Source organism: Gossypium hirsutum, chromosome D10 (assembly GCF_007990345.1).
Source record: "Gossypium hirsutum isolate 1008001.06 chromosome D10, Gossypium_hirsutum_v2.1, whole genome shotgun sequence".
NCBI lineage: Eukaryota > Viridiplantae > Streptophyta > Magnoliopsida > Malvales > Malvaceae > Gossypium > Gossypium hirsutum.
Window position 1 is genome coordinate 21,876,055 of NC_053446.1, and position 144,179 is coordinate 22,020,233.

Consider the following 144,179-nt stretch of genomic DNA (forward strand, 5'->3'; position numbering starts at 1 on the left):
CATTAAGGCAAAACAAAAAACCTTATTGTGATCGAGAATCGTCCTTATCAGTTTGGAAGCTGGCATCAGTGTAACTTTTTACACTTAACTCTTCCTCACCTCCATATATTAGGAAAGTATCCTTAGTCTTTCTCAAGTACTTAAGGATATTCTTGACTGTGGTCTAGTGACCTTCACCAGGATCTACTTGGTATCTGCTCGTCATGCTTAAGGCATATGAGACATCTGGACGAGTACATAACATGGCATACATGATAGATCCAATAGCGGAAGCATATGGAATTTTACTCATGCATTCTCTCTCTTGTGGAGTTGAAGGACACATTTCCTTCGAGAGTGAAATACCATGTCTCATAGGTAGGAATCCTCTCTTAGATTCTTCCATACTGAACCTTTTCAGTACTTTATCTATGTATGTACTTTGGCTTAGACCTAATAGTCGTCTTGATCTATCTCTATAGATCTGTACTCCTAAGATGTAAGTGGCTTCGCCCAAGTCCTTCATGGAAAAACAACTTCCTAACCAAGTCTTAATAGACTGCAGGGTAAGTATGTCATTTCCCATGATAAGTATGTCATCCACATACAGTACCAAGAATGTTATAGTGTTCCAATTAACTTTCTTGTAAACACGTGGCTCATCTTCATTTTTGATAAATCCAAACTCTTTGATTGCATCATTAAATCGAAGATTCCAACTACGAGAAGCTTGCTTTAATCCATAAATGGATCTTTGTAGCTTACATACCTTTCTAGCATCCTTTGGATTGACGAAACCTTCAGGTTGTGTCATGTACACATCCTCTTCAAGTTTCCCATTAAGGAAAGCTGTTTTGACGTCCATCTGCCAGATTTCATAGTCATGAAATGCAGCTATAGCGAGCAAGATCCTGATGGATTTAAACATAGCTACAGGAGAAAAAGTTTCATCATAGTCAACACCATGAACTTGGCGAAACCCTTTAGCGACTAATCGCCCCTTGTATGTTTGTACGTTACCATCCATGTCGGTTTTCTTTTTGAAAACCCACTTGCACCCTATGGGCTTAACCCCTTCGGGTGGGTCAACCAGAGTCCATACTTGGTTTTCATACATGGAATCCATCTCAGATCTCATGGCTTCAAGCCATTTTTCAGAGTCTGGGCTCGTCACCGCTTCTTGATAAGTCCTAGGCTCATCTTGATCTATAAGTAGAATGTCACCATGCGTTGTAATGAGAAATTCATATCTCTCGGGTGCTTGGCGTTCTCTTAAAGATCTACGCGGTGGTTGTGTTTCTACAGCAATTACTTGTTCCTCAATCCCTTATGGAATTTGCTGTTGTTCTATCTCTGGTTCAGTGATATTTTACGATTCTTGAACTTTATCAAGTTTAATCTTTTTCCCACTTCCTTTTCTAGAAACAAATTCTCTCTCTAGGAAGACACCAGTCCGAGCAACAAGTATTTTGTTCTCAGTGGGATTAAAGAAATAATATCCTTTGGTTTCTTTTGGATACCCCACAAAAACACATTTTTCAGATTTGGGTTCAAGCTTAGTAGACGTCTGACGTTTAACATAAGCTTCGCAGCCCCAAATTTTTATAAAAGACATACTGGGATGTTTCCCAGTCCACATCTCATATGGTGTCTTTTAAACTAATTTAGATGGAACACGATTTAGTGTGAAAGCAGCTGTCTCAAGTGCATGTCCCCAAAAAGAAGTCGACAGATCAGCATGACTCATCATGGATCGAACCATGTCTAAAAAAGTTCGATTTCTTCTTTCAGAAACTCCATTCCATTGAGGAGTACCAGGAGGAGTAAGTTGTGAGACAATCCCACATTGCTTCAAAAGATCATCAAACTCTAAGCTCATATACACCCCACCTCGATCAGATCGAAGTGTCTTGATAGTTTTTCCTAGTTGATTTTGTACTTCATTTTTGAATTCCTTGAACTTTTCAAGGGATTCAGACTTATGGCGCATGAGATAGACATACCCATATCTACTAAAATCATCAGTGAAAGTAATGAAGTAGTGAAACCCTCCTCTAGCCTATGTATTTATTGGCCCACATACATCAGAATGTATTAAGCCCAATAAATCACTAGCTCGTTCACTTTTACCAGTAAAAGGAGATTTAGTCATTTTTCCCAGTAAGAAAGATTCACATACTTCAAATTGTACAAAAACAAATGAATCCAAGAGACCATCTTTATGGAGCTTGGATATGCGTTCCTCACTTATGTGGCCCAAACAACAATGCCATAGATAAGTTTGATTTGAGTCATTTATTTTTGATCTTTTAGTATTTATGTTGTAGATGGGATTTGTTTGATCTAAAATATAGAGGCCATTAATCAATTGTGTCGAACCATAGAAAACATTATTGAGATAAAAGGAACAACAATTATTCTTAATAATTATCTCAAAACCAATTTTGTCTAAACAAGAAATTGAAATAATGTTTTTAGTCAAACTGGGCACATAATAACAATCCTCTAAACATAAACCAAGTCCACTAGGCAAAGATAAATTATATGTTCCTACAGCTAATGCAGCAACTTTTGCTCCATTTCCAACTCGTAAGTCCACATCTCCTCTAGCCAAAGTCCTACTCCTTTGCAGTCCCTGTATAGAAGTACAAATGTGAGAACCACAACCAGTATCTAATACTCATGAAGTAGTAGTTGATAAATTAATATCAATAACATAAATACCTGAAGCAGACATTTCGCTTATTTTGGCCTTCTTGACTTCCTCAAGATAGATAGGGCAGTTCCGCTTCCAATGTCCAATCACACCACAATGAAAACAGTTTCCTTCCTTAGCCATCCCTCCTTTAGGTTTCAATGCAGCATTTACTTTTCCAGGCTTGGGCCTACCTTTTCCCTTGGGCTTTGTCTGAACTTTGGCCTTTCATTTGCCCTTATTATTACGGACCATCAGTATAGGCTTGGGTCCAACCTTTTTCATATTGCCTTCAACAGTTCGTAACATACTGAGCAACTGTGGTAGAGTCTTATCAATTTCATTCATATTGAAATTGAGGAAAAACTGGCTGTAACTATCCGGCAATGATTGCAGAATAACATCAGTGGCCAATTCTTGGCTCAATGGAAAACCAAGCTTAGACAGGCTTTCAATATAGCCAATCATCTTAAGGACATGAGGTCCTACTGGGCTTCCTTCAGCGAGCTTACATTGGAATAGGGCCTTAGAGATATCGAACCTCTCTTGCCGTGCTTGCCCCTAATAAAGTTCTTTCAGGTGCTCAATCATTTCATAAGCAACCATGTCCTCATGTTGCTTCTGAAGCTCAGGAATCATAGTGGCAAGCATAAGACATCCAACGTCTACCATGTCATCGATATGCTTCTTGTAAGCATCTCTATCAGCCCTCGAGGCATTAGTGGGTGGTTCGTTAGGAACTGGTTGTTCAATGACATATAATTTCTGTTCTTGTTTGAGGACAATCCTCAAGTTACGGAACTAGTCAAGAAAATTTAAATCATTTAACTTGTCCTTCTCAAGGACCGATCGCAATGATAGTGTATTTGTGTTTGCAGCCATAATATATCTACAACAATGAAATTATGCGTGTGAAAATTTATCAAATTTATATCAAACATTAAAATGCCTTAATTAAATGATGTTCCCACTATTTTATTACAAAACTAATACCCTCATAGATTAGTTTCGGAAAGACTTTCTCGAAAAGTATTTCAAGTGGGTTAAGGATCCATATTTCACCTCCTCTTAAGTCAGCTTTGGCTTTACTCTCAAGATTATGGTTATCTAGGTAAGCAACACTTTGCTAATTACATCATATGTAACTCCTAAAGTTTGGTGAACAGCTCTTGTTCTAATCATCTTATGATTTATCCAAATAACTCGCATCTAGGTTTCTAATCCTATTAGAATAACATAGTTAAGTCATTAACCAATTTTAACCAGCGAATATCACTTGTTTATTCTTCGCGTTTAACCAAGATAAATACTAGTACTTCGCTTTAGCAGAACTTACACAGTATTGATCGAGGCCTTAACGAGGGAAAAATTGGAAGGCTATATTGACTTAATATTTTAATAGAAGGATTTTATTAAGATCAGTCCATCTCACCAATTACGGTTTACTTTAGTCCATTTAGCCATTTAATTGATCTCATCAATTAATGTGGTTCAATATTATCAAATTTTAACATGTTTAAAAATTTGGCATGCTTTAGACATCCATAGCATCTCATACATGAATACAGCAATAAATAAATGCAATAGTTATAGCCCATAAACTAAGGTGGTGCAACCCAAGCCAATGGGAGAACCAAAAGGAAACCTAAAGGTGAAAGTCGGTTTTCAAGCTATCATTCCACACTGGATGGCCCATCTTCCTTCTCGACTAGCCCATAGCAACTATTGCAAATTACAATATGTAGAAACTCGTTTTACATACGAGGGAGTAAGATGAGAAAAGAAATACAAGAGAATAGTAGTAAGGCACGACACGTAGGCCGTATTTATAAAATTACAACCTTTTATCAAATGGGCTGTTGGGCTATAACTATGCATTTCAAACAACGTTCATGTCAAAAATTAGCATTTATAAAAACACTTTATTAAGATGAATTATAACAAATCCTTTCAACTTTTATGGCCCACCAAGTTTTATTTATTATAAACATAATTTAAGAAGATGGGGGCTGAGGCGGCAGAGGGAGCGGGCGGAAACAGTGTCCTTTGTTGAGCTTGGTCCAACGAAAGACAAGTTTGAGTCGTCTAAGCGTAATGGAAAAGGGCAATGGTGAGAGAAACCATGAGGAAGATGAAGAGGGACATAGTGATAATGGCAACAGTACCGATAGGACAAGTGGCAACGAGAAACCACGAGATACGAAGTGGGGATCCAACAACTCAATGGACAAGGGAAAGAGGATAAAATGCTTCCTTTGTCAAGGACCACACATGGCGCGAAAATGTCTGAAGAAATTGATAATTTCGACGATCAAAAAGAAAGATGAGCCAAAGGAAGAGGTGAAGCCTATTGAGGGAAATACGTCGAGGGTCAATTCGATGGTGCTCATTCCTAAGAAAAGGAATGGTGAAAAATGGGTGATGTTTGTGGACATCAATATTGCGGGTCAAAAGCGAAGTGCTCTTATTGATATGGGAGCATCGAACTTGTTCATATCAGGAAAAGCTGTGAAAAAGCTTGGTCTGTCAATTAAAAAATCGAATAAGAAGATCAAGACAGCAAATTTTGAGGAGGATCTAATTGTGGAGTAGTTCGTAATGTGGAGCTGCAATTCGGCTAATGGAAGGACAAGGAAGACTTTAAGGCAATCCAATTAGATTATTACTATAATGTACTTGGTTTAAACTTCCTTGACAGGATTCAGACAGTTCTATTTCCATGGGCTAATGAAATTCATATTGTCATTGGTCCATTATCAAAGATTGTTGTGTCAGTGCATCACGATATGAAGGTTGGGACCAATGTGTTGTTGTCAATCCAACTAGTCGAAGATGTTTCGTATGGGAGAAACATTAACGCGATAAAACGGAATACTATAAAAGCCCCTTCAAAAAAGTTAATGGAGCATAGACCGATATGAGACCTGTGGAGTCGACTGTAGAGCCGTCACCTTTAGGGAAGGTGGCTTGTGTACCAAACTTTGAAGGGAAAGAAGTAATGCAAAAGCAGTTGAAATGAGTAAATGCTGTGAGTAAGGTACATTGCAAACACTTTGATAGTGTTTTGAATTCTGACTTGTTGGCTTGGCAAGGTCGTAGGGGCCCTTTCAAAGTTCTTAAGTAAGGAGGCCGAGGGACTGTGGGTGGTACAAAGCCAAGATGTGAGAATCCAGGGGATTCTAATAGGAACAAGTCAAATTTGGGGCAAGTTAAAGCGGAGACTTCTTGCCAACGGGATGTACAATAAGTGCAACGGTTCAAGTTAAAAGGCAACGGAAGCCAAGGCAAAGGTTCCGAAGGAAAGGGCAACTCAATCGCAAGACAAGTCAGGAATAAGCTAAGGCAACGAGAAAGTTCCAAGGTGAATCAAGTCTGTGTCATTCAGAAGTTGCAACGAAGGCATTGCGAGAATAGGTGGAGGAGAATGTCACGGGCCAAAGTGCAAAGCCCGTGACCATGCATAAGATGTACCCCATGGAGGTCTATTGATTAGATGGGGAACATTTAGCCCACGAGAACTGGCTCGATTCAAAGAACTGTTGGAGAAGCCTGTCAGATTGAAGCCTGGTTGGCCAGATAATAAAGATATGGCAACTTAGGCTATTTTTAGTAAGTAGTGGAATCATATCTTGTAGATTTGATTTGATATGATGTAATCTTGTAAATCTCTAAAATCAAGGGATAGGCCAATCTCATCCGTCGATGTAATTTGATCTTGACCGTCAGTTTTGAGGGAGCTCAACTATAAATAAAGAGCTTCCCCCTCATTTATATCTCATCCATTGTATGTTGAATTCTTAAGAGTAATAGAATTCTTTAAGCATTTACTCAAACACTTTGTGTGTATTCTTTTTTTGTCTCTCTATTGTTCATCTGTAGCTTCTTTTGGCACAATCGCTTCCGCTATACAAATTGGTGCCTTAGAGGAATTCAAAAAGAATCCTCACTTTTGGGAGTAAAGACTGACTTAGGCGAGTTTGGAGCGAATAAATTGCCTAAGGCTGCACGGATTGCGAGACAAAAGATCTAGCCCCGTGACATTAAGGGACCATTAGGTGCCAAGAGCATGAAACATTCACCCCTAGCTCGACACGTAATCTGAAACGTGTCTCTCCCCACTAGGTGGTGAGATGATCACTATAACACCCTTAACTCGTCTCTATCACTGAATTAGGGTTACGTTATACTACGATAGTTAACAAGTCTGATAATATCTTAAAACAATTCAAAAATCAATTTAAACATCATATATCAATATTCAATCATTATTCACAGCATATAAACATAAATGAAACTTAAATCGGGCCTACGAAACCTAAAAATCAGTTTAGAAACAAGTCATTTAAATATACATTTCATTTAAATCATTATTCACAGCATATAAGAGTAAATTGAACTTAAATAACATCTTTTAGCTATGGTCTTATTCATTTGAATCATGATTAACCTGCTCATATCCATTTAATATTATATACCATTCAATTCACACATACTCATTTACCATGCTTCACAAATCAATCTAACATTTCCAATTTTATGACTTACCTCAATCATGATAACTATAGTATATATAAACAAGCACACATATAATTGAATTCAAATCATTAAAAATATAATAAACCTAATACGAACTTACCTAAACCAATTCTGCAGCAAAAACAACCCCAACTTCTGATCATCAATTTTTCCTTTCCCGTGTTTATCAATCGACTAATACATTTCTTGATGTAAATATATTAATTTTATTCAACTAATCGATTCAAATATCATAAAATACTTAAATTCACATTTTTTGACTCTTTATCAACATTTTACCTTTTATTCAATTTAGTCTCTAAACCCAAAACTTTTAAATTGAACACATTTAATCCCAAACCATACTAGAATAATTTCATATAGTCCTTTTACATCCCATATTTAACACATTTGCACAAGAATTTCATACAATTTTACTATTTTAACAACTAAATCCCTAAATACAAAATTAACAAAATTTACTTAATCAAATAATCCTTAGACATTTCATAGCTTCCAAATCCAACAATTTCTATCAAAAACACCTAAGATTCATCTATGGGAAGTTTTAAAATCTTTAACAATTTTAAAATCGGTGATATGGGTTAACTGAATCTAGTTGCAACATCTCAAAAATATAAAAATACTAAAAGAAGAGCTTGAATTTCATACCATGCAAGGAGATTTAAAGCTTGGTTGATTCTTCCTTCAAGCTTCAATGGTGGTTTCAATTAAATAAAAATAAAATGAAGAAGATGATGACTAATTACCTTTTGTTTTTTTAATATTTTAATAATATTATAACATATAATTCTTTTGAATTAAAACATTTTAAACATAAAATTATTTTCGCCCATTAACCGTCCACACTAACTAAAATAAGTTCTAATTGCATTTTAAAACCTTCATTTAATACTTTTATAACCATTTAATACAAATAAACTTATAGCGATTAATTTTTACAGTATTTACGATTTGGTCCATTTTACTAAATTAATTATCTAAACGTTAAAATTTTTGGACCAAACTTTAATACACCTATATAACCACTCCTTAAATATTTAATAAAAATATTTACAAGCTCGGTTAATAGAAACGAGGTCCCGATATTTCGCTTTCCAAAACCACTTGACTTTAAGGACAAACCACTTGAACTAGACTATTCATTTAAATAACAAAAATTATCAAATTAAAATTTGCTATAATATTATATTTGACTCGTAAAAATTAAGTAATAATATTTACGGGCTCACTCATTGGATTTATGGCCTCGAAACCACTATTTTCAACACCATTGAAAAATAGATTGTTACAATCACACTTTGCGTGATGTTTGTGATGGGTGGCTTGTGACCTTGCAAGGTTGTGAGGCAAGATGACGACGACGAAATGGTTAAATGATAATGCCTTGGTGAGGACATCTTCACAAGATGGTGAGGCACTTCGATGGCCTAAGAGTTGGGCTCATGAGATATTGCGAGGTGGCAAAGATTACCTTGCGAAGTAAGAAGGCAATGGCTGGCTTGCGAGGGCTCGTGAAGTGGCAACGGACAGGAAATGGGCCTCGCAAAGTGATGATGGACTTGTGAGATGGCAAGGCACCATAGCTGGCTTGCGAGATGGGTCGGGCTTCTCGTTTCATATGGTCGAGTTGAATTTTAAGTTTCTCAAATATTCTATAACAAATATATATATAGCTTATATATATATATATAAGCAATGCAAAAATCATTATATTCATGAAAATATATAAGTTTTTAAATAATATAAATAAATATTTTGAAGTTTAACACTTTTTTTATTTTGTGGTAAGGCATATAAATGAATTAAAATTCTAAAAAAATTTTGAAAAATAGGACCTTTTGAAATTTTTTAGTATTTTTGTTCAAACAAGTTAATTTATTTTTGGAAAATTTAAAACATTAATAAAATGAAATCTCTTATCTGAATTTCTCTTCTAAAGAGAATTTTTTTTTTTATTTTTAAAGTTTTTTTATGGTGTTATAATTTATTTGGCCTCTAACTTTATGAAAAAAAATATTGTAGAAAAAAAATTATTGTAGCCATTCATTTAAAATTTCACATTTTTTAATTCTTAAACTTGTGTATTTATCAAATTACTCCAATATGGATGGAAAAGTTAACATTTTTTAACTTTATTGATGTGACAACATGGATTATCATGTGGATAACATTAAGTATTTAATTGACTTATTAAAATTTTTAAAAATTAAAAGTATTATTTTTAAAAATTAAAAATCATTAAAATTATTTAAAAAGTATAAAAAATTTAATTTTTTAGAAAAGTAATTACATGCTGACATGTCGTACATGTGGCAATTCACATGTATGCCACATCAACAAAGTTGGCAAAAGTTAACTTTTCTATCCATTTTGAGGTTATTTGACAAAAAATGCAAGTTCAATGGCTAAAAGAGACGGAAAATTAAATGAATAGCCAAAATAAACTCTTTTGTAAAGTTGGAAGACAAAAAAGACATTATACATTTTTTTTAATGATGAAGTGTGAACACTTATTAACTATCATGATATTTATGCTTTATTTAAACTCTTGCTTGTGTTACTATCACGAGCTAATTAGACACCAACTCAATTGAAAATTAACCAAAAAAATCCTTTAAAAGTAACAAATATTATTATTAAATTATTTTCATTTTTATATAAAACCTTATAAAAACAATTGAAACCTATAATAAATATGTCAATGATGGACTTCAACCTAGAATATTAAGATCTTCAATGTTTCAATTTTGCTATTCCAACCAATAATTAATTTAGTTTTTATATAATTTTTTAAATATATTTATATAATATTTTTCAGGTTAATATAATTTAATAGAACTATATTTGTGATGTAGATATGCATCAAATATAAATTTTATCAAAGTGGAAGTTTCCTCGTAAACACGTCCACCAGGCTATGGTAGAATAGTCCAATAACTTAGATCACATAGACCCCTAGTCAATACGATATGGAAAACATTACCCTATAAATATCTCCACTGCCCTCTCATCCTTTGAATGTGGAGTCCTTAACTATGGGAAAATAGCTACTAACATATGTTCTCGTTGGACTACTAGTTGCTTCCGCTATAACCCAAACCGTGTTGGCTCAAAACTGTGGCTGTGCGCCAAACTTGTGTTGCAGTCAACATGGTTATTGCGGTCAGGGTAACGATTACTGTGGCACTGGTTGCAAAGAAGGCCCTTGCTTCTCCAAGTCTCCCACTGGTGCTTCAGTTGCCTCCATTGTTTCACCTCAGTTCTTCAACGGGATAATCAACCAAGCTCGTGCAGATTGTGCAGGCAAGAAATTCTATACACGACAAGCTTTCCTGACTGCACTTGATTAGTTGATTCCTTTCCCGATTTCGGAAAATTGGGTTCTGATGTTGAATCCAAGCGTGAGATTGCTGCTTTCTTTGCCCATGCCACCCATGAGACTGAATGTAAAGCTCTTTTTCCTTTGAACTAAACCACAGATTCAAAGCCAATTATATAGTCCTAAATCTGCTGTATTTGTATATATTCTTATTTTTGCAGTCTTTTGCCATACAGAAGAACAGGATAAAAGTGATAGCCACTGTGACACCACCAAGCCAGAGTTCCCATGTGCACCAGGGAAGTCCTACTATGGTGGAGGACCGCTCCAGCTTTCGTGGAATTATAACTACGGGAAAGCAGGGAAAGCAATTTGACGCTGGACTTATTGAAAAATCCTGAAATGGTGGCCAATGATCCTTGTCTCATTTAAGGGTTCATTATGGTACTGGATGGCCGCTGTCCGCCCCGTCATCGGCCGAGGGTTCGGAGAAACCATCAAAGCCATCAATGGCAGGGTTGAATGTGGTGTTACAGCGGCAAAAGACAGAGCTCAGCATCGAATTCAGTTTTACAAATATTATTGTAAACGATTTGGGGTTCAACCTGGACCCAATCTGTCTTGTTAGAGTTTCAGCGGTGTTTGCAGCTGTTTTTCTAGCAGTATAATACGAACAAGTAGGGGCTTGAAGGCTACTGATGCTGTTGAGCAGCGTTTGATAACTGATTGTCCCAGAATGAAGTTACCGTAAGGTTTCTTTTAAGAGACCTGCTATAAAATAAAATAAAGGGAAATATGCAATTGCCCTGCTATGACAAACAATTTTCTAAGGTGGATCATCATTTTTCTTACTCCCTCATCATTTTTAGGCTAGTTCTTCATTGCTTAAAAAAAAGTAATTCTGACTCCAAAAACACTTTTGAAAGAAAAGCTATGAAGAACAAGTTGCTTTTGGCAGAAATTTTTAGCTTTTCAGAAGTGATTTTCAAAAGTACTTCTAAAAATGAGCTGAAAAGGAAAAACTGAAAATTTTAGCTTTTCTTCTCCTAAAAGCACTTTTGGTGCTTAATTACTTTTTCACCCCTCTAATAACATAATATTTTTCTTTTTTTTTTGGTGCTTAATTACAATTGTGTTAAAATCATTAATTAAAAAATATTTTTTAAAATACTAATTACAAATATTTAATGGTTATATTTAAATATTTAAAATACAGTTTATATATTCTAATTAAATTTTATAAATAATTAATATTTATTGATTAAAAATATTTACAATTTATATTTCATATATAAAATATTAACAACAAGTTATAATAATTTTTTTATATTATTACTAAAATATAATAATATTAACTAATTTAAATATTATTTAAATGCATATTTGTTACTTGATAATAACATGTCTAAAATTGACATTTTATTTCTCAAAAGCACTTTTTGACAGCAATGCTAAACACTCAAATTTTAAACCAAACTTTTTAAGAGTACTTCTCAAAAGCACTTTTCCACAGCACTTTTCAAAGGCAATGAAGAACTGGCCCTTAGTGGTTCCTCATAAGCCTTGCCATTAAAATTTCTACTATGCTTTCGTAGTATTTTCTCGTAATTTTTGGAATGTTATTAAAATTTCTAGAATCAAATTTTGATTTCAAACAAATATTTCGCATACTAATAACATTTAAAATAATAATAATAATAAAGCAAAATTTATAAGACGAACTAATATTTAATAGTCTCTTATAATTTTTGGTACTCATATCATATTTTTTTATATTCCCTCATGTTTTTTAGTATTCCAAGGAAAAACATAAAATATATATATATATATCAATTTTGGTTCTTCTTACTAAATTTGTTTCATTTATAAAAAATTATCATCAAATATTTTTTTCCCTTACAAAATTTTGCATGAAAAATAATAATTTAAAAGTTATTAAATTTTTTCGTTACATAATCCTATTTTAATTTCTTAATATTTAAAATTAATATTTTATACTCCAAAATTATATCTCATACCAAATCATCATCTAAAAAACATATAAAACAATTTTAGGATAAATTAAAAAAAATGAAGAAATACCAAAAAAATTGAGAGAATACAAAAAAAATAAAAGAAAGTACAAAATAACATGAGGAGCCACAAAAATTTATGAGGTAATACTAGAAAATTTGAGAAAGTACCAAAAAAAACTTGAACAATAAAAAAAACCAAAAAAGTATCAAAAATTATGAAGAAATATCATGAGCAATCACAAAAAAACCATGAGGAATTACAAAAAGAAATATAAGGAAGCCCCAAAAAATCTATGTATAAAAAAATTAAGTGAGAACATCAAAAAAATCTGAAGAAGTATAAAAAATTATGAGGGAACACCAAAAAGATTTTCAAGAAGTACCATTATGAGATAATACCAAATAACACAAGGGGATGCCAATTTTTTGTTTGTCGCATAACTTTTTTCGTTTATTTAATTTTTCGTATTTTTTTTAAATTATCATGAAATAAGAATTTTTCAGTACCAAATTTTAGTATTAAAAAATTATAATTTCACAGTTACAATTTTTTTCTTTACAACATCTCATTGAAATTTCTTAATATTTAAAAATAATATTTTTATTTACTTTAAAATTATATATTGTATCAAACCTTTCTTTCCAAACAATATAAAAAATTATGATAAGAGTACAAAAAAATACAAGTAAGTACCCAAATTTATAAGAAAGTACCAAAATTTATGAGCGAATACAAAAACGATGAGGAAGTACCAAAAGTTATGAGGATGTAAATATATGAGGATGCACCAAAAATTATGAGGGAATACAAAAAATGAGGGGATACTAAAAAATATTAGAAAGTACCAAAAATTATGAGAGAATACCATAAAACTTGAGGAAGTATAAAAAAATGAGGATGTACCGATAATTTGAGGACGTAAAAATATGATGATGTACCAAAAATATGAGAGAATGCCAAAAAAACACGAGGGGATATTAAAAATATGATGAAGTACTAAATATTATGAGAGAATACCATAAAACTTGAGGAAGTACCAAAAAAATGAGAAAGTACAAAAAATTATGAGAGTGTAACACTGCAATACCAGCCTAGTCGTTATGGCCGAATCTGGTGGAGTTACATCAACTCGTTTGAAAACTAATTAAAAATCCAGCTTAGAAATCGTGTAATCTAAAATCTTAATTTAGCTAAGCTCATGAACAGAACTTATTCATTTCACAAAAAAAATCTTAATTTGATCACGTTTAAAAACTTTTTTTCTCAGTGAGTGTTTCGAAAATATAAGTATGGCAAAACCTCTTACATATTTTACTTACAGTAAAATCACCTAATGATTTATTTAGTTTCGCAACAGAAATTTCAGAGTTTTAATTTTAAAAACCGAATTCTAATTTGGTAAATTGTATGATTTTGCATTTTCATGTTAAAATACCAAAAACTGGCGATCAAGCAAAAACCAAATCAAAGCCCAAAAATGAATTTCAATCCCAAAAGTCCAAGAATATTACTAATGTAGATCACCATATTTAATTAAATGAGAAAAAATCCGAGCTCCCACACGCTGTTCAGTCCTAAGTCGGAAGATTACCTAAAACGTATTAAACAAACGAGTGAGCTAGAAGCCTAGTGTGACACTCGACCCACAAACAGAATTTTTACTTATAACATACACAAATGTAAATACTAGTACAAAATTTTACTTATATTGTACACATTACCAGAAACACATGTCAAATCAAAATGTCATATTTCCAGAAACATATACTGGATCAAAATGTCATATTTTCAGAAACATATACCATAGCAAAATGTCATAACATATCAGAACAAATAATTATAAGTATATACCAATTGTAAGGCCCAAATTTTGTCCGGGTCCATACCAGCAAAACAAACCCAAATAATCCAAAGTTAAACAGTCCAGTTACATTAAACCCATATTTAAACCCAAACAAATCAAAACCTTAAAGCCCAAATGGCCCAACATCTACAACATTTTTCAGTAAAATTTCAGCAGCAAACCCTAGCTAGTCGCTGCATGCCTCGAGTGGCCTCCTTGTCTACCACCCCCAGCCACCAGGCACCTTCAGCGCACGCCTCTGACACTGCCGCTGTTGGCCTTCCACGCGTGTCAGACCACCTGCAGAGAAAAATGAATGCAAAGAAATAAAGAGCAATCAATAAAAAAAACAGTTTGTAATGGCCTATAAAAAACAACAAGAGCCATTTTTGTACTTCTTCTTCGATTTTCTTTGTAAAAAAACGCACACCAGTGAATCGAAACTCAGAAACCAAATTCTAAAGGTTGATATTTTTTTTCTTTTGCAAACTTTTCTTTTCGTTTTTCTTTCTGTTATTCTTTCTATTTACTTTTTTTAAAATCTATTTTAAAAAAGGTTAGCAAATAAGATAAAAAAATAAAAAGGAAAGAAATACCTGAATCGGCCCTTGAACCGGCCGGCGATGGTCCATTGCCGTCGTCGGATTCGGGCTCGAGAGGGGGCCAAAGACCTTGTTTTCTCCTCAACTTCCCTTTTCGAAGTTCAGGCGCTTTGAATATGCCTCAAATGCGCGGATCGAGGATTCCGTCGCGCTACGCCGGCCACCGGCCATGGCGGCGATTAGGAGCGGCCGAGAAAAGGGGTTGAGGGGATTTGGGATCCTCAGTTTTTAAAAAAAAAAAAAGAAGAAAGAAATGGGGGCTGATTTCTCTTTTTTAGGGTTTTATTTTTTCTATTTATATAAGATTCTAAACTGTGCCGTTTGAAAGCTTGGAGAGTAGAGGTGCTCATGGGCCGGGCGGCCCGGCCTGACGGCCCGCCCGAAATATGGGAGGGTTTGGGTAAAAATATAGGCCCGAAATATGGGCTTGGGTAAAAAAATGAGGCCTGATTAAAAAACGGGTCGGGCCTCGGGCACCACTTTTTTGGCCCGAGCCCGGCCCGAATATAATAAATATTTTTATTTTTTTTATATTTTTAATTTTAAAATACTTTTTTAATTTTAAAATATTTTTAAAATACCTTTTTAATTTTTTTAATTTTAAAATATTTTTAAAATAAATTTTTTTAATTTTTAAAATAAATTTTTGGTATTTATTTAGAAAACGGGCCGAGCCGGGCCCGGCCCGGGTTTATGAATTTTTTCCCGGGCCAGGCTTGGGCAAAATTCTAGGCCTATATTTCGGGCCGGGCCGAAATTTTTTTCTGGGCCCGGCCTGCCCATGAGCAGCTCTATTGGAGAGCTGCACATTTTTGTCTTAATGGGAATTTTACGCAATTAGTCCCTCCAATTCTGTGGACATTCAATGCTGCCTTTTGTTTCATTTTAATTTCGGCCACAAAATTTTACGCCTGATTCAATCTGGTCCTGTACAGACCAACGCGCATAAGGGACGGGGAATATGGCACAATCAGTCCCCCATGTCCTCAGCGCAATTTATTTCGGTCCCCCTAGCCACCTGTTTCATGTATTTGCAGTTTAAGACCTGTTTTTTTTATTCTTTTTGAACCACATCCTTAATGTGTTTCATTTTTATATATGCTATTTTATCATTATTTGTTTTAAGCCTTTACATTTATTCTTTATCTGAAATTGTTTTGCATTAAATTTTTTATATATTTAAAAAAATTGTTTCTTTTATTGTTTAAGATTTTCTTTTGTATATTGTTTTATTTTAAACTATTTTAGATTGACTAGTATTTATCTCAAGTTTTTATTTATTTGGTTTAAATTTATATATTATCATCTTATATATTATTATCTATATTAAAATATTTTAATATTAATAATTTCAAATTGTTCATACATTTTATAATATATATTTACATACATACTTTTCATTCATTATAAATATATACTTTTTATATTTTATATTTCATATTTTTATATACATAGATATACGTAAATATACATATTTTAATTCACATATATATATATGTACCTGTACATGCTTAAATATATTTTTCATATTTCATCATTCTTATATACTTACATATATGTATACATATTTTACTTCACATACATATATTTTTATATTATTACAATTTGTAAATATATACACATACATACATACATATATTCTATTCTTAGTTTTATTTATTTGTTTCATTGTCTTGGTGTTTTGCGTTATGTTTACCTTTTCTTATTATGTGTCTCCTATTTTCATCTTATTTTATTTTGTGTTGCTTCATTTATTGTTGCTGCAATTTAGTTATCAATATCACATCATTATTATTGTTGTATCCCATTATTTGTCTTTTAAATATTTCGTCCACACGGTTACTTTACATTATTTCACTATTATTGTATCTTACGTTATGTTTTAGAAAAAACATATTTGTTTGCTCCCATACGATGTTTAATAAACTAAGCATATATCATGTTAAATATCACGATAGTTCTTACTCAAAATTCCTCAAAAGGAAAATTTTTTCAAAACGAGGCAATGTTTTGTTTTTAGAAAATCGAGAAAATGTGCCCTAACGTGTTGGGTTTCGATTTCTCGTTCGACCAAATAGCCAAATATCCTTTCAATAATTTCAAAAAGAGGCAATGTTTTGCGTTTGGAAATTCGAGAAAACGTGCCCTAACGTACTGGGTTTCGATTTCTCGTTCGACTAAATAGCCAAATATCCTCTTAAAACTTCAAAGCATGGTTTCGTTAAACTATAAGGTGATCTTGGTTTCGATGGTTTAAAGTATCGTGTTCTAACGTGCTGGATGTGATATTCCTTCGGAACAAAAGAATCTTAAATTTCAATTCATGTTATCCGAGTTTCTTTTAAGGATCGTATTTTAAAACTCTTCGAAGTTTTCAATTTTCGAAACTAAGACACTAATTAATCAACTAGGTACCAATTTTGGGCGTATCGAGGGTGCTAATCTTTCCTCGTGCGTAACCGACTCCCGAACCCATTTTTCTGAATTTCGTAGACCAAAATCGTTGTTTTAATAAAATCTAAATCATTTATTAAAAACAACCGTTTTACGAGGTGACCCGATCACACCTCATCAAAAAAAGATTGGTGGCGACTCCCGTTTTCATTCTTTTTTTCAAAATCCAAGTCGACCCCGTTTTAACAAAAAATAAGTGTCAACACCAATTATTATGATAAAATCCCAAAAATTATGATATACCAATTATGAACTTGTAAGTTGTTCAATAGAAGCTCACAAAAGAACCTTTCGTTGGATTTGGGTGTAACTACTTATAATTTTACAAAGGTGACATGTTTGGGTAACCATTCTAATTTGTGTGTTCCACCAAATTGGGTGTAATTGAAGCACCCTTAATTACACTTTTCAATTCTTAGGGGAGGATGAGAGTTAGATTAATTACACAGATAATTACACCAAAATTCAATTTTTAAAATAATATTTATTATATTATAAGCATGACATGTATGACTGTTTAGGAGGATTATGTCAATAAATTTCTTATATTATAAATCTTAAAAATTATATTATAAAAATAATTTATGTATTTTATATGGTTATAACAAAAAAATATTATTTAAATCCTAAAAAATTCTAAATTTATGGTCAAAAAGTTTATTATAAAAAATTACATGTTATGAAAGTTTTATACTATATTTATTTATAAAAAATTATGGCCAAAGTATGGACATAACTTATTTCTGTGTTCATGATGTATATTATAAACACAATATACTTATTCATAAAAAGTGTTATAGTTTTATTTTATCATAACTTATTTATTAAAAAACTTTTAAAAATAATGGTATATTATTTATAAGAAGTATTATGAAAGTTTTGGACAATTTATAAAACATTTTTTTATAAAGGTTAAATATTATAAATTCGATATTATTTTGACTTAATTTAAGCATTATAAAAAGGGAGATAACCTAGCATAAGTCTTTCTCCAAATTAAGTTTCAATATTATTTTGACTTAATTTAAGCATTATAAAAAGGGAGATAACCTAGCATAAGTCTTTCTCCAAAGTAAGTTTATATAAGTTCTTATAATTAAAGATAACAGATTATTTGAACAGTGAACCTAAATATTATAAGGTCGATGCTGATTATGCAAATTAAAAAGACTTTCTTACACCATATTGTAGAGTATGATACCATTTGAGAGAATGTTATCACACTCAAACACCATAGACAATTCGCGAACTCTTTAATTTGACATATTCAACGCTTTGAAATGTGGTTGAGAAGACATTTTTTGTTTTCTTTTAAATATTTCTCATATTAACAACATCACCTTAGTATAGGATAAAAAATGTGGATCATACTAACATGTTGCATATTTTATAACTTTAATTATAGGTGGAATTGAGATGATCTATGTATTTCAAAGAGTACATGGAAGAATGAGATCTTGATAATCTTAATGATGCAGATTCAAATTCAGATGATGATGAACTCAATCAAGAACAAACAGATAATGATAAGAATTAAGAAGCATAAATTAAATATTAAATATTGAATAACCCAATAAATATGCACTAGAATAATAGATAAAATTGCATATGATGTTTATTTTTCTTGATATTTTTTTCAGTAATCGTATTATCATCTACTTTTTTGGACTAACATAATTTATATAACGATTTGATTTTAATTTTTGTTACTTGTTTAGAAACTCTTTCCATATTACTAAAATTTTTTATAGTACTTAATATTTAAAAAATATAAATTATGTAAATTTGTAATTACAATTTGTACTATCAAACATGACTCAGGGAACCACACTATAATTATACTCTATCAGCTAAATACATCTAGGGAATTAAAATTATTTGCAATTACAAGAGAGTGTAATTACTACCCTAATAATTACATATGTGTGGATATATATATGTGTGTGTGTGTGTATGAATATGATTATTGTGGGCGAATTTGAGAATTTGGCTATTCTGAAAATTGTGATTGTGAGTTCTGAGATATTAATGATGGTTGCCTTGTAATACATATACTATGAATTGAATTACTTTCTATGATTATTTCATGCAATGTTAATTAATGTGTCTTAATAACCATTGCTTTGATTTTATTGTAAACGGACTCATATTGAGCATCAAAGCTCACTCCCTCTTAAATTTTCATCCTTTCAGATAAGCTACCAAGTTAGGATGCAAACGTGGCATCCGGAGGGACTCAGCTTAGTTTCGTTTTTCTTAATATTTTAAGTTTCATTAATATTCTTTATTTCCTTTAAAAGATTATATTATTTATTTAGAAACCGTGGCATGGGATTTAGGATTTAGGTTTGTTTTATTTTGCATGCCATTTTAATTGAACTCTTAAGATATTATGCTATAATTATTAATTAGTATGCATGAACCCCTAATTTTCCTTAAAACCAATAGATATTAGTTTTCTGCTGCTAAATTAAAATATTAAGGACAATAAAATGATTTGTAACTAAGTTTTCAACTAAATTAAATAAATGTTTTAAAATATCTTGTTTTCAATAACTCTGATAATCTTACTAGGCCATTTTAGTGGCTGATGTAGTCTCCTGAATTCAGGTCTAACGTCTAGGCCGGGTTGGAGAGGTTACATTTCTCACTGAAACTTTCCTTGTATTCACACGAAGCCTGAAATGTTACCCCCATCCCAACTTTCTTAACCTAATTTCCTTACGTGGATCATTAATTTGTATGCCTTTTTATTTCAAGTCGTTTACTCTTAATTTAACCCCAGCCAAGACTTTTTTTTTTGGCCCAACACTAACTTCCAACTTCTCTTTATTTTTTAACCCATTTGTTCATAAACCTCTATTTTCTCCCAACGAGAAGCCCAAAGTAGGCACAACAACTTTATTGTTATCTTTTGATAGCTCTTCAATAATTTCAGCATTTGCAACCCACAAATCTTCATTCCGATCAGAAATTAAAGAGAAACGTGAGCCATTACTGTGGTTTTGTTGATTTGTTTCCATATTCGTTTTTCTCCATATTGGCCGTCATGAATGACGCGAAACAACCATCCATGAGCCAAACTCCTTAGCTTCCGCCCTTTTGTTTAATTCCGCTAGTGCTAAGGTTTTGACGTTCATGTTCTCTTCCATCTGGTTTTCTGTCAGGTCCTCTCATCGTAGCTTAGGTCATACCTCCTTTTGATGGCCATAAAAGCTACCGCCAAAGCAAACATTCGATAAGCCCTCATACTACACTCTTTGTAGTTTGCCTTCCACACGAATGTTAGAGATTAAAGTACGATTGAGATCAACACTTACTGCCATCTTCGCAGATTGGCCCCTTATCCGATTTTCCGTTTGATTATCCACCTTGATCAATTGGCCAATCGAATTACCCACCGCTTCTAGTAAGCATTTTTTGAAAAATGATCCTGATAAACCTGGGAGTTGGATCCAAACCACTAAATGATTCGGAAGGCTTTGAGAAGTATTGAACGAAGATAACCATGGTTGAACTATTAGGTATTGGTCATAAATCGTCCAAAGACCTTCAATTAGCGCCTTATTATAATCTTCTTTTGACTAAAACTTAATGAAATAGTAATCATTTTCTAAGTTTCATTACAAGTTAATCTTGTGTTTTTAATGTACTTATTTTTGGTCAAATTTTGAATAGAATGCTACTAAGCTTGTGATTTCTTGTTTAAATTTTGTCAAGACCCAACTAGACTATCGAAGTTCAAATAAATAAGCAAATTGGGCTAAATTGGAACGAAAAGAAATAAAATGTGCCAAATTGAAAAGTTGTAGAATTAGTGGTTGATTAAAAATCAGATTTTGAATTTTTCAAACTATATAAATGGAAAAAAAAATCTAATTTTAGTTGGTTGCTAGGCATAATCTTAGGAGGAATCTGCTAAATTTAACATATGAGAAGTGTATAAATACCTTGTAATGGTGGCATGGAAAGACACTTGAAATTAAATTAAAAACATTTTTTCCCTTTTCACGCGTCTGTGGCTATCAAGCTACTGCCATTTTTTTGTTCCCTTATTTTTTTGGTTCAATTGCTCTTTAAGTCCTTTTTCATTCTCACCTATCACCATTTCAATTAAATTCATTCTCTTAATCCAACAAAGCATGATTAATCTCATGTCCAACTAAACCCCATTTAGCCTTAGGCCGATTGTCATTTTGGTCGAAAATCGTGAGATATGAATCTGCACTAAAACTTTACAACACGATATTCATTATCTCTCTGGTATATGGGATAGTTACATTCATCCCTTAAATTTAATCAAATTCCAGCTCAAAGTGCACATTGAGAGGGAGTTGTTTTGGTGCACAGCTGGGAAAATAAGTCGGTCGTCTACCATATTCGAGTTCCTATAAACAAATTGAAGTGTCCAATTGGAAAAAGCTAGTTGGGTTCCGTCAAAGGAATGATGATTGGGTTTAAACGACCCATGCAATTAAGGCCGTTAATTCGAGTTAGGCTTTTCTAGACCCTAGGGATGCCGATATCTTAAATTGCGGACACATGTTACGTGGTTAGATAATCGATAATGGTTGGTTTGCAGGTCGTACCGGAACCAACTACACAAAGAAGAGTTGGCGGTTAAGGCATCCTTAATCGTTATAACCAACTTATTGTTTGGAAGAAAGAAATCCACTTTCAATGATCGATTCGAGTTTGATGTGTACCGAGGCTAAGGCTAAGCATTCACATATTTGATTTACCAACTTAATTTATTTTCATAATTATCATTCTATTATTATTTCATTTCATTTTATATTTTTTTTCAACTAAATTCCTTTTTATTTATTTTTCAGCTCTGCACGTATAAGTCGTGGGCATGATAGCTGCCTGGACTCAGGAATTTGGTCATGTAAACATGAAAATTAGGAATCCTAGTCCCCATGGGATCGACCCTACTACTCTATACTATTGTTTAATTCAATTAGAGTGTAGGAAATTATATTTGGTGGTTTTAACGCCCATCAAATTTTGGCATCGTTGTCGAGGATTAGAAATAATTATAATTTTCATTTATTTTATGACATGTCAGAACCAGGGACCTTAGAGTTTGAACAAAATATTCAGAAGTTAGCTTGAACATTTTGAAGAGAAGCTATTCAACGCGAAAAACAACCGCCAATAAAATATGAAACACTGTCTTATACGAAAGAAATTGACGATATACACAGTGAACTAGAAGAAATGGTAAATCAAACCATTCGACAGCTCGTTACAGCCTTGGATAAGCAAGAACTGCTATACATAAGTTATCCAACAAGGGGAACACCATTTGAATTAAAGTCGAGCTTAATTCATTTACTGCCCACTTTTCACGGTTTGAAAAACAAGATCCCCCACACTTATCTTAAGGAGTTCCACATGGTTTGCTTAAGTATGAAACCTTAGGGAGTAACCGAAGATCAAATTAAACTTTGAGCTTTTCAGTTTTTGTTAGTCGACTCTGCTAGAGAACGATTATTTTATTTACCTCCAGAATTTGTTAATACATGGTCTATTATGTCCCATTTATTTCTTGACAATAGTTCAGGTAGTTGAATTAAAGAGAGATATTGTCAGAATATGACAAAAAAAGACCAAATAACTTTATAACTACTGAGAGCAATATAAGAAGTTGTGTGCAAGTTGCCCAAAACATAGCCTATCTGAACAATAACTTCTTCAATATTTCTATGAGGGGTTAATCCCTATGGAAACATAGATGATTAATGTCGCCAATAGAGGATCACTAGTTAACATGACTACTCAAAGAACAAGGGAATTGATTTCAACCATGGCTGTGAATTCCCAACAATTTCAACCAGCTATAGAATGCAGAAAAAGGGTTTATGGGCTAAGTACTCTAACCTTAGAAGATAAAATTGAGCAGCTCACTAATGTAGTTCAAAATTTACTTGCAGGAAAAATGAACCCAGCTCAGTTTTGTGGGATTTATGCTATGCCTGATCATCCAGCAGACTCGTGTCCAATTTTACACAAGGATAAAACTGCATAAGTAGATGCCATTAGGAACATCCTAAGGCCACCTTGAAGGTATTATGATCCACATTCGAGCACTTACAATATAAGGTGGAGGGACCACCCAAATCTGAGTTATGGATCGATCAATGGTACAACCAACCATATCAACCAAGGCCACCTCTGCCTCAACAGTTTCAACCTCTAAAGTCATCTCTTGAGACCACAGTGGAGAGGTTAGTTGTTAGCACCGAAAAGTTCCAACAGAAGACGGAAACACACCTATAAGAAATAGATAGGACAATGAGTAAGCTTGCGATTACGTTCAGTTGATTGAAGTCCCAAGGGAAGTTGCCATCTCAAATAGAGCCGAATCCACGACAAAATGCAAGTGCTATGATATTAAAAAGTGAAATGATTTTAGAGCCAACACTTGGCACGAGTCATGATCACGACACTGAATGGAAAGAATAGAAACTTGATCCAGCAGCTCTTTCAGAATTAGCACCGTAGAAACCGTTCGTGGTACCACCTGCATTCCCTAGATGGCTCGCCTAATGTAAACAAGAACTAAAAGAGAAAGAAATCCTAGAGACGTTTTGGAAGATAGAAATTAACATCCCATTACTTGATACAATCAAACAAGTTCCACGTTATGTGAGATTCTTAAAAGAGTTGTGCACTAGTAAGAAGAAGCTCCTAGGTAACGAGAAGGTAAATGTAGGAGAAAACATCTTTGTGGTTTTACAAAATAAAATCTCACCTAAGTGTAAGAATTAAGGTATGTTCTCTATATCCTGCAAAATAGGTAATGTTGACATTAAAAAGATCATGTACAATTTAGGTGTATCTATTAACGTTATGTCTCTATCTATTTATAAATTGCTCAACATGGGTCATTTGAAAGAAACAAGGGTGATTATTCAGTTAGTGGATGGTCAGTTATGTATCCGGAAGGGGTGTTGGAAGATGTCCTCGTCAAGGTAAATGAAGTAAATTTTCTTACAGATTTTTACATAATCGATATGGAGGATGACAACTCAAAAAATTTCTTCGATATTCTACTCATGAGACCATTTTTAAGCATCGCATGTATGAAAATTAATGTCTGGAGTGGAATGCTCACTATGGAATTTGATAGTGGAGTGGTTAAATTTAATGTTCATGAGGCGATGGGTCACCCCTGTACAATGACAAAAGTCTCTAGCATTGATATTATTGAACCATTGACAAAGTTACATTTTGAATATCATGAAGAGGATGGCATACAAAATGTACTTTGCAGGAGTTTAGATTTTGATGCTACGGAAAAATTAGAAGAATCAGTAACGATCAAGCATAATGCATTGCCTCAGAAGGTTAGTAGGTGAATAGATAAACATATAATTCCATCCCATTTCATGAAACATAACTCAATAACAAATCAATATACATATCATCCATCATGTAAACAATTAATACACTTTTCATTTTAAACACATACACCAACATTTTCCATTCCACATTATAATATAACATAAACCTTTTTATATATATACATATTCAAAAGAAAAATTTATCCCTCGTTGAACCAAATATAATATCATCGGATACTTTGGAAATGCTTACACGAGCTTGAAATGGGCTTGGTTACACGAGCTGTGGGTCAGGATGTTAAGCTACATGATGCTGCTCACACGAGCTGTGGAAAATCTACAACAAATATAGGATCTTAGCCATCGATAGGACATCCAAGACTAGCACCCGAAATCGTATAACTCATAATGACGTGTCATTTGTATCCTAAGTATTCTCGAGGTTTAAACGGGACATTTTCTATTTTAAATCCTTTAACTTCTTTCCATTATACGTTTTCTAATATAAACATTCATGACACTCACATTTTTTTTCACATTTATTCATCAATTGAAATAACATTACAATTTAATCCAACTTATTAATTAACAATTTTGTATTCAATAAAAGTAATACAAAGCATAACCTCAAACAATCATTTATCTAAATTGGAAATTAACAAGTTTACCATTATACAAACTTACCTTGACTACCACAATTGCAAAAATAGAATCGACAACTAATCCAAGATTTAACTTTTCCTCAATTTAAATTTGATTGTGGCGTTTCTTGATCATGCAAGCCTACAATACTTGACTGAAAGCTTCTTAATCCTCTAATGGTGGTTTCGGTTAGAACCAAGAGAAATGGAGAAGATGATGACATTTTGGTTTATTTGTTTATGCATTTATTTATTTAATTACCAATTTACACTTAATATTTCTTTTAACAAAAATAAAAACAAAGCATAATACCGTCCAACATGCATTCACATCGTATAATGGCAACATAAAGCCCTTAACTTATAATTCCATGACAAATTAACTCTTAATACTAACTTTTGCAATTTTTACGATTTAGTCATTTTCATTTAATTAACTATTTAAACCTTAAAATTTCTTAACTAAAATTTAATATAACCTAAATAAATACTCATAAACATTAAATAAATATTTAAACACTGGCTCAATTTTCAGAATCGTGGTCCCGAAACCACTATTTTTGACACCACTGAAAACGAGCTGTTACATTATTGTCGTTGATTGTTTCTGTTAAAAATTTTCACCTTAGTGTGTATATTTTCTATCAATCGTATGATATGTCACACGAGGGCAACTTAATTAACATGCTTTGGCAGAAAATACTTACGATTTTAATGACTGGATTAGAATTTTGAAATCAAAATAATTTGAGGACTTAATTTTTAACTTTTTAAGTACATGGGCTAAATATCAAATCTTGTCAAAGTACAATGACTAACTGTAATACCCTATACCCAGCCCAATTGTTAAGCCTGAGTAACAGGACTCTACATCAAACATTAAACTTATACATATTCACACAATCTCAAATACATGCAACCATCGTCACTTTCAAATATTTAGAGGAGTATTGAGTCTTTAACACCTTAGGTAACATTTAAAACGACTTAACAAATGTTTATTGACATTAATAAGAAGTTAATCATGCATGAGGATCATCTAACAAAAATTTCCAAAGAAATCATGTTGGTATTGATACTCAGTCGCAGGTATCGATATTTATGAAAATATGTATCGATACAATTAGAAAAATCAATACCTTTTTAGCATTATGTTTCTTCACAAATTTTTAGAACCAAACAAAATAATCAATACAAAGCAAAAGTATCAGTACTTTTACCCTGAGTATCGATACTCGTGAAATGGTATCCATACCAAAATGAGCTACTGTTTACCTGCACATTCGATACAACATAGATGTATCGATACTTATGCTTGAATATTGATATCTCTGCACTAAACATAAAAAATATAACGAAACAGGGCAAAAATTCATATAAACATCTTCCTATTCAATAGGCATCAAAACCTCATTCTTCAACACCAAAATGACCATACTTGCAGTTCAAAGCAACATCAATATTTCAATTATTCAAGCCAAAATAAAACCAATAAGATAGTAATAAACATCCATCAAATCCTAAGCGTCTAAATTCATAGTAAACCTTTAAAAACATAATAAACATCAACCAAAATCTCTAACCACATTGCCTTTATTTCAACAATTCAAAGAATAATCAAAATGTCACCTACTTAATTTATTAATCTTAACTTGGATCACTTCCTTGGAATTGCACCGCTCCAATCGTAACGCTAAATATCTGCAATGGTTTAGAATGGAGTGTGTAAGCTTAAATAAGCTCAATGAATGTACAAAATGACTGCAAATACACACAATATTATACATTAAACGAAAGCCACAAAAGACATATTCCCAATAATGTTTAAGTATAGTGCCAAATTAAGATATTTATGAATCACTTACTAATACATCTAACATTATAATCACATATTGATACATACATCATAATTCACAAGCAATTCATTAATTGATACTTTGGCAACTTGAGATTGTGAAACATAAAAGTGGGCTTTATCACCATACATTGCATACATGGATCTCCAACACACTAATGACTCGAGGAGTCGAACGTATCCCAAAAGTGTAGCAATAAGTTAACACTTTCCAATGCACCAACATATCCTAATGAATGGAGCTTAGATCACACTCCCTTATCTCTCCAAACTGTCCTAGGCCTTAATGACCCAAAATCACAACACAAAGGTGAGTACTCACAAAATCCTATGGCATGCAAACTATATCCAACGATCTCGAAAGATTAGAAGGCCAAAGTATCCACAAATAAACACATATTTACTTACAGTTCGTTGCACACTTTCACTGTACATTTACATCATTAACACAATGTCATCACTATTAGTTGGCATATTTAGCATGCTCACAACTGAAACATTTCAAAAGAGCTAACACAACTTATATAACATATCACATTACCACATCATACTATTCAATCCACAACATATAGTCACAATTTTTGCAAAATAATCGAGAGGAATAAGAAAGCTTACACTCGAAACTTAGAGAAGGGATTTAGGCTACTCCTAAGCTCCTATTTAACACTATGAATCATGTCAACAAGCAGTGATTCCAAACACTCACCATTCATGCTTTCATCTAATTGTCGAAAGTTTAAACTAGCTTTTTCTTACCTTTCGCCTTACTCGAAGAAGGTCCTAACAATTTCGAAGCTTCACAGATAAAAACCACATAATATACACAATTAATTTACACTTGTAAACACATTTCAACAAGCAAAAACGCTAGTCTAAGTTAGTTCCTCTTGAAATTAAAATTTTCGACTAGCATAGTTGAAACTCAAATATCTTAATCCACATTCATTCATATCACTTAGAATCGATTCTAAACATCCAATTACTCATCTAAGAACAATTCTCAAACTTTAAAACACCCAAAACTGCTCAGATTCATGGTTCCAAAAATTTGACATACATGGTTAATTTTTAATGAAAATTCAACAAAACCTTCAAATCTTTTAACAAAACTTTAAAACAAGTTTAAAAACCTTCTAATCACATCAAACAAGTTGAAAAACACTTTGAAATAGTAATTTCATTCAAAATTCTAGATTTCACCATTAATGACTCCAATTTCGGCTAACATGGGAAATTCTCGATTCAATTGATTAAAACTTGATTTAAAAGACTAGACTACATCAAAAACTATTAGGAAAGTGAGACATTACCTTGATTAAGGGGGAAACGAACGTTTGATTGAAAATCTGAAAAAACTCACTTGAAAAAATCAATGGATTTAATGGTGTCCTTGGTGTTTTTTTTTTAATTCAAAGGGGTTTTAAATTCTGAAGGATGATAGAAAACAAGAGATTGGAGTAATGAAGATAAAAAATGGAAGGATGAAGTTTGGGCAGTTTTCTCTCTAATGGACTGTACAAAGATGGGGTGTTTCTCTTTCTTTTTTTTTTTCTTTCACAATCAAAATATAGGGTGAAAGGGGGAAATATGAGTTGATTTTAAAACTTGGTATAATTAATTTAAAGCTACTCCTACATTAAACCATTTTACAAAATGATACTCTTTTTAAAATTTAAAGCCTATTTCACACTATTTTCATAAATTGGTTTAAAATTTTTAAAGCCATAAATGAAAATATTTTCGGGTTATCACATTTCGAATTTCTGAACTCATTCGTGCTACAATTCTAAAATTACCCTCGAAACTTCTAGACCCAATTTTGGGATGTGACACTAACATCATAATTTAACCTAAATATAAATATATAAACAAAGTAAAAAGTAAGCGTATTATATATGAATAATTATTTAATACACCGCCAGTAGAGATTTTTGAACTCCACAAGCGGATTGAGGGTGTGACAAGTGTCATATTTATTTATATAATTAATTTTTTATTTTTATTATTACATCATATAATACATTGTCAAACCCTCAACTCACTTGTAGAGTTTAAAAAACTTCACTGACGGTATATCAAATAATTTTTCATTATATAAGGGGTGATATTTGGTACACTAGTAATGTGTTTTTTTTTCAAGCAACTTTAAAAAATTGCCACGTGTCTTTTGTAAAAATATATTTTACTATACTCTTAAAGGACACTTGTCAACCCTGATATTACTTGTAGAGTCTGAAAACTTCACTGACGGTGTACCAAATATTATTCATATATATAATAGATTTTTTTAAGTTACAAAGATTTTCTTTTAAAATTTATTCGATAATAAATATATAGGTAGAGCGATAATGAACTTGTATTGTAATACTATTGAATATGTGTTTGATCCTTAGATTTATAGTTTTAAATTATTTTATTTAAATACGATATAAAATATGAAAAGACAAAAATATTATAATAATAAATTAATTATAGTTTAAAAGAAAAAAAATATTTCTATAATTTTATAATTAAGTTGACGACTCAATTAATGATAATATCGATACAATAAAGTGTTTAAATATAAGTATTAAATTATTATATATATGATAAAATAATGTCACAAATTAAATAAAATTTATATCGAAGGGTGAAGAAAAAAGGATTTAGTGCATTCAAAATTTCATCGAGACAACTTGATTTGAAGGTTTAAATTATCTTACTAGAGGTAATTCACTCATCCTCAAATCAATAATAAAAAAAATATTATTTTTGAAATAAGTATGATTAGTTAGAAAATCTAGTAAGTTAGAAAATTTATCAAGGGATGATGGAATTAAATTGTATAATTTTATAAGAATTAAAATATAATTTCATCATTTAATATATTAAAATTTTATTATTTTATAGAGAAAAGTATAAATTTACGGTGTAGTAATTTAAAATTTTACAAATTTCAAAAGGTAAAAAATTAAATTTTCCGGATAAACCTTTCTGCTGCCGCCCTTCATTTCAAGGTAAGCGAGAAATAAAAAGCCAATTCGAGCCATCACATTTTGGACCATATTTGGAATATAAATTTAAAATTACGGCCACTAAAAATTAATTTAATTAGTATGATGTGAAAATAATGATTCTATATTAAAATTAACTTAAAAGTATTATATAAAAACTATTTTTTTGAAATATATTATATAAGAGTTATGATTAACTTTTCATTTACTTGAATTTTTAAGAAATATTTATAATTTCTTTTGAAAATTTTACCAAATAATATTTAAAAACTATAAAATAAAGAGAATATTCTTAAAATAAACTCCAAATTCCAAAACCTAAAACCTAAAATTAATACCGAAGATAGTAAAAGAAAAACTCCGTGGAATCAAATTGGGCCGTAAAACAGGTAAAAAGGCTAAAAAATCTCAAGTCGGACCGGATATTAGACACGTGGGTAATTGGCCCATTTACGTTAAGATTCTAAAAATCGAACTCGACGACAGCTCCTCTATAAATACCCCTGGCCTCTGCAACCAAATTTCTGTTTTAATTTGTCGCTCGTTTTCCAGCACTTATATACAATTTTCACAATTTTTTTTATAAAAATTCAGATAAATGTATATTTTTTAATTTTAATTTTTTTTCTGTTAATTTCCCTCTTTTATTAACCATCAAACCGAAATTTTGTTCTTTCCTCTAATTCTTTTCTCTCTCAGTTCAATCCCCAAAGCCCTTAAAGAACTTCATGGGTTTAGGTTAGGTTAAATTGTTCTGGGTTTTCTTCAGTTTTCTTCGATTTGCAGAAATAAAGAAATATGGGTCACTCTAGCTTCCAAGGTCTTCAATTTCACATATTTTTTCACTTTCATTTCCTTTACTTTGGATTGAATTGTAAAGCCTCTTTTGTTTTTTATTCTTTTGAGCAGATGAAGATGACGATGAAGAAGAATACGAGGAGGAAGCTGGTGGGAGTAATCGACTTCTGGGTTTTATGTTTGGGAATGTCGATAACTCCGGTGATCTTGATGCTGATTATCTTGATGACGTAAGTTTTCTTTTATAATTTGATCCCCTTTTCTTCTCGGAGCTTAAATTGTTGGCAATTTATGCGTGAGCCTAAACAAAACATTTCTACGCTGTTGTGGCCGTTTATGAAGCCGTTAAAGCTCGTTCTTTGCTTACTTTGTATGTTAAGTAGTATGTGGAATCCCAAGTTCTTGATGGGTTTGGAATGTGCAACACTTCGCCTTTTTGGTGGAGCTGGGTTTGGATGAGAGCATAGGATAAAATGAAGCTGATGTGAGGAAGGAGAGTGCAACACTTTGCCTTTTATGCTTCTTTTTGTTTTTGCTGGAGAAGTAAATGTACTTATTTTAGTGTTTAAGGAGCAATTAGGATTTAGGCTTATATTAATTTGGATTTTGCACCTGAAGAGTGGCGGAACAGAAGCCTCTTGAAGCTGCAGTGAACTATTTCTAATTGAGTTTAGAATGAAGTGCATGGTGTGCAAAAGTTCATTTGATTTGAAGAATCGCTAAATTTAATTTAAATACATAGAATAACCATGTTTTTTATAAACTCGTTTGTTCTGCAAATTCCTGTCAAATTCAACTCCATTAAATATGGATCAAGTTGAATGAAACTCTTACAAGTTTGGAGAAACAAACTCGCCAATCTCATTTAGTTCAATTACAAGACTCAAGACATGTAAAATAAAGGCCATAGAAAAGGATATTCTGTAACTAAATTAGGATCAAATTCAGACTAGCGAACCCAAGCAAATTAGTCGAAAGCACTAATGATACTGACACATCATTTAACATTTAAACTAACAAAAAAAAAAAAAAACTTGTGGCACTGGATTTTATATGGGAATTATAAATGATATAATAATTATTTGAGGTTAGCTTCCTTTGGATCTGAAGGACTTTGTTTCTGTTAAAGGACCCATGATTTCACTTCATACTTCTTAGCTCTTCCTGAACCTGATAAACCTTGCAAGAGATAACATGCTAATTTGGCTTGCACTGTCTATTTAAGCTGTTAGTTTGATGCTTGGCTGAGGGTTTTCATTTTCGTACTGTTTTTTCCCCTGTTAAGTATCTTTTTCTTCTTAGCAGCTTCATTACAGATAACAAACTTTATTTCTTCCAGGATGCAAAGGAACATCTCGCTGCGGTAGCAGACAAGCTGGGTCCATCTCTTACAGATATAGATGTATGTTTTTCTATTATGGGTTATCTCTGTTCTCTCTTCCCCCTAAGAATCTATGATTCATAATAAATAAATAAATCTAATGCAGGCTATCTTCTCTAGTGTTTCATTATTATTTTTAAGTGAGGGCTTGTTTTGCTAATGACACTGTTTGATTGTCAGTTGTCAGAAAAATCACCGCACCCTCCAGCTGATGCCGCTGACCAAGGTGATGTTGTATGGCCGGGAAATCTATCTCATGCAGTTTTTGATGTTCTGTTAATATGTTTGTTTCTTCAACTTGTTGACCATGCTTTATTTATGCTGGCTCCATACAAATAATCTTTAAGATGCTTTATGGGAACGTCTCTGCCTGTTGACTGAAGTTAGTGTTTGGTGATAAAAAGCCCACTTGATACTTGATGGAGCTGTTTTCCTGGTCTTGAGTCTACTGGATTTCTGAATGATAGTTGATTCATTTTACCTAATGAATGATTTGACAGGAAGCTTTTTCATTTTACTGTTGGGGTACTGATTTCTGATCGAATTAGTGTCGTGATTATAAAAATGATATTGGAAAGTTAAAAGTTTCCTTTATTAATGTGCTTGAATGCATATGGCATTATCCGGGCATAGAGTTGAACTGCAAACCATAATGTTTCTAGGAAACTTAGTGCTTACAGAGTAACTTTTGATTGGTATAGAGTCCATGATTTGCTTTCCCTAACTACTACTGAACTGGTGGCTAGGTGGCCTTGTAAAGGCTGCTTTGCATTCATGAGCAATTATCCTCAGCCAAAAACCATAAGAATGGTATGATGAAGCATAGAATATTTGTTATCATGCTTGCATAAGCCAGTTCTTGAGATTGAAAATCAAAAAGGGTTTTAAATTTAATGCCCCAGCGGAGCCTACTATTTTGGTCTTGTCTCCTATTGGTAATCCACATAATTCTTAGTGATTTTCTTAGGTTTTTTCCTTTCATCAGGATACGTGCCTCTAGGTGTGATGTGTTTCTTCTATATTTGTTATTTTCTGGAATGTAGATTACTCATTTTTAATCTTTTTATTAAAAGGCTATGGAGGCTATATGTCATTGCTTGGACAAGTTGTGTTGCTCAAAGGGTTTTATGCCTCACAACAATCTGGTGTCTATCACTGGTCTAATATTCTGATTATGTGTTCAATGTGGTTTCTCTATGATAGATTATGATGAGAAGTATGAAAATGCTATTGACTATGAAGATATTGATGAGGAGTATGAAGGTCCAGAGACTCAAGCTGCTACTGAGGAGGACCATTTACTTCCCAAAAAGGAATATTTTACTGCTGATGTTTCTTCTGCTTTGGAGCCTAAAACCTCCGTGTTCGATGATGAAAATTATGACGAGGATGAGGAAAGTGAAGAGGTGGTAGGTAAGCATATACAAGGTTCAAATTGTTTATCTGGTTCACCATTGAACTGCAGTATTTTTCTAGTTCAGTAATGATTAATTTTATCTGGCGGTATATTCAGTTTTTTTTTTTGAGAGAAAATATCTTAACTGATAATCATTGTGGTGACAATCCAATACTCTTAGTTGGGTGCCTTTGCTCATATTTAGGGTCTTGAATGTTTGATAACAACTATCTCATCCCTGAGTACCTTTCATATAGTCTTTTGATCAATAGATCTTTTTTTGTCTTAAGAGAAAAAAGTTTGATGTTGGAAAATTAATCGTGTTCATTATTCTAGACAGTAGGTCTTTTATACTATTAAATATATCAAATAGAAGGTTGCCTGTTTCATTTGTAATGATTGTTATAAAAACTTATGTATTCTACACACCTTGGACTGTGGTTTTTCCTCATTTATCAATCTTTCTTATTGTATTTTTTAAATTAAATAAGAAAGTTCAGATTTGGTTATAGGCGGTCAAATTATCTCTTGTGTACAAATTTCTCGTAATAGATTTGATGAAATTCTTTTTTTATTTTGCTGCAAAATGTGTTCTACAAAATTGTCTGTGTGTGAACTGTAGACATGGTATTTTAAGCCTCTTTACATGCACAAAGAAGTTATCAAAAGCTGGTTTCTTGTTTGGTTATCTCTTTCTACTGATTAACTGCTAAATAATGGTTTAATTACTTTCTATGCTGGTTTGTGAATATAGACGGATTCACCCCTAGTTATGTACCAACATGATCTTTTTTTATTATTATTACGATATGCTATCTTCTGATTAGTGTAAGTGATATCTTTGTGTCTTCTACATAGTCACTAAATTAACGGAATAAGAAAGAATTGCTAGTTTTATGTGTCTAGTTGATGAGCATATGCTTTTCCTTTTTTATGGATTGAATCTACTTGATTATGTATTTAATTACATATATTGAGTTACAGTCTCTTTATATATCTCCTTTTCCTTTTTTATCTGATGTATATAATCTATTCCCACTAAGGTAATTTAAGTTAAGCTCTCTTACATGCTTGTTTGTTTAGGATCAACTAGCAGTGGTTACTTTGTTCTGGTTCTAGTTAATCTACAAACTGATTAGCTTACATATTATCTTTGTGAGAAATGAGAACTGAATAGCTTACATATTAATCTTGTGTTTTGTAGAGAAAGTTTATTTCTTTTATGTGATATCTTTTGACTTATTTTAGAATGTCTTTAAATCTTTTCCATATGATTTTCTTGGAAAATATGCCCAAGCAATCCTTGGTCGGGTGCTTTTATGGCATCTTTCACCTTTGATTGCAGTGTTTATGACAAATCCTATCTTTTTTCTTTGCTAGACTGAATTTTAGCACCTTTTTTCAGTTGAGCCGGAAGAGCATCTTGCAGCAACATTTGAAGTGGGGAAATCTCCTGGGCATGATGTACATTGTGGCTCTTCAGACAGTGAAGATCAAGTAGATGGTACTGAAGATCTTCAGGTGCCTATTCAGTGTAGTATTTGGCTCTTACTATTGTTATCTTTAGAATTTAAGTGTAATTTGCCTTTTAGAAGTGTGAGAAATATTTGGACAACCATGATTTTTTGTGGGCAGATATTCCTTTTGGATTGTCATTTCAAAGAAAATTAACTCAAATTGTGTAATGAAGTGAAGCCTACGCCTTTTAAAGTTGTTCAACACAATAAGGCCCCCTAATTAAATGTTAAATTTTCAATATATAGATTTAAGACAATGTTTTGGTTTCTATTAACTGGCACAATGTTTATTTCTTATGTATTAAGGCATCAGGGTTTTATTTGGTTTTTGCTAAAGTAGGGTCTAGCTGTAAATTCTCATGCTGTTACTTCCATTTTGGTCTAATAATAGAGGGCTTCAAGCACTATCCCTCTAATTGCTTTTGTTATAATGACATGTTTGTACAAGAAGTTATTGTATTCACCCCCTTCCTGACTGCTCTTTGAGAAGTTGGTATCTGATTTCAAATGTTGCTTTTAATAACTTTACTGGACATATTTTGCATCAAGGCTGCTGTTCAGAAACTTAGAGTAGGAAATTGCTTTTATTTTTTCATGATTGCTTAGTTAGTTCTGTTTCTTTAAGTGCTCAACTATGACAAACTCTAACAGGAAATGTATTTTTTTTTTTTTTGTAAATCAGTTCTTGATTTTGATTTGATAAGGAAAAATGGATTTTATTCTAAATGTTGCAACAGGAGGAACCTGATGCTCCAGAAGAGCCGTTGGATTCTAAAGGTTCCACACCTCTGCCTGTTTTATGTGTAGAAGATGGTATGGTAATCTTACGGTTTTCAGAAATATTTGGTATCCATGAGCCCTTGAAGAAAGCTGCCAAAAGAGACCGTGGCTATTTCACTCATAGAGGTATGTTGTCTATGATAAAATGTTCATACTTAATGTGTTGTTAAATCTAGTAGCGTGTGCATGACATCAATTTTGGAGTTCATATGCACAAAAAAACTTGCACCTTTGTCTGTGTTATTGGCCATTGATATGGAACGTTTTATGGCAATAAAAGCAACAGAGGAAAATATATCTTGGTGACTTTAGTTGCCAGTTCCCTAGATCCCTTCATTTTCACCAGTTGTGATTTTTGGTTTTCCATGTCATTTGTCCAGAGAAGTACAAATCTATGGATGCTTCTGATCTTGTTGAAGAGGATGAAGAGGTGTTTCTAAAGGACGCTGGTCAAGGTTTCTCATTTATTGGTTGGGAAAATGCCATCCAACAAGATAGATCTGAATTTACGGATGACGCTTTGGTGAAAGGAGGCTTGGAAATTTCTGAACATAGTGAAGAGCATGTTAAGGATAGTTATTCAAATCCAGAGGCAATGAAAGAGGGGGTAGTAGTAAATCTTTCTTCTGGGTTGCAGTCACCTTCACGTCCGAGGTTTTTTCCTCTTGATCAGTTGGACTGGGAAGAACAAATTGTTTGGGACAATTCACCTGCAAGAAGTGGCAATTCTTTGGAGAGTCCTGAAATCTCTGTCTCTGATTTGGAGGCGTCAGTTTCAAGAGAGACCATTCCAGAGGCGGGGCAAAATCTACTTTCTGAGCAGTCTACAGAATCCTATAAGAAGGACCATGATAGTGGCCTTTGTCATTCCTCTATTGTCTTGGAACCGTTTGACTCGAAAACTTCTTCAGGACCTATGGACCTGCCATTCTTGGAAAGCAGATTCCATCCCCAACTCTTGAGGCTGGAATCGCAGTTGAGAGTAGATTCCTTAAATGATTCTGACGGTAAAACAGATGTTACCATGGATCCAGATAAAAGTGATGTGATGAAGTGTTTTAGAAAACTTACATTGCAAAACACAGATATAACTGAAGGGTCATGGTTAGACAATATTATATGGGAACCACATAGTGTTATTGCAAAGCCTAAGCTAATTCTTGATCTTCAAGATGAACAGATGCTTTTTGAAATTTTAGATAACAATGAAAGTAAACATCTTCAACTTCATGCCGGGGCCATGGTCATTGCTCGATCTGCAAAGCCAAGCAGTCGTTCTTCCGAGGTCTCGGATCATAAACATCAATCTGGTTGGCAATTCAATATTGCTAATGATAAGTTCTACTTGAACCGTAAAGTTTCTCAGCAGTTACAATCAAATCCTAATAAACGCATGGCTCACGGTGTCAGAGTTCATCATTCAGCACCTGCACTTAAACTTCAAACAACGAAGTTGAAGTTGAGCAAGTAGGTGTTCTTATTATATCTTTTTATTGTTTCAATTCTTGTATTTTCCTTTGGTAGCTTTGAATACATGCTTATTTGTTTATTTTTTTATGCTGCTGATATATGTACATAAACTGGCCTTTGCAATTGAGTTGTGTTCAGTTTGAAAATTCATAAAAATTTTGCAGCTCTTTCTCAGGCTTAAATTTATTGGCAATATATGTCGATTTATTCTATCTACTAAAATGAAGTTCAGTTTGTTCTATCAAAGTAGTTTCATCTAATTAGTGAAAAGAGAATAGAAAGGGTACAACAAAGGAGAGACTGAAGTCTCTTCCTGGTCTGACTTTGTGTAACATCCTATGCATGCCAACTACTGGGGAAGGGAAGGAGAGGGTACAAAGGGAGATGGAGTATAGGGAGAAAGATAATATAAAGTTCCCCATGTTTGGGTTGCTTGAGAAGGGAGCACTAGTTTACTGACTTTGTTGGTTAAGAATTTCTAAAGGTAGGAAATGGTAGCCCATAATTTCTTTATGATGGAAATATTAAAACCATCCTCTGTATTGAAAGGATATTGAAACTAGAGAAATTGTAGCAATCTACCCCTCTTCCCTTTAATCAAACAAGTCCCTGGTGCATTATGCTAATGCACCCTTGATTAGCATCTGATTTAATTTTTAGCAATGAGGAAGATTCTGGTATGGCACTCTAGTATTTATCCAAGAAAAAATACTCTTTATTACCCTGGTATTTTTTTACAACAAAAGCAGAGCCCTTCTGATTGAAGGTTTCTTATATTTGGTTTCTGAGTAGAGTAGTTAATAGCTCATTAGCGACTGTTGGCTGCCAATCTTGGCACAATCTACAAGATTTTCACTATTACAATTGCTCTTGGGTAGGTTGTTGCTGTTATCTAGCAGAATAAGCCTTGATCTTGCATATTTGTTATCATCTCTCTCTATGCAAGTGCTTTTAAAATTCTTTAGAACAATGTCATGCTATATTGGTGTATTCCTGGTTAAACATTTTGTTTTATATTACTTCTAGCTCTTTCACAATACTTGCTTTGCAATACTGTGAATATAATGTTCATTACGTGTTAGGTTTCAGCTTTTGAGTTTAATCTGTGATCTTGCAGTAAAGATTTAGCAAATTTTCACCGCCCAAGAGCAATATGGTATCCGCATGACATCGAGGTGGCTGTCAGGCAACAAGGGAGGCTGCCAACACAAGGACCCATGAAAGTCATATTGAAGAGTTTGGGAGGCAAAGGTAGCAAACTACATGTTGATGCTGAGGAAACGGTCTCTTCTGTAAAAGCAAAGGCTTCTAAAAAGCTAGGTACTCAAATATCAGTTTTATTAGCTATGAACCAGAAGATGTTTGCTCTTTTAAGTTATTGCTTTATGAACTTTATGGTGTCTGGATAACTGAAGGATCTTAAAAGTTCATTATGGAATTATATTATTGTAGATTTCAAGCCATCAGAAACAGTGAAAATATTTTATCTTGGGAAGGAGCTTGAAGACGATATGTCTCTTGCTGCCCAAAATGTTCCTCCAAATTCTCTGCTTCATCTTATTCGCACAAGAATACATTTGTGGCCAAGGGCACAAAAACTTCCGCGAGAGAATAAGTCTTTACGGCCTCCCGGAGCATTTAAGAAAAAATCTGATCTTTCTGTGAAAGATGGTCATGTCTTTCTTATGGAGTAAGTTTCAACACCATTTTATGTCCTGTTAATACATTTTAAAATCTTGTGTTATGGCATCTTCCCAATGGAGCATAGTAGTAGCATATGATCCATATAGTTGATCCTCTGTAGTAGAGGAAGGTTTATTCTTTCCTACCACTTAGGAAGATTGGGCATCATGTTTGAGCAGATATGCCAGGCTAGGTATTAATGTACTGGTTATGTGATGGTTTCTGATGTTTTTAACTGTTCTCATGTTCTCCACGCTCTGGTTTGACCTAGCCATTATCTGATGAAGCATTTGAAGCTTGTGTCTGTCCATCTTTTATACTATAAACTGCTAAACTCTGGAAGCTTTCAATGTGGAAGCACATGTATAATTTTGAAGTGAATACCCTAAAATACCATAAATTGTCTCTGTAGTCTGAAATAAACATGTTCTGTTATTTGAATTTCTGGGTTTGATAGATTTTGTTTACTTCCTTTTGATGGAGAGAATTTAAACATAACAAAGATCCTTGTTGAGCTAATTTTCACATAATGGAAATTAGTTCTACCCATTTCTGTTATGTTGTGGGTTAGAACAAGAAATAATAAGATTAGGCCTTGTTAATTTTTTAGTAACATTTCTTAGCATTAGCTGTTAATTTTTTCTTCTCCATTGGATTTTGAACTTCCACTTGGATATAAATTAAGCATTTTCAATTATTGTAAATGCTTCCTCTTTATTATTATTATATGAACAATTTTCATTATCATGAATTTAGGGTTCTTGTGAAAATAGGTATATTTCAGATGGAATTCTCAAGAGACCTTCACTATTTTTTCACGGTTCAGGTACTGTGAGGAGAGGCCTTTACTTTTGAGCAATGTGGGGATGGGTGCGAACTTGTGCACCTACCATCAGAAAAAATCTTCTGGTGATCAAACTAGTGGATTGTTATGCAATGGAAACGAAACCTTGGGAAATGTTCTGCTTCTAGAGCCAGCTGATAAATCACCTTTTATTGGAGATATCAAAGCTGGCTATAGCCAGTCATCTCTAGAAACAAACATGTACAAGGCTCCCATATTTTCCCACAAGGTGCCATCAACTGACTTCCTATTGGTTAGGTCACCAAAGGGAAAGCTTTCCATACGACGTATTGATAGGATTGCTGTTGTAGGACAACAGGTTTGTTTCAGCTATAGGTTTTTCCGCATGTAGCCTTCCATGAAATTATATCAAACTTGTTCCATGAATTCTACGGAGTTGTTGCAATTTGGTGCTGATTACATTCGGGTTACTGATTTTGTGCTGCATGTTACTTGTTCTGCCCATATACTCAATTGATGTGTTGGCTGCCTGTTTACACCTGTATTAGCATTGCCCTTGTTGATATCTGTTAGCCAGGATGGAACTGGCATTTATAAAGAAATCTTAACCTGCATGGAGCCTGATTTCTTCCTGTTATATTATTAGTTATATGTTTTGTATTTGAGGCCAGATATGAGTAAATTTTTAGAGAAGAGATGTAGAATTGATGTCTAACATCCATTCAATTTTAGGGCATGGCCTGTCCAGTGATCAGTTTGGATTAACCTTCAAATAAGGACTGGATGCTCTAATCTATGATGTGCTTGACATATATTTTTAATTAAGTAGACTACCATTGAATTCCTTGCTAGAATCAATAGAGTTGAATCAATTCATCATGTGTTTACGGGGTGTGAGTTTTTCTGGAACAAGCAAATATCCTATGGTCACTTTTGTGTTGTCAGAAATTTAAATTTTGCATAGTTCTCTTCTCTAACTTAAACTTTGTGTGAATAATTGCTAGTAACAGTAATTATTTGTAAGTTGAGGGTGGACAAAGGACAAAGAGACTAGATTGAGGCTTCTATCCATGGTTGGGGCTTGGGGTACTTGTATGTGAATTTATGCACATTGTGTTTATGCATAGAGTGAAATGCATGTTTATGAACATGGGTTTCTGATGCTAACAGATTGTTAATTTAACTTCGGCACTATTTTTGTTAAACTATGGGAAGTTTTCCATGCTAAGTAGTTCCAGCTCGAGAATTATCTTGTCTGCTGGTACATCTTTCAGTTAGGGATGTTAAATGCATAAGTTTTGATGCTTATTTCATACCCATATTGAGGTTGGGTTTTCTTAGCCCATTTCTAATTGGTTTTCAGTTGGATGCTTAGCAAGGTCTTAGTGAATAGGTTGGTTGTTGTTTGTTACTTTTTGTTCCCCCAGTCCTGCAATTTTCAAGATAAATCCATCTAGTAGAGGATGGTATGTGCACATTAGTTCATTTGAGTTTATATAATGTTCTCTGTTAGTTTGTTAAGGAATCAGCATAATGCATATATCCCTTTCTGATTTATCCAATTTTCCTTACGCAGGAGCCTCTCATGGAGGTATTTGCTCCTGGATCAAAGAATATTCAGACATATCTTATGAACAGAATGCTGGTTTATGTGTATCGGGAGTTTTCCGCGTCTGCCAAACGTGGTTTGATCCCATTCATGGGTACAGATGAGTTGTTTACTCATTTTCCTAACCTTTCAGATGCAATTGTCCGGAAAAAGCTGAAGGAATGTGCTTATTTGCGGGTAATTTTTGTAGTCTTTATTTTTTTGAATTCTGGTTAACTAAAAAGTTGCTTGATACCTGCTTTATATTCCTATTTATGTCTATGATCCTCAAATTTTAATGCTTATTACTTTTCTGATTCATTCTTCTATTATCTCCTGTTGACTTATTTGCTACACTTGCCTACTTTGCATCTTAGAGGGATAAAAATGGACGACAGATTTGGTCCATGAAGCCAGATTTCCACATTCCACCTGAAGGCGTTCTTAGGAAGTTGGTGTCTCCGGAGCATGTGAGTTTCACTATCTTTGTCTTATTTGTTTCTTTTTCTTTACCTTGTATATTTGGGTCCTATGTTATAAGTGCAAGCAGAATTAAGATGTAGGCAAATTGCTTTTACAATATAGAAAAGGTATTTAGAAGGTATATTCCCGGTGTTGCATAATATCATAGCCATTTTTAATTTAACAATGCTGGCTCGGTTGGAGCAGACATTCGTCTCAATAGTTCATGCATGAGGCCCTTTCTCTACCCTTAAACGAAAATATGTATATGTATATATTATATATTTCTCCTGTTAGATATGGTGAAATATTGGTTTGTGTGTTTGGTGGATAATATCAAATAACATGCCTTTACGATGGTATCTGCTTGGTTGTTGATTTTACACTTATTTTGGTATTTTCCTTATGTGTACCATATGAACCAACAAGCTTTATACCTTCTTTTCGGTGTTTTTATTGTTCTTAAAAACTATTCAGGAAGATAATTGAATGGTAAAATAAAATTTTCCTCCGCAAGGTTCTTCATTTCTACCCCTTCTATTAATTTTTTCTCCATATTTAAAATCAATATGCTTTTATTTCCATTTATTGGAGAATAAAAACATAATGAAAAACAAGATGATTTGTTATTGATCGTGGCCCTTTCATGATTCAAAATGTTTATTATGAAGTGAGAACATAGAAAGGCTATGAGGTTAGAAATGCATGCGCTTCCATATATTTCACCTATCTTGATTTTTTAATTTCTCAATCCTGTTCAGGTATGTGCCTATGAAAGCATGCAAGCTGGCCTGTATCGGCTTAAACATTTAGGAATTACACGACTTACAACTCTTACCAGTGTTTCATCTGCAATGAGTCAACTCCCTGATGAAGCTATAGCTCTGGCTGCTGCATCACACATTGAACGGGAGCTGCAGATAACTCCATGGAATCTGAGTAGCAATTTTGTTGCATGTACAAGCCAGGTAAATACAACTTCTGCTAATAAAAAAGCACTTGACTTTTTGCTTTTCAAATAGGTAAAAGCAACAAAATTGCATCTTATGAAGTTGACCTTTCCAATAATATTCTTTAAAAATGTTTTGATTGGGAAAGTGGCTTGTTAAGTAAGAATTTGCTGTTTTATTGTGTCATTACTTTCTACTCTTCCCTTTTTCCAGGACAGAGATAATATTGAGCGCCTGGAGATAACTGGTGTTGGTGATCCTTCTGGTCGAGGTTTAGGATTTAGCTATGTCCGTACCGCTCCAAAGGCTCCTGTGTCAAATGCTGTGATGAAGAAGAAAACAGCAGCTGCTCGTGGAGGTTCTAGTGTGACTGGTACGGATGCTGACCTCCGCAGATTAAGCATGGAGGCAGCACGAGAGGTCAGTTTTTATTGCAGAAACACATTTATTATTGAAGTCTGACAAGAAATTTGTCAATTTCTTTTGCCATTTTGATATTACCTATAGTTACTATAGCTTTTAGATGGTGGTGGATATTCTATGATGTTACATCTTCTTAATGCTATGTCATATGTACAAGATATAAATTAGTTGTCTCTAAGCTGCTGCATCTGTCAAAATATGCAGAAAGCCTGCAACTTTTCATTTAAAGAAGCTTAAGACTTGAGAAGTTTTCATAGGTTGATTCAGGTCTAGAATCAAGATAAATAAAGACAACTTCTGATTTTGTTGTTAATGACCTTTTGTTTTCTTGTTGTCTGTGGTATGCATGCTGAAGGTCAATAATATTGGAATAAAAGCATTCAAGTATGAATGTTCTGACATGTTTGAGTTCAGGAACAAAAGAAACTTTCAAATTTACTGCAAAAATATTTAAATTGATGATGTGAACATTGAAATCAATTATCTAGTTTGCTAAGGCAACAGCTTTTGCTTTATTCATTCAATCCTTTTTGCTTTTCTGAAGAGGAATAAGGAGGTTGGTGTTGGGTTTTATAATAGAGTTTCTAGACAAATCTTTGCGTCTGAATTGCTTCTATCCTAATTGCTTGAGTAAGTACATGTCTAATAGTGCAGTTAGTTATACATGACATGTAGATGAACAGCAGTGTAATGTCTGATAGTAATAGGTTCAATATCAAGGACCATCAGTGGTCTCTTATCTTTTTCCCTTGTCATCACTCCAAACTGAACTTTTTATATAGCATAATCAATTATCTAGTTTAACAAAGTTCAGTTTTCAATTCTTACTGCAATGGTATATTGTTTTGAACAATTTGTTGTTTCCAAGTTAATAAATTTAGGTAAAAATGGCTGACTTGTTGCCCTTTTATGTTTTTACAAATGTGCTGTAAATTTTTTGGTTTGTATCTGCTGTCTCTTAACTGCTTTTTCTTTTTACCAGGTACTTTTGAAGTTCAATGTTCCTGATGAAGTGATTGCAAAACAAACTAGGTGGCACCGTATTGCAATGATACGCAAGCTCTCAAGTGAGCAAGCTGCATCAGGAGTCAAGGTTGATCCAACAACTATAAGCAAGTATGCACGGGGACAGCGAATGTCCTTTCTTCAGTTACAACAGCAAACCAGAGAAAAATGTCAGGAAATATGGGATCGCCAAATTCAGTCTCTTTCAGCTGTTGATGGTGAAGAAAATGAAAGTGATTCTGAGGCAAATAGTGATCTTGATTCCTTTGCTGGCGACCTAGAAAATTTGCTTGATGCAGAGGAATTCGAAGAAGGGGAAGAAGGTAACAACAATAACAATGTTGACAAAGCAGATGCTGTTAAGGGGCTCAAGATGAGAAGACGTCCCTATAAGGCTCAGGCAGAAGAAGAAATTGAAGATGAAGCTGCTGAAGCTGCTGAATTATGTCGTTTACTCATGGATGGTATCAATTATTTCATCCCCATAGTGTTTATTCTTATTTCTTTTGCTGAAAAGAAAATAAACTTAGCCTTAAGAAGCTCAATATGTTCCCTTGGTTTGTGAAAATAGTGTCCTGGAAAATATTCTCTGGATTCCCAGTGTCTATTGCTGCAGAAAATACAGTGGTCACCCTGACCTGAGTTTTTGAAAATAAATTGTCATTGCAATAATTAGCTGTGTGTTTTACAGAAGTTACATTTATTGCTGAAATGACTGTTAAATTAACTTCTTAAATTGACTCTTGTTTCTTTAAAGTTCGGTCGAATCCTTGAATTCATCAAACTTACTCTTGCTCACCTGTTAATGTTCTATTTGCACAATCTCTATTGTGAGTCAAGAAAATTATTGTAGTGTGTTTTACTTGTATCATCTGAATATTCTGTTAGGAGAATAAATAATTATGATTTATGTAATTGACCAACTACTCTCCTTGTTAGATGAGGATGACCAAAAGAAGAAAAAAAAGAAGAAAAACAAAGCTGTTACAGAAGATGCTGGGTTGACTTTCGGCTTACAACCACGCATTGGTGTTGAGAGTTTACAATGTGTTAAGAAAACAAGCATAATTCCCAAGCAAATTGTTCGTTCTACTCAATCTAATGGGTCATATCCTATGAATGAGAATATTGTCAAGGATACAAAGGATGTAAGACAAGTTACCTTAATTATGTGGATTAATCATATTACCTGTTTTGACATATTCTGTCTAGTCTTTGCTCTTTGGGCAGCTTTGCCCATGTTAAAGATGCATAAGGGTTTTAGTGACTGAGGTGTGCTTTGATGGCAGATTGAAAGTAGAATTTTTAAAGGGAGCGTGTCGGGAAAGTTGAAAGGAATGAAAAAAAATGGTATGCCAAACACAGGTCCATTAACTAAAGTCAAAATATTGGGAGACAATGTTAAGGCAAGTGTGCTCTTCTCTTCATCTTTCTTTTTCTTCTTTTTAATAGAAAGACAGGTGAGCTTGTTGATATCATATTGAGTATATTCTGTAGATATTGCATGAACATTGTTTTTGAATTTCTTGTCATTTATATTTCAACCTGGGAAGTTCTTTGGCATTTCTTCTTTGTATGCTTATGTTATGTAGAGTATTAGATATCTTTTTCTTATTCTAAACTACTTCACTTTCCTATCTTAAATCAGTTGTTCAAGGAGAAGAAATCATCTAGAGAAACTTTTGTCTGTGGAGCTTGTGGTCAGGTATGCAACTTATTGAGGTAGTGTGAATCTTAGTTTTTGATTTTCTAGGACAATATAATCGACCGTTATCTTTTGGTGGACTAGCTTGGACACATGAGGACCAACAAGCACTGCCCCAAGTATGGAGAAGATCCAGAAACGCAGGTTGAAGCTACTGAGTTGGAAAAAACTCCAGGGAAATCAACTTCGCTAGAACCCTCTGGTCAGTCCCAATTGAAGATGATGAAAAAGAAGCTCATAACTAAAAGTGCGACAAAGATAGCAGTTGTAGAAGCTTCGGAGGGTGAAAAATCTAGTACAAACACAAAAGCTCTTCCATTGAAATTCAAATGCTCTACTGATAGGCCGTCTGATAAACTTACTTCTGGAGGGACACAAAGTTCTGACATTCCAGTCACTTCTGATCCAGAAAATGGAGCCAAATCTGCTGCCAAGGTTAGTAAAATAATTATTTCCAACAGGGCTAAGCCTGATGAAATGCAGGTTGAGTCTCATAATGTGCCTGTTGTTATACGGCATCAAGTGGATATCGATAGAGGCCAAGCTGAATCCCATAAGAAATCTATTGTTATAAAGCCACCGACAAACATGGAGAGGGACCAAGTTGAACCTCATAAACCCTCTGTTGTCATACGCCCACCAGCGGATAAAGATAAGGATCAACCTCAAAAAAAAATTATAATCAAGCGACCGAAGGAAATTATTGATTTGGATCAACTTAGTCAAGAGGGAGGCACTTATCCCGAGTACAGGAAAACAAAAAAAATAGTTGAATTGTCAAGCTTTGAGAAGCATGGAAAGCAGGAAAGCTTGCGATTAATGGAGCCAAAAGCAAGACGGAAAGCTAAAGAGGAGAGAAGATGGTGGGAAGAGGAAGAGAAGAGGAGAAATGTGGAGAGAATAAGAGAAGACAGGGCAAGGAAGCTTTATGAGGAAGAAATGAGACTGCTGGAAGAGCGAGAAAGATTTGCTGAGATCACAAGATACACTGAAGACATTCGAAGAGAGAGGGAGGAAGAGGAACGCCAAAAAGCAAAGAAGAAAAAGAAGAAAAAGGCTGAAATAAAAGAGGATTATTTAGAAGACTACAGGACAAGAAGAAATGACAGAAGAGCACCGGAAAGAGATCGAGGTGCAAAAAGGAAACCTGTTGAGTTAGGACGATATGGTGCAGAGTATGTCCCTCCAACAAAGCGGCGCAGAGGGGGAGAGGTAATTACATTTCTTCTTCATTGTTTCCGTTTGCCTTGGTTTTATCTTTTCTTTTATTTCTCTTTTACAACTCCTGATGGTACATGTATCAACTCTAGTATCATGGAAATTGAAACTAGGCTCAGATAATGATCTGGTGGAATTGCAATTGAGTTTTGTTCTTTAAGATTGAAAGTTCACGGATATTTTTATATGCTTTACTTTGTGGCTTTGTTCCATGGTATGTGCATAAACACTATAATGCTCTTTTCTGTTCTTTTCTTTTTGGCTTCATTCCATGGTATGTGTGTAAACTATACGTTATTGAATTGGTACTGTGGTGATATTAATACCTCTATAATCACAATGCTATTTTTTATAGTGCAGACGTTCTGAACTCAAATGGGACGGGTGTACTTTAAATTAAATTATTGTGAAAAACAGGGGGATTTAAATATTTTATCTGAAAAGCAGAATCTATGAGTTATTGTAATAGATTTCTGAGCTTAACTACATAATAAGCATAATACTTTATAGATAGTTGGAACCGCATGATTCTGTATTTGATGCAAATTCTATTTCATGTGTTTGAATGGACACTAAAGGTACATTTGTTGAGGGACTGTAAATCTCTGTCATTGTAGAAAAAATAAAGGAAAAAAAAAGAAAGAAATTTATGTGTGAATCACAAAAAATTCTGCAATTTTTGTGAATTTTCTGTAATGTTGGCAACAAAAATGAACAAGTATAGCCGCTGTAAACCCGCTAGTAATCCATTCATCATCTGGAAGCCTCTAGTAAATTTTTACAAAATGAGAAAGTTATGAAGAAATAAAATTATGTAATGAGAGAACTAAATGATTCTTACAAAGGTTTGGAGCATGTAAAGCCGCTAGTAAATTTTCTTATGCCTTAACTATTACCATTAATCCATCAAATTTGCTGCTTAATATATTCTTCAATTGATTGCCCTGCAGGTTGGTTTGGCCAACATCTTAGAGCGGATTGTAGAAACACTTAGAGATAATACCGAGGTGTCCTATCTGTTCTTAAAACCAGTGTCCAAGAAGGAGGCCCCTGACTACTTGAACATTGTAAAGCACCCAATGGATTTGTCCACAATAAGGGACAAGGTTAGGCGGATGGAATACAAAAATCAAGAAGAATTTAGGCATGATGTATGGCAGATTGCCTACAACGCTCATATCTACAATGATGGTCGTAATCCTGGTATTCCTCCTCTTGCCGATCAGCTTTTGGAGCTTTGTGACTACTTGCTACATGAGTATTCTGATAACTTGGCTGAAGCTGAAGCAGGTATAGGGGAAGCTTAATCGGATAACACATTTAAAATCATTCATCATCTGAAAGCCAAAATTCCCTCACAGTAGAACTGCTGCTTCTCTGGGTTCTAGGGGTTTCCAGGCTTTGAACCATGGTAATAGAGCTTTGCATATGTATAGTCGAAACCTCGAGTGCTCGAGTCGTTTCAGGCATAAAAAAGAACCTAGTTCATATAGGATTATTATGGGTAAGAAAAAGGGATGGTGACAACCTAGGTGACATAGCCAGTAAGGACGTCTAGAGATGAAAGCTTGTAGTGAAGCAGATCCCAGTTGAAAGCATTAGCCGTTGAGGACAGGGATTTAAATTGCGGTCGCGGTCGCGTTTTCGGTCGCATTGCGTTTATCGCGGTTGCGGACATAACGGATGCTATTGCGGTCATTGCAGGTATCGCGGTCGTGAATTTTACATTACTTATTGTGTATTGCGGGTATAGCGGGTTTCGGCAGTAGCGGTTTCGGACGGTTCCGTTACCGCTATATAACGGCCGCTATTTCGGTAACGGACCGCTGTTTAAATCCCTGTTGAGGACTAAAAGACCCCCAAGGCAGTCATTCAGAAGAGCTTCATGTCTGCATACTGTTGGCCAAGAGATGAATCATTCCCATGAAAATATGGGACCTATCAGGCAATTATCTTGAAGAGCTTTCATCTTTTGGCATTAATTATGTTTTGCTTGGGGGAAGAATCTGAAGCTGGTGGGTGAAATGCTTCAGTTGTTTACAAGATAAAAAAACTTGGGCAGTCAAAAGTCCTTTCCCCATAGGTTAGTGTGATTCAAGTTTTATTTAACATTTTTAATAATAACTTGTGAGAGAGGGAAGCTGATATATAGTGAAGAATTTTGATGCACAATTGATTAACTGTCTGTACCACAAATATCTATGTAACCTCTAATGTATTTTTCTCCCTTTTTTTGTTTCCGATTGTAAAGAATTTTAATTCATTTGTGTTTAATTTTAGTTATTAAAAAAACGAATTTATGATGGAACATTTAAATAAATCAATTCCATTAGATGGGACCCAAGTTTCAATATGATTTGTGAACAGAAATTTAGGTTGTCATATTTGCTTTTCCTCATCATTATGTATTGCTGTTTTGAGTTTTGATCTTTTCCTAGTATAAGAGTACATGTTTTCTTCCTCTTGTAGTAGCTTTTACAATCCCACAATTTTGTAATTATTTAATCACAATCACAATTTATTAAAAGATTTCATGAATCTCATATAATGTTCGGTGAATGAGAATTAGTCAATTATCAACTATAAAGTCTTACTGGCAGATTGGTTTAATAGAAATTGATAGCTTACCCTAATCTCAGAACGGATGAATTCAGGTTTAACAATCAATTTGAAACGTCAGAAGTTACTAAAAGTAGAATAAAATTAGAGGCCTTTCTTCTTTGAATTTTCAACACAGGAAGAAATTATTGAAATTAATGAACCTAGCCAATAACTTGATGACAATGACAGCAAACATCACAACTATTCAGCTAGTCCTGTACAATAAACTAGCTAGAACATCAATCAGCAATACACACATATATACACGTGTGATAATAGTTTCCTTTATAAGTACAGATTTCCTGCAGAAATTGGAAGTTCCATCGACCCTCCCTCAGATCCTAGTAGGGCAAATTGATTACTTATTCCTGCAACTGAGCAAAGGGAGAGTACAGCTGAAAAAAGATAATCAAGCTGAACTTTCAATGTTGATGAGCAATGAAATTTCCCATGGCCTTTCCCTTCCTTTTCATCATTACCGGTCAAAGTTAGGTCGCTAGACCCGTGATCTTCACGTACTGTGAAACCAAGCTTTTCTTCCCGTGGGGACACACTCTCACTCCAAACTCTTTTCTTTCGCCTTTTTTGCTTTCTCCAAAGCTATAAATAAGTCCCAATATCTATCAATTTTTCCGCATCAGACACAGATTTCCACCAAAAATGGCAACATTCACGGTGAAAAACAGTCTTATTGCTGTCATCCTAGCGCTCATTCTTGCTGGAGCCACGCCTGGAATCATGGTGAAAGCACAGTGTGTTAACAGTTGTGAACAACCAAATGAATGTTGCAGTCGATATGGGTACTGCGGAGAAGGTCCCGAGTTCTGCGGCGCAAACTGCCGAGGGGGTCCTTGTACTAACAATGGCGTTTCCATAGCTGACATCGTTACACCTGAATTCTTTAATGGGATATTGAATCAGGGCTCAAGTTGCGTAGGCAGAAACTTTTACTCCAGAGAAGCTTTTCTTGATGCTCTCACGTCTTTCACTCGCTTTGCAAGGTCTGGCTCAGTTGAAGATTCCAGGCGTGAGATTGCTGCTTTCTTTGCCCATGCGAGCCATGAAACTGAACGTAACCTCTCTTATAATGTCCTTTTTCAAAAGTATCCTATACGTAGAATTGTTCAATGCTGAGCGATAAGCTGTTGTTGTTTCCAGGTTTTTGCCACATAGAAGAGACAGATGGGGCCAAGAAGGATTACTGCAATGAGACAGTGACAGAGTATCCATGCGCTCCGGGCAAAGGTTACTATGGGCGTGGACCATTGCAACTATCATGGAACTACAATTATGGGCCAGCTGGTTTGGAGCTTGGGTTCGATGGTTTAGGTGCTCCAGAAACGGTGGCCAATGACCCTGTTATCGCCTTCAAAGCTGCCCTATGGTTTTGGACCAAAAATGTTGCAGCAGCCATAAGCCAAGGATTTGGGGCGACCATTGAAGCCATTAATCCAATGGAGTGTGGTGGTGGAGAGCCTCGGAAAGTGCAGTCTCGGATTGATTACTTCACAGGGTATTGTAATCAACTTGGTGTTACTCCTGGGGGTAGTCTCAACTGTTAGCAACAATAAACAAAGTTATTTCTTTTAATTGTTTTACTCCAATTTTGATTTTCTTTAAAAAAAAGGTTAATATGGTCATTGAAAATGTAAGAAATAAATGTTTTAAGAAAGATAAATGTGATTTTAATTCCAAAATTTTGGAAATCAATTAATAAATGTTGAGAGGGAAAAGTTATTGTCCATTAATACTCAATTGCGATGGGCTTTCTAATTTTTTAAATGTCAAATTTATTCACTGCTTTTTTAATTTTCCTATTTCTATTTAATTTCCAAACCAAATCATCTCAACAATCTTCAATTAGTATTAGATATTCAACAAATTGACCTAATTTTAAAAATAAACAATTAAGTACATCAATTTTATATAATTTTTATCGGTAACAATTTTAGCTTCAATGTTTGCATTTTTTTTAAAATTTGGTCTTTATTCTAAACAATTCAACAAATTTAACTTCCATATCTACATGTTTTAACAAATATTATTGACTAAATTTATTAAATCATGACCAAATTAATAAAATTTGTAAATTAGGAGAGCTAATTATGTAACATTGACAAAACATATTAGTGTGAATGATTAATTGTCCTTAATTGCTCACTTTTAAAATTAACAGAATCAAATTGCCCCAATTTTTTTTGAGAGAGATGATATAAGTTTTTTTACTCTCAATTTTTAAAAAATAATTTTTTATACATTTAATAGTGGATATTTTAGCGGAGCAACATAACTTAATGCGGCATTGGAAGGGATAGGTGCCAGATAATGCAAAATATTACATTACAACGTGGATCATAACTCTGAATTTTGTAGACCTTCAATAATTTATCCCAAACTAACGTGAAAGTGAGCAATCATTCCCACAGAAGGAAATTCAATCAAAGAATCATGTTTTTCATCATTTACATTTGTGTCATACAGCTTCTTCGTCCTACCTACTAAAATTTGCAGACTATCTTAATCTAAAAAATAAAAAAATTATAAAGTGTTGGATGTACAGTGTACTTTGTTTAAGTTCCATGGGTGGTGAACTTTGCCCTAGTGACCAGGTCCTTGAGGACTAGGTCCCGAAGCTAACCGCTGGAGCCAATACGACATGGTGGATCTTGCCTTGTGGTAAACCGACGAGTAAGTTTCCATATGATTTACGTTTCCCAAATCTTCCCGTAAAACTCTGGCAGCTTCAACGCTCACATCGCTCAACACTGCTATTGATATGACGCATATCATCAAAAGGGTACTTACTTTCCTGCTATTCATCTTCCCCAAACACTACTCTTAAACACCAGAAGAAACAAAAAAAAAAAAAAAGGCAAATCAACTGTGAAGATTATATTGAATATGCAGTAAGAGAAGCTTAATTAGGGTCCTTGGTGTTGTGAATGAAGAGAACTTGGAACTGAATATCAGGTTTATATAGGAACAAAAGAATACAAAGGTTTACAAAGTCATGCTAGAACAGCTAAAATGATCAAATATGTGGGAAAAAAATGGTGGGCTTTTTGGGACTATACAATTCGTGTTGACCAAGGATTTTGTGCTGAGTCATACCTACAAACTCGTTGCTGCCGGGGAAGCTAAAACATTATGTTTAATTTATTTTATTCTCAACTTGTCAATGGCTGCCACAGTTTTATATATATTATATCAAATTTACTGGTTTAGCCCTTCCTTTCATTGCTTGGACTCAAGACAGGGTTAGAATTGAGATTGGGTTGAGTAATTTAATGAAGTCCAAGAGTTGGAAATATTGAATTTGACCAAACTTGGTTGGTTGGGTGAGCAGAATGACAACAGCAACATAACTACACAACTCTGTGTGTGTGTGTGTGTGTGTGTATTATAGGAATAGCAAAGTGTTGAACATTACTGTTGACATGTTGAATTTGACACTTGAGATTTTCTCCATTAATGTTATCATCAAGGAACTTATGTGAAATTTCCCAAATAAATTATATTTTTTGGAGTACAGATTTGGACTTCTTACATAATTATTGCAACATAATCAAACTATATATTTCGAATAATTTAATTAATTGATAATAAAAACCATGTTTTATTCATAATTATATGAAATAATTCAAAATTAATTTTTTTGGTGTAAAAACATAACTAAACAAACCTATTTAAATTATACCTTCTTCAGAGTCAAACGTACAATCTTTTTGTTAATATAAAGGGTTTGCAATATTTTTTTAATATTTTTGAATTTATTAAAATTAAAAATTTGCTACAAAATATTGACTAGAAGTTAAAAAAAAAAAACAAAACAAAATTTGAAAGATGTTGAAAATAAATGTTTGAATGCTTACTTTTTTAAAATGGAATTTTGAATATTGATAAAATAATAAATAGAAAATCAACACAATGACATTTTCAGAAAAATAAATAAAATAAAGGCAAGAAACAAAAGAGGAAAATATATGAAAAATGAAAGTCTTTGTTTGTAGATTGAGAGATATGAGAATAATGGGAAAAAAAAGTTGAAAAATGATATTTTGACCCTCACAATTTTTAAGTGTAAAATGTGTAATGTATGTATGTATATATATTTTATATATGCACAAGCTACACGTATACTTATAAAGAATTGCATAAAAAATTTTGAAGTCAAGTTTCAAAATTTCACACATTTTTATTCAAATTTAATTACAATTTAAAAGAAACACACAAAAAATTATATACATATAATATCTTTTATTTTATATGCACATGCTACATGTATATACATAAAGAATTATATAAAATATATTAAGAACTTTAAAATACTGCACGTTTTGATTCAAATTACAATTGAGTTTTAGTTTAATTGGCATGTACAATATTATCAATGTAGGAGGACCTGAGTTTGAGTGCGTTGAAGCCTAAATTCAAGACATTATGTCAAAAAGAACAGATCTGATCAGAACCTATAAGGAGATTATTAAAAAAAATAACTATAAATATGTGATGGAATAATTAATTTAGACTTTCTTCCCTTATTTATTTTAATTAATTTGGAATGAAATTCTAATAGTAATTTAAAACATTCTTGGTTTTACATTATGACTACGAGTGGGCTGTTTTCAACGAAAATCATAGCTCATCAAATACAATTGAATAAAGGTAAACTATAAATGGTATGTATGATGTATGGTTGAAACACTTACCAGGTCATTCTTGGATTTAACTTAACTAATAATTGAATAATTTCTATATAAATGCATACATAATAAGAATGAAAATTTAGATTGCGGATTCAAATATCTACTGATCTATTTTTATAGATTCATATAATATTCATATTCTGATTTTAAAATTACCATACATGCATATCCAAAACAAATGCTAATAGATTGTCTAGGTATCTATTACCCAAATTTGTGTTGCTTATTTAGATAATGGATGTAGATTTAGATATCACCATCCACTCTTATATAATGCTTATAATTTTAATTATATATAAAAAATAATTTTAGTAGATTTGAATGTGGATTTTTATGGATTTGGATATCCAAAAAAAATTAGAAATTTGAAAATATTTTTTTTTGTAAATTCGGATACTCAACAGATAACATATTTAATTCAGATTTGGATAGTGATACTCAAATAATTTGTTGATAATAAACATATTCAAAATTTTAGGTAGATTTGTAGATTCAAATTCGGATAATTTTAAAAAATGTAAAAATCTGACCCAATGTTAGATGAGGGTGTTGTGGTTAGTGATGGTTCCTATAGACTTGTTGAGGGTAACACAAAGTGGAATTCCAAGGGTTGTGGAGAAGAATGGAAGGCTTTGAGATGACCTTTATAAACAATCTTCGTATAAAAAGTGTCTGTTACTTCTAGTCAACCATAAGGGTTTATATATCTTGGAGTGGGTCTCATGGTATGGGGTGCCATGTTGGGTAGAAGCAGCTAATTGAGTCGTGGTGAATCTTTAACATGTACATTTGAATGTGATTGAGAGACTTGCTATCTTATTAAGCAGTCCATAGATGGGTCTGATGTGATTTTGCTCTTGTCTAGTATATGTAAATGCTAGTGTCATAAGGCTAGAACTTTAGTCTAGCAAATTGCGCGATTTTAGGCAATTTCTGAGAATACCTTTATTTATATTTGAGTTCTCCTAGATCCAACGGTATAGATTGAATTATATCAACGGTTGAGCTTTGTGCCTATCTACAAGATGAGAACCCTAAAAGATTTAAATTCTATACATTTTTGTCCCTTAGGATTTACATTAATTACCTTGATAACTCTAGTTTTACTAGAGTATTTCACCAAGGCACCGATGCTTCAAATAGATGCGCTTCTCCATATGTTCTACAAGCCAGACTTATTCAAGTGAGTCAAATGGTCCCCATTTAACAAATTGACCTACATGAGAGGTTTTGTGCTCAATGGTCACGGGCTTTAATTCACGACCCGGAACAGTAGACGTAAGTGTTTAATGAAAGAAATGATCTATGGATGTGACGATTATATGTGTGAGGCAATCACTTTAATAGAAGTTGGTCAAGCTCCTCTTTGGGCGATATAGCTCATCAGCCTTAGTTATGTGTGACCATATGTTGTTTGGCAAGGAGATCTCTTGGGGCAAGATAGTTCCTTAGTTATAATTGGCCGAGTTCTTTCTTTTTGTCATCCTTAGTCGAGGCAGTTGGCTTGGATAAGCTGGCACTATATAACTACTTTAATAATGATAATTCTTTAATATTATTGGAATTCCTTTTAGTATGATTAAACTATAATTAATTATTTTGTGTGATCCCTTAAGATAATTGACATAAAAGAATTATGAGTATGATGATGGTTATATGACATACAACAAGTGGTATCAAAGCAAATTTGTAATTGTCTAACACTATATCATGAGTCCCATATGGGTAGGCAGGATGTGCTAAGTAGAACACCATGTCTGGTTTCTCAAGAGAGAATAAGTTTGAACAAATTATGGGAGTAAAGTTTCACAAGATTAGACGAAGAGAATGTCACTTAATGTACTCAAAGAGAAAAAAGAAGCTTCAAGTCCGCGTTGAAAAGAAAGTTAAATATTTTGCATGATAAAACATGGACATTACACACCATATTAAACCAAGTTGTGAAACAAGAAGATTGTTTATGCCATACGTATACGTTTTCATCAATGTTTTTCACGTTTGAAGTTTCAGTAAGTGTTAATTTGAACATTAACATTCATAGTGTTTTATTTCAAAATTGCAACAAAGGATTTTATTTATCGATTTACATTTGCAAATATAGTTGCAGAAAGCTGCATTATTAGATATCTTGAACCTACCTATAAAGAAGAAGACGAAAAAGAAAAAAATAAAACAATAAAATAAAATGACAAAAACACTATGTTTAACTTTCATCTAGTATGATTTCTGATCCTTAACTGGATTTCAAGACTTGAATCATTCTAGTGACCAGGTCCTCTAGGACTGGGTCCAGAAGCCAACCGCTCGAGCCAGCACGACATGGTGAACTTCGCCTTCTCGTACACCGACGAGTATGTCTCCAAGTGATTTGCTTTAGCAAAATCCTCTGCTAAAACTCTCGTTGCCTCCACCCCAACATGGCTCAAAATGGCCATTGAGATGACAAAAATGATCAGAAGGGTGTTTAATTTTCTGCTATTCATCTTCCAAACACACTGTATTTTCCGTCACCCAAACTATTAAACCTTTTCTTTTTTCTTTTTTTTCCCTGAAAGCTATATATGAAGGTGGTTGTGTTTGTATGAAGTATGGAAGCGAAATGGGGGTATATATATAGAGGAAAGGTGGCTAGACTTAGACGCAAGTAAAATAGTTTGAATATATTAGTTAGGGTTTTGTCAATTTGGCTTACAAAGAAGATTACGTGTGGTTGACCAAGGAGTTTTGAAACAGTCATGCATGCAGCAGACATAAAATGGAAATACTAATACTAACAAGAAGGACTGTGTGAAAATGGGGTTTGGGATTGGGGTTTTGAACGTGTCAGAAGCACAAGTTGTTTGAACATTTCAATTAATACGGCATATGCATCGTAGTTTCCTCCTGGTTAAATTCTATTTTTTCTTTTGCGCTTTCGTGCATTTAGCTTTTACATTCTTATATGACGTGTAAAAATTTTTCAAATTTTAAAATTTTAATCTTAACTTAAATAATAATACTTAAATTTTTTAAAAATTCAATTACTAGTTTATATTATGTGTATAATTACAAATTTTGAAATTTCAGTTGACATAAATTACTATTGTTAATCTATTAACTGGATTTTTAGTGAGTAATATGTAAAAATAATAAGTTGACATGGCATTACACATATGATAATATGTATGCAAATCAGATTTTGCGAATAGCATAACTTAACATAGAGAGGTTAACAACTATCATTTGGTAAGAATTGGAATTTTAAAATTTGAAAAGTACAAAGACTAGAAATGATCAAATTAAAATATAGGAAAATACACAACTTTTATAAAATACAGGCACTAATGGCAGAATTTAACCTTCCCTTTTCCATAAGGTAGAAAGCTGGTTTTTGTCATTTCTCCATAGAGTAGAAAGTTGGGTTTTGTCATTTTAGATTACTTTTATTTGCAAATTGTTCGTTATTATTACAATGTTCTTTCTTTATTCAAAATTAATCAAGTGCAAAGTTTTGAAAATTTCAAGTACTTTGCTTAATTTGAATGGAATGACTTTGCCAATAAGACCGAAACTCTTGCTATTAACAGCGGAGGTACTGGGATGGCACTTCATTTTTCGTTCAATGACCGCAGTTTATAGTCTCCCTCTACTTGAAGTTTTGACACGTCTCCTCCTTTTCAACTTGGTAAGCAATTTCTACAGTGTCTTTCAGGCTCCCCATAGAAGTAGAACTGTTCCATGTCGACCAAAGAAGGGAATTTCAATACAATATTCACATAATCGGGTATACTAAAATCCTTCGGAAGAAACGGAGAAAAGTACCTAACAAGGGCCAGGGAATCGTGACTCAGTCCTTGCATGCCGCCTGTAATTGACTTTATATGTATATATAAAGTATTCTGGTTGTCGCCAATAAGGTATGCAAAACAGATTAAAATGCTAAATTGCCATGGACTATTTGTAGTATTGTACATTAGCAAGCTATTGAATACATGGTCCAAAAACATGGGTCATTGCCGCTGGTGGGCATTAGGTTATAAGGGCAACATGACAATGATAAATACATAAAAAGTATGTACATAACCATCCAAAACTGGTTATAGTTCATTGAGTTTGGACTGCAGCTATACAAATGATCTGTTTGGATTCTAGCTCAATATGATAAAACTGTTTTGATTTGTTCATGAAATAAAAATACCATCATTCAGGTATCCAGATCAGGAACTTAGAAGTCCTTTGCCTTTCGCCTCAGTTCATTGAGCTCCATCTCAATCTCAGAATCTCGATAAGGAAATGCTGTATTATTGCTAGCAGAAACAGTTCTTCCAGGTGGAAGCTCTCCTTTCTGTTAGTCAAAATAAGAGGCCAAAAAGAGAATTAAAAACTTCCATAAGGTTGAAATTCAAGACAATGTACCTTTGGCTTACAGCTTCAAAAATAAGTAATAACCATGAGGTTTTGACAAACTGTGGGGAATTTCTTTTCCTCCTCAAAATACTGCTCTAGCTGCCAAAACAGACTAGGGAAAGGGGAAAAAATATGCACAAAAAGATTCTGCATGTTCAGTCAATTCTGACTCATTGTTTTTTTATTTATTTTTTCCTTTTGTTTTCTGGTCAGTCAGGTCTGAATTCAGTTCATCACCCAACATCCAGATGGAGCTCAATATATTATTAACGTAATTTAATTTTAAAAGCCTAGTATAGGCAGGGGAAGTTATGTATGTGAGAGAACCTAATATAATCAAACAGAACCTTTCATGAAACAAGTATGAGACATACCTGCGAGCTACCAGAGAGTTCCCTTTTCATTTTTGCAAGATCATCATCAACTGATGTGCTCTCAAGTAATGCAAACTGCAAATTGAAATGAGATCGAAAAATACATTATATTATCATTGCGGAAGCGTTCTACAAATGCTGCAGCACATTGTAGTTTTGCATTCTTATTATGAATTTTCAGGTGGTAAGACAATCCAGTTTTTCTGACTAAGAACTGACTACAACTCTGATTTTATCTTGAAATTAAAATAAAAATATTACTTATCCCGACTACATGACCTTCATGCCACAACTACAGAAAACAATGGCTACCACATCAAATTGACTTTTCATCTATTTTCAGTTCAGAGAACTTACAGGACCTTTTCCTTATTTCCTGTCCTAGGAGAAATTCAACAGAAACAAAAAGAACATAGCTCCCGATTTCAAAAAGATTCAATCATAAACCAAAAAACTGTTGGTTGAAGTGGTATCAACCTCATCCCGTAAGGATGAGAGCAAAAGTTCCATCCCCGGGCGAAGACTTTACCCTAAACACTCCTGGCCTGACAGAGATTAGCCTTGAATCTAATGTGGCTTGGGGATACCCCAGGTTTACACCAAAAAAATTCAAGCATAAACCTACAGCTAAATTGACGTTTCCTAGTCACACCATCAACAAGCCATTATGTTGTTAAATACCAGGCCTATGATGGCCACCGCCATTAATGATGTATATTTCACATATCAACAAGAGAAATTTGGCCATATAAAGTTCATATCAGATTCAAAGAATGGAAATAAAGATAGAGCAGTTACTACCTTTCCTTCAAGATCATCAGTGGTTAACTGCCCAAGGGCTTCTGCTTCAGACTCCATTGCCAAAACTGTCCAAAAAAAGGAAAATAGAAGCAAGGGATGGTCAATCTAGAGTGATCAAGAACTGAATTTAGGAGGGATTTCAAATCATCAGGTGCATGATAAGGATGCTTTCAGACTATGTATTTTGACTCTTCTGTTCTTTTTTTAAGTACCCCTGACTTGTACACATTTGAAAATGAATAAGGGGATATGACCCTCTAAGGACCTTCTATATGGATGAAAAAGATGAATATACTCATATCGGACACATACCCCTATCTGATACTTACACCTAAGTCTGAGTAACAAGGACTTTATATAAATAATATATGATTATTAATAGCACCACTTTTATGAAACTTTTAGTACAGAAAATTATAGTTGATTAAACAGCATCATTTGTAAGCCAATAAGGACACCCGAACTTCAGAACTCACATCCCTTAGCAAGTTGATTTTTTCAACTTGGGGAGCTTCTTCACACCTCAGCTTCCTAAACAGGAACTGGAAATACTGTGTCAGTGCACTAGAAGAAATCACAAAATAACTTGATTGGATAAGACTTATGTTTAAGATATGTTCAAGAAAGTTAATTAGGCACACTTTCTGTCAAGTCAAATTCTCATCTTGCTAACGCTGAAGCAGAAATTAATTTGCAATTCTCACTTAGAAAAAATAGCTTCCAACCTAAGACAAACTCACCTTTCTCTTCCATCTTCTCAAAAGCTGCTAAAGCACTGCCAGTGTTGACATTTCCCACCATCTCATTGACTTTAGTTGCAGTTCTGAAGCAACACCAAAGTGATCATGACCAGAAAGTCCAATGTATAAAACACAGAGAAAAAGGGAGGTCACAATGGGAATAGTGGAGATTACTTTGCAGATTGAGCACGAGCTTTCAAAGTCTCTTTCTTCGACTTTGCCTCTTGTATCTTGCTCTCCAAAAGCTACACAAAATGAAATTGAGGGAATGAAATCGCAAACAAATCCATCAATGTATAAATAACAAGGTAAAAAAAATTACATATATAGTTCTCTCATTACATCTATTATTTATTTATTAAGTGTTTCATCAATTTTATTTCCATCAAACTCATCTGTCATAATTCTAAGTCTGTCATAATTCTAAGGCAAAAATTATGTCTCAGTTTAACAAAATGACCTACAAATTATATTAAAAGGCATATACAGCAAGATAGATTGGATAATTTTCAAGCTACTTGACATCCTGCAAATTCCCAACACATTGCTGACATGAAGTTTCCCTGATAACTCAGCAACTTAACACGACAGCTAAAACTGCTCCATCATGTTTTCAGCACAATTTACTATCTCTAACTAATGGATCATATACAGCAAGACGATAGTTGAGTTCCATATCCTAACTTATTCCAGGTTCCTAATTAACCTATAATTCAAATACCAAGATCAACACAACTCTCTTTCATGTTTCATATATTGAAAACAGATCTTTAACCTTTAGATTTTCAAGTCTCATATTCCAAGACATAATAATCATTTATTTCAATTCATGCCAACCGTTAAGTAAAGTGAATTCAAAACCTAAGCAGTATATGACATAATCAAATTCCAAACCATTTAAATAAATAATGTTTCAATCGAATTTAGAGTAAAAAAGTTAAATAGAAAGATACCCGTGTGTTAGAGACAAGATTATCAACAACAGTTTGCTGTTGATCAAGTTGAGCTTTCAATGAATTAGCATTATCCTGCAACAAAAAGAAAAAATGATGATTAATCAATCATTCAGTCAGAAAGATACTATCCACTTTAGGAATTTAGAATTTAACAGGTCCTAGAACAAAAAAAAAAAAAATCCATTTTTATCAAATTCTATGCATCAGTTAGACAGTCTCAAGCTCTTAGCCAATAAACCAAATACTCTGCCCATGTGTCTTTTTGTAACTTTGCGTTAGAACAAGACCAAGGTGGGGGACATGGAGGAAACAGAAAGGAAACATAAAAGTACAAAAGTCAACACCAAAACCTCAAATCTCAAGCTTTTAATTCCAAATCCAAAGCTAACAGAAACCAAAATAACATAAACCACTTATACCTACAACTTATAATCTTAAGATTCAAAATGCCAACTCTAATCCTAAAATATCCTACAAACCGGAAATTAGAATTTGATCCATAAAAATATTAAAAAGCAATTGAGAATGTCCTGAATGGCTTTATTTCTTATATCAGCCATTTTTTTTCCACTCATCAGCTCATCTTTTCTTTTCTCTATTCTTTTTCCTTCTCCATATAAATTCAGCATCCGTTTGTATATCCTCTACTTTAAAATGAACAAAAGTAATAGAACCATAAAAGCCCGAGCCCAACAAATCTGATCTGTTTTTCCTTGTTGCAACTCCAAACCATAACTTCTTCATAGATTGAAATAGTAACCTCTAAACATACAATCACCACGATAAACGGCTAAACTATGCTAATCTTGTTAGTTTAAATTTCCAGCTTCTCAAATCCTTTAGAAAGACAAAAAAGAAAAAGAAGAAAGAATGTTCAGCAAACGCCTTGACTAGGGAAAATTTACTTCTATATCAAATTTTAGGTGTCCTATCATCTTATTGAAATCAAATACTTGGAAGAAAACTTCATGAATGTTCTTTTGACAAATTTCGAGGAGTACGAAATTGTAGATATGGAATGATGTTATATGAATGCCCAGAGAAACTCTATTTGATATCAGGATGACATCTTACAGCAAAAGATTTACGCCTCTTAAGGGCTTCACGTGCAAGATCCTCTTCTCCTTTCTGCAGAGCCAGCTGTGCTTTACGGTACCTGAATGAAACCAAAACGTAATGGGGACATTTAAACACCCACGTATTTTGCAACTAGAGGGAAAATAAAATGAACTCCTTAATCAATTACCAATCTTCAGAAGCCTGTTGTGCAGCTTTGTACTTATTTTCCAACCGTTTTTGAGACGCTAATACCTTCAAAAAGGATAAAAGATAACATGTATGGTAAAGTGGGAAGAAAATTACACTGGAAAGGAAGAATGAAAAGTCACATAGATTCTAAGACCATAAAGGCATCTATAGTTGAGTAAATGTGCAATGCGATCATGAATAAAAGAGAACAAAAGAATATTAAAAACAATCAAAATAAAGGTCAGACAAAGGAGATCACGAGAACAGAAATAAAGGATCTAAAAGACAACTTAAGAAAGAAACAAAAGAAATAAATAAAATGAGGCTTACTTGCGCTGTGGCCTGTCTCATCTTTACCAAGTCATCATTCATTTCAAGCACAGCTTGGTCTAAAATTTTCTCTGGGTCTTCAAAGGAACTTAAGAGTGCATTTGCATACGACTGCCATCATTATTGAATTGAGTCATGTTATTAATGTAACAGACCAAAAGTTGGAATCAGAAGCCATGGTATTGTTGCATTAATGTATATAAACAGGTCCTAAACTCTGACCTTAACAACTCTAGCAAACCGATCAAAAAGGTTCATGCGCGTACCAAGGGCACCTCCTCTTTGTCTATAACAATGAGATCTTCCAGGAACACTCCTTAAGCTTGTAAGTTTTAGGGAAGCTACTGTTTAAAGGGGAAAAAAGGAAAATAAAATGATAAACCACTTTAGAAGTTTATATTTAGCTCCTTCAAATGATGTTAGAGGATCTCTAAAGTTGGTATTATCATGTCGTATGTACGTCCTTCTTTACAGGAGTTTCACACTTTCATATTACTCCCTAATCATAAGTTAGAATGCAGATAAAATAGTCAAATAGAAAAATGGGAGGAAGAAAATGGGTTGAAAAGATGGTGGCTTACATGATAAGCAGTTCAAAATTTCATTACCAAAAAAAAAAGCCCTTCACTAAAAAAGCATACGTAATTGCTAGAGAGCCGAACCAGTTCATCGACAAATTTTTTATGTTATAGAACTCGTAAACTTTTTTGACATGTAAATCGTACAAATGCTGTTATCCAGAAAACCATTTATGCTTTAATAATTTAATGTCTTTAAGAACACATTTGACTCACCACTTAACTAAGCTTTTGCTTTAACTATACCATTAGCAGACAACCGATAAACCCGTAGCTCATTGAACATAGAAATGCCATCATCAATTCAAACAGTTGAGCTTGAAAAGTATTTTATGTATTCCATTTGAGTTAAGTTAGCAGCCTAGTCAATCTACTTATCAAATAACATTCATAGCAACCCTGTTTTCACTAATAAAGCTATCTAAGACACAATGACTCTAAAATTACAACAAGAATCAAAGCCTTTTTTTTTTCCTTTACGAGAAAAAAAGCATAAATTTGATATATGCCATCTAATAAACAAAACTCAGTTCCAAATTCCAACGCTGATCTTCTTCCAAAAGCAAGTAAAAGGGAAAAAAACTGCATTAACCATCTTAAAAAATAGAAATAACGAATACCCATTTAAATTGAAAACAAGGAAGAGTACCTCCGCCATTGAAGAAGGAAGAAGTGAGTGGTTTCTTAACTAAACAGAGGGTGCTACTATTCCCGGAGCTTGAAGAAGAAGCAGTGGGTTTCAATGGGATGGTAAATCCTGAGATTATGTGAGACTTGACAGCCATCTAAGGATTAATGGGAACAAAAATTGAAGGGTTTTATTGGTTTGTTTGTTTTTTTTTTGAACAAGGTTTTATTGCTATGAGAAAATAAAGAACTATAAATTTTATAGATAGAAATTAAAGAGATGAAGAAATCACTCTCTCGCAAATAGGCGTTTTTAGATTCGGATTTTTTCCCCTTTATATATGTGACTCATTTTGATTTTCGTCCGGTGCTGCCCAAAAAAGTTGAACCGGGGTGGTTCAACCGGTTCAGCTCTAGCTCTCGGTTCGATTTTATAATTATATATTTTTATGAGATTAATAAATTAGATTTTGCAATCCAAAAAACAAGAAAAATATTAGATTTTTCAATAAGTTATTGTTCAATAAGTAAAAATTTTCACCATTGAAAAACGGTTTTGTATATTTCTAGAAAAAAATTAACTACAAATTTACTCTTTTTGTTTATTAGGTATTTAAAGTTTTCTATTTATCAATTTATCCAAGAAAAAATGTATGGCATCCAATAAAAATGTACCACATGTCATGTTCTTATAAGTTAATATCATATTTTGAGTAAAATGAGACAAAATGTCACTTTACTAAAAGATTGTACAAATCAACTCCCGACATTACAAAAAAAAATGAAAATTAGTACTTTCAAAAGATTTTACATAATTTTCCATGTCAATTTCTCGTTTTATATCATGTTCGCAATAAAAATGAGCATGCTGCACTATGATTATTTGGTTCGACAGAAGAAAACCAGATGACACACCATTCAACCAGGCTTTCATTTCACCTCAAACTTGAATGCAACATAAGTTGCAACATGTTTACAGTTTTCCTACTACCAAAAATAACCGCAGTCAAGTACAATAAAAGAATTTCTTTCTAATACATGGATTCCTGCTAATATATGGTGCCAGCTAGAAGACAACCAGGCCTTGAAACTTGAAGTCAATGCTTTTTCACCATTATGGTGATTCTATCAACTTCAAACTGGGAATGTACTTAGGATCATCCCACTGCATATAATGATCCGGTGCCTCTGGACTAGCTGGGCAAGAGTCGAGTTTCCTAGACAACTTATGCTTTGGAGGAGATAGTTCTTCAATCAGCATTGCAGTTATCTCGTTCATTTTGGCATACCTTGAAGGACTTGTAGGCTGTAACAGAAGTAAACTAGTATTCTTAGGACAACCCATATGCTAAAGCTTATGAGACTGCTAAAATTAGATGAACGTTTACCTCCATTTTGTTTGACAATGAATGTTGCTTTGCAGATGCAGAATGTTTGCAGAAATCTAAACAAAAAAAAAAAAACATGCATACAAATGTAAGTATCCAGTCAGCCAAATGTTAATTCAATGTAAACATATGAATGAATATGCCTAGTGAATTTCTTTACCATCTAATCCGAGGATCCGCAAAAATTCATTAGTGCTTATAGCTCTTTTCTGTGCTTTGATGCATTCTTCATGATTGTGCAGAAACCCTTCCTCTGAAATATCTTCTGGAATACATAGCTTTGCAGTTTGGTTCTTTGATGTTCCTTGCAAGTGAGGCTTGCCTGAGTTAGAAATGTCAGAGAGAGCTTTCCTGCCACTAGCTTGAACTTTCTCTGAGGCCTTAGGGACATTCTTTTTCCTGCTTGAATCATTTGGGAGTTTAAAGGCAACTGTTTCTTTCTCAGTGAAAGTAATGATCTTGGAATTCTCCTTTTTAGATATCTGCTTTGCGGTTGGGTTCACTGAATTTGATAGATCACCAAGTGGTTTTCTTCCACCAGTACTGGCTTTTCTCGGTGCTTTAGAGATATTAGCCTTGCCTGTAGGAAGCACTTTCAATTATCAAATTCAACATGAAAAACAAAATGGACAAAACCAAAAACATAATAGAAAGTGTTGGGAATGGTACCATTAAACTGAACATTTAGATTCTGATCTTGAATCAAACTGACAGTACGCGATGCCATCTGCAGAATTTGCTGATAAGATCCAAATCAACACCACCTATGAGATGTAAGGGAAGAAAAGTTACGGTCTAAAAATGTAAAAAGTATGAAACTCAAAACAACATCCGGTTCATAAACAAGATCCACCAAAGTGCCATACAGAGAGAGGGGAAATTTTAACAAGAAATAGGGGAGAAATCATGCTAAATCCTGAGGAAACTGAAAGGGTTTTGAAGATGTCATGTCAAAGCTTAAAATAGAAAGACATTCAAGATATGAAACTGTCCAATAAGAAATGTAGCTTTCAAATATTTACATGTAATCGAGTATCATTTACCGTCTATTTTGATTCAATAACAGCACTCATCCTAAAACTAACAGTGCAAGAACTCAGTGTAAACTGTAAAGCTCATGCAAGGAATGCTGAGTATTAACAAGGCTCTTGTTATTTTCTATTTCCATATTAAGGCATCATCAGATGTTAGAACAAATTTTGAAAAGTGAACTCCGAAGCATATCAAAAGCCTTACTTAGTCCAAAATGAACCATGTAACTAAAATCCAAACCTTAATTTACAAAACCCAAAAACCTTTCGGTTTACAAGATACATGCGGTACAAAGGAAGGGGAAACAATGGAATTCTATGATAATCCCAAAGGACAAACCCAGAAAGGGAGAAAAAGAAACCTAGGATACAGCAGACAAATGGGTCATTCTTGGAATTATTCTTTCCTTCTTCCATTCATTTCTCAACAAACAAACAGATGTTCTTGTTTTTATGGTTTTCCATTCAGAAACAAATCAATAATTCAAATCCCCTTTTTCATTTTCACCCTAAGTATAAGAAAAAAGAAAAAGAAAATTGAATATTTCTCTTTCAACCATTAAAGCATACAAAATAACTTTAAACGCAAACAAAGACCTATAAAAAAAACTTACGACGGCTTTTTGATGAGTCAAAATTTCTTGCTTTTGATCTGCAGATTCTGCACTTGGCTTTGCTTTCTGGATTTGTTTCCTTTGAACGTTGCTAATTGAAAAAAGAGAGTTCGATTTCTGTTTATAAGAACCCAGAGCTGCAACGGTAACTTTTTTCACATTTACAGGAATACCCCTCTGTTGGCTTATAATTAAATAACTGTAGGTTTTCCAATTGGGCTCTATAAAACGGTACCGAATCCGCTTTTTTCACAAAAATATGAAGGCCAAAATTTGAGGTTTATAACCTAATAAATTAACCATTAAATCACTATTTTTTATCTACAATTTTTCTAGGTTAAAATTTCTTTCGTTCAATTTAGGTCTTTAACTTAACAATTATTTTCACATTAAATCTGAATTAAATAATCGTGTCGAGTTTAAAATATAGTTTATATTGTAAATTTATAATACATTTTCCACCGTGTAAGACTTCACAAACTTAAATTAACACTAAATTATTTTTTCTTTTGTTGTTATACTTGTTGTAAGCCTACTTGCAACAACTCAGGTTCATTTACATTCAATTCTCCTACTTGTTTTATCTTGAGTTATAAGTTACAATCCAGTTGTCTTACCACTTTAGAGGTGTTTTTACTGGAGCAAAAATGGGTATCGATCGATAGATACAAGGGTAAAAACAAACCTTTATACTTTCTTAAAATTTTTTAATTAAAATTTTAAATGTTAAAAATTCATAAGTATTTTGACCAATGATTTTTTTCATTGATTATTATTGTGGCGGTTGAGTTAGTCGTTATAAAATTGATGTGGCAGCCTATGTCAGCAAAAAAATTCAAAAAGAATTGAGAATGAATTCGAATAAATGGATGTTCAAGTACATTTGAATTTGAATATATTCATTTGTCCAAATTCATTTTATACGAAACTTTTTAAATTATAAAAATTAAAAATTTTAAATATATAAATATAATTATTAAAAGTTTGTAAAACATTATAAAATTATAGAAAAAATAAGAAATTCAAATTTAAATTTATTAAAAATATTTTTAAAAAATAAATCTAAAATTAACCTTGACAAATGGAATTTAGATTTAATTGAACAATTGATACAATTACCAAATTATTTGTTACAACCCAGTTATCTAAAGTTAAATAAAAAACAATCTTGAAAATATATCAAACCCCAAGGATACAATTACCAAATTAGATAAAAATCAACAACAGTAGCTAAAAGCTTATTTTTAAAAAAAGATAGGATTTACTAGTTGAGATAGAATGTTTAGATTCAAATGATTTTTGTGTTCATTTATCTTGAATTTTTTAGATAATTTTTAATATTTTTTATTTTTATATAATCTTTATAATATTTTACAAATTTTTAATAATATTTTTTTAAAAATTTAAATTTAGAATGAATCTGGACAATTTGATGTTCAAATTTAAATTAATTTTTCCATTAATTTATCCCAAGTAATTTTGAACTTCAACTTTTATTTCAGCCACGTCAATAATTGTGTCTGTCACAATTAACATATTAACGGTTAATGATGGAAATCGTGAGTTAACTAAATTAATTAACATCTGAAGTCTTAAATGAAGTGTGTGTGTTTAGATAAACTTAATTGAATATTTTGGAAAAGTATAAGCCCTTATTTAGTCATAGTAATAATAGTCGTCCAACGATTGGTAAGTTTCTTGTTTGGTTACCAAATTCTGAAAAGTTATAAAATGGTCACACAACTATTTGATTTTTTATTTTTTGGTCACTCGTCATTGAATGGCTAATGGAAAGATAATGTGTCAGCTTTTAAAATTAGCATATTAGCAGTGCTGATCCTCAAACATTTATATGTTATGCTAGTTTAGTCTTGATTCTAAAAATTTAATCATCAATATTTATACATTGTGTAATTTGATCCTTTTTGCAATTTTATTTCTTTGTGACCCTTTCACCTAACAATCTGGAAAAATAAATTTATCGGCCAAATTTGATAAATATATATATATACTAAAAATAGAAATACACCCAAAAACCCAAGATCATAATTTTTACCTTTTTTCATTCTTTTTTGTTTTTGATACTCTGATTCTCCACCATTGGATTGAACACTAATGGTTGAGATGATTTGGTCTTCCATAGTTCACTCTTCATTGATTTCATAGAGAAAAAAAAAATTAGTGATGGAATCGTTTGACGTTAGTTCTGTCAAAATGTTCTTGTTATTGTTTTCGTTGTCATTATTAACATCTCTAGTGAACACAGAGAATCCCACCATCTGTACAATTAACTCAATGTTAAAAGGAAAATGAAAGTTTAACCAAGTCTAGAGAATGATCAATAAGTTAAACAGAACCATGAATGAACTTGTATTATCGGTTACCAAAGCTGGCATCAAACAATAGATTTCATTGGCAAATTAGTTACAATTAAAACGTTGCAACTTCATCCCTTTGTGATGTCTTCCTTGCATTTAACTTAAATGGAAAAATGAATGATAACAAGAATAAACAAAATGTCCTAAATTTTGTAAACTAGCCAATTCCATTACTTCAAAAGATAAACTATCCACTACGTTAATTCAACCCAACTTTAAGTTTAACGGCTTTAGAAAAGTTTTAAGCTTTTATTTGATTCATCAATGACAGCCACCTCAAGCTAACAAAAAAAAAATGAGTTAATTTTCATTGAAAGATATCAAGTTCTTAACCATTTAAAGTAAAAGAAAAACAATGTGTTTAAGGATTATCTAATTTAATAATAAACAGTTTAAAAAATGTTTTATTTTTATTTCTAGTTTACTCATTGTATATTGAATTATATTTTATGTAAAAATTGTAATAAAATTATATAATATGTAAATATTAAGAGTTAATATTTTTAAAAATTAAAACTAAAATTAAAACTTTGTGTGAATATTAATAACTAAATTTATTATTATGTTAAAAAAATCGAAGTACCGCATAGATAGCTCCCTATAACTTTACAACAGGTGGAAGCTTCCCTAATCAGTGGAGAGATGACAAATGACAAATCATTCAACTTTTGGTTCACACATGCAAATTACGTTTCGAAAGGTCGTAATCTTGATTTGGTAAGTGCGAGAGTTTTAAGTTTGACTCGATGAAAATGGTTGCCAGTCTTTTCAATCCAAGTGTTCAGCGATGATTTACAGATCTTTAAAGATAGCTGCGGTTCAACCCGGGTAGACAAAGTAAAAGATGAGGACCCCGTGGAGTCCCCCATTTTACTACTCACTGAATGGAAGACGTCTCAGGTCGAAGCTTTTCTGGAAATGGAGTGATGAAAACCTTACAATTTTTGGTTGAAACATGCAATTTACGTGAAACAAGAAAAAGCTTCATCTTCTGAAAACCTTTAATTTGTGGGGTTAGAAAATTTTCATCCATTTTTAATTAATATTTTAAAAAATAAAAAAAATTAAATAAATGAGACCTATGGTGGTTTTTAATCTTATTTATGGATTTAAAAAAATCCCACCAGATCAAACCTATTAAGTCTTTCATTCATCAATCAGATCGATTAAAATTCATAAAATAAAATAAAAAATCGATTCAATTAATCTTTTAGCACAGTTCAATAAGTCTGAGTCGGCTCACGGGTCAACGAGTCTAATGCCTCTATCTAAATTGATACCTAAATCAATTCTCGATCCAATCAATTTAACTAGCAGATCAACGAGTCTAATATCCCTCTCTAAATTGATACCTAAACCAATTCTCGATCCAACTAATTTAACAATTCGAACAACCATCCATTCTAAATTTAGCCTTCGCGCTCCCTTAAATTGGTGCTATTGCTTTTGAGCCTTTAAAATTTGTGACAGATAATCTTTCCATTTTAGCTTCCAATATTTTATAAATCAATTCCAAGCCCTTAACAAGAGTTCCTTTTGCATCCAATTATCATACAAAGAACAGGAGAAACTTCGTTTAAGATCTAGCTCACTGCTGTTTTTATTATTGAAAACATAATAAAGCATCATTTAGTTCTTAAATATTTTTAGTCTACATTAGTCCTAAAATTTGTTAAATACTTTTGTACTTTTAATCCACGTGACGATGTGATACTTTTATAAAATTATAAATTGCCATGCTATTACCTAAAAAAATTATAAATTCTTTTACAAAATTTAAGTGATGATGTGACATAATCATAGAGTGTCACTTCATTACATGAATCAAAATTGGGAAAATTACTAAATATTGTCATTTATTTTAATATATCAGCTTAACAATTTCAACTAAAATCTTGTTTATTTTTTACATTAATTTTTATATAATTTTTTTCCCACCAAATAGTCTGGCACGTGTATATATATCAAGTGAGTTAAAGCAATAAGTGTGTTGAGTTGAGAAAATGGAATCAAAATGGACAGGGGTGGTAGTTGTAATAATGATAAGCGTGTTAATTTTAGAAGAAGCAAAGTGGAGTAATGGATGTCGGGATGAAGAACGTACCGCACTCTTGCAACTTAAATCTTTCTTCAAATTCAATATGAGGGAAGTGGGTTCAGATTGTTGTGAATGGAAATGGGGATGGGTTGAGTGCAACGCCACTACTAGACGAGTCACTGGACTCTCTCTATGCGTTGCAAAGTATGAGTCTTACCTCTTTAATGCCTCTATCTTTCTTCCCTTTGGAGATTTGAGGATTCTTGATCTCAGTAATATTGGACTTGTTGGTTCCGTAAGAAATGAAGGTATTTCATCTGCTCTGTAGTTAAAGTTATATACATAGTTATTTGCATATAAAAAATGGCCTTTTCATGCAGGTTTTGAAAAGCTATCCAAGTTAAGGTATCTGCAGGTTCTTAACTTAACTGGGAATCACTTGAATGATAGCATTTTATCATCTTTGAGCAAAGTTTCAAGTCTCAAGTCTCTAAGTTTAGCAGGAAATGATCTTTTTACAGGATCAAACCGGACTAATGGTGAAGTTATATAATATCATGTGATTTATATATCTATTTTGTAATGTAATTGATTATCTTCATATAATTATTTTACTACTTTACCAGAAATTAAGCTGCTTTCAAGGCTGAATAGTTTGGAAATACTTGATCTTAGTAGAACCAATATGACCAACAATTTCTTGTCATATTTGGGTGGCTTTTCATCTTTAAGAACTTTATGTCTTCAGGGAAATAACTTACAAGGAGCACTTCATCTTCAAGGTAAGGTTTCTTATATAGCTTTCTTGTTGCTCTTTCACTTTTTATTTCTTTTGGAGTATAATACTGAATTGGGTTTGAACAGACTTTTATAATCTGAAGAAGTTGGATTTAAGTCAAAATCGAATTGAGAGCCTACAATCTTCCTATGGTAAATATATGCAAAAACTACTTAATTAAGTCTCTTGTTTACAACATGATTAAAAATAAATAGTGTAGAAAATAAACCTTATAATGAAGCTGAAATTATGCCCATTTTTTTATGCAGGAAGTGGAAGACATCTGAAGCTGATCAGTTTAGAAGAAATTGATTTGAGTTCTAATCTCTTCAATAATAATATATTTGCAGAACTCAGTGGATTCTTAAATTTGAAGTCTTTGAATATAAGGTGGAATCAACTAAATGGATCAATAGATGTTAAAGGTAAAGAACTAACCAATATGTAATGGTGGTAAAATGAACGTGAAGACCAAAAATAGATGTTGGAGCGCTTAATTTAATCCTATATATATAGTGTTTGATTGGTTTTATTTGCTGAATGTGGCAGAGTTTTGTGGTTGGAGCAATTTAGAGAGTTTAGACCTGAGCGAAAATGAGGTGAACCAATTTATGACTTATGAAGGTACGGATTGATGATTAATATAAATTTCATTCCGATATTAGCTGCTAATTTAGTTTATCATTTTCACTTGCAGAAACTAGATGTTTGCAGAAGTTAAAGGTTCTTTATTTAGATGCTGTTTCCACCGACGGAAATACTTCCCTTGTATCACTCCTTGAGGCGTTTCCATTTGTTAAGACCCTGTTTTTAAGAGATAATTGTTTCTTAAACAAAACAATGGTTAATACACGTAAGTCCTATACATGGTTGGCTGTCAGTTTTAAGGTATATATGTTGACTCAATTTGGTATTCATACATTTTTAAAACCTTAATACAGAGTTGCATGTGTTGAGAAATGTGGAGAAATTGATCATGGATTATACTCCTCTGCACATCAACTTCTTGGAAAGCATTGGCATCTTGACTTCCCTCAAAGCCTTGTCTTTGTTTAACTGCGGTCTGACCGGTACCTTACCTGCTCATGGAGGTAATACAAACAGTCAATTTCTTCTGTACTTACTCTTAAAAAATTTCTTTATTTTGTTGAACCAAACACAATCTTACATAAATACAAAACCTCTACATTATCCTTAATTTTCTTTCTCAGGTTTATGTTTTCTAAACCATCTTGAAGAATTGAATCTCAAAGGAAATGATCTGGCTGGTGCAATCGCTTCATGTTTGGTTAATTTAACATTTCTTCGCTATTTGGATATCTCTAACAATCACTTCACTGGAAATATTGCCTCCACGCCCCTCACTAACCTCACAATGCTTCAATTCCTCTCCTTCTCAAAAAACCAATTTCAAGTTCCAGTGTCATTCAGGTCCTTTGCAAATCACTCTAACCTTAAAGCCCTTTTAGCCAATGAAAACAAGTTGGTAGCGGAACCAGCTGGTTTCCAAACATGGTTGCCAAAATTTCAACTAAAGATCTTCAGCTTGTTAAATTGTACGATAGAAGAACATGGGAAACTACAACTTCCTAATTTCCTCTATTTCCAACATGATTTGAGATACGTTGATCTTTCATATTGCAATTTTGGCGAGATAAGGTTCCCACATTGGTTGCTACAGAATAATACAAGGCTACAAGAACTTTACATGATAGATAGTTCAATTGCGGGGCCTCTAACCTTATCACCACATCCTAATTTGAAGCTCTCAGTACTTGATATATCCAATAATAGGATACAACATGAAATTCCAAGGAATTTTTGCTCACTTTTTCCATATGTAGAGTTCTTAATCATGTCGAAAAATGCCTTTAAGACTACTATTCCTCTTTGTTTCAGTAGAATGCAGAGGTTAGAAAGATTAGACCTGTCCCACAATAATTTGTTTGGAGGAATACCTGAAGAGTTGGCCACGAGTACCTCATTACTTCGGATTAGACTTTCAAATAATAGCTTGAGCGGCAAAATAATTCCTGCAATTTATCATTTAATCGGTTCGTTGGAAGCATTATATTTGGACGGGAACAAGTTTGAGGGAGATATTTCTGATGTTTCAACTATTAGCTCTAAAAGTCTCCAAGTGTTAGATTTAAGTAATAATCGTTTCTCTGGCAAGCTTCCAAGATGGTTATGGAATCATACAGATTTGTGGGTACTGGATTTGTCCAAAAACCGTTTCGAAGGTCTCATTCCTATGGAATTATGCAATTTGGTGAGTCTTGAATTCCTAGATCTTTCTCTAAATCATCTGTCTGGTACTATTCCATCTTGCTCTAATCTACAAATGATGAAGCATGTACATTTGGCCAACAATAGGCTTAGTGGAACACTATCAAAGGCCCTTTGTAAAAGCTCTTCATTGGTAACGCTGGATTTCAGTGAAAACAATTTAACTGGAAGAATTCCAGGTTGGATTAGCACGCTACCAGCTTTGAGCGTTCTTCTTCTAAAAGCAAACCAGTTCCATGGTGAATTTCCTCTACACTTATGTAGATTGCAGTCATTAAGCATCTTGGACCTTTCGCAAAATAAACTTTCCCGTCATGTACCTTCTTGCCTGAGTAATTTAACTTTTAAGCCAAAGAGTGAAAAGTCTCACATCAATTCTGCCAATTATGGGTTTGGTTCTTTTGACCACGTATTGGTAGACATGGGACTAACCATATATAATCTCACAAAAGACTATATGGGAAGTGTATTTCCATTACGCAAATATGATCATTTCACCTTTGCTGAAGAAAAGATAGAGTTTTCAACAAAGGGTGCAACATACACTTACAAGGGAAATATTCTTGATCTGTTGTCTGCAATTGATCTCTCTTGCAACCAACTCACAGGGATAATCCCACCAGGATTGGGAAATTTGAGTGAAATCCGAGGTCTAAACTTGTCGCACAACAACTTAACTGGACCTATCCCCTCAACTTTCTCAAAACTAAAGCAGATTGAGAGTTTGGACCTTTCCTTCAATCATTTAAATGGAAGAATCCCCCCTCAACTAACGGAGATGGATGCTTTGGAGGTATTCAATGTCACACATAACAACTTGTCAGGGCCTCTCCCTGATAGAAAAGCTCAATTTGGGACCTTTGATGAGAGCAGTTATGAGGGAAATCCTCTTCTCTGTGGGCTTCCATTGAACAAGAGTTGTAATCATGATGATTCACGAGGAACTTCAAGTGCTTTAGCTAGCGAAGAAGAACATGGTCTTTTAGGCATGGGTGATTTCTATATCAGCTTTGCAGTTTCCTATGCAATTATGTTTTTAACAACTATCATTGTGCTCTACATAAACTCATATTGGAGACAAGCATGCTATTATTTCATTAAAGACGGTAGCATCACTTGCTATTTTTTCGTTGTGGATAGTCTTTATAGGTTGCCCTGCTTCAGAAGAAACATCTAACCCTGTGCTTGTTCACTTTTCTGGACTCCAAGTTCAAGGTCAATAGATCTTTGTCCTTTTTTCGTTGGTAGGATATTTGTCTTTTTTATGTTTAGATAATTTGGTTCAGACATTGTGGTAGCTAGAAATGTGCCATGTTGTCTACGCAATATCTAATTATATCTAATTTTAGTTATGAGATGGATTGCATTTAATATCCATACCTATATGCTATATTATACTTTTTGCATATACCTTTCTAGTTTTGGGATCATAATATCTGGCATTTCCCCTTTTCTGTTCAACTACTAACAACAACATTAACAATTAAAATAAATATTCAATCCTTTTTAGTTATGATCAAACAAATATGTATAATTTCTTATGTAACTGAAAAATTCACTTAAAAATCACAAATCACCAACAATACGATTTCATCATCGTTTAATAGAAAAAGGTAAAAGACATAAAATTTTAGAGTTTAGTTAAAAATTTTCACCCAAGTCATAATATTACAGATGTTTAACTATCATAATAAGTACCTAACTATTTGAAAAAGAAAAAAAAAATCTAACTATTCTCTCAACTATCAATAAGTGATTTAAAAAAATAATGAGAGAAAGTTAAGAAATTTCACAAAAGTAAGACCTTTTTTTTAAGCTCTATTGGTTGGATGACTAGCCTAGCCATTCAAAACTATACTCTTAGCTATCAATAAGTCGTATGAGATTTAGCTTAATTGATATTGATATTTTTGTCGGTATAAGAGGACGTGAGTTCGAGTACATTTAAACATGTTTTATCCTTTTATTTAAAAGATAAGGAGGGGTTATATGTAATTTTAGACATTATATCAAACACTAACAATATAAGTCCTTTTACCCTTGTGAAAGAATTAACTTGGTTGGGCTATATGATAAAAATAATTTCTAAACAAGTAATAAAAATTAAAACCAAATCAGCATATGTATTATGTTAGTCTAAAAAAGTAGGTAATGATATGATTACTAATAAAAATAATAAGAAAAATAAATGTCATATGCAATTTTATCTAATTGGTTTAGAGCATATTTGTCAGGTTATTTTCTCTTTAACATTTAACATATGCTCCTTATCGTTATTTGTTTCATCTGAATTTAAATTTGCACCATTAAATTTATCAAATATCCTTCTTCCATGTACTCTTCGAAGTATGAATTATTTCAATTCCACTTACGGTTGAGGTTATGAAATATACAACATGCTAATGCGGTCCAACATATGTAAAATTTGGAAAACAAATTAGAACAACATATGTCTTCTCAACCACATTTCGAAGTCTTGAATGTCTTAATAATATATAACTATAACTAATAATACATAAAATATTATTAAAATTTTAATATCTTAATAAAATATTATTTTTATTAAAATAGATTTTGAAATGAACTTTAATCTTTACAAATTGTATTTGGATATTGGGTTTAATTTTTTTCTATTTTGGACATGAGATTTGTGCTATAATTAGTTTATTTTGAGATTGGGTAATAATGAGTATATTATTTGAGTTTGGGCTTAGTATAATATATTTGAGTTTTGAAAAATATATTTTAGAATATGAGTGTTAGGTTTATAAATTTAATAAGAAATATAAGTAAATTATTTAGTTGTCAATATAATAAATAATATGATAATGAACAATAAAAGATATTTTTGTTAACTCGTCTAATATTATTGAATGATAAATTTTACATACAATAAGCACTTTAATTATTTTATATAAAAAAATCTATTAAATGTTTATAATTTATGTTTTTTTTGTAAGGAAAATTTGAATTGCATTATCATTGCATGAAAGTAAAATGAATTATTACATTCGAAATTAAAAGATTTATAATTTATAAAATTCAAAATAATTTAAATCTGTTAGAGTATGTTCGGCTCGATTTGAGCCCAAATCTAAAAAATTCGAACCTGAAAAAAACTAAGTTCAAAAAGGCTTGAACATGAGAAAATTTGAGCCTATAACAAATCTAAACCCGAGAATATAATTTTTTTTTGAAAAATGCTTTGGGACTTTCATTAATAATCAGGGCCTAGCTAAGTATTCAACAACATACTTGAAAAAATAAAATAAAGCAACTTAACCTTCCTAAAAAAACTACAAACCCAAATGAAAACGGTGTCCACTAGGCCCAAACCAAAACAACAAAAATACGAAAATCTAGCTAAACCCTAGTTTCGATATCCCCAATGCCCAGCGTAATCATGATGAGTCTCCTTATCTCTTTTAGGCAAACAAGAAAACTCGAATCCCAAGACTCCTCACTGTAACATTTCATCTTCTAGTAAAAGTACTCGAACCTTCACCCCGTTTTATGATAGATCTCGTCTTCCATCATCTTCTGCCACCACCGCTACTGCCGACTCTGGTACTCGTCCTTCCATTTAGGTAGTCTCCTTTCGATTCAAACCTTCCCTAGCCACCACATATGCAACTTAATTTCCCTTTCTTGATATTTTCTTGAAAAAAAAATCTATTAAACATTTTGCTTAGAGCTTTAATATCTGTAATATACAAGTATAATCCTGATTTTCAGTGGTGATAGAACAGTGGTACTGGAACCATAAATTTCCATCGTGTCAACTCATAAATATTATTTTTTAATATTTATAGAGTTATTATAGTCTTATTAAAATTTGGTTTAAAAATATTAACGTTTAGATAGTTAATTAAAAGAAAAGGACTAAATTGAAAAAAGGTACAAAATTTAGAAAATCTTGAATTCCATAGATTTAATAGCTTAATTATGAAATAAAAAGGGGTTTAATTAGTAATTAATACATTAGCAAATTGATGGACAATAATGGGTATGGTTAATTTATAAAGATATATTTAAGGATAAACATGTAAATTAATAATTAAATTAAAGTTTAATAAAACAAAACTAAAATTCATCATCTTTCCATGTTTCACGAAAACAAAATAAAATTTCTCCATTTTTGAAGCTTCACCTTCGGCTAACTCAAAGGCTTTGCATGTAAGTCTATTTTAATTCGGTTTCTTGTCATTTTTATGTTTTTGAGATCGTTGCAACTATGTCTAGCTAGCTCGTACATTTGTTTTTTATTTTTTAAAAAAATTTGGAAGTTTCCATTGATGAATATTTAATGTTTTTTTATGAATACCATGTATATGGAGCTTTGATTGTGCTATTTGATGAATTTGTAAAGTGATTTTTGTTAGATTTTGATTTTAGGATTAAATTGTGAAAATATCAAAATTTTAGGGTTTAATTGTGAATTTAATGATTATTAGGGAATTTTTAAAGGCCTAGTGTATTTGGATAAAATATTTACTTGAGAAAAATGATTAATTTGATGAATTTCGGGTTAAGAGACTAAATTGCAAAAATTATAAAAGTTTGGGGTAATTGTGTAAATTTGAAAAATAAAAGGGTATTAATTGTAAAATGGATTGGAATGTGAAATGTGATCTAATAATTGAAGAATTCTATATTTTAGATCAAGATCTCGTACATACTTGTGGAAAAGGAAAAATATGAATAGTCTTTGAACTTCAGCAACTACTACAATTCAGTCTTGGTAAGTTCGTACGGTTTAAATTTAACATTTATTTAATTTGATAAATAGTATAAAAAGATATAATATATATAAATTCCATTGTTGAAAATGAATCGTTATTTGAGATACTTAATTGAATTTAATAGCTCGAATTGGATAGAATGAAAGATAGAGTACAGTTGTGACATGGTATGTTGTAGTTGGATTGGAGTGAAGATGATTTGGAGGGTTATTTATGTTATTTTCCAAGTAAACCGAGGTTTAGCGTTTGTTTCAAATTCTCGAGTTATAATCTTTGTTGGTGTGTTTCGGGTGGATTAGCTCTTATGAGCACACTGGTGTGTTTCGAGGGATTAGTTCTTATGAGCACTGGCGTGTTTCAAGGGTTTAGTTCTTATGAGCACTGGCGTGTTTCGGGTGGATTAGCTCTTATGAGCACTGGCGTATATCAGGTGGATTAGCTCTTATGAACATCGGCGTGCTACGGTTGGACTGACGATGTACTCTTATCCGTAAAACGTTTGTTGGATTGGAATTTTTGGTAAGGTTACTTGTTGAGTAATTTTAATGAAATATCTATATTCATTTGAGCATTGAATTGATCGTTTATAATTTATCAATTGGGATTGTGGATGACAGGATACTTTCTTAGTTATTATTACTTATTGAAATATTACACTTATTTCGGTAAGATTTTTCGTTTAATACGTCGAACTTCCTAAGCTTCATTAAGCTTACTTGTGTTGTTTAATGTTATTGTAAATTCTCGGAAGGTTGGACAATCGGGTTGATACTCAAGTCAAACTATCCAGATCATCTCCGTAGTTTTTGAAACTTTTAATTCAAATTATATGGCATGTATAGGCTCTTATGTGGATATTGTTAATGTTTTTGGTTTATGTAAATTTGATGGATGATCTTTTGTGCAAATAACCAACTTATTTATTACATGAGAAAGAGGTATAGTTTTTATGCTAGTATGAATGGTATGTATTAAGGAAATGTTGTGATTGTGGTATATTTGATAGGCATTTTGGTTAGGTAATGCTTGAATGAATTGATGATTTGAATTGGTGTTTATTTTAATGCATTATTATATATATACTTGTGGTACCGATGATGGTACATTGGTTAGACACTTATTAGGTTGTTTTGGTGTGTTTTTGGCTTGATTAATGTCATTTTGAATTGGTATTTTGGTTGGTATTTGAGTTTCTTAAGGTCCAAGCAAACTTGAAATGGTAAACTTGTGTTTAAAGGTTCATTTTGGGTCCATACGGCTTGAGACACGGGCATGTGTCTCAGCCGTGTATGACACACGGCTATGCGACACAACTGTGTGTCCCTTGCAGGTTAAAGACATGCAAGTCAAGTAGTTACATGGCCTAGCACACAGTCTGGAACACGGGCGTGTGAGGCCATTTTGAGAGTTACACAGCCTGACACACGAGCATAAGGCTTGACCATGTGACCCAAGTCAATGAGTTACACGAGCATGGATATGGGCTAGGACATGATCGTGTATCCCTATTTCGAATGTCCACACGGCCTGAGACACCGGCATGTGTGATTAAATGCAAAAAGTACATATTTTATGTAATTTAATTGGTCAATTTATGATAATGCACCACTGATTTTCTCAAATTTACATTGAATCGTCTTCATGACCAGATCTTCATCCAGAGATCTCGAATACGACCTAGAGATTGAGAAATCGGCACGAGCACGACGAAAAGAGACAGAAGCTTTTAAACATGCAAGTAAAGCAGAAGTTGAGCTAGGACAAGGGATCCTAGAATCCGACATCGAAAAGTTGAGCCAAGCAATTCCTGCAGAGGCAATTCGACGTGGGAAACAAGTCGAGGTGGTTGAACCTGAGACCGAACCACTTTTTGAAACAAAAGAAGCAGAAGACAACCCCAGTGAACCAGAAAGGGTGGCAAACCGAACCATTCGTCAACTAGCCACTGCTCTCAATGAGCAAACATCGCTATGCATCAACTATCCAACCGGAGAAACCCTGTTCGAGTTGCAATCAGGCTGATTCACCTTTTGCCCACTTTTCGAGGCTTCAAGAACGAAAATCCACATGCTCACTTGAGAGAATTCCACATGGTCTGCTCAAGCATGAAACCTTAGGAAGTAACTGAAGATGAAATCAAACTTCGGGCCTTTCCTTTTTCTTTATTCGATACAGCAAGAGAATGGTTATTTTACTCACCCCCTGGTTCTATTGCAACATGGGATGACTTATCTCGTGCATTTCTTGACAGATTCTTCCCAGCATCGCGAGCAGCTGAACTTAGGAGAGACATAGTGGGAATTCGCCAAATAGAGAGTGGATCACTCTATGACTATTGGGAGCGGTATAAAAAACTGTGTGCAAGTTTTCCTCAACACGGTTTGACCGAGCAATCACTTCTTTAGTATTTCTACGAAGGTTTGCTCCCTATGGAAATGAAGATGATTGACGCTGCTAGTAGAGGGGAGCTTGTCAATATGACTCCTCAAAAGGCAAGAGAACTAATATCCACCATGGCGACAAATTCTCAACAGTATCGGCCGAATTCAGAACCCATAAGACTAGTTAATAGGGTAAACGTTTCATCCTTAGAAGATAAATTGGATAAGCTTACTAATATTTTTTAATCTATGCTTACAGAAAAGAAGAATTTGACCCAAATGTGTGGAATTTGTACTATGTCTGAACATCCGACGGATTTGTGCCCAATCCTTAAAGACAATTCAACAGCACTTATTGATGCTGTTAGAGGTTTTTTGGGACCTCCGCAAAGACACTATGATCCTTTCTCCAACACCTACAATCCCGGGTGGAAGGATCATCCCAACTTGAATTATGAAACTAATCCTTGATATAATCCATCATACCAATCAAGACCTTTGCAACCACCACAATAACAAACAAACAGAGTTGGACCACACAAATTAACCATTGTCTTAGACCCCAAAATAACCCCCTTTAAATCCCGACAGACAATATCGGTGCCAGAGATATTCGATTGTTTCTCAAAAGTAGTGTTAAAATTAATTTTAACTTTAGAAAAGGCCGGTGGTCGCCATCGTTCCTCCTCTATCCTCTGCGCAGGTATCTTACTGTTTACCCTATCCCAGTTACTAAGATATGCCTTAGTAAATTGTATAGTTTCTAACACTGATTGATGAAATCCTTTATGCAAGGCCTTATTCCGTCCCGTCCATATGACCCAAAAGCTACAGAAGATAAGTTTTCTCTAATGGAACAAACATTTGGCAAGTATTTCCCCTATCCACTGCCAGAAACTCTTTCCCATTACCCCCTAACTTTTTTGAACTCCTAGCTCACCCCAAATTTTTTAATTGTTGAACAATCCCTAAACGTGTGTTCTAGCGTCTCTTCTCCACTTTTTCACATTGGAAATATCCGAATTATACACTCGTCGAAACTTTAAATTGATAAAAGTCAGAATATAACTGTTATAAATCCTCTAGTTTGTAATTTTGATTTTCGCTGGCAAGTTTGTTTTTCATAGGCTTTTTAGGATAACTTTGTTTGTAATATCAATAGTTTAGGCATCTAAGCTAGAGGTCTCTTTCAATAGACATCTGTAATCGCTCTTCACTGTATGCTCTCCCGTTGGCTCCCCACTCCATACCCTACACTCCTCCCTCAGATGTCTCACCAGAGGAATTTGCAGGACTTGCTTCTGCCTCTTCCCTTGTAAGCAGAAGGTAACAAGGTCCTTCCACTGTCTTAAATTAGGTTCAATCAATTCAGCCACCTTAACTATATTGTGATTTTTAACTGACTCTTGGATTTTCTGATCTTTCAACCCAAGGATCTAAGCATCTTGCTAGATGGATATACAATCTTTACTACCCATTCTCCAAGCCATTCCATTCTTCAACAATTTTTCGTCACCCATACGCTCTTTCAAGTATAAGAAAGATAATTTCCTAACTCTGAATGCATGAACTCAACATTTGAATAGTATTTAGCTTTCAAAGTTCTAGTTATAGAAAATTTGGGTAATTCATTAAATGCCAGCCCTATTTTGCAAGAAGGGCCAAATTAAACTTAGATAAACTCCTAAATCTTATTCCTCCATCCTCCTTTAATTCACATAGTTTATTCCAATTGTACCAATGAATCCATTTCCTTCCTTTTTTGTTTTTGCCACCAGAATCGACTTATAGCATTTTCCATGTCATGACATAAAGAATTCGGTAATAAAAATAAAAATATGGTATAAGTTGGAATTGATTGCAAAATACTCTTAATAAAAACTTCCTTCCCTCCCTAGGAGAGTGTTCTAACAATAATTATTTATTCGTTTTGCAATCCTCTCTTTCAAACCATGAAAAGTCTGTCGTTTCTATCTCCCTACAATATTTGGGAGCCCTAAATACTTCTTCGAATTCATCAAACAGCACACTCTTAATAATTGAGCTATCGGTTCCTTTGCCTGCACAGAACTATTTGAGCTAAAAAATAATACTGATTTCTCCAAATTAATACTCTGCCCTAAATATTCTTCATACTTTTGCAAAATCTTTTTTGTCATATTTTTTCCCATTTCTGTAGCTTTACCAAATAACATACAGTTATCTGTAAAGAGTAAATGAGTAATCTCAAGACCCCTCCTACATGCCTTGACACTCTTTATTATCCCCTCCTATTTTGTCATTTTCATCAATTTCGACAGCCCCTTCCCATAAATCAGAAATAGATAAAGACTTAGAGGATCTCCTTGTCTGAGATCCCTTGTAGGCTTGAATTTCCCCTCATCTCTCCATTAATACACACTGAGTACGACACTGAAGAGATACAAGTCATTATCAAATCCACCTACTCACTCCCGAAAACCATTTTCAACATAACCTCATACAAGAAACCCCATTTAGCTTTATCATAAGCCTTACTCATATCTAATTTTAGTGCAAATGATCTCTCTTACCAATTCTTCAATGTTTCAAAAAATGTAAAATCTTATAGCCCAATAACACATTATCTGTTATCATTATTTCTGGAATAAAAGCACTCTGTACTTTATCAATACAACTTTCAAGTTCTCTTCGGAAACAATTAACCACGATTTTTGATATAATCTTATAGAGAACCGAGCAAAGGCTAATTAGGCCTAAAATCCTTTAAGTTATTTGGCCTAAAAATTTTCAAGATTAAGACAATAAGGGTAGAGTTAATAGTTTCCAAAGAATCACCTCCATTTAGAGCATTAAGACAGCAGCTCCCCACATCCTTACTTATAATGTGCCAAAAATTTTGGAAGAAAAATGCTAGAAAGTCGTCCTCTCTGACAGCGTCCAATAGAGCCATCTCATTCAAAACTGTTTGGATCTTATCAATTTTGTAAACCTCCTTCAATTCTCTATTCATGTCCTCCATAACACATCTATTCACACCTTCAATTCTCCCCTACTTGACTTGAATAAATTAGAAAAGTACTCTTTCATGATCCTTGCCATCTCACAGTACTTATCTATAGTAACCGAATTATCTTTCTTTTTTAATTTCTTAATATGATTAATTCGACGTCTTTAGGATGCAAATCAGTGAAAGAAAGTCGTGTTGCAACCTCCCATATTTAACCAATTAGCCCTTGATATTTTCTCCCAACATAACACTTCTTTATCTATCTCCATATTAAGGTCCAATTTCAAACCAATCAGGTTTCCAATTACCTCATCCATGCAATCCTCATTATTCAGCTTAGCCACTCTATTTTCCAACCCTCTTCTCCTTCCCACCTTTTTACCTTTCAACCAATTAGCCCAATTTTGGAGGCTTTTCCCCAAAGATGCAAGCCGATTAGGCACATCCCCACCACTAGTTTCCCACAAGCGTTGGATTTCCTCACACGAATCCTCTAACAACTACCATTGTTCAAACTCGAACCTCTGGACTTTTGGCCATGCTTCAACATAATCTGTCTCCAATAACATCGAGCAACGACCCGAAAAAGAATGTCTCAAATGTTTGACTCTATAATTTGAAAAAAGAGTCCCCTAATCCATATTTACAACATATCCATCTAAACGCTTCCTAATATTGTTCTCTGCAAAATTCCCTCATTCCTAGGTGAACCATGGGCTTACAAACCCCAAATTCTTTAGTTGAAAATGTTCCAAAGCTTCTCTAAATGCCTCCATTCCTTCTCTCTCCCTTACCACCCCCTTTTATTCTCGAAAGAATATAGGATCTCAGTAAAGTCTTCCCAACCAACCATAGCATGCTACGATCTTGTCCTAAAGCTTTTAAAAGGTTTCAAGTTTCCTCATTTTGATGCCCATCAAGAGAACCATAAAAACCTGTAAACCTCTACTTCTCATTTACACCCTCATCCTCCACTTCCACATAATATGGTTCACTGAAAAACTCTTCAAAGACACATTGGTTCCTTCCATCCTATACTTATCCCGCCTCTTGTACTCTCAGCTGGTACATAGATTCCATTATGCAAACCACACTTTCTTTGCACACGTTCCATTCTAATGCAGTTCAATTTTGTCTCAATTAAAAAGACCACTTAGGGATGATTGACTTTCAGCACATACTGAAACCTTCTATAAGCTCGAGAACTCCTCAATCCTCGGACAATCCAACTAAAGATTTTTATTGCATTGGGTCAGCTGACGTCGTGACGACTACCAATCTTTTATGTCGGCTAACTGATCCCCGAACCTCCCTACAATTCATGAGCTCTGAATTTCCAGCCTCTTCTGAAACCTTCAAAGAGAACCTCGGTCTCTTCTTTCCATCTGATTTTTTTATTAGCTTATCATCTGCCTCTTGCGTCCATTGTTTCCATTCAGTTCCTCCCCAAAACCCTTCATTCCCTTTTTGATTTCCCTTCCAAGTTAATCCCTAAGATAGAATTCACCTATTGAAACCCTCAAAATTGTGAACATATCTAATCCCCACCCTTTATTCCTCCCTCCACATCCTTCCCACCAACCCTTCTCCCAAAAGGACCGCCTCCATCATCTTTCCTCAACCAAATACTTTTGGTAATTGTCGCTCTCTTCCCTGGTGCCCTTAAGGATAGATCCCATCTCAATTCTAGGTATTGATTCCTTTTGCTACCTTAATAGGGCAAAACCTATCACCATGCCCAAGGCGTCCACGTAGGAAACAAAATAGGGTCAATTTTTCATACTGAAATCTAGCATAAAATTGCTTACCCGTCGATGTTATTAGTATTTTCCTCCTCTTTAATGGAACTCTAACATCCACTATAACCCTTACTCTCATATAATCTCTAAAACTCTTACTGATTTGCTTCGCACCATATTCCACAAAGGAACCCAAGAACACTCCAAACTGCTTAACAATTTCCTTAGAAACCATACCTGGCGACAAGTCATAGATCTAAACCGAGAAAAAAGAACGAGTCAATGAAACATCCATCGAATCCTCCTTCACCAACAGATGATTATTAAATGTCCATGGAGCACCATTAATAAACCTACTTATATCCACTTTATTATAAAATTTAAACAAAAACCTTTTTTCCCCAGATCTGAAATTAAAACCCCTCAAATCGGATGCCATAAGTTGGTCATCGTGTTCCTCATGGTCGGGAAGTATACCAAACTCATGGTAAAAAAAACAACCAACCAAGCAAACCTACTACCTCGATTATTCCCCCTTCGAACCTCCATCCACCATCCAAGCCTTTTCCTCCCCATCATCAAGTCACAGATCTGCAATACTGTCCTCATATCAAAGCTATTTTTCCAGCCAGGATCTAGATCCGTACTTTTAAACTCTCTATTATGACCAGAAGAAACAAATTCACAACAATCAGAACCCTAGGAAAAATAGAACCCTAAAAAACGTGTCACAAAGACAGACAAAATTTCAAAAAAAATTGTGCCAGTACGACAGGCAACATATATATACCCGAGAATATAAATATTAACTTAATTTGTTAAAGTTGAAATTATATTAAGATATATAGGATTCTATTAAAAAAATTCACTCTATAATAATTTTAAAAGTCTTAGTAATTATGATAAATTTTTAATTGTATTGCGAAAAAAATACTAAAAACTAAAAAAAAAAAAAAAATGAGAGGAAAAACTCAACCTTTCGCATCATCCATTCTTGCCGTTGGCTTAAAAAAAAAGCTCAGCAATCATTTTATAAACCATAATTATTTCAGATTGATTTGATGTTAATAAGAAAATGTCTCAACTTTTAGTTTAAATTTCAAAGTCATCATTAAAATGATTAATCATTACAGGAAACGCATGCAAATTTTTGGTATCAATTATGAGTTTCACAGCTATTCATAGGGAAATAAAGATGAATACCAAAATATTATTTACAAATTTCAATTTCTTTTTATTTGTGAGACATTATCTAAAAAACAATTCAGTATAACAAATATAAATTCTTATTAATCATTTGTGAAAATGATAAAATTAATTTACTAAATTTTGATTTAATGATATTGTTAGATGAATGTATTATATCAATATATAATGTCTAAATTTAAATAATTATTAATTTTTTTTTACATTTTTATACAGTTAAAAATATTTTATATTTATAACTAATTTTTTCTAATTTATAATTTGATATGAAGATTTATTATTGATTACTTTTATTGCTAAATAATATTCATAAATCCTTTTTCGTAAATTAAAATTTTTCCATTTATATTTTATTATTTAAATTATTGTCATATAATTATATTAATTATTGTGTCGATGTAATTATAAATTTGAGTTTTTTTTTTTTAAATTTAGAAAAGGTATATCTTGAGTTCAGACTCAAACTTGAATTAGTCTCCATCTCAAATTTCGGACTTAAATTTTTTACGATTTTAATTGTTACAAATTTAAATTTTTTCGGACTCAAATCAACACAAATAAACTTCAATTGAAACCTAATAAAATAGTTGTAAAAAGAAAAAAAAATATAGAAAATGCAAAATATGGATAAACTAATTAAAATACGACAATAAAGTGATTGAGAAATATTAACACAATTGCAATAAATTACTAACAAAAATAAATAAATAGAATAATATGTGAGACGCATAAAGTCTTGTTGACTCCATCTTGTGACAAGCATTGATTTTGTGTGAATGGGAGAGTCTTCAATTTTAATTAATGATAAACGGTGGCCATTCCAAGTTGATTTACGGTTCAGCCGAGCAATCAGATGAGGAGCACATTGAGTGATGAATATGTCTAAATAAAAACAAAACTAATTGTTTTCTTGAGACTGCAATTAGATGCTTCCCTGTTCGGTTGGGCAGGGACTTAGTAGTAATAAAAACAAAACTTGATTAGTGCAGATGATTGAGGTCACACAACTAGCTTTACCATGCTTCCTACGTTTAAGCTTTTCTTTTTCAAAGAACAAAAATGAAGTTCAATGATCAATGAATAAGTTATTATTTTTATAAAATACCAGTAAAAATAGAGAGTAGTAAAGTAATTATAGTTTTTTCTTAAAAATTAAAGTGATTGTAATTAATTAAATTAAATTAATATTTTTGATATCATGATTTGCATGAGTCTTGGTTGCATGTAATAACTATAGTTAAAACTTATAGACAATTAATATTTGATGTATTTCTAGAAATCTTATCGCACACATAAAAATAATATTTTAAAATAAAAAATGTATTTTAAAGTAACATATAATAAATAGTAAAAAGTACGGTTTGGAACTAGTTAATAGTAATGTATGAAAATGTATGATGCTAAAATGAAAAAAATAAATTAAATTGCGAGTAAAATAAAATTTAAATATAAAATGCATTAGATTAAGAATACTAAATGAATACAATTGTTTATCATTATTTTGTCAACAATCCTAAGTTAGTGTCGAATTAGTTTATGACACTAAACCAACATCATTAATATACGGAAATATCTAAAAAGCATATAACAAATAGTAAATGAAAAAGTTTTATATGTATGGTGTCATTGGTTCAAATCTCATTATATAAATATTTTTATTGATTTTAAAAAATATAAAAAGATAAAATCACTCATATATCATTTAACTTTAAAAATAATATGAATTTTTGAGAATTCCCTAACTGAATTGAGAGCCGATTGATGAGTAACACTAATTAAATAAATATAAACTTTTAAAATGATAAAAGAGAAATAATTACATGGCATCACCTCAGATATTTATTTTTGACATCCTTCAATTGAATAAATTTCACAGATTTAATATATTAAAAAAATTCAGAAATTTTGTCTCAAATTAGGTTCAGAAACGGAAAGGATTATATAAAATAGTGACGTCACGACATTTATATTCATTTTTTAATAGCTTTATGTCACATCAGTATTTTTATCCTGAAAAAAATTAAATCCAAATTAAAATCTTAAAATTCAAGATAAAATTACTGATTTGGCATAAAATAAAAAAAGGATAATATCTCTGTTTCATACAATCTTTTTTCTTCAGAAACTTACGTGTTTGAGAAGTGGAGACAAACTTTACGCATCTAATAAGCAAATAACGTGGTGTGGTCTTTAATTTGTTGAAAAATCTTAAGTAATTAAGTCATAAGAAGTTTGATGTCTCTTTAATAAAGTCTAAGGTTTGAATATGATAGATAAATGAAAATAGTGTTAATTTTTTTACCGCTATTTAGGGTGGGGTTGAATGAACGGTGTGTTTACTTGCGGTTAGTATAAAAATAAAAATAATGGTAAAATTTAATACTGAACAATATTGTAACATGAGTTTAAAAAATAAACTAAATTCACTGTACCTTAATAATTCTTGAGGCTCAATTTAGCATCTGTATACCAAAAGCTCTCTCAGTTGAATTAGAAAGAAGTAACCAAGGGCACATTTCTCATTTCAAAAGGCATAGATATTATATATACTAGTTTTAATGGAACGTGATACGTGATATTTTCATATGGTAATTTAATTTAATATTATTATATTTATATAAAATTTTAAATATAAATAAAACACAACATAAAATTTAAATTTTAATGTCGAACATAATGTTCCTCTATTTACTATTTTTATCTTTAATTGTAACTAAATTTTTTCAAATGTGAATTTTATAATATTTTATTAATTAAAATTGATGTATTTTTAATTAGGTATTAACTTGACATTAATTTTCAATTAGTTATTAAAAATGAATGATATTTATAAAAAAAATATTTATTTCTACTTAATAAGTTTTACAAATTTTTACTTATCATGTATGTAAAATTTTAAATTGATCGGATGTCTCTAATATATGGTCTTTATTAATATATATTTAATGATTGAATTTTTTTATATAAAATAAATAGTTACACAATTTTAATATAATTAAAATTTGACATGTATGATCTACATGAATGGAATATGCAATATGATAAATAGTTTACACTAATGTAAGTGGATCATTCCTCTAATATGATAAACAGTTTTTTTTCTTCTTCAAATTTTAGATAAGATATATCTTGAGATCAGACTCAAGCTTGAATCAAATTCCATCTCGGATTTCGGACTTGAATTTTTTAAGATTTTAATTGTTACAAATTTAAATTTTCTCGAACTCAAATCAATACAAATAAACTTCAATGAAATCTAATAAAATAGTCATAAAAAGAAGAAAAATATAGAAAATGCAAAATATGGCAAAACTAATTAAAATGTTATGAGAACAAGCAAAATGTCTTAATAAACAAACTAAAAGAAACCTAATTTTATAATTATGATAAGATAAATAAAGTGTTTGGGGAATATTAACACAATTGCAATAAATACGACAATAAATTTAAAATAATTACTAACAAAAATAAATAAATAGAATAATCTGTGAGGAGCATAACGTCTTGTTGACTCCATCTTGTGACAAGCGTTGAATTTGTGTGAATGTGAGAGTTTTCAATTTTAATTGATGATAAACGGTGGCCATTCCAAGTTTCCAGTGCTGATTGACAGATAATTGGGGGTTCAGCCGAGCGATGAATATGTTTGATGGAGATCCTCAGTCACAAATATCTAATAAAAACAAAAGCTCAAAAAATGACAAAATATATAAATGTTAGTGACTAAATTTATCATTAAATTAAATATTAATTTTATAAATAGTTTACACCAATATAAATGGATCCTTCCTCTAATAGTTATAATTTCTCTTTTGTAAGTTAAATAAATTCAATTTATTCATTTATATTTTATTTAAAATATTATTATAAAATTATATTAATTATTATGTTTATTTATTATAAATTAGGGTTTTAACCAAAATTAATTGAGGAAGTTGGGTATTTAAAAATTGGAGACAAATTTTTACGTATCTAATAAGCAAATAACGTGGTGTAGTGCTTTAATTTGTTGAAAATCTCAAGTCAAGAATTTCTGTCGCGGCATTCTATCACATCCATGCATTAATTGTACAGTGGAATTTTATTACCAAGAAAATAAATAATCATATGCAAAAGTTTTAATTGCTAAAAAATTCGATGTGTTTTAAATAAAGTATAAGATAGAAAGAAAATAATATTAAAAGAAATTTGGCTCCCGTTTAGAGGTCCAACCTCAATTTAGCATCTAGATACCAGAGGTTTTGGCATTTAATTAAAAGGAAAAAATAATTGTGGAAATATATCAACCCCAAGTGACAGGAGTTTCAAATTCAAGTGACACGTGGGGCATAACTAACGTATAACCAAGGGCACATTTCTCATTTCAAAAGGCATGCACACAGATATATATACGTGTGTATGTATGTAAATCAAGTGAAGTAATTTGGGTGTTGAGTTGAGAAAATGGGATCACTATGGACAAGGGTGATAGTAGTTATAATGATAAGTGTTTTGGTTTTAGAAGAAGCAAAGCGGAGTAATGGGTGTTGGGATGAAGAACGTACAGCACTCTTGCATCTTAAATCTTTCTTCAATTTGAAAATGATGGAAGAGGGTCCAGATTGCTGCGAATGGAAATGGGGATGGGTTGAATGCAATGTCACCACCAGACGAGTCACTGGAATCTACCTAAACGTCGCAAAGAATTACTTCAGTTATAAACTGAATACTTCTTATCTCTTTAATGCATCTATCTTTCTTCCCTTTGAAGATTTGAGGACTCTTGATCTCAGTTATATTGGATTCGCTGGTTCTGTTGAGAATCAAGGTAATTCATTTTCTCTGTAATTAAATTTATATAGATAGTGAATTTCATATAATTAAGAAAAGGTGTTCTCATGCAGGTATTGAAAAGCTATCCAAGTTGAGACATCTGCAGAATCTAAGTTTAGCAGGAAATGATCTTTTTACGGGTTCAAACCTTACTGATGGTAAAGTTATATAATGTCATGTATGTCTATATTAGATAACATCCTGAATTCATCTTCATATAATTACTTGACTCCTTTTACCAGAAATTAAGTTGCTTTCAAGGATGAGTAGTTTGGAAATTCTTGATCTAAGTAGAACCAACATGACCAACAATTACTTGTCCTATTTGGGTGGCTTTTCATCTTTAAGAAGTTTAACTCTCCAGGGAAATTATTTACAAGGAACAGTTGAAATTGAAGGTAAGGTTGGTTGTATAGCTTCCTTCAATTTTAATTTGTGTTGGAGTATAATACTGAATTGGGTTTGAACAGACTTTTATAATCTGAAGAAGCTGGATTTAAGTCAAAATGGAATCGAGACCCTCCAGTCTTCTTACGGTAAATATTTGCAAAAGCTATTTAATTACGTCTTCTTTCAACCAAGATGTTCTCATGCATTCAACGTATATGCAGGCAGTGGCAGGTTGATCAATTTACAAGAAATTGATTTGAGTTATAATCTCTTCGATAATAATATATTGGCGGAACTTGGTGGATGCTTAAATTTGAAGTGTTTAAATTTAAGGGGGAATCGACTAATTGGATCAATAGATGTTAAAGGTACAATTAATTAATTGAATTTAAAAACGAAAAATCAAATAAATAAATAAAAACCTCCAAAATAGACGTAGGAGCAATTAATTTTATTTTCTTAATCTCTCAGAGTTTTGTGGTTGGAGCAATTTGGAGAGTCTAGACGTGAGCCAAAATTGGGTGAACCAATTTGTGAGTTCTAAAGGTTGGGATTGATTACTAATGTAAATTCCATTCATTACCAACTACATGAGTTCATTAAATAGCTACAGTCATTTCCACTTGCAGAAAAGAGATGTTTCAAGAAGTTAAAATTCCTTTATTTAGAGGCTCTTTCAACCAACGGAAACACCACACTTGTATCACTCCTTGAGGCGTTTCCATCTGTTAAGACCTTGTTTTTAAGGGATAATTATTTCTTAAACAACACAGAGGTTAATCAACGTAAGTTTTATACACGCTTTTACTCGAGATTTTAGCATATATATGCTCAACACTATTTATTTTTTTTAACTTCATACAGAGTTGCATGTGTTGAGAAATGTGGAGAACTTAATCCTGGATTTTACTCCTCTGCCCTTCAACTTCTTGCAAAGCATTGGCATCTTGACTTCTCTCAAAACCTTGTCTTTGTATGGTTGTGGTTTGACCGGCACTTTACCCACTCAAGGTAATCATGCAATTACAATTCCCTACATCAATTCTTTCGAATTAATATTCCAAATTATCATAACTTTGAATCCACTACAATCTTTATTTTTTTAGGTTGGTGCTACCTAAAGAGTCTTGAAGAACTTAGTTTGAGAAGAAATGCTCTAGGAGGTGAAATTACTTCATGTTTGGGTAACTTGACATCTCTTCGGTACTTGGACATAGCCGGTAATTACTTCACTGGAATTGTTGCCGACACTCCCCTCACAAATCTCTCAATGCTTCAGTTTCTCTCCCTTTCATTTAATCAATTTCATGTTCCACTGTCATTCAAGTCCTTTGCAAACCACTCGAATCTTAAAGTCCTCTTAGCCAGAGGAAACAAGTTTGTTGCAGAACCAGCAACTTCCCAAACTTGGTCTCCAAAGTCCAAATTTCAACTTAAGGTCTTTGATATGTCGTCCTGCGAAATAGATGAAGACGGGAAACTACAACTTCCTAACTTCCTCTATTACCAATATGACTTGAGATACATAGATCTTTCTTATTGTAGTTATGGTGGAATAGGGTTCCCACATTGGTTGGTAGAGAACAATACCAGATTAGAAGATCTGCTCTTGATTGATACTTCAATCGTCGGTCCACTTTTCTTACCATCCCACCCTAATCCTAACTTGAAGACATTTGTTCTATCCTATAATCACCTGCAACACGAAATTCCCAGGAACTTTTGTTCTATTTTCCCAAATTTGGAGACCTTATGGCTAAGTGAAAATGCCCTCAAAAGTACTATTCCTGTTTGTTTGGGAGGGATGCAGCAGTTGATATATTTAGACATGTCTGTTAATAATCTTTCTGGAGGAATACCGAAAGAGTTGGCAATGAGTAGGTCATTGGTGTTTCTTGATCTTTCAGTTAACACATTGAGTGGCAAAATATTTCCTCCAATTTATTATTTCTTTAATTCATTGGCAGTGGTATTATTGAGAGGAAACAAGTTTGAGGGAGAGATTCCTGATTTTTCAACCATTAGCTCTACAAATCTCTACATGTTGGATGTAGGTTTTAACAATTTGTCAGGAAAGCTTCCAAAATGGTTATGGAAAAACACAAATATAGAGAGATTGGATCTGTCCAGAAACCATTTCGAGGGGTCCATTCCTATGGAATTCTGCAATTTGGTTGATCTTCTATTCTTGGACCTTTCTGAAAATCATCTATCTGGTACAATTCCATCTTGCTCCAATCTACAGAAGATAGGGTATGTGCATTTGAGAAAAAATAAGCTAAGTGGACCACTGTCACCTGCCTTTAATGGGAGTTCTTTGGTAACATTAGACCTGAGTGAAAACAGCTTAACTGGAGAAATTCCTGATTGGGTTGGCATGTTACCGAATTTGAGCATTCTTCTTCTAAAAGCTAATCAGTTCGATGGAGAATTACCTGTCCACTTTTGCAGACTGTATGCACTAAGCATCTTGGACGTCTCTCGGAATAAACTTTCTGGTCGTATACCGTCATGTTTGAGTAATTTAACTCTTATTCTAGGGACTAAAAGGGATACTAGCCATCCGTTCTATAATATAATTATGTATTCTGCTTTTCGCAATGTATTGGCAGGTAGTAGATTCACAATATATGATCAGATAAGCAATAAAGGTTATTACTATGATGAACTTCCAAGTTCACGTTCATATTTTCTTAAGTATGGAGCAGAATTTATAGAGTTTCCAACAAAGTACCGAGTATACACTTACCAAGGTAAAATTCTTGACTTGTTCTTTGCAATTGATCTCTCTTGCAACCAACTCACAGGGACAATCCCACCTGGAATGGGGAATTTGAGTGAAATCCGAGGACTAAACTTGTCGCACAACAACTTAACTGGAGCCATCCCTTCAACTTTCTCAAAACTCAAGCAGATTGAGAGTTTGGACCTTTCTTACAACAACTTAACTGGTAGGATCCCCTCTGAACTGACTGAGATGACTGCTTTGGCGGTATTTTCTGTCGCACACAACAACTTGTCAGGGCCTCTCCCCAATAGGAAAAATCAATTTGGGACATTCGAGGAGAACAGTTACAAGGGAAACCCTCTTCTTTGCGGACCTCCATTGAACAAGAGTTGTAGTGAAGGTACTCCAAGTGCTTCATCTAGCGAAGAAGAACATGGTCCAGTAGACATGGGTTATTTCTATATCAGCTTTGCAGTTTCCTATGGAATTATATTCTTGGCAACTGTCGCTGTACTCTACATAAACCCATACTGGAGACGAGCATGGTTTAAGTTTGTTGAAGACTGCAGCACCGCATGTTATTTCTTCATCGTGGATAGGCTTGGTCGTTTGCCCTGCTTCAGAAGAAACATGTAGCCCTATATCTTCCATGCGTGGTTCTAGACATTTGGTTCAAACATTGTATAAGATGGAAGTGTAGACTATATTTTGATTTCTGTATACTTTGCTTGGTAAAATAATTGTATCTGATTTCTGTTATGAGATGCAGTATAATTTAGATTCTATGTCTACATTTTTACTTTTTTATAAAATAGATCCACCATCTTCTCTTTGAATTATAAAGCAATAGTAAGAGTTAATACAAAAAATTAATTACTAAACCACTGCTTTAGATACACTGAAATGGTTAATAAAAAAAATTATACTAGAAATTTAATATACATTGCTTTTACTTTCAATAAAATTCACCTATCAAAAATAATAAAATTATGCTAGAAATAGTGACATTCCCATTTGAGTAATATATATATATATATATATTAAATAAATTTAGCCTCATAAGGAATTTAATTACTTCATTTTACAAATTCTAAAAACCAAATTCAATTGTTGACATCATAAATTTTTTTATTAAATTTAAACTCATTACAATATTTTTTTTCTTATTACATAACTATCAAGTGACTATTTTATTATTTTAAAAAGTTATATTTGCTAATTTTAAAAAAAAAGTAACAATATTAATAATTGAATATAAATTTTGAAATAAAAAAAATAAAATGATTAAATTCTTAATAATAAAATAGAAAAATTAAATATAACAACATAAGTGATTGTAACATATTTTAACTTAAATAAATGCTACCTACGAGGAATCTTAAAAAAACATTAATAGACAGTTACTAATTGCGGGTTTGAAAGTAAAAAATGTTTTGGTAATTATTCAACCACATAATGTTGATACTTTGGTTGTAAACAACATTCAGCCAGAAATAGTTTATTAGAGGTGTAAAAATAGAACGTTGATAATGACAATATATCGCAAAGAAAAGAGAAATAAAAATAAACAACACACAAATTTTTACGTGGAAACTCTTTCTGGAAATCACGGGTAGAGGAGAAGAAAATTCACTATGTCAAATTCAAATGATTACAAGAGGATTTTCAACTACATCTATTTATAGGTTGAAAAACCTAATTATAATCAAAGTCAAATATATTATGCTAATAAATGCTAAATATATTGTACTCATAAATACTAAATCTTCTAGAAAGAAGATATATTTTGTTCAACTTGACTTGCAAGCAATCTCTTAGAATTTGGGTCACACAACTCTAACAATCTCCATATTGACACAAATTCTCAACGAACAAGTTTTTCACCTCTTCCATAAAACCCCTTAAGGGTTTAACTTCAACAATGAACACCAACCAAGTCTAAGCAATGCTCAAAATTGGTTATAGGAAGTGACATAGTCATCATATCTGCAGGATTTTCATGAGTACTAATTTTGCTCACAACAATATCACCATGAGCAATAATATCACGAACAAAATGATACCGAACATCAATGTGTTTTGTTCTCTCATGAAACATTTGATCTTTTGTAAGGAAGATGGCACTCTGATTGTCACAAAATACTGTACTGATTTGAAGGTCTTCATTGAGTTCACTAAAGAGTCTCTTCAACCAAATAGCTTTTTTACAAGCCTCAGTAATCACAATGTACTCAGCTTTAGTGGTAACAAAGCAATTGTAGTTTGCAAAGTGGCTTTCCAACTGATTGCACAACCTCCAATTGTAAAGACATAACCTGTGAGAGATCTTCTTCTATCAAGGTTTCCAGCAAAATCAACATCAACATACCCAATGACTCCATCTCTAGTTCTTCCAAATTGTAAGCAAACATTAGTAGTACCTCGTAAGTATCTTAAAATCCACTAAACTGCATTCGAATGTTCTTTACCGAGATTCATCATGTTTCTGCTAACTGCACTGATTACATATGATAAATCTGGACGTGAACAAACCATAGCATACATGAGAGATCCCACTGCACTAGAGTATAGAACATGTGACATGTACTCAATCTCATCATCTGAATGTGGAGACAAAGCCGATAAAAATCTGAAATAGACTGCTAAAGGAGTACTAACAGGCTTAGCACTCTGAATTTTGAACCTGCAAAAAACTTTCTCAATGTACCCCTTCTGACTTAGGTAAAATTTACTTACTTTTCTATCTTTGAGAATCTCCATACCAAGTATCTTCTTTGCTGATCCCAAATCTTTCATCTCAAATTCTTCACTTAGTTGGGCTTTGACCTTTCTTATCTCTCATTTATCTTTTGTTGCTATCAACATGTCATCAACATAAAGGAGTAGATACACAAAAGAACTATCACTATTTTTCTTAAAGGTAAACACAACTATCAAAACTATTTCTTTTGAAATCATGAGAAGTCATAAAGGAATCAAACCTCTTGTACTACTATTTTGGTGACTGTTTCAAACCGTAAAGGGACTTTTTCAGCAAGCAAACATAGTCCTCTTTTTTTGAGACTATAAAACCCTCTAGTTGTTGCATGTAAATATCCTCCTCAAGTTCTCCATGCAAAAATACAGTTTTTACATCTAACTGCTCAAGCTCCAAATCATGCATTGCTACAATACCAAGCAAAGCTCGAATCGAATTATGCTTCACAGCTGGGGAGAACACATTTGTGAAGTCCACTCCTAGAATTTGACTGTAACCCTTTGCAACAAGCCTTGCTTTATATCTGGGTCTTTCAACTCCTAGAGTCCCTTTTTTCTTCTTAAACACCCATTTACAATGGACAACCTTTTTACCTTTAGGAAGTTTCACAAGATCCTATGTTCTGTTTTTCTGGAGTGATTTCATCTTCTCTTGCATAACAAACATCCACTTTTCTAAGTCTTCACAACTAACCACCTCAGAGTAATTAAATGGCTCTTGGTTTGCATCTATATCTTCAGCCACATTTAAAGCATAAGTGACTAGATCAGCCTCGGCATACTTCTTTGGAGGTTTAATTTCTCTTCTAGTTCTGTTTTTGGTGATAGAGTATTGTGGTGAAGAAACAACTCTATTCTGAATTTTTGTACTAGCATGAGAAGTCGACTCTATTGTAGATTTTGGATTTATCTGATGCTTCACCTGCTTTTGATTTTCTTTATTGGAAGAGTCTTTAAGAGATAAGTAAGGTAGCGTAACAGTTTCATCAAAAACAACATCTTTGCTAATCACAAATTTTCTATTTTCAAGACACCATAACTTATATATTTTTACACCAGCTTTATAACCAAGAAAAACACATTTAATGGATCTCGATTCCAATTTTCCATTATAAGCATGAGCATACGCAGGACACTGAAAGATTTTTAAATCAGAATAGTCAACAAGATTACCAGACCATACCTCTTGTGGAGTCTTTTTCTCAATGGCAACAGATAGAGATCGGTTGATCAAAAAAATATGCAGTGGAGGCTGCTTCGACCCAAAACGACTTTGGTAAGTTGGCATTTGACAACATACATCGAATCTTCTCTATGATCGTTCTGTTCATTCGTTCTGCAATACCGTTTTACTGTGGAGTATGACGAACTGTCAAGTGTCTCATGATCCTTTCTGACTTGCACAGTTTATTAAACTCATCAGAACAGAACTTTAAATCATTGTTTGTGCAAATGTATTTTATTTATTTTCCCGTCTATTTTTCAATCATAGTTTTTCAAGACTTAAATACGAAAAACACATTGCTTTTTTACTTCAGGAAAAACGCCCAAACTTTTCTAGAAAAATCATCAATAAAAGTTAGCATACAATTAGCTCCACCTTTCATATGCACTCTGGATGACCCCTCACAAATCAGAATGAATATACCCCAAGTTTCCCTTCATGTTATGGATTCCTTTAGTGAATCGAACTCTCTTTTTCTTTCTAAAAACGTAGTGCTCACAGAACTTTAGTTTGCAAATTCCTTACCCATCAAGAAGTCCTCTTTTGCTCAATTTTATCATGTCATTCTCATTCATATGCCCTAGGCGCATATGCTAAAGTTTAGTAATATTATCATCTAACAAGGAAAATGAAACAACAGCTGCATCACCAGTAATAGTACAACCCTACAAAACATATAACTTGGCAGTCTTTCTCTACACTTTCATCATAATGAGAGAACTTTTGAAAATCTTCAAAACCCCACTTTCAGCTGTGTATTTGTACCCTTTTGAATCAAGAGTACTCAATAAAATTAAATTTCTCTTCAATTCTAGAACATGTCGTACGTCACTAAGTGTTCTGACAACTCCTTCAAACATCTTAACTTTAATCGTTCCAACACTTGTAATTTTGCATGAAGCATTATTTCCCATCAAAACAACACCTTCAGGCACTATTTCGTAAGTTGTAAACCAATCCCGATTGGGACTCATGTGGAAGGTGTAGCCCGAATCAAGGGTCCACTCCTCGCTCACTTTAAAATTATTGACAGAAGCGACTAGAAGTTCACCATCGCTATAGTCTTCTACAACATTAGCTTCACTAGAATTTTCTAGTTATTTTCCTTTTCAATTCGCAGCCTGCCTTTTGATCTTGTTTTGTAACTTATAACACTTAGATTTAATGTGCCCATTCTTCTTGCAAAAGTTACAAGTTTTACCTCTGTTTGAAGACTTTGATCTACCCTATTTACCGCGAGGATTCCGTTCCTGTGTCCTTCCACGATCATCATCAACATTACATTATTGTTTCCCATAAACAATGAGACTCTCTCCCTTAAAGTCAAGTTTAACCACAAGATGCTTCATCTTATCATACAAGGTAAAAGAATCATAAACCTCATCAATTGTGGGAGACTCGCGACTATATAAAATTGAGTCTCTAAAGGTTGAATAAGACGGGGGCAACGAACAAAGCAGAATCAACCCTAGATATTTCTTATCATACTGAACCTTCAAGGCTTTCAAGTTTGAGAAAATTTCTTTAAACATTGTTAAGTGTTCGTGCACAGACGCACATTTCTCCAAACAATAAGCATAAAGATGTTGCTTCCTATGCAACTTGCTGGTTAGAGTTTTCGACATACATATTTGTTCCAGTCTCTTCCATAATATAGCAGCAGTATTCTCCTTCATCACATACTGCAAAATTTCGTTAGACAAATGCAGATGTAGTTATTTTAACGCCTTTCGATCATTTCGCTTATTCTTTTCATCTATTAATTTCAAAGGTATCTTATCTATCCCTAGCAGGGCATCCTCCAAATCCATCTGCGCAAGAATTGCTTGCATCTTAATCTACCACAACGAAAAGCTAGTGTTGTGACCCAAGAGCGAAATTTCATACTTCAAAGACGCCATTACCGTGATCGAGATGAACAACCCAAAAATTGTGATACCAATTTGTAAAAATAGATCGTCGGTAATGACAATATATCGCAAAGAAAAGAGAAATAAAAATAAATAACATACAGATTTTTACGTGGAAACCTTTTTCGAAAAAAACCATGGGTAGAGGAGAAGAAAATCCACTATGTCAAATTCGAATGATTACAAGAGGAGTTTCGACTATATCTATTTATAGGTTGAAAAAACCTAATTCTAATCAAAGTCAAATATATTATGCTAATAAATGCTGAATATATTATACTCATAAATACTAAATCTTTTAGAAAGAAGATATATTTTGTTTAACTTGACTTGCAAGTAATATTTTAGAATTTGGGTCACACAACTCTAACTAAGAGGAATTAAGATTGAAATTTAGAAAATACAAAACTTGGAGGTTTAGACATTTAGGAGAAAACTTGGTTTCAAGACTGATTGGTGAGAAGAGGAGGATATAGTTATAAATGTAACACTCCAAATCCATTCTAAATATTATGGTTAGATTTGGAGATGTTATTGTAAATTAATTGAAAACCTAGAATTTATTGATTTTGTGAAGACATAGTTGTTGCTTTTATGACGTAAAAATCCATTTTGTTTAAGAACATATCTTTCATAATTAAATTGAGAGACTATAATGTGTTTACACTTTCCACAAAATATAAGTTTGTAGGGGAAATTTTTAGCACGTTAAATTTTGAAAACACAATTTATTGTTTAAAAATTCAATGTTTTGCAGGAAAAACAAGCGTCGTCAGTAAAAACGTTTAAAAAATTTCAAGTGGAAAAATGAAAATAAAATCCAAAACCAAAACAGTCCCAAAATGTCAAAACAATCCAAAAATAACAAAATGTGATAACCCAAAATTTAAATTATTCAAAAAAAATTTCTAAAAGATCTTAACTGAGCTCCTATCACATCGACCAATCTTAAGTTTGAGGGTTACCTGAGGTGACAAACAAATAGAGAGTGAGTTTCGAAACTCAGTGTGTAACATATCATATTATCAACAGAAGAAAAAAACTCAGTGTGTAACACATCATATTATCAACAGAAGAAAATCAGATATATATATATCATAAACAGAGCATAACAGATGTAGATTACATTCTTAACCCCATCTGCTACACACCCTCGCCGACCATCCCAACACACATATAAGGTATTATATACCCATCCAGCCCCACACACCGCTAAGTGTCGGTATGATACTTTTCAGAGAATTTGCAGCTTAACTGCTAGTTTATTAGGTGACTTATCACTATTTACAGAAATATATATGCCTGTGCCACCAAATACGATAGATTATTATATTGTCCACACTTCTTCCATATCACAAATCCCACCCCAAATGTACAAACAAAATTTATCAAATATTAGAATATACATGTCATTCATGCTTTCATATCAGATACATATTATGCTCAATAAAATATAAACAAAATGGATTTACTATACATACGGATCACACTGAGCTTACCACATACTATTCATGCATACACATATCAAATTATGCTAACAAAACATCAAAGCCATGTTTTATAACTTAACTTTGGGCCCATACGGTCTCACACATTCTTGTGTGGCCCACACGCCTGTGTGGCTTAACAGTTTTACACATGGCATGTCACACGACACACAACTTACCCCACGGCCTAATTAAAAGCATTTAGTTAAAAAACTTTTCGTAATCTTAATTATTTATTAATTAAAAAAACAACAATTTACCCAACCTTTTTTTCTAGTGGATTGTATGTTAACCCCTGAGAATTATGTAATGGGTTGAAAATATAGAGATAATTCTATTTCTAAAATTATAGAGACAAACCTATTTATAGCATGCGTCAGTTGGCAATGTTTTGCTTCTCTCAGTATGTTTAAGTTAATTATAAATTTACTAAAAACTAAAATAATTTTTCTCTTTTTTTTTATATTTTATTTTATAAAGAAGAATGATTTGAAAAACAACTATATGATCAATACATACAATTTTTTTATAAAAAAAAAACATATGCCAATTGAAAATATGGCAACTCTCCACTTTTATATATTACAGGTTTAAATAAAAAAAATTAATTTCAATAATATTCGAAAGAGTGATTTAAAGAATTTTATGAAGAAATACGCCAAGAAAATGTGTAAACATGTGTCAAATAGTTTAATGCAAATGTCAAAAAAAGAAAAGAAAAGTAGAATGTGAACATGATTGTTTATTTCAATTTTTATCCAAAATCTTGTAATATACTATACGTATGATATATGATACTAATATCAAATATTATATTAGTATGTAAAATTCTATTTAATTCAAATTAATATGAATTAAAGTAAATTTAGGGGTGTAAATGAATAGAACGTTTGATAAATTATTCGTGAACGTTCGTTTATATTTGTTTACTAAGCTAAATAAACGAGTATGAGTAAAATTTTTATGTTCGTTTAATAAACAAACACAAATAGAGGTGTGTCTGGTTTGTTTATATTCACGAATAAGCTCATTTATTGGCTCATTTATAAGCTTGTTTATTTATTAATGATATTTTCTTATAAAGATATTAAAATAATATCTATTGTATTTGTTTATTTATTGTTTGTTTATTATTTATTAACATTATTCCTGAACATGTTTAATTATATGTTCATGAACATGTTCGATTAAGTTAACTGAACATGTTCTTGAACATTAAATAAACGAACATGAACAAAAAAATTAAAATTCTTAACGAACACAAATTGAGCACGAACAAACTTAAAAATAAACAAACAAACATGAAAATAAGTTTGTTCGTTCAAATTCAGTTCATTTACATCCCTAAGTGAATTAATTGAAAATGATTATATATTACTTTACATGTTAAATATGAATTTATTCTAATGTGATCACAAATGTCATTTAAAAAAAAATCTAGTCACTAAATTTTAGTTGTTACTGAAGAGGTCAAAACATGTTTGAAGGTTTTATATATATATATATATTTGGAATTTAATCATTTTATTTTTTAGATTTGAAAATAAGTTCAATTGTTAACATCATTAAAATTCTTCTAATAATTGAAGTTTATTACAAAATCATTTCTTATTATATATCTAACATATAAGTTTTGTTAATTTAAAAATATCACGCTATCGAATTTAACAAAAAGAATTTTAATTGTATTAACAATTGAACCTAAATTTTGAAATTTAAAAAATAAAATGACTAAATTCTTAAAAATAAAAGTAAATAGATTAAATTACAAATATATAAAAAATATAGAGAGAGCTAGAGCATATGTTAACTTAATGAATAACTCAAATAACTTAGTTTTAAAGATGTTTATGTATCAATGTAAAGGCTAAATTAGTTATTAAGCCGTTTTTAATTTAAAATTAGGTTTTTCAGCTGGTTTTAATTAGGGATATAAGCCGATTTTACTAGAAAGCGCATCCAGTTGAACACACTTTCCAGGTCTCTCTCCTAGGGTTAAGGTTTTTATTTTATTAGAGTTAGGGTTTTTTTATTAGGGTTTAGGGTTTTATAAAAGTGTTCGGGGTTTTGAACGAAAATTTTTACGTAGTTTTGAGCGGTCGAGGATGTGATAACGTGCCTCAGCACACATACATTTCATATGTTATGGCGGGATAGGACCATGACTTTAGAAACTCATATCGTGAGGAGAAATCCAATTTTCAAGGTAATAATGTTTGATATGATCAGAGGTTGAACTTAACATGAAGGTCTCAATCGAGGGCCGTGATGCAATCATGGGTTCGAGTATAATAGAGGGGGGAGGAGATCGATTTTAAGGACATACAATTTATTTAGTTGTCAAAAACAAGGCAAATCTCAAAAATTTCGTATTCAAAACAATATGTCAATAACAATTATTATTTATCAATGAAACATAGATAGTAATAATGACAAGTGGTTTGTTTAAATGAATAACCTTGATTTTTTTATTTATGACTTGTCTATATTTACATTAAAAAAATTACAAAAAAATACAATCAATGGTGTTGTCAGGGAGAATGTGTGCCACAAGATGGTGGCTGGCGGTCGTGTAGAGGATTTCGAATAACCGGTCGTACCACCAGAGGTGCATCCGGAGGTGTATCCGAAGGTACGGGCCTGTAGACTTCTTCCTCGTTGTCATCATCACTTGAGTATATAGGTAGTAAACCCTTAGACAATTTAATCTTCGGGATTGGCATCGTCATCATCTTCCTCTGTGATCAATTGCAACATCGTCCTCGTCTGCTATCATGTATCTGTCGCTCCTTAGTTCGTCAGTTGGGACAATAAGCTACCCCCGTAAAATAGTGATGTGCACGATGTTTTGGTTACCAAAGGCGTGAAACCATAAGGTGCCCCAAATCCTAAGTACGTCGAAAAGGTATCAGGCATCAACATCGACTATTGCATGGTGTATGCATCAAATGCCGCAGGTACGTTGGCGACTGTCCCGAGACGGGGTTCCGCATCAGTGCGGGGGTGTAGTATGCGAGATTAGACGTCAGTGGAGCCCAATATATACCTGCAAGAATAGGAGAATCGCCACATGCGATGATGCCCCGTTGTGCGGTGGGGCTTGTGAATAAAACATATGAAGTGGTAATTGAAAGGGATTAGCTGAAAGGAAGTGACCCGAATATTGCGTGGCCATAGGCGAAGCATCCTCTGCCAGAACGGATGACGAACTCGTCGTGCGACTGCATCCCCTACTAGTTTGCTGTGGTGGTCGACGTGACCTCTTCACCCAAATTTGTTGACTCCTCTCCTCTAGTGATAGGAGATACGGCTTATCGATGGCTTTGAACCATGCCAGGTAATCATCAACATTGGTCGTGTCTGTTGAGAAAAATTGTTCACAAATAGGTATAGATTGCATCCTACGATTCCACACCTCGATGTGCACCTTGTGTCCCACCGACCAGTCGATGTTGTCCTTCCCCCGCATGTCCACTTGTGCAGATCCTTAAGGTCTTGCGGTGGCGATGGAATTCGTTGCCTCCACCCAAATTGCCTCAACACTCGATTTGATTCATGTATTTCCACCGTTGCGTACATTATAAATGGCACCTTCGGGTCCCGCATCCACCGATTTCTCAAAACTTTTAGTAGGATGCAGGATATGACATCGATATCGGCGTACAAAATCCATTCAAACTGATAACCAAAATTGTAAATATCATTATTTATGAATTTTTTTATAAATCATTACGTAATTAATGTAGGTTAGAAAGAATAGGTAACTAACCTCAGCTTCCAATAGTTGATCTAACAATAGCCTAATATCTTTTAGGACCTCGGGCAGTCCCATGTCGCTCGACCCATGGTTCCACTTGTACAAGTGATATGCTAGTCAAAACGTATAATAATAAAAATTATTTTACAAACTACGTATTTGTTTATAAATGGTTTTACCTCATCACCAACAGGATCATATATGGGTCGGTCACCTTGGGATATAAAAATGATAGTCGCCACTAAGCCTACGACTGCAGCAGAGTAGACAACCACTGATTGAAACTAACCTCGAGTTTGTGGCCTTATATATCGCCTAGTATAACATGGACAATATGGAAGATCCCCAACTTAGTTTCTAGCAGTCATTGAAGTCTACTAGATGTAGTAGCCACCTTACGTGCACCAAATTTTGAGTTTTGTCAGGTATTAATATGCCATCGATTAACCTCATGATGTATGCTCGGGCGTATTGTTCTATCACCTTCTCCGTTCAGTCTTTAAGGTCTTTAAGGAGCTCGTCAAAATTATCCTCCAACTATTTAATCAATATTCAACCACTGTTGAACTTGTTCGGGACCTTTCCTGTAACACCCCTTACCCGTATCCAACACCGGAATAAGGTACGAGGCATTACTAGAACACATACACTTGTAAACGTATTTAACCAAGTTATAAAATTTCATCTAAATTAAAACTTTCAAAATTATTAATATGCTTTTATAACTCTTCACAATATATCCTCAAAATATTATAATCATAATAAATAGGGCCTACGAGACCCGATACATACTCATGCAATTCAATGCTTCATTTCCATTTCGTTCAATTCGCAATTTCTCATGCTCACAATTTAAATCATATCACTAGCAATTTCAATTTAATTTACGTACAATTCAATGTCATTAAGTTCAATACTAATACGTAGTTACCATTTAACTCAACGTATATCGATTATATCATTCATTAACACATTTATGAAATTATCAATTTTACAATAAAAATATCACTCTAGCTTAAATAACAACATCAATTCAACTCATCATCCCCTTTTACGTCATTTTACCCTTCAAGTATGAACTTACTATTTCATTACCTTTCCACACCCGTTCCTATGCATATTACACAAAACATAAACATATCAATACAATGCATAACTTATAAGTTTAACGTGGCATAATTGAGCCACAACTTGACCAAAGCCTAAGCATGTACACCACATTTCATATTCACTTTAACTCATTATTAATCCCGTTGAACACTCGGAATATACACGGATACGTAGAGAATTAGCACATAAGTGCCACACTGATATGTAGCTGCTACCATTGATATATAGCCATAGCTACCACTGAAATGTAGCTGAAGCTACCACTGAAATGTAGCTGAAGCTATCGCTGAAATGTAGCCGAAACTACCATTGGTCAATAACACTGGAAATGTCCATAGGCATGCTCATACAAGCTGTCAGGTATCTGCAACACATGCTAGATCACCCAGCACCCAGGACTCACTGTAACAACTGTAACACTGGTCTCTAGTGACATGTCACTTGTATCCACTTCTATTCCTAAGTTCAACCGTTAATTTACACTTAACACTTTATATTATACACTTTATCACTTGAATAATTCATGAACAATTTTTCCTTCCACTTTAAATATTAATTCACATATCAAATATAATTCACAATTTATAAAAATATATTACTATTATTTACACGTAACTTGCCGACATGTGTTAATTCATAAACCATTCATGACATTACTTCATGCCAAATCATATACCCAATATACCATACACACATACTAGGAAACTTTATTTTCCCACATGAATTTAAACCATGACCAATAATGCACAAATACAAGCATCATTTCTATTTCATCATTTATCAATTATAATCCAGCATATGGCCAATTATACACAAATCATTCATATGTTCTTCCAATTTTCCTCCTCCTCCATTCCACATCCTTAATGTACATAACAATCTTAGAAATAACATTTTCTATAGTTTCACTATACACTTACACGTATAATTAAAAATGTCTCTCCGAGTCAGAGTCACTAAATTATTTTTACTCGAAGCTACAGAGCTCCAAATTAAGAACCGTTAATTTTCCCCGAAACTAAATTCACATATATTTTTACCATAAAATTTTCAGAATTTTTGGTTTATCCAAATAGTACAGTTTATTCTTTAAAATTTTCTCTGTTTCACTGCTCGATAGTTTTGCCCTCTTTTCACTAAAAATTAATTATCTCATTGTATGGAATTCGGATATTGTTTTTGTTTGTTTCTCTTGAAAATAGATTCAATTAGGATTCTAAACATATAAACTTTATCCCATAATTATTTTGTACACTTTTTTACAATTTTCCAAAGTTAGAATAGAGGATTCCGAACTCATTCTGAATCTGTCTAACTAAACTTCAAATATCTCAAAATATATAACTCTTTTGCTTACTCTATTTCTTTTATGTAAAAATATACTCATTCAGCTTCAATTTCATATATTATTCAGCCTCTAATTAAATTTCCACCATTTTTGGTGATTTTTCAAAGTCACACAACTGTCGCTGTCTAAACTGTTTTGTTGCTAATGTACTCTTTCATAATTTCACTTTTACACTTTCAATCACAATTCAATTCAAAATTCACTTTTCCATTTCTAAGTCGATATTCAATTCAATTCCACACCTATATTCATTATTTAATTACACTTAGTCAATTTCTCGATAAACACTTCGGAATAATAACAGATACTCGATGGATTCAGCACATAGCAACCACCTTAGTAATCAATGATGTCTAGTGGAATCAGCACGTAGCAACCACCTTACTAATCAATGATGTTTGGTTCACATAGTAGCCTACACATAGTACTACACATGTGACCATTACCATCCGATACATGTAGTAGCCTGCACATAGAACTACACACGTGATCAGAACTATCCGGTCGCATAGTAGCCTGCACATAGTACTACACATGTGACCTATCATTCTGATACACGTAGTAGCCTGCACATAGTACTGCACACGTGACCATCACTTTCACTTTTACATAGTGGACTACACATAGTTCGTGCCACACATGTGATCATTTTTTGCACTTCATTCGTATCCTTTTTAATTCCAAAGGTTCGTTCGGGAATTTTTCACTTTTTTTCACTTTTCTTTTTTTCGATCAATTTCAATTTCTCGTCTTTCTTGATTTATAACAATACATTTAACTTATTTAACACTCACATTATTCAATTTAGTCCAAAAATCACACTTTGGAAAAATTATATTTTTACCCCTAAAGTTTCACAAAATTATGATTTTGCCCTTAAGCTCATAAAATAATTTTATTCAATTTTTTTTGCATTTTAGGCCTAACCGAACCATTTTCATAACTATAGCAGTCCACAATTCTCACTTATTCACACACTTACACACATTTTACAATCTTTTTACAAACTAGTCCTTTTATGCATTTTCACCGAAAATCACTGAGTAAAAGTTGTTTCTCTAACCATAAACATGCATAATCTACCATTAACCATCAAAATACACAAAATTCTAACATGGTTCAAAACCTAGACCTTCATCATATCTCAAATAAATGGTAGAAATAAATAAATCATGTTACAAGGATTTTAAAAACGTGAAAATCATTAAAAGCGGGGCTAGAACGGACTTACAATCGAGATTGGAAGCTTGAAAAACCCTAGACATGGTTTCTCCATGCAAATTTCGGCCCCCTAGCTTGAATATGGACAAAAATTGGCTTTTAATTTTGTTTTTAATTTATTTTAATTACTAAATGACTAAAATGCCCTTAATGAAAAACTTTGGAAACATGCCTAACCATGTCCATTTTTGTCCACCAACTTAACCAATGGTCTAATTACCATATAAGGATCTCCAATTTAAAATTTCATAACAATTGGACACTTCTAACATGTAGATTTCAATTTTTTCACTTTTTACAATTTAGTCCTTTTTACTAAATTGAATGCTCAAACGTCAAAATTTTTAAACAAAATTTTCACGAAATTATTTTGTGAAATTTTAGACCATAAAAATATAATAAGAATAAATTTTTTTCTCGTCAGATTTTTGGTCCCGAAACCACTGTTCCGACTAGGCCCAAAATCGGGTTGTTACATTTCCCAACATTGATTGGTAGGTGGTCACTTTGTTTGAAATGATCCCAAATCCCATGTTGACTGGCCCATCCACTGGCACACCAAGTTGTAGCGTTATGTCTTTGAGTGTGATTGTACACTTGCCAAATGGAAGGTGGAAAGTGTGTTTCGAGCCTCCATCTTTCCACCAATGCATTGATTAGTTGCAAATCAAGTCTGTAGCCCCTAGACATTTGAGACACGTGTAAAAATCCAGCTACTTAAAAGTGGCCATGAATTTTAGGAATCATACACTTTCCCATATTATAGATGAAGCCGTCCAGAATGCAATTATCCGCTTATTTACACACAAAAAAAATGATAATTATAATAAAAAATTAAATTTAACATTATTGAAATTAACAAAATTTAAATTTCGATCATACCATTACTAATTGGGTGGCAGGAATATGCTTATTGTCGAAGCAGATTAAGGAGGGGCGGCCATTCATGAAAATTTGATTTAAAATAAAAATTAATATTTTAAATAAAATATCGAGAAATATTAAAAACGAGAGAGTTGAGAGACTTGAGAGGGTTTGAAAGAATTTAAGAGAATTGAGAGAGCGCGTCTACTTCCCTAATTGAAATTAAAATTAAGGGGTATTTATGGGGTTAAAAAAAGTTATTGTTACCTTTTTGACCGTTCGAAAATTACCGTTAACTAGTAAGCGCGTCTACTTCCCTAATTGAAATTAAAATTGACCCAAAACCCTTATTTTAAAACAAAACTGGCGTATTTCCCGTAAAAAGCCCAACATAAATCCCCATCCCATTTTCTTTCAAGTTTCAGCAACATTTTATAAAATAAAACATTAGTGAAAATATATAATCTTTTTTACGTGCAAGTGAAAGAAAAGAATTTGAAAATATTATTAATTTAAATCATACATTTCTTTTTTGTTTCAAATTTACATTAATTATTACTAATAAACGGTTAGTTCAGAAATAAGTGTAACATTTTAAATTTGGTAGCTACTAATTGATTCATTATAAAATAAGTCAACTTAAAAAATAATTGGAAATATTCCTTACATTAATTACTCGTACAGATTAAACCCAATTAATCCTTCAATCTCTACCATAAATTGGAAACATAAGTCAATAATAAAATGGAAGTATTATTATTATTTTGTCAATCCACACAGTGGAATACACATTACAACACCACACTAAATTCACCAAAAGTGATAAAATAAATGATAGCACTGATTATATATTAAATGATTTTGAAAATAGAATACAAAAATAACTAAAATATAATAAAATTAATTACTTAATTGAACTTTTTATACTACTTAAAATAACTCCTAAGGACTCCCTTAAATTAAAAACTGGTTTTATATCATATATAGATTTACTATTATTACGTCATTAATCAGTTGTATAATCTTGTAGTGCAACATTTATTTTACTTTAAAATTAATATGCAATTCTTAATGTGTACACAATATAATCAATTTTCTATGTTAAAATTTATATTCTAACGTTGCTTAGTCATTTTCTTTAAAGAACAAATTTTCAAAAGAATAAATTGCATGTGTTTGATTTAAAGGTAGAGATGTATGTGTTTGAATATTGCCCAGAGAATAAGTTAGATTGAAAAATTTTCTTTTAATAAAAATTAACAAAGCAAACCAACTTTACGTTTTTAACTAGTTAAAAACACAATTTACGAACTAAATAATACGGTGTTTTAGTGTGTTTAAAGTCTAAGTCCAAGTGTTTATGCCCCAATTGAGTTTGTAACATTCCTGACTCGACTTACAAATTTTGATTAAGTCGAAAGTATTACATTGATTAATTTAAGCTGACTTTACTTAACAATTCAATTACAATATTATTTATGTGTAATTTTGAGAAAACGGTTAAATTTTAAATTTTTTTTTATAAAAACATTAAGTATTTATAAAGCAATGAAAAACATTTAAGGTAATGATTTTCTAAACCGAAGAGCATGCAAATACCAAAGTTTAACTAATTATCATGCTTAAAATAAATAAGCTAAACAATTTCAAACCAACATTATAAACGCAAGAAAATACTTAATAATTACAACCCAAAATAAATTGCCTAGAGACAACTTTAAAATAACAGTAACAAAAAACAAGCTGCTAATTCAAGGTTCCTTCGAAGCCATTTCAAGTCCTAATTTTCTACGCTATCTGAGAGGTAAAGAAAAGGGGAATGAGATTACAACGATTTAGTGTGAGACTAATCTTAAACCATTATATATAATCACCAAACAATACATCATTTAATTTATAGCATAATAACAATTTAAGCATAATATAAGGAACATATAATAAATGCACATACAAAATATATATGTCTATATATGATGCAATGCAAATGAAAATTTCCCACTCGTTCATCCTAATTGCCTTTGGGCATCACTCGATACACCAAAAACACATATAAAAAATTGATATTCCTAGGTTTGATTTCTAATGACTGTGGCAATTCACTTGTCATTTATGATGATGACTTTTACTACAATGACTTATCATCCAAGTTGCCTGATTTTGATGGCTTTTTACTACAATAACTATCATCCCGGTTGACCAAATTTGGTGGTTTTTTAACCTACCATCTCGACTTATTCGTTTTGGATGATATTGCCACCTACTTTGTGCAGTACTGACTTTCGGTGTAAAGTTAAATTGCCACTGTATCCTACGGAACTCTTTCGTCCTCCATTCCAAATTTCATGTATTATGCACATATACTCACCATATCATACTCATTATCAATATTTGATACTATGCTTATTTAGCACATTTATTGTCACATATTATTATCATTTGACATTTGATCATGCATTCATTCATAGTAATATTCATACATGCACATATAATTTGTGCAAGTAAAAAAAATAGTGTCATATGTATAGGATTTCTATGTCAATTAACATGCCTAATTATCTAGCACAAATACAGGTTCGCATATAGGCTTGCATGCACCTAGGGTTTGCATAACATATAGGCTCACATGTACCTAGTGTAACATCCTGCCCGACGAAGCTCTAGTTTACGAGTATTGTTTATGGAAGCAAAACAAATAGAGTAAGTCCTGAGAATGCATGATGTCAGAAATTTGACTATGTATAGGAATTCTAGGGTATGCCCAGAACACTCCGGTTTTGGCAAACATGAGATCTAGTACGTGGTCATGAAGAAGTACGGTTGGCGGAGTAGTATTCGCCCAAAATGCATTTGTTTAGTGTGGTCGAACTCCGACAGGGAAATAAGTGAGTAAAGGTCTCATGCCAGATGATTATGGAGAGAAAAACAAGAAATATAGGTAAGTAATGTATGTTTAAAGTATGAATTTACTTTAGTGATGGGCGTCGAAACCACAGAAAATAATTCCTACAAAAATAACTCTAAATAGTAGTAAAGAGTGGTAGTAGGGTTGAGTCCATAGGGATTGGATATTATAATCAACTTTTTTGTTTAACTTGTGATCAAAATTTCTGTCATGCCGATAGTCGTGGCTATAGTTGTGCCCACGACTCCAAACAGACCTGCTAAAAAATAAACAAATAAATCAGGGGAGTTTTGAAATGTTTAGAAACTAAATAATTGAAATAGCATAAATAAATAATTAAATAAATTAGAAATTAAATTGGAAATTATCAGATTTTGTAATAAACTATAATAAGCCATAGCCTTAGACTTGGTGGATTTCAGATTTTTGAATCAAACCTTGAAAATTAACTTTCTCCTCCAAACAATAAGCTGATTATAGCAGTTAAGAACGTCCTAACCACCAATTCTTCCTCTCGTAGCTGGTCCCGGTACGACCTGCAAACCAACCCTTATCGATTATCTAACCGAGATACACGTGTTTCCAATTCAAGATTTCGACAGCCTTGCACTCTGAAGAACCCAACTTGAATTAACGGACTCAAATACGTGGGTAATTTAAACCCGATCACTTCTTCCTTGATTTGTTTTCGAAAATCTGAATACAACATGACCGACTTGTTTCTCCAATTGTTAGCAAACACGACTCCAACCCAACGTGCAGTTTTTGACTTGAAATAGAGTTAAATTTAAGGGATGAGTTGTCAATCTAGATACTTAGGAAAGATGTGAATACCGATTGGAAGGATTTTTAGCAAGTATACGTATCTCACGATTCCTGACCGTAAAGAACACTTGCCTAAAGCTAAGATGGAATTTAGTGAAACATGGATTTAATCATGCTTCATATGAAAGGTGATTTGATTGAAAGATGGTGGAAATTAGGAAAGGAAAGGACTTGGAAGACAATTAGACAAATTTTGAAAGAACCAAGAATTGGAAATAAAGTAACATAATGTTACACACCAAATTTGAGGAAAGAAAATAATTCTATTCAATTCCAAATTGAAAACAAAATGTGAAATTAAATGTGTCTTTCCTAAGTACATTAAAGCCCTATTTATATACATGGTATTTACTAATTTTGGCTTTAACCACTTCAACATATAATTAAAATTAAATAAAATTTGTTTTTTTTCTATTTTTGGCTTTTACAAAGTCAAAAGAATTTGATGAGTCCTTGGCTTTTTCCACATTTTTTATTTGGCCTCATTTTATTGATTGTGCTTCAATTTGGTCCTTTTTCTGCTCGTTTTTTACTCTTAGTGTCCCAATTGCATCCTTGATAAGAATAAAACATAAAAGCACTAATTCAGCAATGATCAATTCAAAAATTAACCGAATTAAACACAAAAAGTCATGTAAATTAACATGTTATCAAATCCCCCTACTTAGCTCATGTTTGTCCTCAACCATATTGTTCTTTCAAACATTAGAAATTATTCTACAATTTATTAAAAATTGACCCTCTTTTCCGCATCTATAATCAATGCAAGCAACAGAAGCAAAAATAAATAAATGCTCAGAATATATAGTTTGATCAAGAAGTGTCATAAAACTGAAATATGTGAACTAAATCATTTCACTAAATTGAGTTTAAATCCAATAATTTGCAAGGTATTATTAATTAATCACGCATTTAATAAAAAATTTTAGACACGGTCAAAACTTTTTACACAAACTAGGATGACAACCCAAGCACCCTATCCCTGTTACTTAGTTCAAACAGTTTTTTTTTAAGGCTAGGTTAGCGAAATATTTGTAAGTTCTTGATTTATCACTCGAACCTTTTTATGCGAGATGAAATGACAACCCAAACACCTCACCCCGATTACTAAATTTGGTCACGTTTTTGAAACTTTCACTCATAACTTGAGCCTTTATTTATTTATTTTTCATTTTATTTATTTATTTATGTACAAGCAAATATTTTTTTTCCAAACAATCAATTTATATGAAAAATCTGGGTGCATATATCAACCTTAAAACACAAATGTCGACTAATCTAGATACTTGAACACTTTAATTCAAAAATTACCCAATTATCCAAATTGACTAAGTAATGAGATTAAAGGCTCAATGTCAAATAAACTATCAAATAAAAATATTGAACATATGCAAAAGAGAGACATGCAACAAAAATAATGCATATTTACCATTTTACTTACCATTTCAACCCCCCACTTAATCTATGCTTGTCCTCAAGCATATTTTATATGAAATAAAAGACAATAACCCAAATAACAAGTAAAAAGAAAAGTTAAGAATACTCCCCATGTGTCTTTTAACGATGTTGTCGGTGTTGGGGGTAATGGCTTTGTAGGATGTTAAGGATTGTGGAGACTTGGGTTTCTATTGTTCCAAGTCGAGTTTCGATCCAGCTTAAACGTGCCTCCACAGATAGAGGTTGCTCCTCCTTCTCCCTAGTAGTAAAGTGTGGACGTTGGCGAAATACCATATTTTTGCGAGTAGTTCGTGTACCTAGAGGAACAAAATAACACGCAGTAGGGGTGCCGGCAAGCAAACCCATAGAATCCAAACAATATTTATCTAGGCTATCCATACTATATGCACATGTTAAGGATGAGAAATCGACTTTAGAGAGAAAAAGTCGAGAGGTTAAATTCATAATATATGACCTAAGTATTAGTGGATGATTACATCGCAAAACAACATGAAATTTTCGTGCAAACCAATATCCTAAATTAACTTTAAATCCAGAATTCATACACCTTGAAAAAAAATTTAGTGTTAGTTAAAACAGATGACAAATCATTTCGTCCTAAAAAATTAAAAGCTAAAAATCGATGAATATATCTTAAAGCAGGTTCATGCACCAATAAGTCCTTTGTGGTCTTTGGATTATAAAGTTGATTTCTAGAATGAGTCAAAGCACAATAAACATCTTAAGCATCAAACTTACTTGGAATATCTAACAAAGCAGTTTGATAGGAATCAGATTAAATATTGTTAGGGTTGACAAAACCCATGGCAATGTTAAATTTAGAAATTGACATCTTAAAGTCCTTACCTAGTAACCAAAAATAGATAATGCTTTGTGTTTCAATAGTTCGTAATGCATTAATATTGAAGCTAGATGTGGTTTAGAATTCATAAATCAATTCATAATATACAGTACAAGAAATACTTGCAAATAAACTCCAAACAATAGCATCAGAATAGCCAATCACAGCATCACGAATATTTAACATATCAAGAGTGAAAAGATCGATTTGCTTACAGACTAGAAGTAGATGCTATCAGATGTCATCATATTTTGCGTAATTCTCTGAGGTCAAAAAGTTTAGAAATTATCATAATCTTCCTTCTGTAGGAATAGTGTTTGCATGACCTCGTTTATTATGTTAACCGTCTCATGATGGTCAAACATATTCGTTAGGTGAGTCGAGTGGTGGACTTGAATTTCCAGCAGCGTCAATACTGCTATGTGGGGGTGTCGCTGACTCATGTGTCAGTCATCGATGAGATCGAGTGGTGGACGATCGTGATCGGTGCTGAGAGATACGCTCACTTGCAGTTGAGGGACTTTCGATATTGTCATTAGAAGTTCTGACCTCCTCGAGAGTAATGGGGCTGTTGTTCAAATGATCTGTTTCGACCAGAGTTGGATTTCATAGGTGGCGAGCTCTTATTGGGGCGGCCGTTTGTCTTGTAGGAGGTGGAGAAGGTTTTGAGTCGTTGTAGGCTAAATCGACGACTGAAGGTGCTGAAAATTGATGTCGACTTCGATTGAGTGAAGCCAAAATATTGTCAGTCGTTTGGTTTTGAGTTTGAACCATGGTTTCTATACAAGTGTCATGAATAAACAGTTCTGCTTGCTACGACGGTGACAGGTGATGGAAAACAACGGTGACGACGACGATGGTGGCGGACGATGGACGACATGGTTTGGGACAATTTTTTCAAAGGGTGACGGTGGGGATTTCAGGTATAGCATCGGTTAAGATGGTGGGATATGTGGTTTCGGTGTTTGGTGATTATGGAGAAAATGAATAAATAGATGAGATGGTGTTTTGAGATGTGAGGAGCAGCGCTGCGAGAATGTAGGTCGACAATGAGAGAAGTGGCGAGGCCGCATCAATGTGGTGGTGTCCTAGTTCAACAACAGCGAATGGATGAAGGGGGAAAACGATGGTGCTTCATAAAGTGGTGTTCGGCGATGGCAACAGGACAACGATGACTCGCGAGGTTCATGCTCAACGCAGATGGCAAATGACGATGGTGGCGATGATACTCGACGGAGGCGGCAGTGTGGTGTGGTGTTTTAAGGAGTTAGTGTTTTTTCTTTTGGTGAAGATGAAGAAGAAAAGGGTTTGGGGATTTAAGGATTTGGGTGTTTTATTTATTTTCTTTTTTCTTTTTCTTTGTTTTCTTTTTTTCCTTGTGGTCAGTTTAGTTCTCTTGTCTATTTCTTTTTTTTCTTTGGGCCATCTAGGCCGTTCGGTCCAATTTCCCTTTTTTTTTGGGGACATGTTGGGCTATTTTGTGTTTTGGGTATTGAGGGTTTTGTGTGGATCATTTGGATTGGTATTTGGGTATGGGTAGGTAAGTTAAGTGGGTTGGTGGGTGGGTATTGGATTTGGGTTTTAGGGTTTTTACAGAGGTTAGAGATGTTGGGCATTTTTTCTTGTATGTAAATAATTGTCACTAGTTAGCATGTCGTGCCCATGCCAACATTATTATTCGACTTTCGAAAAATTCACGACCTCCATTAGAACATTAAGTTAATTAGATTAAATAAAAATTTATTTATTTATTTACAACCTAAATCTTACTTAAACTCAAAATTAAATAAATGAAAATAAATTTGGGTTGCCTCCCAAAAAGTACTTTTGTTTAACATCGTTAGCTTGACGACCTGGAAATTTATTTAATCGGCTCTTCGAAGACTAATTCCTCAACCATGTGGACTTGAAAATTTTCGTAGTGCCTTATCTTTTCAAAACCTGCATCCAAAAGAGAACATCTCTTGCACGAAACATTCATACATTTTTCCCTTCTATAACCAAGTTGTCTCTACTTGAAGCGAGTCGACTTCGACTCTTTAACAGACGAGGGATGCCCTGTTTCACTGATCACTATTGAATCTTCCAGAATATAAAGACTATCAATCTTTTTACCTTTTATCAAAACGAGAGCCCCACGAGATACCTTAATGCCGCTTGACTCAATATTAATTCTACAACCATTTGAGTCCAAAATTCTCAAGGATATGAGATTTCTCTTTAAGTCAGACACATGCCTGACAACTGACAATATCTTAATTTCTCATCATGCATCCTAATCTAAATAATACTAATACCAGTTGCCTTATTGGGTAAGCCATTCCCCATGCGCACAAATTTACCTTCAACTGAATCGTATGTATAGAACCAGTCTTTATTGGAACACATGTGGAAAGAACACCTCGAATCTTGGATCCATTAAGAGGTAAGCTCGAACTTTCACTTGTTGACACCAACAAGAAATCATCACCCTTGTCATTGGCCAAATTAGCACCAGCAAAATCTTTCTTGTTGCTCTCAATAACCTTTTTATTTCGCAATTTGTAACAATTTGCCTTGACATAACCTAACTTTTTGCAATAGTGACATCTCTTATCTCGCTTCCTTGATGTTACCAAAATCGAGACTTACCTGTCGGACTTGCTATCTAAACCAAACTCATTGTCGAGTTTGTATTTGCTTAAAAGATGACTCTTCACATCCTCGAATGAGAGATTATCTTTGCTATAAATCAAGGTCTCCCTTAAAGACTTGTATGAAAGGGGTAAATAGCACAATAATAGCATAACCTAATCTTCATCCTTAATCTAAACCTCATTGTTTTTTAAAATCATTCAAAAGAGTAATAAATTGACTGATGTGACCTCTAAGGTTCACACTTTCGTCCATGAAAAATGTGTATAAACGTTGTTTCAACACCAATCGGTTAGCCAGACGCTTTGTCGCATAAAGGGTTTCTAACCTTTTCCATAAGGTGAATGTCGTTTTCTCCATCAAAACCTCTTGCAACACATTATTTGTTAGGCATAATTGAATCATGAATAGAGTTTTTTTACCTAACCTATGTCATTCTGATTTATCCATGTCTGTAAGCTTTTTCTCTGTAAGGACCTTTTCAAGATCGCTTTGAATCAAAATTGTTGTCATCCGAACTCGTCACAGATTAAAATTTGTGATGCCATAGAACTTATCAATATCAAACCTTGTTGCTGTCATATCTAAACGGGTTGATTGCGAAAATCAAACTAGCTTTGATATCAGTTTGTTAGGGATAAACTCGGTTAAACAACGAACAATTAAAATAATAAATAAATTGAAAAATCAAACACAAATATTTTACGTGAAAAAACCCTTCCAAAGGATAAAAAACCACAAATAAAGATAATTTCACTAAAACGAAAAAACAAAGAGTACAAAATATAGAGATAAAACTAAACCCCGAAATTCAAAATAAGAACCCTCAAAATGTAAACACAAAATTCTCTGAAAGATTGTAAAAGTTAATACTTAAATATGTAATGGATTATTTTTCTAGAGTGAAAAAAAGTCTATTTATAAATTAAATTCGTAGGTTAAATAATATTAAAATAACTTTCACTAATCAAAGTTTAAATAAAAAAACTAAAAGCATAATTTAACTGAAAAAACTCGAAAAATATAAGGTATAATTCCACAATAGCATTTTTATTTTTAATTGATAATAAATTGTGATTTTTTTTAGAGATAATTGGGAGTTCAGCCGTGCAGACCAAGTAAAAAGATGAGGACCACATACAATGACTGATATGTTTGATTGAGATCCTCGATCATAATTAAAACCAAACTAAATTTTGAAAATAATTGCCATGGGCATTGACTTAGAAATACCTGCTAAGTCTTTGACAATGAAACATGGAATTTCGGAACAATTTGTAAGGATGCAAGTCTTTTAACGTAGGGCTTGGGTCAATTTGGTAGATTTTCTGAAACCTGATTAGTGCGCTGGTTGAGGCCACACAACTAGCTTTACGATGCTTCCTACGTCTTTTTCGGTTATTCGAGAGTTTTTCTTGCCTAACTTAAACGCTTAGTCAATTACTTTTGTCGCTTTGTTCTTTTTTTTTTACTAAGTTATTATTTCTATAAAATAGCAGTAAAAATAGGAAAATAAAATAATTATATTTTTTATGAAATTTAAAGTAATTGAAGTCAATTAATCAAATTAGCATTAACATTGTTGGCATGATTCATGGTAAAAATAATTAGTGAGTTTATATATTATTTTTAAAATGACAAGCCTCAAATATTTAATTTTTACATAAATTTCACAGATCTAATATATCAAAAAAATTCCAGATTTACTGAGGAATGACAGTGATTCAAATAATAAATATGAAAAGATTAATATTTATTCTTTTTAAATTAATTACCTAATAGTATTTGAATATGTAAAAAATCATTTCAAAAATTTATAAATATATCAAGGTAGAAATTTTATCATACGCATCTGTATTTGAAAACGACAAATTTAAAATATAAATATGTGTAAAAATAATAAATAATAACAAATGAAATGTATGCTTTGAAACTACTTAATAATAACACTTAAAATATGTGTTATATTAAAAATTAAAAATTAAATTAAATTGTAAGTAAAACAAAATTTGAACACATAAATTCATTTTATTAAGAAGACTGAATGAATATACTTATTTATCATCAATCCTTAGTTGGTGTTTATATATATACAATTGAATGAAGTAATAAAGTGTACATAACAAAATTAAAATGTATGAAAATGTCAAAATAAAGTTTTAGCTAAGTGATAAGTTAAATGTTTTACTAATGTTATTAGTTTGGGTTCAAATCCCACAATATGCATATTTTTAATGGTTTTTAAAATAAAATTTAAAGTACTATAAAATAATTAACTTATTTTAATTACGGAAGGACATTTTTGTAATTTCCATAATCGAGTTGGTGCCCGATTGACTCATGACACCAACTCAGTTAAGGATTTTATTAATAGTATAGATACACAAATATATAAATACCGTATAGAACAAAATTTTTATGAGAAATAAAAATTAGAGTCATGAGTTAATTGGGCACTAATTTAGTTAGAGAAATAACAAAAATATTATTTTATATTTAAAATATTCTATATTATCATAGGGTAATTTATTTTTTTAAATACAAAAAAATATGCATATTATGATTTTTGAGTTCACACTAATTACATGCTTAAAACCTTATATTTACTACTCAACATGCTGTTATAAAGAGATAATTGTTATAAACCTATCATAGAATTCATATAGAGAATTTCTATCAAATAAAAAAAAAGAATCAAATCAACGAAGTTTTAAAAAAAAGTATAGTGGGTGCAATCATTATTATATTTAAGCATATTTTATTTTACATTCTTTCACGTGATTAATTATGAAGTTCATTAAACTAACAACTTCAATTAATTTGTATGGATTATCTACCTTTCAAAAAAATAGTATGAGTTATCAAATTAATTTATTTATTTATCATAAGTTATTAAATTCAAGTAATCAATTTATAAATTTATGATGTTTGTAGAATATTTAATTGCATTAATATATTTAATTCTACCATTTGAAGATTATTTTCATTTAATCAAATATGATTAGTAGATTTTTCATGTTAGATTTAAACATGTTATTGAAATAATATTTTAATTAAGGTCACTTTTATTTAATAAATTATAATTAATAGGTAATTTGCTTATATGGAATAATTACAATTTTACTTATATCTAAGACAATATGTTATTATAGAGAATTAATTTAATAAAGAACATACTTTGTAACTATCAACGTTGTTGCACTTATATGATGGGTTAGGCATCCAACTCATTTACCCAAGTTATAAAAAATTCTCTATACTTTATATGGGATTCCTAACAATATTGCAAACTACTAACAATTATAAGTGAAAATTTGTTATAATGGGTTAAAATAAAATATAAAAAATCGATTCTACTATAAATTTGATTGTTATAACGAAATATTGTTATAGCCTGATACGAGCCAAGGAGGTGACACTCAAGGGGTTGTTTTTCCTTGTGGCCCAATCACTCGAAGTAAGATACGACAATTAAAATCAAAGATGAATGCTTTTTTCCAAGACTTTGTTGCTACAAATTTAAGTCATCATGTTCGTGACGTTGACAAATACGGGAATGCAATTCACTGGACCAACCTTGGAATAGTGAAAGCCCATAAATTGGTGGATTAATCTTTTATGTATCTTATTATTATTATTTACTTAATTCTCATTGGTTGGGACACATCACTTATGAGTTAAGTAATTTTATTGGTTAGGTTATTATTTATTTATTTTCTTAGATAATTTTAAAGAATTTTTATTAGGATTCAATTACTCTTGAAAGAGTTTTATTAGGATTCAATTACTCTTGTAATTTGCTTATAAATAGGCTTGCTTTCTACACATTGAAGGATATGAAAAAAAAAAGAGTATTTGTTTTCTTCCAAATTTGTGTGAGGCAAATTTTTGAGAGTAGAGTGATTCTTCTCTTACTATTTAGTTTGTAGTTTTTTACTTTCAAGGGTATTTCGAAGTTACAAGTATTCAAATTTCTTTTCCGTTCATCGGTGTTTCTAGAGGTTCTTCTTCTAGGGGTTTCGTAGGCAGCCGCTCAATCATTGGCGTTTTGGTTACAAGTTAACCAAGGGTTCCATAGGGCAAATCTATCCTTATTATTATTATTATTATTTAACTAATTTCATTTATTCTCGTTTTATTTCTAATTTGTGTTTCTCTTGTGTCTAGATCCGGATTTCCGCATCATAGCCCGTAATTATTATAGAGACGGCTAACTATATATGTAAACGTAAAACTATACTAATTCTTGTATTTTGATTTTCTTTATTGATTCTTTTAATAATATTGTAATTATTTCAATTCACATATTTGAATAAAGACTAAGAAATAATTGATAAATAGTGAAAAATGAGAGGTACGATTGAAGTAACAAGGTAGAAGACTTATTATGATAGTTTGGGTGAATCCAAATACACAAATGAAAATGATAATTAATTAGGCTTCAAAATCAAGGGGGGAAACTTCCCAAACCCTTTCCTATGGAACTAACATATTGAAGTATGATGAAGTGTGAACTTAATAAAATCATCATATAGTTGAGATTAGACAGCTAGCCTTGCCTCATACGTTTAACATTCTTTTTGTCCTTTGATTTTTCAAAAAGGGAAATTATTTGGTGTATTGTATATAGAATTTTTAGATTTTATAAGTGTCTTATAAGGGTATAATAAAATATTATAAATAAATAAATATTTTTAAAAAGGAAATATATATTAATTTTTTAAAATTATTTCGTTTATTTATTTGAAAATTTATTAATATGTTAAGTCATAATTATTTTTTAACGTATGTATAAGATCATCATAAACAATACCATTTCATAGCATATTAATAACATAAATATAATAATAAAAATAAATAATTTATAATAAAATATAAAAAATACATAAAATAATAAACGATATAACACATAAAAATAATATCATTGTAAAAACTAAAATTTATGATTGTAATTGTCACATTTTATATAACTTATTATTAACAAAGTAAAAATGGATATATTTTTATAAATATCATCATCTTTTTAATACCCAATTGATAATATATTTTTATATTAAAATAATAATTTGAAAAATTAAATTAACAATTATACATTTTTAAAATTACTACACCAAATTAATTAATAAAATTTTATTGTAAAATAATAATCATATTTTAAGTAACTCATATGAAACACATATAGGAAAATTAAAATAGGGAGTGATCAAATATTTATTTTTATGGTATAATGATTTATTTGGCTCTCTAACTTAAAAAAATAAAAATAAAATCATTTTAGCTCTCCAATTAATTTTTCATCTTTTCTAGTCCTTAGACTTGCCTTCTTTTTTCTCAAATCACACCAAAATAGATGGAAAAGTTAATATTTTTTAATTTTGTTGATGTGATATACATGTGGATTGCAGCATGAATGACACCTCAACATTTAATTAATATTTTAATATTTTAAAAATTCAAAAAATTATTTTTAAAAATTAAAAATCATTAAATTTATTTAAAAATTATAAAATATATTTTAAATATTAAAAAAGTAATTAAACCTTGACATGTCATTACGTGGATATGCCACATCACCAAAATTAACAAATGTTAAATTTTCTATCTATTTTAAGGTAATTTGACTTTTTTTAAAGTTGGAGGGCCAAAAAAGTCACTATGCCTATTTTTATTGATATTGCACTTTAAATTTTTATTATATTTATTTATATATTAAAATTAACATTAAAATTGATGTAATATAATGGCGAGTATTTTAATTATATTTTGATAAAAAAATATTAAATAAAGTATATTGTGATTTGGTAACAATGATTTAACACTAGACGACTTTAGAAAAAGATATCTAAATTGAAAAACTAAGATATACAATTATTAAATTTGTATTTTCTATCAGTATTTTATTATTTATCATGTTACTTTTCACTTGAATAATTGTAACAGGCTAATTTTGGCCGGGCCCAATATTAACCAAATTAAAAAGAGAAACCAAATAAAAAATTAATAATAGTCCAGTTACATCAACCTAAATTTGCCCAGCCCAATAAACCAAACCCATTTACGGTGGCCCAGTATAAACACTGGCCCTAACAGAAACCCTAGCCTCTCTTTATCCAAACAGATCGCGCCGGTCCTCCGTCAGCTTCTCCACGCGCGCCGCGCCTTCCACGCACCTCCAGCTGGCCGAACCTGTAACGAACAGAAACAAACAGTAGCAACAAATGCGAATAACAACAAAGGGCAATATTCTAGGAAAAAATAATAGCAGAATAAGAGAATAAATTTTTGAATATTTTTCATTTTTTTTCTCTTCGTTGCGGCTATATAAAGCCGAGTACAAAACTGTAACGGGGGGATCAAAAGAAAACGGAAAGAAATAAAAAAAATCAGGATATTTTTCGAAGGTAGATCCTACTGTTTTTTTTTCATTCATATTTATTTTCTTTTTTCGTGCTTACTGGCTTTGAAAAGAAGATAGAAATTAAAAAAGAGAATAAGATAAAAAAAAGGAACCTTCTTTGCTTCACCGGAGGGAGAGGTTCGCCGATTCTGATGAAAATCGGCCATTTTTTTGGAGTCAGAAAGTCGAAAAGCCCAAAAAAATGGGTTTCTTTTGATTTTTCGACCTCCGTGTACAGCGGTGCTATCACCAGCGATCTGCGGCTGCCACGGTGGTTGGGCGCCGAAACTTGGCCAGATTTCTGAAGGGTTGAGAGAGAGGGGGAGAGTGTTTTTGAGTTTTTTTTTTGTGAAAAGGGGATCAAATGAAGTTTTAAAAAATTTTGGGCTTAAATACCTTTATCAAAACGACGCCATTTTGAGTTTTAAGTTCAGGGGCCAAAACGGCCTCCTTACCCATGCGTCAACCTGACCCAGGGGGAGGATCCTCGTGTTTTGCTTCGATGGGTTATTTTCTCCCCTGGCCCTTCCGCATTTCTGTTATTTCTAATTTAGTCTCTTTTGTTTATTTTCACTTTTTTTTTAAATTGACCCCAAATTTAGTCCCCAACCCACTGATGCGCTGGAAAGTTGACACGTGTCTAGGGATTTTTTATTCATTTGGTCCTCGGCCTTTTCACGCCTTTCATTTTAGTCCTTATTCGTTAATTTACCCTCGGTTTCACCTTTAATTTCATTTTTGTCCTGATTTAGTCCCAAAATCTATTTTATTTCAATTTATTTTTGCAATTTATTTATTTTAAAATTTTTATATTATTTGTTTTAAATTATTTTATTATTATTTATTTTAAAATTTTCACATATTATGCATTTTAAACTATATTAAACTATTATCCGTTTTAAGTTTATGTATTATTTATTTTAAACCATATATATTATCTATTTGGAATTGTTTTTTACATATCATTTATTTTATTTCATTTTATTATTATTTTTTGAAAAGAAACTGTTTTGTATATTATTTATTCGAAATTTCTTTTTACATATTATTCATTTTAAACTTTTTACATATTTTTTTAAAATTGTCTTCTTGGTTATTTATTTTAATTTGCTTTGTATGTTATTTTTATTTTGCGTTGCATATTATTTACTTTGAATTGCTTTATATTATTTACCTCAAATTGTTCTATATATTATTTCGTTTTCTTTGATTGTTGATATCGACATTAAAGTAGCATGCATTGTGACTATTGAATCGCGTATACTATTATTTGTTTATTCGTATTTTCACATTAGTGCTACATGTTAATGTAACATTTTATTCATGTAGTGATTCAAATATCGCATATTTGTAAAAAATATAAAATTTTAAAAACGAGCAATATTTAGTATTTTGGAATTAGCAAAGTCGTTCCCTAACTTATGGGGTTTCAATCTTCTCGATAAATCCAAATAAATGAAACTTTTTTTAAAAACATAAGTTTTTAAATAACCTCGGGAATTAAGAAGAGATCGTGTTCTAACTTACGGGATATGGTTTCTTTCTAAAACAGAGATAATCAAATATCTTTTAAAATAAATAAATTTTTGATATTTATTCTCATTTCGAGGGTTTAAGGTATTGCGTCCTAACTTACGTGACGTAATCCTTTTTCTCAATTAATGTAAAATATTTTTTGAAAAATTCAATTAAGCGATATTGTAACAAAGGATCGTATTTTAAATCTCTTTAAAGTTTTCAACTTTCGACATTAAGACGTTAATTAATCAATTAGGTACCAATTTTGGGCATGACAAGGGTGCTAATCCTTCCTCGCACGTAACCGACTCTAGAACCCATTTTTCTTGAATTTCGTAGACAAAAATTATTGTTTTAGTAAAATAAAACATTTTATTAAAATGATTAAATTGCAAGGTGATCCGATCACACCTTGGAAAAAATGTCGGTGGTGACTCCTGTTTTTTCGTTTTCATTTTCAAAATAAAAGTCGACCCCGTTTTCTGAAAATGGTTTCGATAGCTTGGCGACTCCGCCGGGGACTGGTTTTGAGAGTCAAGCCACAAATTAATTAATTTTTGTCTTTTTGTTGAAAAATCAAAATTTGTTTTACATTCACGGTTTTCCTTTTTTTGCAATTTATTTACTATTTTATGATTTTAATTATAGTGTGTTTGCTTGTTTGGTCCAAATTTGTTAATGTGTATCTGCATTTTGCATTGCATAAGTTGGTCAATTTTACCCCTCTTAAGTGGGAGTGAGAAACTAGTACTTCGTGAGGTTTTCACCTCCGTGCAGGATAGTGGATCGCTTTCGGGATACATTCGTACCTATATTTTCGTGAGATTTTCATCTCTGTGCAGCCATAGGGAAATGTATTCCCCTGAATTGAACTCGGTCCATATGAGCCTATAATGGGCGAGGATTGAGGAATCTGCTGGTTCAGGTACCCTTTCTTTAGAACCGAACCGCATGCAGCGAGCCCTAAGAGCCTACCCTAGGTAAAACCACTCAAAACCATTAGTGGTCACCTGGATAGGTGTTCTATTTACTCTTGCTTTTTTTTCTTTGTACTAACCTGTTTCGTTTTGTTTTGGTTATGTTTGCATTGCATTTTCATTATAGAAAAAAGGTGTTGATTCACGTTCAGTTGCTAAATAGAGAGCTTGTCATGGAAAATGGATTTCTTGATAAAGTTAAAAATAATACGGCTGTCCGAATATGTTCCGAGAAAACACAACAAGAGAAGGGTGATAGTTTAATGGAGGAGTACACGACTTTGCTTCATTGCCCGAGGATTCAAGTTGACAAAGATTATTCAAGAGTCGTCAACGTCTAGACCTTTTTAAAGAAGCTAACGAGCTTCACAAGGATGGGTAAACGATAGGTTGCGACTCGGATCAAGTAAAAAGCAAGCGTCCCTTGGAGGAATTCACGAGATTTATCTTAGCATCCGGATGAAGAAAAGGATTGATGTTTTCTCCTGGAGTATGAAAGCAAGGCCGTGCATGTGTCCGTTTTATGTAAAGAAATTTGTTTTCTAGTAAAGTTTTCTAAATGAAACTGAATCGGAATCAACGTCTTTTTGCATTTATTTCATGCATTTGCATTACATTACATCATATGTATTAAAGTCCACCAAAAGATCCTAATTGAGTAAAATTATTTCAGTTAATCTGGAAACTAACAAAAAATTACCAACCAAACATCGTTGCGGTACCCAAGCAAAGACTAAGGGAATGAACCAAATGTTGGAGAGATTAGAGCAAATGCAAATACAGATGTAAGAGCAATTAACCAAATTTCAACAAGATATGGGGATCAAATGTTAGAATTCCAAAGAAATATGATGAGCCAGTTAGCCCAGTTATTGGCTAGAGGGTTAGAAAAAGGAAAAAAACCCAGTGGTCTACTTTAGGGATGATAATGAGGACCCTACATATCCTCCAGGCTTTACCTTAACAAACACCCAAGCACAACCAAATGCATATCCACAAAGGGTATCTGTTAACATCCGACCCCAATACCAAATCAGTACTTCAACACCGGTGAATTTCCTGACAGGCTCAGGTTCCAATCTGAGGGGCAATCTAACTAATCTCGTTGTTCTTGATGGTCTAGTAAAAACAAAATAGGCGAGAGTGGAGTTCCTAAAATAATTTGAAGATCGTTACAAACAGAAATGGCCAGAGGGGAACTCCCAAATCAGTACTTTAAAGGCCTCGAGGAAGAGGAAAAAATAAGGTGAATATTGCGAGTAGGTATAACAAGGGCTATTCAAAGCCGATTACCACAAGCCAGCCAAGGACGGTCCCTACTAGCCATCAGATCCCCCCAAGGTAAGAATCCAACACAAAGTAAAACACTGAGAAGCTCCAATTTACGCCAATCCCAATGTCGTACCGGGAACTGTATCATAGTTTATTTGATGCACACGTTGTTTCCCCTTTCTAATTGAAGCCCTTACAACCTACCTATCCCAAATGGTATGACGAAAACACACAATGTGACTACCATGCGGGAATTACGGGGCATTCTATAGAAAACTGCACTGCCTTTAAAAAGCTAGTCAAAAGGTTTATCAATATGGGCATTGTCAAATTCGATGATCCGCTCAGTACAGAAAATCTGCTATCCAATCATATTGATAATAGGGTGAATGCGATGAGTGAAGAAATGTTAGGAAATATTCACATCAATGCCATATACGAAAGAACAACTGAAGAAGGGACCTTGTTAGATATACGCCCTTATAAACCTGGGAGTGTTCTAAATAATTGGATTGTAGAAGAAACCCCTGTAGTATTTAGAGCTTACTCAGATAATATTCAGAATATACTTGTTGTTTTTAGCCTAGAGGCAATAAGAACTCCTTTGTGAAATAGGCTCATGTCTGAACGTTATTATTTTAATAAAATACATATTTGTATGCATTTTGAGCAAATATTCTTTCATTCTTTCCATACGAGTAATTATTTTAGATTTTTTCATTCTTTTGGATTTTCTTCCAAATCATTCTTTCATTTCATTCGTAATCAGACTGTACAAATAATTATTCATAAATGCATACATTCTTTGTACATTCTTTTGTATATACAATATGTCCCTAGATATCAATGACATGAACGACACTATTATAGACTCAAAATCTCTTTTTGAGTGAGACATGTGTTTAGAGGGATCCTAGGACTTTGAAGATGACATAGATTGTAGCCTATCTCCGGACTTGTTGAGGATGGTAGAGTAAGAAAAGAAACAACTTTTACTTCATGAGGAGACAATGGAGATTGTGACCTTGAAGGAGGGAAAACTAGTAAAAATTAGAACATGCATAGTCGAAAAAATGATGCAAGACCTTGTTGAGTTACTTCAAGAGTTCAAGATGGTCCTCTACTGGGGCACTAACATTGTAATCTGAACAATATCATGATACCATAAATTTGCAGTATGTTCAGTAAAAAACCTCTACTGGGGCAATGCCTTTCTATTAGGCTTATCACAGTTTGCCCAGTGAAGTCGAGTTTCTATCTCCCCGAGTTTTTTTTATGGATTTTATCCTGATTGAAAGTCAAATGTACAAAAAATAATTTCGCCCTAGAAAGCTCTCTGAGAGAAACCTGATATCAAATAAGATCCTCCGTATACAAAATGGATGGAAGGATCTTGTGTAGAAGACTTTATCTGGAAAATCATTGATTCTGATCGAAAGGAATAACAAGGACTTGCCTAATCCTATGGTTTTCAAAAAAATAAAAAAATAAAAAATCAAAATAAAAAACAAAATCAAAATAATATTTCAAAAAAGAGAATAAAAAAATATTTCAAAAAAATGAAAATGAAAATAAAGAAAAGAAAAGAAAAAGAGAATGAAAAGAAAAGGAAAAGAAAAAGGCGAAAACCCATAAAGGATGCTTTGTGACCAAAGGAGATTTGAGTTAAAAACCCGAATAGGGCGATTCAAATTTTGAGCAAAGTAGGGCATGGATGTCATCGGGCCGATATCACCGAAGGCTTCTAATGGGTATCGCTTCATTTTTGAGGTCATTAATTTCTTCACCAAACAGGTAGGGGTTGCTTCATACGCCAATTTCACCAAGTCAAAAGTTAGCAAATTCTCGAAAAAAGAGATCATATGCTGGTATAGAATGCCAGAGAGGATTATATCGGGCAACACGTTGAACCTGAACAACAGCACGATAGCTAAGGTCTGTAATCAATTCAAAATCAGACACCACAAATTGTCACCGTGTCACCCAGAAATAAATCGTGCGGTAGAGGTAGATAATAAGAATAGTAAGAACATTGTGGAGAAAATGGCTGAGACCTACAAAGATTAGCATGAGAAGGTACCACTCGCTCTCTTGGCTTATCGAACATCTGTCCGGACCTTCACCAGGCAATATTTTTTTCTGGTTTACGGAATGGAGATGATTTTTTCCATTGAAGTCGAAATTCCTTCTTTCAGAGTCTTGGCAGAGTTAAATTAGAGGAAGTAAAGTGGATCCAGTCTCGATATGATCAGTTGAATTTGATCAGAAAAAAAGGGCTAAAAGCTATTCACCACAGTCAAAATCGAATGATACGAGCCTACAACAAAAAGGTTCGTCCCAGAGAATTTCGTGAGGGAGACCTTATGTTGAAAAAGATCCTTCCTCTATAAAAGGATTTTAGAGGGAAGTGGATGCTAAATTAGGAAGGACCTTATGTTGTAAAGAAGGCATTTTCCAGAGAAGCTTTGATTTTGGGCGAGAAGGATGGTAAAAACCTGCCAAATCCTGTAAACTTAGATTCAGTTAAGAAATACTTTGCCTAAAAAAGAAGAAGGGACCAAGGTGAAAACTCACAAAGGGCGCCTTGAGTCCTAAAAAAAGACCAAGGTGAAAACCCGCAAAAGGCGCTTTGAGTCATAAAAATACAGTAATGAAAATGAAAAAGTGAAAAAAGTAAAAAAAATGGAGAGGCCAAGGTGAAAACTCGCAAAGGGCGCCTTAAGACCAAAGGGGATTTGAGTTGAAAACTCACAAAAGGGTGGCTCAAATTTTGGATCAGAATGGAGCATGAGATGATCAAAGCAACTCAAATTTTGATCAGATTAAGGCATGCGGTAATCTTGCTAAACCTGAATCAACAGGAAAGGGCAGGCAACATCTTGGGGCATCGACAGAGTACTATAGATCTCTTAAGCACATGTCAAACTCAAAATGATCTTCAAAAAGTTTGTACAGAGAAGTTCAAGTTGTGATATCTGGGGCATCTAGTCTTCATACTATTTATATTAAATTTGCTGTTCTTGGAATACTTCATTCTTTTTGAAGATACATGTTCCCAATCAATTCTTCTTTCATTTCCTTGATAATTTATTCATATCGAGCCATGCTCCCAAATCAATCCTTTTTTATCAATTTTTATGATCTTTTTGCAAGCATGTTGCATTAGAATAATGATTAATGGACTACTAATACTTTCACAAGGGAAGTTTTGTATATTACTCTAGAAGTTTCTAAATAATACAAGAACCTGAAGCAGGGCTATTGTTTAGAACGCACCAAGTTTAAAGGTTGAAATATCTAAGAAGGAAAAGTCTAAATTAAGACTATCTCTTTGGATTTTGTTGTCAAAAGCATTGATTGAACAAAACAACACGATATTATGTTGGTGATAAAGCTTTAATGAACAAGCAAGTAATGATCACTGAGTAATAGGAAGAGGTTTTTCTCGGAGAAAGAAATTCTAAAATTATGCATAAACATTTGGTATGGCATCCTGGGAATGGTGAAGGAGACCAAAGAAATTTAAATCCTGTATTCTTGAATTGCAGTAGGAGAGGATTGAGAAAGAGTCAGATATTATACTCCTAAATTACAGTAGGAGGAAAATGGTTCAAATTTTATGTCCCAAAAGTACAGTGGATTGAGCCTTGAAAACTACAGTGGGGGTAATCCGATTAAGTAAGATATGAGTTCTACCAGCTAAATAAGATAGCATTCTGACGTGTTGGTAATAAAACCTTAATGAACAATGAGCAATAACAACTCAAACATTAAGGGGTCATTTTCATGACATTTTGCATACACATCTAGCTAGGAAATTTTGATTCATTCTGATCATAACATCCTAATTACAAAGCATGAATAGGCCCATGAAATGGATTCTACAGATCATATTTCCTAAAGAACAGATTGGTGAAACCACAAATCCTATACCGCTGAAGTTACAGTGGGATGAATTACAGTAATTATGGCGAATCTTATCTTCCTGGAGTTGCAGTGGAGCAGATTGAAGCCATCAGCCTTATCTCCCTGAAGTTACAATAGAGTAGACTGAAGACAGTGAATCTTATTTCTCGGACTTTACAGTGGAACAAATTAAAGCTACAAGTTATGGTGAATCTTATCTTCTTGAAGTTGCGGTGGAGCAGATTGAAGCCACCAGCCTTATCTCCCTGAAGTTGCAGTGGAGCAGACCGAAGACAGCGAATCTTATTTCCCGGATGTTGTAGTGGAACAAATTAAAGCTACAAGTTATGACGAATCTTATCTTCCTGAAGTTGCAGTGGAGTAGATTGAAGCCACTAGCCTTATCTCCCTGAAGTTGCAGTGGAGCAGACCGAAGACAGCGAATCTTATTTCCCGGATGTTGTAGTGGAACAAATTAAAGCTACAAGTTATGACGAATCTTATCTTCCTGAAGTTGCAGTGGAGTAGATTGAAGCCACTAGCCTTATCTCCTTGAAGTTGCAGTGGAGCAAATTGAAGACAACAAATCTTATTTCCCTGGCATTGTAGTGGAACAGATTAGAGTTACAAATTATGGCGAATCTTATCTTCATGAAGTTGCAGTGGAGCAGATTGAAGCTACCAGCCTTATCTCCCTGAAGTTGTAGTGGAGCAGACTGAAGACAGCGAATCTTATTTTCCTAGCGTTACACTGGAACAGATTAGAGCTACAAATTATGGCAGATATTATCTTCCTGAAGTTGTAGTGTTGCATAATAAAACCATCATCCTTATCTCCATGATGTTGCAGTGGAGCAAACTGAAGAAAACGAATCTTATTTCCTTGGCGTTACAATGGAACAGATTAAAACTACAGGTTATGGCAAATCTTATCTTCCTAAAGTTGCAGTCGAGCAGATTGAAGCCACCAGCCTTGTATCTCTGAAGTTACAGCGGAGCAAACTGAAGACAGTGAATCTTATTTCCCTGAAGTTGCAGTGGAACATATTAAAGCTACAAGTTATGGCGAATCTTATCTTCTCGAAGTTGTAGTGGAGCAGATTGAAGCCACCAGACTTATCTCTCTGAAGTTACAGCGGAGCAGAATGAAGACAACGAATCTTATTTCCCTGTGTTGCAGTGGAACAGATTAAAGCTACAAGTTATGGCGAATCTTATCTTCCTGAAGTTGCAGTGGAGCAGATTGAAGCCACCAGCCTTATCTCCCTAAAGTTGTAGCGGAGCAGACTGAAGACAGCGAATCTTATTTCCCTAGCGTTGCAGTGTAGTAGATTGAAGCGACAAATTCCTATACTTTTGAAGATGCAGTGGGATGGAATAGGACCCCTTTAAGAGAAGAAGCATCAATGAGTCGAGGCACAGTAGGACCAGGCAAAATTAGCCCTTTTTGCGTCTTTGCTCCATTTTCAGTATACGACAACGAGCAAAGAGAGGTAGCTGTAATAGGCCAATTTTGGCCAGGCCCAATATTAACCAAATTAGAAAAGAAACCAAATAAAAAATTAATAGTCCATTTACATCAGCCCAAATTTGCACAGCCTAATAAACCAAACACATTTACGGTGGCCTAGTACAAACACTGGCCCAAACAGAAACCCTAGCCTTTCTCTAGCCAAACAGACCGTGCCGCTCCTCCGTCAGCTTCTCCACGCGCGTCGTGCCTTCCACACACTTCTAGCTGGCCGAACTTGCAACGAACAGAAACAAACAGTAGCAATAAATGCGAATAATAACAAAGGGTTATTCTAGAAAAAATAATAGCAGAATAAGAGAATAGATTTTTGAATATTTTTCATTTTTTTCTCTTCGTTGCAGCTATATAAAGCCGAGTACAAAACTGTAAAGGGGGAATCAAAAGAAAATGAAAAGCAATAAAAAAATAGGATATATTTCGAAGGTAGATCCTACTGTTTTTTCATTTATATTTATTTTCTTTTTTTGTGCTTACTGGCTTTGAGAAGAAGATAGAAATCAAAAAAGAGAATAAGATAAAAAAAAAGGTACCTTCTTTGCTTCATCGGAGGGAGAGGTTCACCGATTTTGATGAAAATTGGCCCTTTTTTGGAGTCGGGAAGTCAAAAAGCCCAAAAAATGAGCTTCTTTTGATTTTTCAGCCACCGTGTACGGCGGTGCTGTCGCTGGCGATTGGCGGCCGTCACGTTGGCTGGGCGCCGGAACTTGGCCAGATTTCTAAAGGGTTGAGAGAGAGGGGGAGTGTGTTTTTGAGTTTTTTTTTGTGAAAAGGGGATCAAATGAAGTTTTAAAAAAATTTGGGCTTAAATACCCTTATCAAAACGAAGCCGTTTTGAGTTTTAAGTTCAGGGGCCAAAACGACGCCGTTTCGGTCTTAGTTCCCTCCTTACCCGCACATCGACCAGACCCAGGGGGAGGATCCTCGTGTTTTGCTTCGATGGGTTATTTTCTCCCCTGGCCCTTCCGCATTTCTGTTATTTCTAATTTAGTCTCTTTTGTTTATTTTCACTATTTTTTTAATTTGACCCCAGAATTTTGTTCAGTTTTCAATCGGGTCCCTGACCCACTGATGCGCTGGAAAGTGGACACGTGTCCAGGGATTTGTTTTTTATTCATTTGGTCCTCGGCCTTTTCGCGTCTTTGATTTTAGTCCTTTATTCGTTATTTTACCCTATTTTTCACCTTTAATTTCATTTTTGTCCTGATTTAGTCCCAAAATCTGTTTGATTTCAATTTATTTTTGCAATTTATTTATTTTAAACTTTTTTATATTATTTATTTTAAATTATTTTATTATTATTTATTTTAAATTTTCACATATTATGCATTTTAAACTATATTAAACTATTATCCGTTTTAAGTTTATGTATTATTTATTTTAAACCATATATATTATTTATTTGGAATTGTTTTTTACATATCATTTATTTTATTTCATTTTATTATTTTTTAAAAGAAAACTGTTTTGTATATTATTCATTCGAAATTTCTTTTTACATATTATTCATTTTAAACTTTTTACATATTTTTTTAAAATTGTCTTCTTGGTTATTTATTTTAATTTGCTTTGCATGTTATTTTTATTTTGCGTTGCATATTATTTACTTTGAATTGCTTTATATTATTTACCTCAAATTGTTCTATAAATTATTTCATTTTCTTTGATTGTTGATATCGACATTAAAATGGCATGCATTGTGACTATTGCCATCGCGTATACTATGATTTGTTTATTTGTATTTTCACATTATTGCTACTCGTTAATGTAACATTTTATTCATGTAGTGTTTCAAATATTGCATATTTGTAAAAATATAAAATTTTAAAAACGAGCAATATTTAGTATTTTGGAATTCGCAAAGTCGTTCCTAACTTATGGGGTTTCGATATTCTCGATAAATCCAAATAAATGAACCTTTTTTAAAAACATAAGTTTTTAAATAACTTCGGGAATTAAGAAGAGATCGTGTTCTAACTTACGAGATATGGTTTCTTTCCAAAATCGAGATAATCGAATATCTTTTAAAATAAATAAATTTTCGGTATTTATTCTCGTTTCGAGGGTTTAAGGTATTGCGTTCTAACTTACGTGACGTACTCCTTTTTCTCGATTAATGTGAAATATTTTTTTGAAATCAATTAAGCGATATTGTAACAAAGGATCGTATTTTAAATCTCTTCAAAGTTTTCAACTTTCGACATTAAGGCGTTAATTAATCAATTAGGTACCAAGTTTGGGCATGACGAGGGTGCTAATCCTTCCTCGCACTTAACTGACTCCGGAAGCCATTTTCTCGAATTTCGTAGACCAAAATCATTGGTTTAGTAAAATCAAAATATTTTATTAAAACGATTAAATTGCAAGGTGATCCGATCACACCTTGGAAAAAATATCGGTGGTGACTCCCGTTTTTTCGTTTTCATTTTCAAAATAAAAGTCGACCCCGTTTTCCAAAAAATGGTTTCGAAAATAATAATTTATTTTTATTTTTATATTTTAAATTTAACTTTAAAAAGTTTCTTAAATTCTTTACTTTATTAATACTTGTATTTAAATATTAAATTAATTGATTATATTGAAATCTAACAATAATAATGTGTAGCTAAGATGGAAACTTAATGCCTATGGTTTTCTTCTAACATTCTAATCCTTACTGCATTTTGATTCTTCTCTATTATAACTCTTTCAGTTCATATTTGAATAAACACTAAGAAAGCAATTGAAGATAAAAGGCTGAAAATTGGGTGATATAAATGGTGAGCGACATGGATGAAGACTTGTTATGATAAATTTGAAAATTATATGCCAACTTGACTTAATTAATGAATGAATGAAATGATGTGAAGCTGAAATTTCAAAGGGGAAACTTCTCAAACCCTTCCCTAAGGAACTAACATTGAATTAACTGGGAAGGAGTTAGGAATGGATTGGGCCGTTTGGATGAATTTTCCGTAAACTTCATATAATTGAGATTAGGTAGCTACCCTTGCTTCACACGTTTATCCTTCGGCTTCTCATCTCAGATTTTTTAATTTAATTTTATTTTTGAAAATGGATCAAAGAAAGAAAAGGAAAAGTTGTGGGGAATGCATGGACCACAATTGATGAGTGGAATCCCAAATTTCGTGAAATTGGTGAAACTGGGGGTCTGCCTATATAATGGAGTTAAAGGATCACTTCCAAAAGCAGAAGTGGTCTTAATTAATTAATTAATTAATTAGTGTATTGAGTTGGGATAATGGGGCCGATATGGTTTAGGGTAATCTTGATAACTGTGTTGGTCGGTGCAGTGTGGAGTGATGGGTGTTGGGATGAAGAGCGTGTTGCGCTCTTGCAATTCCAATATGTGTATTCACGCGAGGTTTCAGATTGTTGTGAATGGGAAGGGGTTGAATGCAACATCACCACTAGACGACTCACTCAACTCTCTCTAGGCAATGGTTTGTTCAGGTATCTCGAATTCTTTAATGCCTCTTTGTTTCTTCCCTTCGAAGAATTGAGGAGTCTTGATCTCAGTTATAATGATCTAGTTGGTGTTGTGGAGAATGAAGGTACTTAACTCTTTGCATTTTTATCTTTCTCTGCTCTCCCAGTTAGATTATAAAACTCTGTGTCTTGCAGGGTTTGGAAAGCTCTCCAAGTTGAGACATCTAGAGAATCTGGACTTAAGTTACAATAGATTAAATGATAGCACGTTATCATCTTTGAGTAAAATTTCAACTCTCAAGTCTCTAAATTTAAGTGGAAATGTCCTTTTTACAGGACCACATCAAACTAACGGTAATATCATGTCTATTTGTATTGCTAATGTAATTAAATTAGACATCTTCATATATTTTGTTTATTTTACTACTTGTAGCGCACCTTAAGTGGTTATCAAAACTTGGTAATTTGGAAACTCTTGATTTAAGTGAAACCAAAATGAAGAACAACTTGTTACATTTGGGTGGCCTTTCATCTTTAACAACTTTAAAGCTTGAAGGAAATGATTTAGAAGGAAGGATTCATCTTCAAGGTAAGGTTCTTTCACTGCCTTTGTTGCTTTTTCATTTGTTTTTCCTTTTAAAGCAATCTTAGTAATATTTGAATTGGTTTGAACAGAATTATGTAATTTGACAAATTTGAAGATATTGGATTTAAGTGATAATCGAATTGAGAGCATAAGGAGTTTCCATGGTAAATATGTTTACAACTATTCAATTATGTTTCCAGGTATTTTTGAAGTATTAGATATTGTTAGCTCATGTTTTAAAACTGAAATGAAGCCAATTTTATGCAGGCAATGGAAGACAACTGAATTTGATCAATTTAGAAGAAATTGATTTGAGTGATAATATGTTCAACAATAGCATACTAGCAGAGCTTAGTGGGTTTTCAAATCTAAAGTCATTAGATATAAGATGGAATAAGCTGAACGGATCAATAGATGCTAAAGGTAAAAAAAAAATTATTTACACTTGTATAAATTTAGGGTTAGTATATGATAAACTGGTAGTGTATTTTTTATTTATTTCACAAACAACCTTAAAAAATTGACACACACACATACATATATATATATATATTATATTTAATATTTTAATATTTTACTATATCCTTATACAACACTTATTATTTCCTTAACACTATTTGTGGAGCCTAAAAATTTTATTGGGAATATACCAAATATTTAAGGAATTAATTTAGGCTTAGATATAATCTCATGTTATATTATTTGATTGGAAGTGAAAGACTAATTTTATTTGCGATTTTCCTAGAATTTTGTGGTTTGAACAATTTAGAGACTCTATACCTGAGTGGCAATGAGGTGAACCAATTTTTTACTTCTAAAGGTGTGTATTAAAATTAATATGTAGCAACAGTTTGTCTCTATTTTTGAATGAACAAAATTTAATTGTCCAAAAAAAAAATTTATACATATATTTTTTTCAAAAGACTTCCATAGGAAACTAACTACATTTTTGTCGCAGGAAATATATTATGTTTGAGGAAGTTAAAGACCCTCTACTTAACAGGGAGTTATTATTTAAACGAAACTGTGGCTATTCAAGGTGAGTTATGGTTATTGTCTGTAATACTTATTGCAAAAAAATACAAACATCAATTTTATACAAATTAATACTAATTTCATTTTATTTTAATATTCACAGAGTTGCAGGTATTGAGTAATGTGGAGAATCTGTTCTTGGATTTTACTCCATTGGACATCAGCCTTTTGAAAAGCATTGGCATCTTGACTTCTCTGAAAATCTTGTCTTTGTCTTACTGTGATCTAAATGACGCTTTACCTGCTCATCAAGGTAATACAATTACTACATTGTCTAAACTTAAACCTTCAATTTTGTTTCTAATTAATATTTTTCAATATAACAATACATACCATAAGTCACACATGGACGCCCTAGTCTTTCTGTTTATTGAACCAACCACAATCTTAGAGAAATAAGAAACCTCATTCAATATTTCGTCTTCAAATTGCAGGTTTATGCTATCTTAACAATCTTGAAGAATTGAATCTCAATGGAAATGCTCTAAGTGGTGCGATTCCTTCATGTTTGGGTAACTTGACATCTCTTCGCTATTTGGATATCTCTAATAATCGCTTCACTGGAAATATTGCCTCCACTCCCCTCACAAATCTCACGATGCTTCAATTCATCTCCCTGTCAAAAAATCAATTTCAAGTTCCAGTGTCATTCAATTCCTTTGCAAATCATTCTCACCTTGAAGTCCTTCTGGCGGATGAAAACAAGTTGGTTGCAGAACCAATTGGTTTCCATATATGGCGGCCAAAATTTCAACTTAAGATCTTTAGCTTGTTCAATTGTACGATAGAAGAACATGGGACACTACGACTTCCTAATTTCCTCTATTTCCAACATGATTTGAGGTCCGTTGATCTTTCTCTTTGCAATTTTGGCGAGCTAAGGTTCCCACATTGGTTGCTACAGAATAATACAAGATTAGAAAAACTAATCCTGAAAGATAGTTCAATTGTGGGTCCTCTGAGCTTATCGCCACATCCTAATTCCAAGCTGTCGGTACTCGATATATCCAATAATAAGATACAGGATGAAATTCCCAGGAATTTTTGCTCACTTTTTCCACATTTACACTACTTATTCATGTCTCAAAATGCCTTGACAGCTAATATTCCTCTTTGTTTGGGTGGTTTGAGGAGATTAGGAATGCTAGACTTATCCCATAATAGTTTGTTTGGAGAAATTCCTGAAGAGTTGGGCATGAGTCTCTCTTTATTTTATCTTAGACTTTCAAACAACAGCTTGAGTGGCAAAATATTCCCCAAATTTTATCATTTATTTAATTCGTTGGCAGCATTATATTTGGACGGAAACAAGCTTGAGGGAAAGATTCTTGATTTTTCACCCATTAGCTTTAAAAATCTCGAGTTAGATGTGAGTGATAATCATTTCTACGGCAAGCTTCCAAGATGGTTATGGAATAACACAGAATTGGAAATATTGGATTTCTCCAAAAACCATTTCGAGGGCCCCATTCCCATGGGATTATGCAACTTGGTCAATCTTGAATTCCTGGATCTTTCTCTAAACCATCTGTCTGGGACTATTCCATCTTGCTCTAATCTACAAAGGGTGTTGCATGTACATTTGGCCAAAAATAAACTTGGTGGAACACTGTCAGATGCCCTTTTTATAAACTCTTCATTGGTAACATTGGATTTAAGTGAAAATAACATAACAGGAAGAATTCCAGATTGGATTAGCACGCTACCTGATTTGAGCGTTTTTCTTCTAAAAGCAAATCAATTCGAAGGTGAATTTCCTGTACATTTATGCAGACTGCAATCATTAAGCATCTTGGACCTTTCACAGAATAAACTTTCTGGTCATATACCTTCCTGTTTAAGTAATTTAACTCTCAAGCCAAGGAGTGAAAAGTCTTACACCGGATCTTCTGAGTTTGGGCTTCCTTTATTTGTTGAGGTAATGGTAGACATGGGACTAAGGATATATAATCTCATAGGCGGTTCAGAGGGAAATAAACATTATCCTTTTACCTTTCAAGAAGAAGAGGTAGAGTTTTCAACAAAGGGTGCAAGATACACGTACAAGGGCAATATTCTTGAATTGTTGTCCGCAATTGATCTCTCTTGCAACCAATTCACAGGGATAATCCCACCTGGATTGGGGAATTTGAGTGAAATCCGAGGGTTAAACTTGTCACATAACAACTTTACTGGACCTATCCCCACAACTTTTTCAAAACTCAAGCAGATTGAGAGTTTGGACCTTTCCTACAACAATTTAAATGGAAGAATCCCCCCTCAACTGACTGAGGTGACTACTTTGGAGGTACTCAGTGTCGCACACAATAACTTGTCAGGGCCTCTCCCTGATAGGAAAAATCAATTTGGGACCTTCGAAGAGAGCAGTTATGAGGGAAACCCTCTTCTTTGTGGACCTCCTTTGAACAAGAGTTGTCATGAAGGTGATTCACCAGGAACTCCAAGTGCTTCATCTAGTGAAGAACACGGTTTTATAGACATGGGTGATTTCTATATCAGCTTTGCAGTTTCCTTTGCAATTATATTCTTGACAACTATCATTGTACTCTAAATAAACCCATATTGGAGACGAGCATTCTTTTATTGCATCGAAGACCATAGTGTTGAAGTCAGCCCTCCATGCAGCAGGCAAGGTGACCATGCAAAGGTGGCCATGCAAAGGTGGCCATGCAAGAAGAAAACGTAGCAGGCATTCGAGCCTTGGTCTGCAGGAGGTGAAGCCTGAAGCTTGAAGTTGCCGATCCACTTGCTGTTTTTAGTTGCATTTTGATATTTTGTAATCTAGTTCATGTTGAACTAAGTAGGTAAATGTTTTGGTATTGATTGACTGAAAAAAAGTTGTACAAGCTAATCTTGTAAGTTTCAATGCA

The 144,179-nt window shown here is 32.9% G+C and overlaps 7 protein-coding genes and 1 long non-coding RNA gene across 12 annotated transcripts in view; 6 read left to right on the forward strand and 2 right to left on the reverse strand.

Moving 5' to 3' along the window:
- Window positions 1–21,442: 21,442 nt before the first annotated feature.
- On the forward strand, window positions 21,443–24,320 carry LOC121222176 (uncharacterized). Its single transcript, XR_005919235.1, has 2 exons — window positions 21,443–21,939; window positions 22,030–24,320. It is a non-coding gene; the product is annotated as an uncharacterized lncRNA (long non-coding RNA).
- A 6,494-nt stretch (window positions 24,321–30,814) lies between these two features.
- On the forward strand, window positions 30,815–49,695 carry LOC107914621 (transcription initiation factor TFIID subunit 1). The gene is made up of 21 exons (XM_016843577.2): window positions 30,815–31,108; window positions 31,198–31,316; window positions 32,426–32,488; window positions 32,648–32,693; window positions 33,671–33,880; window positions 35,269–35,384; window positions 36,118–36,286; window positions 36,541–37,627; window positions 38,748–38,950; window positions 39,083–39,320; window positions 40,140–40,476; window positions 41,695–41,904; window positions 42,084–42,176; window positions 42,930–43,136; window positions 43,332–43,538; window positions 44,524–45,010; window positions 45,486–45,694; window positions 45,836–45,952; window positions 46,195–46,251; window positions 46,336–47,463; window positions 48,420–49,695. The coding sequence occupies exons 1-21, from the start codon at window positions 31,087–31,089 to the stop codon at window positions 48,774–48,776; spliced, it is 5,682 nt and encodes a 1,893-aa protein (XP_016699066.2). The 5' UTR covers window positions 30,815–31,086; the 3' UTR covers window positions 48,777–49,695.
- Window positions 49,696–49,851: 156 nt separating this feature from the next.
- On the forward strand, window positions 49,852–51,877 carry LOC107914622 (endochitinase EP3). Its single transcript, XM_016843578.2, has 2 exons — window positions 49,852–51,142; window positions 51,229–51,877. The coding sequence occupies exons 1-2, from the start codon at window positions 50,731–50,733 to the stop codon at window positions 51,630–51,632; spliced, it is 816 nt and encodes a 271-aa protein (XP_016699067.1). The 5' UTR covers window positions 49,852–50,730; the 3' UTR covers window positions 51,633–51,877.
- Window positions 51,878–58,686: 6,809 nt separating this feature from the next.
- Window positions 58,687–65,132, reverse strand: LOC107914625 (membrane-associated 30 kDa protein, chloroplastic). Of its 2 annotated transcripts, none has more exons than XM_016843579.2 (11): window positions 64,839–65,132; window positions 63,834–63,955; window positions 63,612–63,722; window positions 63,280–63,344; window positions 63,108–63,189; window positions 62,031–62,105; window positions 61,252–61,322; window positions 61,078–61,160; window positions 60,338–60,402; window positions 59,537–59,611; window positions 58,687–59,100 (listed from the first exon to the last, which is right to left on the reverse strand). In XM_016843579.2, the coding sequence occupies exons 1-11, from the start codon at window positions 64,972–64,974 to the stop codon at window positions 58,981–58,983; spliced, it is 1,005 nt and encodes a 334-aa protein (XP_016699068.2). In that variant the 5' UTR covers window positions 64,975–65,132; the 3' UTR covers window positions 58,687–58,980. The 2 variants fall into 2 exon arrangements, with proteins under 2 accessions (XP_016699068.2, XP_016699069.2); XM_016843580.2 differs by having other exon boundaries at window positions 63,834–63,952; window positions 64,839–65,128.
- A 591-nt stretch (window positions 65,133–65,723) lies between these two features.
- Window positions 65,724–68,031, reverse strand: LOC107914626 (protein PATRONUS 2). The gene is made up of 5 exons (XM_016843581.2): window positions 67,850–68,031; window positions 66,874–66,943; window positions 66,365–66,784; window positions 66,205–66,260; window positions 65,724–66,122 (listed from the first exon to the last, which is right to left on the reverse strand). Exons 2-5 carry the CDS (start codon window positions 66,929–66,931, stop codon window positions 65,931–65,933), a joined length of 726 nt encoding a protein of 241 aa, XP_016699070.2. The 5' UTR covers window positions 66,932–66,943; window positions 67,850–68,031; the 3' UTR covers window positions 65,724–65,930.
- Window positions 68,032–72,214: 4,183 nt separating this feature from the next.
- LOC107914627 (receptor-like protein 15) lies at window positions 72,215–76,706 on the forward strand. Its single transcript, XM_016843583.2, has 9 exons — window positions 72,215–72,573; window positions 72,646–72,804; window positions 72,892–73,047; window positions 73,130–73,195; window positions 73,313–73,468; window positions 73,593–73,667; window positions 73,741–73,896; window positions 73,985–74,134; window positions 74,255–76,706. The coding sequence occupies exons 1-9, from the start codon at window positions 72,231–72,233 to the stop codon at window positions 76,507–76,509; spliced, it is 3,516 nt and encodes a 1,171-aa protein (XP_016699072.2). The 5' UTR covers window positions 72,215–72,230; the 3' UTR covers window positions 76,510–76,706.
- Window positions 76,707–92,820: 16,114 nt separating this feature from the next.
- On the forward strand, window positions 92,821–97,110 carry LOC107914860 (receptor-like protein 15). 2 transcript variants are annotated; one of them, XM_041102199.1, is made up of 10 exons: window positions 92,821–93,196; window positions 93,273–93,359; window positions 93,444–93,599; window positions 93,672–93,737; window positions 93,813–93,959; window positions 94,063–94,137; window positions 94,221–94,376; window positions 94,456–94,602; window positions 94,698–96,089; window positions 96,204–97,110. In XM_041102199.1, exons 1-10 carry the CDS (start codon window positions 92,833–92,835, stop codon window positions 96,953–96,955), a joined length of 3,342 nt encoding a protein of 1,113 aa, XP_040958133.1. In that variant the 5' UTR covers window positions 92,821–92,832; the 3' UTR covers window positions 96,956–97,110. The 2 variants fall into 2 exon arrangements, with proteins under 2 accessions (XP_040958133.1, XP_016699398.2); XM_016843909.2 differs by having other exon boundaries at window positions 94,698–97,110.
- A 42,221-nt stretch (window positions 97,111–139,331) lies between these two features.
- The window catches only part of LOC107914629 (receptor-like protein 15), a 4,860-nt gene continuing 12 nt past the window's right edge, over window positions 139,332–144,179 (forward strand). The window contains exons 1-9 of one of the 3 annotated variants that reach the window (XM_016843585.2): window positions 139,332–139,813; window positions 139,884–140,042; window positions 140,122–140,277; window positions 140,364–140,438; window positions 140,542–140,697; window positions 141,020–141,094; window positions 141,233–141,313; window positions 141,413–141,562; window positions 141,744–144,179. The exon at window positions 141,744–144,179 is cut by the window's right edge and continues 12 nt beyond it. In XM_016843585.2, the coding sequence (XP_016699074.1) occupies window positions 139,501–139,813; window positions 139,884–140,042; window positions 140,122–140,277; window positions 140,364–140,438; window positions 140,542–140,697; window positions 141,020–141,094; window positions 141,233–141,313; window positions 141,413–141,562; window positions 141,744–143,860 (3,282 nt within the window). In that variant the 5' untranslated portion in view covers window positions 139,332–139,500 and the 3' untranslated portion in view covers window positions 143,861–144,179. The remainder of the gene's footprint in view (window positions 139,814–139,883; window positions 140,043–140,121; window positions 140,278–140,363; window positions 140,439–140,541; window positions 140,698–141,019; window positions 141,095–141,232; window positions 141,314–141,412; window positions 141,563–141,743) is intronic. The other 2 variants (XM_016843587.2, XM_016843586.2) reach the window with 2 other exon arrangements.

Excerpts from the sequence above, each read along its gene's own strand:
- LOC107914621 (XM_016843577.2), top strand. The coding sequence starts at position 31,087 with ATGGGTCACTCTAGCTTCCAAG. Across the intron at positions 33,881-35,268 it reads GGAAAGTGAAGAGGTGGTAG|TTGAGCCGGAAGAGCATCTT; the intron begins GTAAGCATATAC and ends ACCTTTTTTCAG. Across the intron at positions 40,477-41,694 it reads TTGCTGTTGTAGGACAACAG|GAGCCTCTCATGGAGGTATT; the intron begins GTTTGTTTCAGC and ends TTCCTTACGCAG.
- LOC107914622 (XM_016843578.2), top strand. The coding sequence starts at position 50,731 with ATGGCAACATTCACGGTGAAAAACAGTCTTATTGCTGTCATCCTAGCG. Across the intron at positions 51,143-51,228 it reads TGCGAGCCATGAAACTGAAC|GTTTTTGCCACATAGAAGAG; the intron begins GTAACCTCTCTT and ends TGTTGTTTCCAG.
- LOC107914625 (XM_016843579.2), bottom strand. The coding sequence starts at position 64,974 with ATGGCTGTCAAGTCTCACATAATCTCAGGATTTACCATCCCATTGAAA. Across the intron at positions 63,190-63,279 it reads CAACAGGCTTCTGAAGATTG|GTACCGTAAAGCACAGCTGG; the intron begins GTAATTGATTAA and ends GGTTTCATTCAG. Across the intron at positions 61,323-62,030 it reads ATCTTGTCTCTAACACACGG|CTTTTGGAGAGCAAGATACA; the intron begins GTATCTTTCTAT and ends CATTTTGTGTAG.
- LOC107914626 (XM_016843581.2), bottom strand. The coding sequence starts at position 66,931 with ATGGCATCGCGTACTGTCAGTTTGATTCAAGATCAGAATCTAAATGTT. Across the intron at positions 66,785-66,873 it reads TCTAAATGTTCAGTTTAATG|GCAAGGCTAATATCTCTAAA; the intron begins GTACCATTCCCA and ends TGCTTCCTACAG. Across the intron at positions 66,123-66,204 it reads CATTGTCAAACAAAATGGAG|CCTACAAGTCCTTCAAGGTA; the intron begins GTAAACGTTCAT and ends CTTCTGTTACAG.
- LOC107914627 (XM_016843583.2), top strand. The coding sequence starts at position 72,231 with ATGGAATCAAAATGGACAGGGGTGGTAGTTGTAATAATGATAAGCGTG. Across the intron at positions 72,574-72,645 it reads TGGTTCCGTAAGAAATGAAG|GTTTTGAAAAGCTATCCAAG; the intron begins GTATTTCATCTG and ends CTTTTCATGCAG. Across the intron at positions 74,135-74,254 it reads TACCTTACCTGCTCATGGAG|GTTTATGTTTTCTAAACCAT; the intron begins GTAATACAAACA and ends TTTCTTTCTCAG.
- LOC107914860 (XM_016843909.2), top strand. The coding sequence starts at position 92,833 with ATGGGATCACTATGGACAAGGGTGATAGTAGTTATAATGATAAGTGTT. Across the intron at positions 93,600-93,671 it reads AGGAACAGTTGAAATTGAAG|ACTTTTATAATCTGAAGAAG; the intron begins GTAAGGTTGGTT and ends GGGTTTGAACAG. Across the intron at positions 94,603-94,697 it reads CGGCACTTTACCCACTCAAG|GTTGGTGCTACCTAAAGAGT; the intron begins GTAATCATGCAA and ends TTATTTTTTTAG.